General features: G+C 38.3%; 7 protein-coding genes, 1 long non-coding RNA gene and 1 other non-coding gene across 11 annotated transcripts; 4 read left to right on the top strand and 5 right to left on the bottom strand.

The window, feature by feature from the left end:
- The first annotated feature begins 10,948 nt into the window (after positions 1–10,948).
- On the top strand, positions 10,949–23,128 carry LOC145774283 (uncharacterized). Its single transcript, XM_082585485.1, has 14 exons — positions 10,949–11,293; positions 11,611–11,794; positions 13,034–13,160; positions 14,012–14,197; positions 14,486–14,670; positions 14,912–15,139; positions 16,494–16,594; positions 17,152–17,371; positions 17,791–17,940; positions 18,458–19,003; positions 19,668–19,842; positions 20,472–20,682; positions 21,864–21,990; positions 22,628–23,128. The coding sequence occupies exons 1-14, from the start codon at positions 11,274–11,276 to the stop codon at positions 22,790–22,792; spliced, it is 2,625 nt and encodes an 874-aa protein (XP_082441611.1). The 5' UTR covers positions 10,949–11,273; the 3' UTR covers positions 22,793–23,128.
- Positions 22,997–31,894, bottom strand: LOC145774284 (ubiquitin-conjugating enzyme E2 Z-like). Its single transcript, XM_082585486.1, has 7 exons — positions 31,442–31,894; positions 30,771–30,886; positions 28,633–28,777; positions 28,117–28,228; positions 27,444–27,559; positions 24,792–24,882; positions 22,997–24,438 (listed from the first exon to the last, which is right to left on the bottom strand). The coding sequence occupies exons 1-7, from the start codon at positions 31,831–31,833 to the stop codon at positions 24,280–24,282; spliced, it is 1,131 nt and encodes a 376-aa protein (XP_082441612.1). The 5' UTR covers positions 31,834–31,894; the 3' UTR covers positions 22,997–24,279.
- A 10,683-nt stretch (positions 31,895–42,577) lies between these two features.
- On the top strand, positions 42,578–48,010 carry LOC145774504 (leucine-rich repeat-containing protein 72-like). 2 transcript variants are annotated; one of them, XR_014290020.1, is made up of 7 exons: positions 42,578–42,701; positions 43,329–43,528; positions 44,153–44,313; positions 45,287–45,376; positions 46,349–46,524; positions 46,707–46,865; positions 47,437–47,576. XR_014290020.1 is itself a non-coding variant. In XM_082585761.1 (6 exons), the coding sequence occupies exons 1-6, from the start codon at positions 42,687–42,689 to the stop codon at positions 47,572–47,574; spliced, it is 780 nt and encodes a 259-aa protein (XP_082441887.1). In that variant the 5' UTR covers positions 42,578–42,686; the 3' UTR covers positions 47,575–48,010. The 2 variants fall into 2 exon arrangements, 1 of the variants encoding a protein (XP_082441887.1); XM_082585761.1 differs by lacking the exon at positions 46,707–46,865 and having other exon boundaries at positions 47,437–48,010.
- A 981-nt stretch (positions 48,011–48,991) lies between these two features.
- Positions 48,992–54,941, bottom strand: LOC145774515 (uncharacterized). The gene is made up of 2 exons (XM_082585770.1): positions 54,803–54,941; positions 48,992–52,814 (listed from the first exon to the last, which is right to left on the bottom strand). The coding sequence occupies exons 1-2, from the start codon at positions 54,939–54,941 to the stop codon at positions 50,059–50,061; spliced, it is 2,895 nt and encodes a 964-aa protein (XP_082441896.1). The 3' UTR covers positions 48,992–50,058.
- Positions 54,942–59,028: 4,087 nt separating this feature from the next.
- Positions 59,029–76,017, top strand: LOC145774692 (uncharacterized). The gene is made up of 3 exons (XR_014290040.1): positions 59,029–59,169; positions 60,090–60,315; positions 74,960–76,017. It is a non-coding gene; the product is annotated as an uncharacterized LOC145774692 (long non-coding RNA).
- On the bottom strand, positions 65,941–66,047 carry LOC145774915 (U6 spliceosomal RNA). The gene has a single exon (XR_014290088.1). It is a non-coding gene; the product is annotated as a U6 spliceosomal RNA (small nuclear RNA).
- An 11,752-nt stretch (positions 76,018–87,769) lies between the features above and the next one.
- Positions 87,770–107,989, bottom strand: LOC145774392 (uncharacterized). 2 transcript variants are annotated; one of them, XM_082585633.1, is made up of 26 exons: positions 107,890–107,989; positions 106,750–107,660; positions 105,914–106,044; positions 103,937–104,027; positions 103,223–103,273; positions 102,850–102,922; positions 102,308–102,422; positions 101,927–102,081; positions 101,112–101,226; positions 100,832–100,926; positions 100,366–100,465; positions 100,077–100,179; positions 99,057–99,209; positions 98,809–98,971; positions 97,490–97,637; positions 96,913–97,069; positions 96,468–96,560; positions 95,634–95,735; positions 95,058–95,252; positions 94,549–94,680; positions 93,768–93,912; positions 92,967–93,074; positions 91,205–91,403; positions 90,872–90,940; positions 90,544–90,654; positions 87,770–90,125 (listed from the first exon to the last, which is right to left on the bottom strand). In XM_082585633.1, exons 2-26 carry the CDS (start codon positions 107,643–107,645, stop codon positions 89,794–89,796), a joined length of 4,032 nt encoding a protein of 1,343 aa, XP_082441759.1. In that variant the 5' UTR covers positions 107,646–107,660; positions 107,890–107,989; the 3' UTR covers positions 87,770–89,793. The 2 variants fall into 2 exon arrangements, with proteins under 2 accessions (XP_082441759.1, XP_082441760.1); XM_082585634.1 differs by having other exon boundaries at positions 100,077–100,176.
- Positions 107,990–114,957: 6,968 nt separating this feature from the next.
- LOC145774580 (DNA replication complex GINS protein PSF2-like) lies at positions 114,958–116,874 on the top strand. Its single transcript, XM_082585848.1, has one exon. It carries the CDS (start codon positions 114,958–114,960, stop codon positions 115,510–115,512), a length of 555 nt encoding a protein of 184 aa, XP_082441974.1. The 3' UTR covers positions 115,513–116,874.
- Positions 116,875–120,452: 3,578 nt separating this feature from the next.
- Positions 120,453–125,328, bottom strand: LOC145774151 (ubiquitin-conjugating enzyme E2 A). Its single transcript, XM_082585317.1, has 4 exons — positions 125,190–125,328; positions 122,483–122,679; positions 121,643–121,731; positions 120,453–121,191 (listed from the first exon to the last, which is right to left on the bottom strand). Exons 1-4 carry the CDS (start codon positions 125,231–125,233, stop codon positions 121,051–121,053), a joined length of 471 nt encoding a protein of 156 aa, XP_082441443.1. The 5' UTR covers positions 125,234–125,328; the 3' UTR covers positions 120,453–121,050.
- Positions 125,329–129,581: the final 4,253 nt, after the last annotated feature.

The raw sequence follows: 129,581 nt of genomic DNA, 5'->3' as shown, positions 1-129,581 counted from the left end.
AGACACATCCAGAAGCCTTGTAAAACCACAGTTTTTTAGTGTTGCGTAGGCACTCTCACCACTTGACAACATACCTACCACTAATGAAATTCTTGTTTTAACAAGGTTGTTTTACAATGCATCATGCAGTGAAAAGTGTCAAGTCATATATATAAAAATAGGAAGTGGCTATTTTTCTACACTTAATGCCATGGTTACAATCAGGTGTTGCCAGAGTTAGGATTAAAGTTAGGAAGGGTTAGAGTTAGGAATAAGATTAGGGTTTTGATTTTTGCCCAGGACTAAAAAAAACTTCCAAAATACAAGTTTTTGTTTTCAACAGCTTTAAACTTTTCTCAAATTAGGGCACAGAATTCCTTATCTAGCAACACTATTGAGGCTATTATTACACTATATAGTGTAAATATTGCCACAGTCATAAAAATGGATGCAACCTAGTTCGTACCATGAACAGTTCGGACCGTCAGTTCGTACCTTGAAAAGATCAAAAGAAAAAATTAAAAAAAGCCGAAGTCGTTGATCGCAGTTTCCGCAATCATTTTAAAATTTTCTCCCTGAAAAGATCGAGAGAAAAAATAGTTCAAAGCCGAAGTCCGCTGATCGTAGTTTTTCCGCAGTTTCCGCTAACCCTAACCATAGAGTAATCTATGCTCTAACCCTAACTGATCGCAGTTTCCACAAAAATTTTTCTGCAGTTTCCGTTAACCCTTACCCTAATTCTAACCATAGAGTAATCTATGCTCTAACCCTCGCTGATCACAGTTCCGCAAATATTTTTCCGCAGTTTCCGCACACATTTTTCCGCAGTTTCCGCCAACCTTTACCCTAACCACCATAGAGTAATCTATGCTCTAACTAGGGAAGCTCTAACCCTCGCTGATCGCAGTTTCCGCAAACATTTTTCCGCTAACCGCAGTTTCCACTTACCCTAACTCTACCCATAGAGTAATCTATGCTCTAACCCTCGCTGATCGCAGTTTCCGCAAACATTTTTCCGTAGTTTTCGCTAACCCTAACCCTCGAGTTTGTTTCAAATTGTTTGGGGAAACTCCGATCAGCGACTTTGGCTTTGTGCTATTAAACTGCGATTAGCGATTTCGGCTTTTTTTAATTTTTTCTCTCGATCTTTTCAGGGTACAAACTGACTGTACGAATGGTTCAAGGTACGAACTAGGTTGCACCCCATAAAAATACCGTAGCCAATTAAATAGCTTTTAATGTCAATAGAATGCACAACATCTGTGGTTTAGCCTGTAATCAAAGGTAAAAATCACAAGCCCAAGGGTAAAAATATATTGAATACACTGGTTATAGCATACCTAGTTTCACAATTCATGCAATTTATTGCAAGCCATAGTAAACACAGAAACCACTGTCAATGTAAACACAGAGACACATGATGAAAAATATGGCCTTGAACAATGAACATATAGGTAGGCCTAATCGAAAACTGTATATATATATATATTGGCAATCAGGTAATTTGTCTCAGTTTGTACAATATTACTTTTTACTGCATGTCTGGAAGAGGGGTTCGCAAACACTTGCTAGTCAACCCTAAAAAATAGTTCTCAATGTTTATCATCCAGACATTTTGAGAGCAGATAATTTTATAGAAATACTTGGTAATTAGATATCAATTTTTACTAGTTGCAGTAGCAACTTTCTTGCACAAAAATGTAGCCTATAAAACTTGAGTTAAAGGGCAACACTACTTTTTAATCGTAACCTACTATGAAATCTTTTAGAAGCGACTCAAGATATTATTCATGAAAAGTAACAAACGGCAGATGAAAGTAATACAACCCACACAGTTGAAATTATCTTACGCAGAATCGAAACATATAATACAACAGTAAAAAATAAAAACAAATCAACTTGAGCAAAAAGGATAGAGCAACAGTACTTGCACTGATAATGATAACAGTTTAATTTTCGAAGCGTTTGCTTTCATATGAGTACGATTTCTTCTTTTTTGGCTCTATCCTTTTTGCTCAAGTTGACTAAATGTTTCGACTATTATACTCCAAAACAACAAATTAGTGAATAAAATTTCTTTTTCAATGAACAAACAAAATCCCATGTGAATCATACAGCTGAAGCTATGTACGGTAATGCAGCACTGAAGCATAAAATATTAAAAAATAACATTGCAGCATTGAATTTTTTTGCTTAGTGGGATTTTTGAAAAGTTTTTTGCTTGACTAAGCGTTCATATTAAAAAATAACATTGCAGCATTGAATTTTTTTGCTTAGTGGGATTTTTGGAAAGTTTTTTGCTTGACTAAGCGTTCAATATTAGGTCGAACAGACGATGTAGGAACTCTCAACTGCATACTAAAAATTTCTTCTGTCAGCCTCAATCTGTAACAACTTTTTGTAACATGCATTTTAATTATTGGTGTAAATTATTGCGCGTCCCGATGTATGAGGGTACGACATCGGGGGTACGACATCGGCAGGGGACAACATCGTCGCCACCCCAAGTAGGCTACCGTATGTGAAGGCAGTGGCTATTTGACCGGCGCCGGTCTTTGAATCTGAAACACTATTTGACCGTCATTACGTCACTATACAGTCACTTTTTTTCTTTTTCTCTTTCAAAGCAAAAGACGAGTAGCGCGTATATAAGTTCTAAATCCGACCATTTTAATTCAACGTGTTACGTGGCGCGTGCGATACGTCGCCGGCTCCTAGTCTAGAGGGACTGAGTTCGATACTACGCCGAAAAGTATTAATTTTTTTTTTTAAATAAATTTTGACCCGAAGTGCATTTTTGTAGTCAATTTTTAATTTGAGTTTTCTACAACCCAATTTTTTATGTCTTTTCAAATGTGAGTAATGAAGTTAGAGTTTTTTAATTTGCTGGAATTTGAGAATTTCTCTGGGTAATTTTCCGTTTGTGGCCGTGCTAACTATAGCCTACTACATAATTTTTCATTCAGGCACGTTTCAAACGTTTTAAACAAAAATGCACTTCGGGTCAAAGTTTAGTTAAAAAAAAAATAAATAAAAACAAGGGACGCTTCCGGGTAGTAACGAACTCATTCCCTCTAGAATAGGAGCCGGCGACGTATCGCACGCGCCACGTAACGAGTTGAAGAACGTGGTCGGATTTAGAACTTATATACGCGTTTCTCGTTCTTTGATTTGAAAGAGAAAAAGAAAAAAAGTGACTGTATAGTGACGTAATGACGGTCAAATAGTGTTTCAGATTCAAAGACCGGCGCCGGTCAAATAGCCACTGCCGTATGTGAAACTACCAGGAATAACCTATCAAGACTTTGTCAGACGATAATCAAACTATAGCCTAGCCTAGTAAACAATTTCACAGACGCAATAACGCATACTTATGTCTATGATCAGTTTAAAATATTTTTTGATCCAGAGCGGTGGGTCTCGTGACCAAATATTTGCGAATCCCTAAACTAGGCCTACAAAAAAAGAAACATTTATTTTTTTTAGAAAAGTACAGGCCACATCTTTTGTTGTTATACAGTTTACTACTTTCTTAACCTGGTATGTCATGCGGCATTTAATTTTGTATTGTTTTCTTCATGTTTTGAACGTTGAACCAAAACAATCATTCTACGTATTTTTATTTCTACCTGACAACTCTAGACCTCATTGTGCAACAAATGCAAAACTGAAAATCTGAATTGAATGCCCAAAAAAAGTAAACAACATCACAAATGGAGTTGCCACAAATATTTTTCTCAATTTCTGCAACGTGGATAGATGAGCAAGCATTCACTTCAAAACAAGGGTACCATTTCGGAAAGGAGCGTTGACAATTGACATAGCATATGCTATCAAGTATAATACAAAAATATGAAAGTATATGTTTCATCGTAGTGATTGTGGCTCGGCTGCGTAGCCGAGTGGTAAGAGCGACTGCACGACGTTCGAAAGATCGTGGGTTCGACACCGCTCGAGAGCACGCAGCTGTGTCTCGGCAAAGACAATGGCAATCCAAAATAAGGGGAGCAGCTGACTCGAAGACCATATGTTATTTTGCTGCTTTCTGTTATCAGTTTTATAGCATCTGTGATCGCAGTGTACTGTATGTCATCGAAATGGAAGCAAATAAAAGCATGATTATTATTATTATTAGTGAATCATTTTCGTACTCAAATTTGTATAATTATGGTTGATTGGTTGTGGGAATCTTTATCCTCGAAGATTGCAAGTAGAAGGTTGCTTATGGTAGCTCGAAGCTGTAGGTATGCGTTTGACTCTCTTCAGAAACTACTGCCCAAACAGTTTTGAGAAGTCATTGCTCTGAACTTAAAGTGCCCCTGACAGGTTGGATCCAAGTATAGTAACTTTTTAAAGCATTTCCTTGCGCAGAATCATACTTAGCAAACTTTTTAACCTTAACTTCGTAGCTCGACTGGTTAGGGCGTAATTTACATCAAACGACGGCTCCGCAGCGCCACCACAGGCGAAACTCCATATTTCACTGCTCTGGGACGACTTTGGTGGTATTACGTCATTGTAAGTCGGCGTTCTTAGCGACGGATGAAACATACGTTTCCTAGATGTGATTGCTGGATCACAGTTTAGTCGGAGTTGGTACAAGCGGTGGCTTTTTTCAAAGATCTGTTGTTTTTTACAGTTTAATAAAACTGTACTGGATACGTTCCTACAAAACCTAAAATATACTTGAAGTGAAAAATGAAGAAATTGTACGAATCATCATTCATATTTAATTCATCATCACTATTCATAATAAATAAAAGTTCTCTCTCTCTCTCTCATAATGTGCCCTCAGTACGTACATAGCAGAGTCTATACATGTAAAAGCCTAGTTTACCTGTACAAGGGTACGTTTTTGTAAACGTTGTTGTTTAGAAGTGCTGAAATCATCATCAGAAACTGGTTGCATCTTTGCTGTTATAGATGGTAGCCTATGGCAAATTCCTTCAAAATGTAAAGTTTGCTCAAGCCCATTTTTACTTGAGTGGTATTAACAAAATCATCTTCAGTGAAGTGAAGAGAACATATATGACTAGTTTTGTATGGCCCATCCTACTTTCGAACACTTGAAGAAAACTTCTACCATTTTCTTCTCAGCACCTTGTTTTGTGGGAAAGCGTAAAAAGAAACCACACGGTCTTTGTCACTGACACTGTCACATATTTATTTATTATTTATTTGCGTCAGACAAAGCTGTCTACATCGAAAACAAAACAACGAAATACTGTAATACACAAATTGAAAATGCACAAAGATCACAGAGAGCCACCTTGGATGCCGTCGGTTTAAAAGCTCACTAAATAGGCTATCTACTGTCACAAATTTACATATAATGAGCGTTGGAAGAATTGAAAGCATTCAGAACGATAAAAATAATCAGATGACATCATGTCTGATATAAAGCGATTTGAGGAGTGTATGCAATCGGTTAATAAACGAAAACATGTTTTTTCCTCAATAAAGCATCAAACGTAGTTACATTATTCATTACTTGATATTCACGGGCACTGACCTAACGAGGCAAATTGTGCAATATTCTGAAAGAGTCATTGTAAGCAACACGTAATCGTTTTATACTAGAAGATCTAAACTTGTTCCACAACTGGGATAAGTAAAACGACATACAATAAGAACGAAATAAACTGTTTTTTACAGCGGGTGAGCATTTAGAAAAATTGAGAGAGAGCGTACTTGCCTTGAAATATAATTTTCATCTGAGAACTATCAATAAATACACCTAGATATTTTACAGAGTCTGTGAACACAATTTCAGATTTACCTAGATGTAGCAGAGGAGCACGTAAAAGATAAAAGTTTTTTGGGGAGAATAACATACCAAATGACTTTTTAGAATTGAAAGTAATTTCATGTTCAACAGCATACTTGTGGCAAACATCTAACAAATTTTGTAAGCCACACAAACTAGGCGAGATGCAGCAAATGTCATCAGGAAACATAATATGATTTAGACAAGAGTTGCCAACATAGCAACCAACTTTTGTTTTATTGAGATAAGAAAGCTGATCAATATATATATACGGCAAAAAGATAGGGGCTTAACACTCCACCTTGTCAGACTCCGCTGGACACAGTAAATGATTGGCACAGGTGACCTTCCCACCTCACTTGCATGGTTTTTTTACTATAAAGGCACAAAGGTCACCAGTATTCCAATAAGCGAACAAAATAGATAGGCAGTAGGCACGTTACAGCGTTTTAAACAATAAATGATGATTGACTTTGTCGAAGGCTTTTGAAGCATCCAAAAAGACAGAATATACAGGAGTGTCATGACTGATATAAGAGGACACTGGTTGTTTTATTAAAAAACACTCATTTCAGTACTATGACCAGACTTAAACCCAAATTGATTGTCACTGGTATTCCAGAAAGGCAATAGATGATTCACATAAAACGTTCAAACAGTTTTGAGATTACTGTGGCTAGAGCAATAAGTCTATAGTTACCTGAATCTTGAATGTCGCCATTCAAATTCTTTACAATCGGGACTAAGACAGTGTTCAAGCAAGAATTTGGTACAGTGCCATGACTAAGACACATATATATATTAAAAAGTACACTAATATAAAAACAAATAATCAGCATAAACAATATGTTCAGCTGAAATTTTGTCAGCACCAGCAGCGCGATTTATGGCAGTTTGACAAGCAAGGAACCAATTGTGTCCATGTTGCAACAAAAGTTGTAATATTTATCCCTAGAAGAAATACATGAGTTAACAAATTCTTTTTCAGTGTTGGTTTTGCTAGAATTTAATAGCAAGGAGCTGTAATGATGTTTTCACATCTCAGCAATTGCTTCAGGACCTTGTGCTCCACCAACATTTACAGGAAGAGAACTCTTTTTGCAAGTATACTTTTTTACTTTCTGCCAAAATGACGTATGTGAGCTGTCCAAGTTGAGTGCTGAGGCAAGCACATTTGCTCTATGTTGTTCAGAGGCATGATTACAACGGCGAAAGGCCTTTTTAAACTCCTTTCGTTTGCTCTGCATCAACTCATATAGTTAACCATTTCACTGTTTCCCATTTTTCACCTACATGATGTAACTTTCTCTGGCAGTAGCATGAGCTTTAATTCTACATTTTATATTCACTACAACAGTATTTTGTACGTTGTTTGATGTAGCCTGCTTGATGTTGTGTTAGTCTGATATTTTGTGTGATGACTGTTAAAAATTTAAATTCTATGGACTTTGAGTTTGATTGCAAAAAATAAATAAATAAATATTTGTTGTTTTTTTTTTTCAGTGGAATGCTGAACGTTGGTTAGAATTGAAAAACGTGCTTCAACAGCAAGAGTTCAAGTCTTTACATTGGCTTTCCTTTCTAAAAAAAATTTATAAATCTTTTGTTTTCAGGCGTTATGTAGGGTATTTCCCAAAGAAATAATATCATTGCAACTGTTTTCAATCAATCAATCACTGGTTTATTTTTTTCTCAAATTATCTCGACAAATACATTGGTACAATACATAGAAGTGCAATAGAAGTGAGAGAGGAAGGAAGCGAAAGACCTTATGAGGTCACCAAGTCAGCTTCCACCCCGGCGGCAGTACCGTATTTTACAAAAAAATACTACCAATGAAAATTATACTGAAAACACTTAAAGAAAATAATGAAACGTTGAATAAGGTTACAATCGCAATGTGGGGGTTAGTAAATGCAAGACAAAACATGAGAAGATTGTATATGAACATAACATAAAAAAACAAAAACAGAGAAATCAAACAAAACACAAATTAGATCCCAAAAAGAGGGTTAATGCAACTTGCAAGTTCGGAGAAGAAAACAGATCCACTTCGTACAATTTGGATTCGTCGTATATATTTTTTTAATATACAATTACTAAGCATCAGCTCTGCACCAGCTTGCTAAACGTGCTTTTTTCTCTAACACTTTATATTGCCTACGCAGGGCTGCGATTTTTTCTTTCTTGTCGAACGACCAAAAATTCTACGCTTGTTTGTCGAATAGTAATATGACGTCACAAGAGTCAGATTATAAGCGTTTGGCCGCGAGTTACCGCACAAGTTGTGGTATCAGAGTCACTTACTGTTTTTAATCGCACGCTGGTTGAGTGATTCCATCTACGACGGCAAAAAACATTGCAGTCGCCAAATCAACACACCTTAGATTGCTGCGACAATTGCCGTATGCTTTAATGTTTAATCAAACGAAATTTTATGCGCTTCTTCATTGCGTGTCACACGGCGGTAGCCCAGAGCATCACGCAAGTTATTTTATGCGCCGACAATGCTCTTGTGAACTGTAAAAAGTTTGCCACCTTACGAATACTGGCTTAATTGTTACGCAAATGTTATTCTTTCATCGAATGCTTATTGTTTACCGATGTCGTTGCAAATATAAATTATGGTGAAAGAAGATACAGTTAAAAAGTGGAATTTACCTGCTATTAGTGTGGTATTTTGCAAAATTTGTAAAGAATTTTATGACGGAAACAAATCGGAATTAGAAAAGCTACGGGGTCAAGTTAAAAAAGTAATACGAAATTAGATAAACGGTTCTTCGGCAGAAAAGAAAAATAATGATTCTGATCAAATGGCATTGCGCGTTCATGAACGGGCAGTTTTGCGTCTTCAAGTATTTCAGTGATGACGCGACAACCTCATCCTCCCATACAGCGTCTTATGATTCCGATTCTGACAGCTAGTTCTTTATCAAACAGACTCGTGTTTGCTCGCGGTATCTCAATTGTGCCGAAATTATGTTAGTGTAAACGTAAATCGAGGCAATCATCTCGCAGTGAGATATTAATTTGTTACCGGTACCTGGTTGAACAATTAACGTTATTTTATGATAATTCAAAGTCGCTAGATGTTAAATTAATGTAAAACAAACTTAAATTTCTTCTTGGGCATTGTTACGCAGGCAGCAAAATTCGTTATTTTTGCATTGACTTCACGTCTGTAGACGTTGAATCAATGCAAAAATGATAATTTTTGCTATTTGGGTACGCAATGTAACCCGCCAGGAAAATTAAAGAGATTTGTGCTGACTCGAACGTTGAATCAACCCAAAATTAACTTACTTTTCCTCCTGAGTTATTTAACGTAAAAGCGTGCGTATCGCTACTTTTGGTACATCACTACAAATCAAACAGTGCGGTCATGACTCGTGATAGACTACTCTAGTATATTTTTCGCTTCTCGTTTTTTCGATTCAACGTCTGCAGACGTTGAATCAATGTAAAAATGATGATTTTTGCTATTTGGGTACGCAATGTAACCCGCCAGAAAAATTAAAGAGATTTGTGCTGACTCGAACGTTGAATCAACCCAAAATTAACTTACTTTTCCTCCTGAGTTATTTAACGTAAAAGCGTGCGTATCGCTACTTTTGGTACATCACTACAAATCAAACAGTGCGGTCATGACTCGTGATAGACTACTCTAGTATATTTTTCGCTTCTCGTTTTTTCGATTCAACATCTGCAGACGTTGAATCAATGTAAAAACGACGGGTTTTGCCAGCTGGGTTGTGTGCTTTTGTGAATGCAAAATCGCCCATTACGTAATCACAGAAAACCTTTTAGTGGATGGAAGTCAAGTTGCAACCGTGTTTATCTGTCTACTATTCCTTATTCACATTGCAAAACATTTCTGCAAGCTTGGAACAACAAGTGCATAAGTCAGACATAAATACAAACTTGCAAACACGTTGACAATTAAAGTAGCCTACTTCGGTTATTTTATCTATAAAAGAAACCCGCTGTGTCGAATAGCACAAAACGTGTGTGGCGAAATGTTTGATGCCAGGCGTTGGAACTTCGATCAAAGCATTCTCTCGCAGTGTTCAAAATGGCGGCGCTGACGCCTTGGGAGTTTCTCGTGTGAAGCGTCACATTTAGACCTTGCTTTGAAGTACCTGGCGCAAGAAAGTTTACGTAAGTCAGCACTCTTATGATTGCATCACATGATGCCCCCTCCCCCCCCCCGATTGTTCCTCGACCTGACGACGTTTAGTCCCCTCTCAGTTTTTTTTACCTTTTTATTTTCCTTTTTTTTTTTTGTAAGGCACGGCGTTTGTCGAATAGTGATGGCGCGTGTCGAGTGACCTCGTCACCGAAAAAGGCAAAAATCGCAGCCCTGTGCCTACGTATCTCATTGTTTTTGTTTTCAAAGTGTCCAGTTTTTGAGATTTTTTTCACATATACCGTATCCTTCACTTTCGAGATTTTTCAAGGTGTCAATGATGGTGCCAAGCCCTTGCATATAGTAACTGTTGGTTTGACTGCAAATGGCACAAAAAAATTGTTGATTGTTTTTCAAAATGCTACAAAGCGACCACATAAATGGGAAGAACTTCTCATGGGCTATGCACTTATGGTTAGCGCGTCACTTCTGGAACGAAGAAGCTTCAAGATCAAGCGGCGCTGGTTCGACTCTCAGGGTGTGCGCTTAAGCAACGCACGTTAAGGACTGCTCTCTATTCAGCGGCATCTAATGGATGGAATAGTTTCCCGGCAACAAGACTTCAACAATCGGAAACTTCACTCTGTCAATCTCGGTGACCGGGCCTGTGTCAGTGATTCAAAGCCTCTACAAGTATGCGAAACTGCCAGGATTAAGCTCTGCAAGAAGCTTTCCCAGTCCGAGGATAAAGATTCAATCAATCAATCATATGCTGCATGCCTCTGATTTTGACAAATGAAGATCTAAACAAATCATCTCTAACTATTGGTTTGACTGCAAATGGCACAAGAATTTTGTTGTTTTTAATGCAATCTTAGCAACTACGATAGGTACTGAACAAATCGATAGCCTGGATCTTTTTAGGTGCTTTCATGTTTGATAGGCCTACATCATATTCGTAAATTAAGCAGAGTCACTCATTTGACAGTAAAGTAGGCTATACGTACTATTAAATTTTTTTAGGCTATTCCATTTACCTTCATATATATATTTGTATGTTCCACATTACAGAAAATGTCTGCTACATTTAAAAAAACTACCAATGGTGTGAAGTTAGGACGAAGAAGATTTTATGAATTTCCTGTCCATGAAAATGTTGAAAGCAATCATTCCAAAGAAAGTGATGTGGTGAACTGTGAATTGGTTAAGTTTATATCTAAAGATATTATTGGAAAGGATGCTGTTTTTAATGGGCCCTATGGTGAAAGAAAAATTATTTATTGCGATCACATTGCTTCAAGTCGTGCATTGAACTCAATTGAATCATATGTCAAGAAACAGATTTTACCCACCTATGGAAACACTCATACCACAACTACTGTCACATCACTTCAATCATCTATGTTTCAACAAGAGGCACGGTTTGTATCATTCTACCTAAGCTAATTTGCATAAAATAAGTACTACTGTAGTCATGGCAGCAGCTGACTTTGGTGATCTTTCGCTGCCATCCTTGTTGTACAAATTATGCACCATGTATGTTTGTTGTGTTAGTACATTTTTTTTTCTGTTTTGACAACAAAAGCAAATAAAGTGAACTGAACTTATGAGTTACGGTAACATAACTTCTAACAGGCATAGTGTTCACATTTATATATTTTATGAGCATACCAATATATAGAAAAGATTACTAAACCTTGTTAGATATAAAAAATGCATATTTATTGTTGTGTTGCAGAACAATTATTCGGAATGCTGTGCGAGCTAATGAACACGATGCCGTAATATTTACTGGCTCTGGAGTTACCTCAGCTGTTCACAAACTTGTTAATGCTTTAAAATTTGAGAAGGCACCTGTTGTGTTTGTTGGGCCCTTTGAGCATCATTCTAATATTTTGCCTTGGAGGGAGTGTGCTGCTCATGTAAGCCATCACTCCACTTTTTTACATTATTTTTAAGCAAAACTTCATGCTTTAATGACTGCATTGGTAGGTTTGGCGAGGTTTTCAAAATTTTGATTTTTTTTGCGTTTTGTGTTATTCTTTAAATTTTTATGTTAAAATAAACTTTTTAGATGTTGTACAGTATATCTGCAAGGTCAATGAATATACTGTATTGGCATGAACGCAATTTAACCAGTTGCAACTGATCAGTCATGTATGAGAATTGAGAATGTCCCTTGATCATTGGTTGGTTTTGGTTTAGTTGGTTTTGAATCTTTATGCTCGGACTGACGAAGCCTTGACAGGTTATTCCTGGTAGTTTCGCGTACTTGTAGAAGCTTTTGACGCTGGGCCGGTTGCCAAAATTGACAAAGTGAAGTTTTTGATTAGGAATTACTCCATCCATTAGGTGCCGCTGAATGGATAGCAGTCCTTAGAATGTATTGCTCAAGCGCACACTTCGAGAGTCGAACCACCACCACTTGCTCTTAAAGCTTCTTTGTTCACAAATCACAAATCCACACACTAACCAGCTGAGCTATCGGGAGGATGTTCATTGTTTTATACATATCAGTTGATAATCAAATATAGTTATTACTTTCTAAAACCTCTAGGCCTACAGCCTGTTTTACCCTAAAAAGGGAGATCATCCAAAGGTCCTGAAAAATATGTAAAAACAGTATATATATAATTCGGTAATACCTGAAAAAAATTAATCATAACCTTAATTTAATTAGCAAAAAAACCCTCAAAATTACAAGGGACTACCTCTATCGGATGCCACAAATGCCTCATCTTAGAACTCTAAATGGAAACCAACCAGATTTAATAACAACATTTGTGATGTCAAAGAGAATCAATATGCGATAACTGTAGTAACCTGTAGAAATCAATTACAAATTTATGTTATTTTGAAGTATTTGTGTTTAAATTTGTTGCGATGACAACATTTTCCCACTATTTCAGAACGCTTGTTCAGAAGGTGGCGAACTTCTGATGATCCCCCTTTTAGGATGAAACAGGCTGTAGAGGTTTTAGAAAGTAATTTCCTTTGCTTGGCTTTTCTGCTATGCATTGAGTACTTTTTGTAGTATATATTAATAGTATTTATTGTTTATCGGTTGATAATTGTATGTATTGAAGGTTTGCTATCAGTTGGAATAGCATGAATGGAGTTTCTGCTAAATTAAGTGGCATAGGCTAATGCATATCTTTTAGATAATCCCAATCAGTGAAGCGAAAGATGGCAAGTTGAATATCACTCACCTGGAAATTGCATTGAGGGAATGGCGTTCAACTGGGTTAGAAATGATAGGCTGTTTTTCTGCAGCATCAAACATAACAGGTAGGGGCTTTGGTGTTGTGAATGTTGCATTTTGTGTCGTCATCTGACAATATGAGTCGAATCTTACGATGTAATATTTTTAAAAAGTAAAACCATCTTTTTTTAGAGACAAATTTAAAAAATTTTAAATACTAAAATTTTTGTTAATTTTTGATTTATTCGAAAGGGGTACACACGACATCCTATCATGGCTGACCTGTCGCAAGGACATCTCACCACTAGACGTCTTGATGCAAATTCCCTACTAATCCCATTAACCTTTCCTTATCACAGCATGCCTGTAGCTTACTTGACTTGCTTATGTCCAAGGTTTGAGTCAAACAAGTCACGGGCAATCGGGCATGCTATGATAAGAAGGCATTAATCGGGTAAATAAGGAACTCGCGTTAAGTCGTTTAGTAGTGAAATCTTTTTGCGACAGGTCGGCCACGACAGGATGTTCTGTGCCATTCGAAAGCAATTTGCATTTCTGAAAGCAACAAAACATTTATATATAAATTAACCTGATTCAAATGACCAACTCTTAAATTTTGTGTCACCATTTGCGCCACAAAACTAAATTAAAGCTAATCTAAGTTAGAAGAGACTAGTCATGACCTGGTAGTTTTTCTGTGTTTTCTTTTTCATAATTTTTTATTGTGATTATGATTAGAAACCAGTGTTGCTTGAAAAGTGTAAAAAATGAATCCAAATTGCATAAAAAAATGTAAAAAACGAAAAACTACAAAACATTTTCTAACATCTCAAGTTATTTCTTTGTATATATAGTGCGCACAAGATGAGATGCACTTGTTGTTGGCACAGTATGCTATGGCTATGCTGTTAGCTATTAAACATTTTTTTGGTCACAGGTGTAATTTCCGACACAGTTGTAGTATCATCGCTACTCCACAAGTATGGAGCGGTGGCTTTCTGGGATTATGCAACTGGGGGACCTTATCTGGACATCGACATGCACCCTCCCTCTAATAACAATGCTTCAAAGGATGCCGTATTTTTGTCAATGCATAAGTTTGTTGGAGGTGTAGACGCACCAGGTGAATAGCCATCTATCAATTTGGTTTAAAATTTTGTCTCATGCTTGACACTCAGCAATAGAGTAGATTTAGGATATAGTTGGCTGTGCCTTTATACGACTGCGCTGACACCTGCTTTTTGAAAGCACTGACAGCATGCAAATCTGCGGTGGATGCAGTGCTATATAAAACACATTTGATATATTGTTGAGTTTCACAGGCGGCTGCTTGCATTATTGCGGTAACTTTTCAGTAGGATTGTATTTCATAGTTGGTGTATTTCAAACATAACTTGAATTTATTTTCCAGGTGTTTTAGTAGCGAGCCGGTCTTTGTTTCGGAACACAGTGCCATCTGGCGGCGGAGGTGGTTCCGTATTTTTTGTCACCCGGGGTAGTCATCGCTACTTACAGGATGAGGAGAGCCGTGAAGAAGGAGGCACTCCTCGTGTGGTGGGGATAGTTAGAGCAGCCTTGGCTGTAGAACTGAAACAAGTAAGTACAAACCCCCTTTTCACATGTGCCCGTATGAATTTATTGGATAAAGTTTTTGGTATTTGTGTTTAATCGTCTACAAAACTAAACGAAATTTACATTTGCTTGAAAAATCCTTTTCTGTCTGTTCGTTTTTACTTTTCGTTTTAAACCGGTTCTATTGATTGTAGCTTGGAAAATGCAAACTGTGCATTGAACTCAATGAGTATCCAAAACTGAGTATTTGCTAACCAGTTAGTAGTCTGTTGGTACAGATACCATCATGAGGATGGAGGAGGCGTTTTATAAACATGCGATGGAGAGATGGCGTGGCATCTCAAACATTCATTTGCTGGGTCAGAGCCAAGATCAAACTCCAGGAGAAGATCGTTTGGCTGTGTTCTCATTTATGATATTTCATCCAGAAACAAAGCTCTACCTTCATCATAACTATGTGTCCGCTCTTCTGAATGATGTCTTTGGAATACAGGTGAGATTGTGTCAGTAATTTTGTTGTTGTAGCAGTCTTCTTCTTCTTCTTTTATTGTCGCACTTGATTCCAAGCATTGACTGCCTCGTGTATGAAAAGTTTCCAGGATTCTCTGTTGTTTGCTTTGTGTATTAGGTGTATGTTGGTGTTAGTTTTGTCGGTTTGTTGGTTTAAGTATGTTAATCTTTGTCTGCCTTGGGCACGCTTCCCTTCAATTTTGCCTGTGAGAGAGAGATGTTCTAACTTTCCTTTTCGCAGCACGTGTCCTAAAAATTGAAGTTGTTTTTCTTTGATATTTTTTAGAAGATTGTTTGTTTGTTTGACTTGATTTAAAACAGTTTGGTTGCTTTTTCTGTCAGTCCAGGAAATCCTCTGCATTTTTCGGAATGCCCACATTTCAAACCCATTTATTCTTTTATTAATTGATTTGGTAATTGTCCAGGTTTCTGAATTATATTTAAAAATTGGATAAATGTAACACTTCAATACTCTGAATCTGGTTGCGAAAGATATGTTCTTGTTGCATAATATTGTTTTCATTTGCTGGAAAGAGGCTTTTGCTTGAGCAATACGTATATTGAACTCTTTATCATCTTTGGCGTCCCAGTTTATTGTTGCTCCAAGATATCGAAAGCTTTTTACTTGTTTTATAGTTGTTCCGTTCATTTTAATTTGACAAATTGGAATTTCATTTTCTTTTTTCTTTGTGATTACCATCGTTTCCGTTTTCTTTTCATTCATTTCCATTCCAAATTCTTTACTTCTTTAATTTACTTTGTTCAACAAATTTTGTAGTTTTGCTTCCGAATCAGCCACCAAAACAGTGTCATCAGCATACCTCAGGTTATTAAAGTTACTTCCCCCAACATTTACGCCAGCTTCATCATCAAGACATCGGAGGATGATCTCACTGTATAATGAAAAAAGGCATGGAGAGAGCACGCATCCCTGTCTAACTCCTCTCTTGATGGATATCCAATCGCTGATGTTGTGATTTATCTTTATTGCTGCAATTTGATCAAAGTAAAGGTTTTGAATAATACGTAGATCCTTGTCATCAATTCCAATGTTGTAGCAGTAACTTTACTAAAACTGTTCTGCAGATAGCAAATGTAAAGGTGACATTCATCAACAGCACGGGATTCATCAGTTCAGCAAATAAACCGGCTAAGCAATCTTTCGATTTTTTTCTTTGTGTACAAACAGTCTTCCGCTGATTACCGCCTCACAGGATTTCTAAGATAGATTAGAATGATCAAACTAGGAACAAATGGCGGTAAACAAAACCGAAATATCGGTTACCACGATGTCAATACCAAAATAAATTGTATTATTGATGGATTTCTGTCCCCAGGCCAGGGGAGGATGCGCCTGTGCAGGGCCTTACGCTCAAGATTTGCTTGGAATTGATGAGCAAACTGCTTTGAAATTTGAAGAAGCTTTACTTGAAGACAGGCAAGTTATTACATGGATCGGGGATTTTCTTAATTTAAAGTAGTTTTGAGTGTGATTGATATGTATTTAACTAGCGATAACTTTTTACTTTCCTGAAATAGCGTAACCTACCTCATGGAGTGTATAAAAAATATGGGTCTGCTACTATTCGGTGAGTTCCTAACCACTAAACCCTAACCCTAAAACGGCAATGATAATTAGGCTACGGTACCCGATAATATAAAAAAAAATCACCGAATAGGGATCGGACTCACCGAATCAGACTCACCGAATCGGACTCACCGAATCGGACTTACCGAAACGGGCCATTCCGAAAAAATATAGATAGCTCGATCAATCACAAATCTTCCATTTTGAAAGTATTTCCACTAGGTTGCGCCAGCAATCTGTTAAAGCCACCAGTTAATAGTGCAAACTCAAATGATATTTCATCATCACTAGTTTTTGTCAATTACTCATAATACTCAACTACAAACACCGTCCGTCTTTACACTGGTAACCTACGTTATTTGCACAAACTCGTCCGCAAAGGGTGCTTACATTGTATTCCTCCGCAGACGTCTAGACCGCATGCACCTGCGTCGAAAAGCCGAGCACTCATCTCACGAGGTTCTTCGGCCTGGATTTGTCCGATTGAATATTCCTTACTTTGCGAGCTTGGCAGAGGCTGCTTTCATCACTGACGCTGTTGCCATGGTAGCGGAGATGGGGTGGATGTGCATGCCTCAGTACATGTTCAACCCTGAGACCGGGGAATGGCGCCACACTAAACACAAGGTATGCCCATTAGGATAAATACAGTATTCAAGCAATATTGTATTTTGATGCCTAGTCTGCTCTACGACTTTATGACGTGATCCGAATGACGTCACCGCGGCCGAGTGGCGTGATGATTGGTCATCTGAATGACGTGCGTCACTGTTTGATGGCCTGTATCAAGAGGCCCGAAGTTGAATTGGTTCAATCATGGCCTGTTAAGGTACAGAGATGTTAAATGAGCGCCTTTTAGTTCTCGTCGGATTTTTACTAACACGCTCTTTCACTTTTGAAGCTGCTCTGTGCGATGAAGTGAAAGTTGTTACTAAATCTGAATGTTGTTAAACAGTTGCTGTGTCATAACGTAGCTGGCGTAGTGTCTTGTGCCTTGGTGTGATGTACATAATCTTGGGAAGTTTGACATGTTCAAACCTATGTAGATATTCTCTGATCGTCGGTGGCTGGGCCAGGTGCGGTTCGGAAGCGGTGGCCTTGAAGTTATTCAAGAGGTGAAGCATGATGGTACTGCCCCGACATCATACAAAGATATACTGAGGAGTGCGGAAGATATATTTCAGTCCAGTTTTAAGGTGAGTTCGTGCATTAAATCCACTTACTGCGGTTGTGACCACACCACAAAGACAACTGTTAGCATTATATTTGACGACTAAATGGATCTAGAAAGGAGCGTTCTTCCTGTCATTCAACACATTACTGAGTACGGTACTCAATAGAACAGCGAGCATTCGCTAACCATCATGATGTAGCTTTCATGCCAGCTGTTAAGACCATCCAGTATCTAATCAACATCGGCGACACACATGTCTATTGTCTATCGCTCTCAATGCCTGCTACAATCGGGTAACGAGAACATGACAATGAACGATACATCTGTTGCATGCCTGAACGTTGAGAGCGTCTGATCGACTGCCAGAGGGTTTCGGTTCGATACTCACCCAAAGAGCGCGATGCTGTCTTGACAAAAAACACAATATACGCTTTCATAACGTAACCGCAACGTCGTTTACCTAACTCCCATTTGAATAATGACATCTTTATTCTAATATAATATTTGATGATGTAGTTATCACAACATCTCATCTGCAGGGTCCTGAGCCTCCTCTTTCTGACCACCGCCTGATGTTTAGTGATGATGTGCAGGATCTGAGGTGGTTCCTCCTCCCATCTGAAGCTCAAAGTTGTCTGCTAGGAAAAACTGTACCGGTGTCTCTTCACAAATGCGCGATTTCTGTGCGGAAAGTTATCGATGAACTCTCCGTGGAGGACATAAAGAATCAAACGCGAGTGCCAGATGACGTGCTCGAAGTGATTGATGATCCTGCTTCCCAAGTGAATCAAAAACCTAACATAACTGCCGAGGATGGAGACACAAAGGACAAAGAAAAACCGCCTGGGCCCAGCTTATCGATAAGTGACGTCACAATATGTGCTGCGTCATCGAGGGACTGTTCGAACGGGACTTGTTGCTTTACAAGATCACGCAGCACAAAGATGACGAATGGTGGTTCATCTGATGGTATCAGGTTTGTGTCTCCTCCAAAGCGTCTCTTCAAGCTGACAGCGGAGGCTATAGAGGAGTACAATATGATTGAAAACAACGACAAAGTGCTGGTGTGCCTCTCTGGAGGAAAGGTGATGTTAAAGATCTAAACACATTTGCATAAGTTTTAAATCATCTATCAAAGTTAATATCCAAAATGTTAAAAGTGAACGAAAACTGTAGGTGTCAATACGGAACGTATAGAAAGTTACGATGTACTTCTGCTTACACAAAAGCATGAAACGTGTATTGTAATTTCTTCAACTCTACGAGTCTACATACTTCTAGAATTTTGTTCAACAAATCTCCATGTTTCAGGCTTGGTCTTAATAGTTCTTTACAAAGATAACGGCGAATTGGTGTTCGCCTAAACTTTTAAGTTTTAACAACATGAATCTTGTCTAATACTAATCATATCATTTCTTGCATTCTTTTTGAATGAGCATTGAGTAGCATAGAATATTGATGAACATTTAAGAGGGGCATCGTATGAGATAAATAGAGCACTTTGAACGGACGAATAAAGAATGTGTTGTAAGAAAAAAAGTGGTGATTAAAAATGAAACAAGTCGAAATTAAACTGTTGGTGATGGGAATAGACACGTCTACAGACGTTGAATCATTGTAAAAAACCATTGATTTCTGTCTGGGTAGGTTTCACTGCAGAATAACTGGACAAGGTGATGATTTGAGATGATGTCCAATCCAGTCCCTTACAGTCAAAATGGATCATGATGGTTATTTTTTTCACTTCAGGACTCCCTCTCCCTACTTCATGTGCTTCATCAATACCAGTTTTATTCTAAGAAGAAAGGAATTGATTTTCAACTCGGTGCTGTCACTGTTGACCCCATGACCTCTTCATATGACCCTTCTCCTCTGATTCCCTACTTAAGTTCTTTGGACGTACCATACTTTTACGAAGAACAAGGTAAAGTGATTGTTCGATCATGTATGTGCGAGACAGTCTTTTTTCTAATGTATAAACTGCACACGATATCTCGTGTAATTGGCCAGTAAAAAGGTAAACATGAGGTTCGTCTCGTTTTTCAAAGCCCTCGGCACTAGCGAGAGTAGGAAGGGAAGGTTCTTCCTCTCGACCCCTTTCCAGCAACTATGCCCACCCAATTTATGACATCTTGGGTTGTGAGGGGTGATTTTCAACAACCAGGGACTACGGGGAGTCGAACCAGGATCGCATGGTTGGAAAGCAAGCGTTTTATCCGCTGCGTCATCCCATCGCCAGTACAGATCTAAATTTCGCTAAAGCGCACCATGACGTGACTAAAGTGGTTAGGTTATTCATGGTTTTTTGTTTCATTTTCAGTCCCCAACATTGCATTTTATTGGTTTTGGTAAAATTGATTTATTCTCTATCGGTTCCGAAGCTTTTTCAACTCGTGCAAGCTCGGTGACAGTTTTAATGTTAATGTGACGTGTCCGTTGCCTGCCCGCCCTAGTCCTGAATATCAAACCTGACCTAATGGAAAGCTGTGCATTTGTGCAAGCATTTTATGATTCATGTCTTGTTTCCATGACAACTACGTTGCGTGTGTTTAGATATTCTAGAACAAGCTTTGGATACGTCAGCGACTTCAATCTGTGCTTTCTGCTCGCGCATGAAGCGCGGCAGGATCTACGCATGCGCACGAAGAGAGGGGTGGAACGTGCTTGCTTTCGGGCAACACTTAGACGACCTCGCCGAGAGCTTCCTCATGTCCGCATTCCATAACGGCCTACTACGGACCATGAAGGCGAACTACGTGGTCAAGTGAGTCACTAGTTGCTGCGGTCTGGGAAAAAGGCAATGAGAGGGTCTACAGGGGTACTGTTCAATGTTCATGGCTTTGTTCAATTTAGCACTGTTCAATGTTCATGGGTTCGGGGTAGAAGTACGTGGTAGTTTGTGCACCCAGGGATGCAAAAACATAATTTTTGTCGCTACTAACTTCCTCTCAATTTAATAAGCGAAATATGCAAGTTCTATAGCCTATACTGCAAAAGTGGCACAAATTCCCATACTGACAGGGAGACAACGAAACGACGATACGGTCTACTAGCCAGTTGCCACCCTACAGAAATTATAATTTTGTCACTGCAGACACACAAAAAATGTACGGTAACAAAAGAATCCAATGATCCCGCGCTTTAAAATACGCACCAAAAGGAAAACAAATGTTTATTTTAGATGAAGGTTACATAAAATTACAAGAAATAAGCAAAGATTATATTCCCAACATACAATTTACGATTATCCATAGCTTTGTAAAATTAGGGCTTTCACCTCTTTTTTAAAACAATGGAATAAATTTTTCAAGCTGCTTGCAACCTCTGACCAGATGATTGGTCCCAGTACCTGCATGGACTTTTTTCCTGATTCTGTGTTTGATCTATGATTTATGAAATACTGTAGTTACAGCTGGTATGATATCTTGTGCTATGCTGATGAATAGAAGAAGCATTTGTAAATAAAACACAATGTGTGGAGGAATGCTGATTCGTATAAACTTTGTACATGTGTGTTTTTTATTTCAATGTTGATGTTCTTTAGTTTCAAGATGTTCCTTTTGAAAAATAAATCGTTAGTGTGAGCACTGAGCATGATATGATTTTTAGTCATTATTCTGATAATTTTTTTGCAATTTTATCAAAGGATGCACGACTCTATCACAGGCCTTTCCCCAACTTGATATACAACACTGTAAGTGAATAAATCAAAGCATGATAAAACAACTTGCAGAGTGTCTGTGTCCACATAATTTCTGGGTTTTAGTAGCGCCCATGAACCTTTTCCGCATATTTTCTCTATATGATATTTCCAAGTTAGTTTGTTATCAATGAAAACGCCAAGATATTTATTAGCTAGAATGGCTTGACTGAGTTTCCTTCAGCTCTATTGATGATGTCATAATCTTAGTCCACAAATATGTGACGATTATCTTTCATGTTTAGAGAGGGCGACCTGCGCGTGATTCGTCCATTCATTTACGTGCGTGAGACCGACACGAGACAATTCGCCGAATCTTCAAAACTTCCTGTGATACCCGAGAACTGCCCCGCCTGCTTTGAGGCACCGAAGGTAACTGGAATGGTTATATGATGTCGCATGCTGTAGTTCATTCAACAGAGACAAACGTAGAATCAGCGTGAAGACTTTCACTTTCCAAACAGTCTTCAAATCAAACATTCGTTACTTGCTGAGATCTGTTCATAATAATTCACCGATGTTTGTGTTTTTATGCTGCGTTGTACCCACCGTAGATATATGTTGCTTTCAGCTCTGACATCGAACATAATATGGTGTAGTATTTTTCACCATTAAACCTTGTTAACGTTAGTTCGAACCGTATGTTGGCCTCACACCTGTCCTAATGCTTATTCGAAAGTACATCTCTTCACTGCACCGAGTTTTCGTCAACCCAACAATATTGTCCTCTGTCATGCATTTCACAACCAAAAAACTTCAGGAAAGTTACCATCTCGCATCATTGTTGACGTGTTGTTTCGCTACGATATGTTCAATGAATGTAGTAGTAGTCCAGTTTTAATCCGGTGATGTCCCCGTTACCGAGAGTGGCCGGATTCACCTCAAAGTGCCGCAATCGCCTTCACACCCTGCCTCCACATCGATCTGTCTAACACGTCCTACATTTAAAGTATTGATTCATGATGCTTCTATTTTTTTACAAACAAATTGTAACTTTGATTTACCACAGGAGCGCCATCGAATGAAACAGTTGCTGGCTTCACAAGAGATTCTCCATCCCCGATTATTTTACTCCCTGAAAGAAGCAATGGCACCGCTACTGGCTAAAAATCGCACCGGTTTAGAATCGAAGTCAAAATGTTTGGATAATCTTGAAGACGATGACGAATCGTAGCTCAGTGGCACCGAATGAAATCAAGTGCGCTAAACATGTCTACAGCTCCGTGGTGTTGACGGGCGGCAAGAGCAAACGACTATAGATCGCGCCTCGATCTGCCTCAAACAGCTTATAATGCGAGATAATATTGCGGTTGTTTACGTATTGGTATTGCACTGTCGTTGGTGGTCGCTAATGCTTTACATTTCACGACATGGAGAAATACATTAACGATAAATCCGAGTTGACAAAGCAATTGAAGGACAATGGGTCAGTGAGACTTTGTAGCATTAACTGATACACCATGATTGATGACTAGTCCGGTGTCCAAATCTCCTGTCCCGGCCGAGCTTATGCGGAATTATTGTCACAAATGAACTTGTGTTCAACGATCCAAACTCACAACAGCAGGGTTTGGTGACGCCTTTGTGGAAATTTGTGCGTTCGGCAAAATACTTTTGTAGTTTGCCGTTTGCTTTTCAGTTCGCTTTGGAAGGTGACATTTAATAACAAAAAAATAAACAAAGCATGTTATAACATGATTTCACAGAACAACAAAATCTAAACAATACTGGAGAGGTGACCAATTGCACACAGCGGGCTTCAACGTTCACTACAATATCAGTGCACACTGCCACTGGTATAGCAAAAATCAGGTACCGTGTCGAAGGTGCAGTATTTCTGAGACTTGGCTGTGTGGAGTCAATGCTTAAAAGACAAAAAGCTACAATAAAAATGACAACCTGTATCGAGAAAATATTGCAATTAAAAAGATTTTACTGCACAGTAAAAAATAAAGGGTCGCAGAAGCGCATTTCCTGTGAGGCGACAACCCCTGACAGCAAATTAACCGTTTTATTTACATTATTTCAATGACTGGAGACGTAAAAAAACGATTGATTTGCTGTGTGGAATACTTCGCTCATACTTCAGTACGAGTGTAAGATAAAAAAAACATTTCCTCGTTTGATTATTTTTGGTCACAGGTTTACCACAAATAACAAAAGCATGGTAGTTAAAAAATCTTCCATCCAAACGTGAGATTAAAACATTCAACCAACATTTCAATCACAGGAAAGTTTAAAATTTGGAACATTGTTCGTTGCAGGCCTATTCGTTCGGTGAACGGATATTAAGGAAAGAAGAATGTGTTTTCGAAGTACGTATAATCTTCTACAGTAACTTTTACACTGATAAGAACAGAAACAATAAGAATGTTTTGAAATAAGAACAAACTACAAAATCACACTCAGATGTGGTTGCATCACATGGCCGCGTTTCGTGTCTTTCTTCGCTCAGACATATGACGTCTCCACAGCATGAGGGTCTGACATGGGCGTCAGATTACATTTGAACAGACCATGACGAAAATGCAAACAGATTAAAACTTTCTTTTTTCATTGCAAATTTGAATAATGTTGGTTTGGTCTGAACAATTGAAGACAATCAATCATTTCCACGTCAACGTTGGTGATTGTTACGTAATAATAGTTTTGTTTGTCGCATCAACTCGTTGAAGGTTGTGGAGTCTCGACTTCTTTTGAACAGCAGGGCTCCTCTGAAGAATCCCCCTTTTCGTTTTTATTAAATTTTTCGTGTAATGCATTAAGACGCCGAAGGAGGTCGCCATACTGGAAGTTACCACGCCGGTCACTGAATGGGTCCTGCAACAAAGACAGATGTGGTGGGTTTGGTAAAAATTAATGGTCGAGGCAGTGGCACCTGCAGACAATTTCTAGCCATGGTATAACCTAACTTTTTTCACCACCATTTATAAAACATCTTTTGAGATTGATGAGGTATGTTTTGCAGGAGCAATTTTTGTTGTAAAAATGAAATAATGTTCTAGAATTTAAAGCAATTTTTTTAATTTATGAGATCACAGAGAAATAGATCATAAATTCAGGAAACACCAAATGCTACCTCAAATAAATAATTTCAATATTTTAAAAATGCCTGTCAGGTACAACCCTCGGTGGGCCAACAGATCGAGGGCACATTTTACAACATTGCTCACCCTCATTATTTGCCCATCGTTCTGTTTCTTCTTCTGGCAGACTTCAACAAAATGCTCATAACTTCCAGCAAACGATGATTTGGCAAAAACCCTGAACAGTAATTAATAGGTGGTTACAGTGGCGGATTTAGGGCAAAATTTTAGGGGGCGCTAAAGAAGTATGGAATAACCTCGCCGCAAATGGCTTGGGAAATTTTTTGCGTTTTTATCAATAAAATTGCCTATCTAAGTCAGGTAGGCTACCAGTCATTCCTACATCACAAATCAACACCACAAGTGACAATCAGTTGTAAAGTTGAGGCAATGCCGTACTGCCGCTCGTGGCAATTAAAAGCAATAACGAACGTGACATGATAATTTAGGTATTTTCCACTAAAACTTTAGGTTATACAACAGTGATTGCTCCAAGTGAATGAAAAGGGGTAACTACCAAAATCCATTTCAATAAATCACCAACCCAGAGTGCCTGAAGCTCACTGGTGCATAGCCCAAAAAAATGCATTATAAACAACATTCAAACGGTGAGGCCTAGGTGTACTTAGTGAGTGGTACTCAGTTAAGATATTGCGAATAAAAAAAATTATTCAAATATGAATAAAGCGCTTGCAGCAATAAGAGTCTACTATTTCTATTTTTTTAGAGTAAGCGAAATCGGGCCTATGCCCTATCAGCAAAACAAAATATTGTGAACTGACAATGATGCAATTGAGCAAAACAACAATACCATTAAACTACTCCTGCTGACAATCTTGCAAAAACGTCTCAATACGAAATTGTAATTTGTAACAACGTATAAAAATGACATTAGATTTCCTCAAACAAGTAATTCGATCACAAACATGTTTTGAACAAAATACGTAATAAATTTAGCAGAGACGTATTCAAGACCAGATCCAGCTTTACTGTCCAAAAGGTTGATGTATGGCATTCCATCCTATCTCTCTTCCTAAACTGCCACAAAATCTGGATTGCTACCATGCATTAGGCCTATATTATTTGAACTGGGGTTAAAAAAAGTTACTTTATTAGTTATTAGTATTTTATATGATCTTCATTGTCTCTTGTACCGTTATCAGCGGTTAGTAGGCTACTTGCCGAGACTAAACATCACGTATTGTTTTACGTTAGCAAAATGGAAATTTAGAAGTTAAAGTATAGCATAAAAAGGAAATTTGCATGCAGACATAAAAAAAATAAATTGGAATTTTAGGGTGCGCTCCGGCGCCATAGGTAAATCCGCCCCTGGGTGGTTAAAAATTACACGAAGAAATGCCACCGCTCGCAGTAGGCTATATCATCGGAATGCAGAACTCGATTCATAGCCAACGGGAGAGGAATTCCTCTTCAGTCTTCAGGGAGGAGTTCAGGGGAGAAATTGTTTGCTTTGTAACAAAGCAATTCGTTATAGGCCTATCGAGTAAACGCTTTCACCATTCACCCAAGTTGTGAACTTTAATATATTGACACAACAAACAATTCTAATCAGTTTGCATCATACTCTGTAAAAACGTACTCAGATGTCTCTATAAGCCTTTTCCATACCATTCAGGTTTCGTGACATACTTATTCTTCTACAGCATGACATTGTACAACACAACACCATTACAAAAACCGTTACGATTGCATCAGACAATTATCCTGTTTTTGATGAAACTGCAATCGCGTTTGACCTTTCTCGCGTGCACGAGTACTTCGTTTGTATCTACCAATTCTAATCACTTCTGTGTGTCGCGCGCCAAGTGCGGTCGTTTAACCGTAAGTTTATGGTTTACATTTTTTCTTGAATTGCTGTGTTGTGGAAGGCTTTCCACAAATAATATCCTAATATCCTTGCTATAGTGCTAGAAACGATAATTGTCCTGATGAACACCCAAACTTTTCAGTATCCTTGCTACCTTTGGAATGATGCTTGTGAGAAAGAGTTGCCAGCATTGTTCCATTTCAGCGGATATTAACGCGTATAGGCCTACTTGAAATAAGGATTTTTCTGCATAAATTTGGGTTTCTTGGTGGTGCAGACTTTGGCTTATGTTTATGAATATGTTTCGATCAATACAAATTTTGTTGATCTCGCCAAGGCTAAAGTGATCTTAAATTTTTCCATAGGCAAACGTAGAGGGCGATTAGGATGAAAGCTCCACCTTTAATACACGACCTGATTCATCCTAAAACATCCTTTCCTAGCTTCAGCCATTCTGCCTATTAGGCAATAGGGGGAGAAGAATACAACATTAAATTATGTCAGAGATATATAATCAAAAAAGGTTGGGAACCACTGCTTGTCCTCAAAGAATCGGTATCTTGACAAAACGAATGCGTTGTAATGAATACATTCTCACACTTTCTATGAACATCTCTACAAGTCGACTTAATTGGTGAGAGCGCGGCGCTTGGAAGGGATGTCGGTTCGACACCTAATCAGAGCATGAGGGTGTGTCTTTGGCAAGACACTTAGTGACACGTTTGAAGGAAGATTTGGCTTCTTTGCCCGTTCACTTAATCAAACCTTTAAGGCTCGGACAAAAACACAACCATGCAAATACGTCCAAAACTGGCAGACTGAGCACACTAACTTTGTTCTGCAATGGAATAAGTTTTCTCTGTTCTACAACAAATATTTGAAACTTCAACAAAAGTAACTTCAACACTCACTTTAGATATTCTGGGCACTTTCCACGTTTATCCTCAAGGACTCCACAAACTGCCACCCGTATTGTCTCGTGTTCAATGCATGTGTTGTATCGTAAGCTTTCAACGCTGCCTTTGCTCTGTGTACAACCAATCTATTTAATCATACAGATCACTATTTCGTGATGCGCTATGTTGCTATTTTTGTAGCCAACATAACGTCATGGGAAGATATAATGTTGCTTCGGGAAGAATGCAAAGTAAAAGTCAGATCACTTGACACGCAACTGATCGCTTCAATTTGTTGTTTACTTGATTGGAGAATACAAGAGGAAAGTAACACCGAGTAGCGTCACACATTAGATATCAATACAAGTTGTAAATATTTTTTGTTACCTACAAGAGGAAATTTTTTTTATAAACAATACAATGTGGTATTTAAAGACCCAGTATAAAAAAACAGCTACAAGAACAAAAAAAAAAGTTCGGTGGCTTAATAGTTAAGAGTGGTCGCCTTAGATTCGGTGGATGTGAGTTCGATACCCTGCCTGCTTGGTACTCAGCAAAGGAATTGATTCAGAGCAACAATGCGCCTCCACACGATTGCTTTGTATAGGACTGACTGCAATGCATATCTGTGATGTACACAATGCTATAGAAAAGCTTATAATTACAAATAGCTGATGCTAATCCTCACCCGCTCATAGCCAGGTTCGTTCTGGTATGGGTGTTCATTCATGAGCGACTGGATGGACAGCAGAACAGTGGAAAGGGTTTGAACGGCGCTCCATGATGGTCCAGGCCAAGTGCTGCGTGTAAGACAACTGTGAGACTTTGTGGTAAACAACTAGCACCACAATACTGGGTCTGCTACTATACGGTGAGTCCGATTCGGTGAGAGCCTTTTTCGGAGAGTTCCCTATTTGGTGATTTTTTGAAATTGTTTTTGAAAATTATCGGGTACCGTAGCCTAATTATCATCGCCGCTTTTACATCGTTTTAACGTCGCTAAACGTTGAAATAAGACCCTAACCCCTAACTACACCACAAATAACTAGCACCACAATACTGAGGTTATATAAAACGATTGGAAACAATAATAAAAAACGACTAAAAAAATTATTTTTAACATCCATAATGATGCCCATTTAACGGTTGAATCAGTCGTTGCAACCACAATATCGATGAAATACTATTTAAATTTGAGACTCACCCAAGAATGCTGAGACAAACTTTTCCATCCTTGTATAGATTAGGATTGAATCTAACCTTGCCTTCATCTGTAGTGAGGAACCGCACACGGGGTGGGTGGATCGGGTACTGCGGTGGAAACCGGATTGCAAACAAGAAAAAACCATCTGAAGTAGTAAGGAAACAACAATTAATTATACACATGAACAGTTATAAAGAAAACAAACGTTATAAACATGAACAAAAATGTGACAACTAAACACAGTATGATAATTATTGAAACAAATTTACAAAAGTGTTAACTTTTGTTTAGATAATTTAGTATATATATATATTTTAAATTCTGTAAAAGTAGCAGTGCAGTAGGTACATCTTTACAATAAACATACCGTACCCAATTACTCATGCAAACTGGAAATATGTGCAATAACTTTGGACATAGTGGTGGTAAAAGTGATTTGAAAAGCTATATATATCTTTAATTCTGAACACAAAAATGCATAATTGCTATATAATTAACTTGAAAGATATGTCAAACTGTTGCAGATAAATAGCAAAATCTGGCAGTAGCGATCCCAATGGGCACTTGACTACATAAATCTTTTAGCAAATCAAATTTTTGAATTTGGAAAAAAAAAGTGTTTGCTGCCATTTGCATTAATTTTATTGTTGAGAATAACTTTGAAAAGAATAATTTTCAAGAAATCAGACAACAGATAGACCTAACAAATTAACAACTCAGGAAAACCCTTGGAAAACAAACCAAAACAAGGAAAGCCAAAAATGAGATAGAGAAACAAGATCGACAAAGAATGTGAGCAACCAAACGCTATAAAAAACATAAGATCGATTGGATTGCTCTGCAGTCGGCTACCACTCTCAGGCTGGGAATCATGATGCACCAGTAGCAGTAGTCATCTCAGTGCACATACTCCTGTACCACCTACATTTGGGTAAAAACAGTGTACCACTGTCTACAGCAGTGGTTCCCAACCGGGGTGCCGCGGGTACCAATTGCAATGCTCAAGGGTGCCGCAAGATATTGAGATATTGCAATACTGCGACCCATTCTTTATTTTAACTTTAACGTTAAGTGCAGAATTTATTTTTTTTCAACCGAGTTTCAGTGCGTAGGCTATTAAGTTTCGCGTCTCGCAGTTATTCCGACTCCTTTCTGGAGAGTCACTAAGTGGGGAAGTCGCTGGCGCGGTATGCCTTTGTTTTCTCGCCCAGAAAAAAAACAGCGTGAAAGAGATTTTGACTAGTTGCTGTTCTTTCCATAAAAACGTTTGAAACGCATCATTATTGCCAGGTTTCATGATTTTATTTTGCGTTTCACGGCACACAATTGGGTCTCCAAATTAGTGTATTTAGTAGATATCTTTGATCATTTAAATAACGTGAATGGAAAAAATGAAACTCTCTTAACTTCAGCCGATAAAATAAAAGCACTGAGAGAAAAACTGCAAATGTGGTCCTCAAAAGTGGAGAACGGAATCTTTGACAGGCTTTCACATTTCTCTGAAATGAAGAACAAAGAAGTTGTCTCATTAATAACTCAGCGCCTAAAATCATTGGAAGAAAAAATTGAGAAATACTTTCCCAGCTTGTTCACGGAAAATTACGCATGGGTAAGAAATCCATTTTTACTGGACTTCGATATTGTTTTGAATCTTAAAGAAGGAGAGGAATAAATTGACATTCGTAAAGATGGAAATTTTAAGCTTATGCACAAGCCGATGCCTCTTGACGAGTTCCGGATAAAAGTTAAAAATGAATATCCTTGCGTTTGAAAGAAAGCTATTGTGCTTTTGCTGCAGGTTTCCATGTCATACCGACTGCTTAAAGTCGAAGAAGAAATGCGGGTGGCTTTATCGAATATGCCCCCAGATATTAAGGGACTTTGTGCAAGAAGTCAAGCCCAAATTTCACACTGACTTCTGAATAAATACATTTATTTACACGCGCTATACTGTACAACTCATTCTATGTTATTTCATACAGTTATTTTTAATACAGAAACCTCATAAAATTGATCCAGTTTTGCCAGGGTGCCGCAAATTATTTGTCTCTGTGATAGGGTGCCGCAAGGTCAAAAAGGTTGGGAACCACTGGTCTACAGTTACATGTACTATAAAATATACACAAAACACCACCTACCTTCATAAGGAGTATCCGCTGGGCCAATGATCAAAGCTTGCAAGAGAGTCAGGTCATCTTCGTCTGGAAAAATAAATATTCCATCTGGAGGGTCTTTGTACATTTCCATAATATCTCTGCAAACCAAATGAAACCAATCAATCAAATATGGGACAAAAAACAATCTTAATTTGTTCAAGTACAATAAGCCAGAAAATGCTTAAAAGCTAAACTATTATGGAGGAGCAAATTAAATGGCCCATTTGCTAATAGAAAAACACCAATTGAACTGCAAACAAGGTAACAAATATAATAATATACTGGTACACAGTTACAATGAGGTAGGCAAGATAGGAGCGAGGGAAGAGGACGAGAAGGATAAAATAAGTGGAGAGAAGGGATAAAAATAATCGCTGCATAAAAAATATGAGCTATGCCCACTAGTGAAGACCAAAGTGAAATGGGATGATGATAATGACAGTTACACAACGGAATGGCCCGTTTCGGTGAGTCCGATTCGGTGAGTCCGATCCCTTAACGGGGGATTTTTCATTTTTTTTAAAAATTATCGGGTACCGTAGCCTAATTATCATTGCCGTTTTAGGGTTTAAATTAAAGGTTAGGAACTCACCGAATCGAACTCACAGAATCGGACTCACCGAATAATAGCAGACCCGTTACACAAAGCTTACTTTTTGATTCGCTTTGTAGAAAATGTACTCAACACTTCACTTTTCCAATCAGCTGAGTTTAATGGATCCCAATGGGTTACCAATGTAGGTGTGAGCTTTACAGGAGATATTTTCATACCCCATCCAAACTTTTTACTTTTAACAGAGGCTTGCATAGCTAATTTAGTATTCCCACCAGAGGGAGATAAAACCAGGCCTGCTCCTTTCTTTAAATCAATGGAAGGTAGCGGTTTCAAATGTGATGATTGTGTAGATTTTGTTATTGTTGCCTTCTTTTTCAAAGGGACTCCTGGCATTTCCTCCTTGTTAGAATTATTTGGTTTATTACTGTCACCACTGGAGGAAGATAAAAATCCTTGACTACTCGTCCCTTGGTTGTCTTTTGAAGCCATTCTTTTTTACAATAAATAACAAAATTGCAACTTAAGATAAAGTTATAATCTAGATTACCGGTACTAGCTGAACAATAATTTCTTATAAAATATCAAGACATCTTTAAAATAAATTTAAAAAAATATATGGAATATTGCGTTATTGCTGTAAGGAATTACTTTCCTGTCACTGAGCTGTCAAACAAACTATATATCTCAGTTATTTTTGTTTTGGGTGAATAACACAACCAATCAAAAAAAACTGTGATTTCACTATATATATATATAAATAAGCTTTCAACCTAGTGCGCCTGTTTTGAGACTTTGACTAGATTGTCAAGCAAACTACATCAGGAACCTCCACTAATCAGAGTTCGACCTTAACTTTTTTTCGCACTGGCCAACCGGACCAGTGGCTCACCGTTTACTGGGCCGCACGAGATCGCACTGGTCCATCCCGTTTACTGATAAAAACAAGATTGTCGTAGGAAGCACGAGGCCAACCCAGGGAAAACCACCTTAAAACGACAATAATGAATGGTGGCAATAACATAGAAATATACAATGGCAATAACAGCAACAACAGTTTATCTAGGCAAGACATTCAATCTACGTTGTCTTCAATCTACTTGGGGCTCTTCTTCAAGTTCTGAATCCGATGATGGATTGATGGGTCATAATCGAAATTTGATGACAGGACGATCACGGGGTCATAATCGCAATCCGATGTGTGTTTGTCTGGCCTTGTAAACACATAGCCAGTGTCGGCCTTCTTGACCTCACAGATGAATCGTTTGCCATGGCAGGTTTGGGGTCGAAATCTTTTATTTCTACTGACTGTAGCTGGATGGTCAGAAGATCTTACTGAAGTCAGTAAGGAGCCTTGACCTCAGCTTCGTTTTTCTTACGATTTAACACTGTGATGTTGCGATTGCTTTTTTCTTACGATTTAACACGCACGGATTACGTGTTTTGTTGTTTGAAGAGAAACGCAACGAGAATCACTCACTCTAAACGATCAAATCTCATAATACAATATTTTCGCACTGGACAGTCGGACCAGTGCGAAACGATTCGTACTGGTCCGCGAGGAACTCGCACTCGACATTGGCCAAAGGACCAATGCTAAGATCGAACCCTGCTAATGCATGTGATGTGACAGTTTACTATGGTTTCAGGCAAGCACAGTAGCACACACGCAGTGAAGTGCCATAGAGATAAAAAGAGCCGTAGACGTAGCCACTTCCTATTATTGTTGTTAATTACAAAAGTGTAAATGTTAACCTATTTCGACAGCAACTGCATCATCCGCCCCGATAGCTCAATTGGTTAGCGCGTCACTTCTGGAACGAAGAAGCTTCAAGATCAATAGCGGCGCTGGTTCGACTCCCGGGGTGTGCGCTTGAGCAACGCATGTTAAGGACTGCTCTTCATTCAGCGGCATCTAATGGATGGAATAATTCCCCGGCAACAAGACTTCAACAATCGGAAACTTCACTCTGTCAATCTCGGTGACCGGCCTGCGTCAGTGATTCAAAGCTTCTACAAGTGTGCGAAACTGCCAGGATTAAGCTCTACAAGAAGCTTTCCCAGTCCGAGGATAAAGATTCAATCAATCATGTAGACCAGAAAAATTTTATCTTTTCTTGCAGCTTCATTACATTTTAGATCTTGAATGGCCTTCTCAATTTTAGACAACAATTATTTTTATTTTGTTTCCTTTTTTGTTGTTGTTTTTCTTTGTGTTTCTTTTTTTTGTACTATTAATCCAATTATATAGTAAAACATCCCATGTGGGGGCACCTTGACTTACGGTAGATAACCGCATGGTTTTTTCGGTGCCTCCAGCCCTCCATGGTGTAGTTTCCAAATAAAGGAAAGCTATTTGTTATATATCCTGATGTGTACATTGAAAATGAATGTGGATTGTGGAGCTATGCCGAAATAAACTTGATTGATTGATTCTCATTTTTGGTAATTTTAGGCGGGTGCAACAAAATTTGTACCATGAACAATTCGTACCGTCAGTTCGTACCTTGAAAAGATTAAGAGAAAATATTAATAAAAGCTGTAGTCGCTGATCGCAGTTTCCGCAAACATTTTAAAAGGGTTTTCTTTAGGGTATCGGTATCCGCAAGCAAACAAACTTAAAAGATCGAGAGAAAAAAATAGAACTTTGCTGATCGCACTTTCCGTTTTCCGGAGTTTCCGCAAACATTTTAAAATTTCCGGTTATGATCCTAAGAGCTTGCCGAAGTCGCTGATTGCAGTTTCCGCAAACATTTTAAAAGGGTTAGGGTTGATCGGAGCTTCCGCAAACATTTTAAAAGAGTTAGGGTTTAGGGTGTTTCTACAAACAAACTGAAAAGATCGAGAGAAAAAAATAGAACAAAGCCTAAGTCGCTGATGGCAGTTTCCGTTTTTTCCGTAGTTTCCGCAAACATTTTAAAATTTCAGGTAATGATCCTAAGAGTTTGCTGAAATCGCTGATCGCAGTTTCGGCAAACATTTTAAAAGGGTTAGGGTTGATCGGAGTTTTCGCAAACATTTTAAAAGGGTTAGGGTTGATCAAAGTTTCCGCAAACATTTTAAACTTTCTATAAATCAATCAATCAAGTTTATTTCGGCATAGAATTGATCCTAAGAGTTTTTGTTTCTTTGCGGAAAATTTTAAAATGTTTGCAGAAACTGCGATCAGCGACTTCGGCTTTTTTAATTTATTGTCTCAATCTTTTCAAGGTACAAACTGACGGTACGAATTGGGTTGCATTCATTTCAGGCATACACCAGGCCTCGAAACAACTTTTTTTTTCCGGCGGCCAAAAGTGTCCGACTGAAGCAAGCTGTTCGGCGGCCAATCACGAGCACATAGCGGCCATCGGAACTTCGACACGCATCAACATACAGTCTTCGAAATTAGCACATTTTTTCTTCGGCAGAAGCGAAAAATATACTACAATCTCAGTCTATCACGACCGCACTGTTTGATTTGTTGTGATGTATAAATGCCAAAAGTAATGATAAAGCAAGCTACAAGATACGCACGTCACACACTGTTACAGTAATTCACGTCAAATAACTAACGGGGGAAAGTAAGCTAATTTTGGGTTGATTCAACGTTCGAGTCAGCACAAATCGATTTAATTTTTCCGGCGGGTTATATTGCGTAACAACAATGCCCAATAAGAAAGTTACTTTTGTTTTACATTAATTCGACATCTAGCAACGTTGAATTATCATAGAATAACGTCAATTGCTCAACCAGGTAACAGTTACAAATTAATAGCTCCCTGCGAGAAGATTGCCTCGATTTACGTATACACTAACATAATTTCATCACAACTGCGAGCAACACAAAGTCTGTTTGATAAAGAACTAGCTGTCAGAATCGGAATCATCAGATGCTGTATCGGAGCACGAGGTTGTCGCGTCATCACTGGAATCAGACACATCAAGAGGCTCATCGCTTGACTGTAAATCTACTCCGTCTTTGCCGTTCCCAATGAAGCGTCCACGTTTTGCGGCTTTCATACCAATCCACACGCCTCTTTCTTTTTCATAGAGATCCATCAGGGTGTTGACTAAGGAACAAATCTATGGCTGTGCCATAACGACTGGGAGGAATGTCTAACCCTAACCTTACAAGCGCTCGTGTGGCCTCGGCATTTTTATTGCCAATGGTAATGCGCCATTTGCCGACTCTAATTTCAAAGACTGAATATACCGCATCAATAAAGTGTATTGTGATGTCACTTGCATCCTGCTTATGTCAGACATCAGCTGCTTGGTCAATCAATAATGTTAACAATTCAAGCATAGACAGGGCGTATTGTGATTTATCGGGTGCTTTGACTGCTTTCTAATCCTTTGTGATTATAAGTGGCAAAGTACTTTATTCACAAGGCCGCTTGTGTAAAATTTTCTCGGAACTTCATGGCGGACAAATGCGGCCGACGGAAGGGCGAGACCCGGCGGACAAAATGTCGGTTTTTGTAGGTTAATCGCGGCCATGGCCGCCTTCAGTTTCGAGGCCTGATACACCCTTTGTCAGCATAACTCTTTCACAAACATTTTCTTCCTACTCCCTTTTTATCAAATGACAAAACACCAATCAATCAATCATTTTATTTTTCGTCATTAACGCGTCCGGGACGAAAAAAATACTAACTACAAAAATCAATATAAACCTACCAGCACATTAACGAATGGGAAAAGGTGGCAAAACCTTGAAAGGTTTAAAACGTGCCTGAATGAAAAATTATGTAGTAGGCTATATATCAGCAGTTAGCACGGCCACAAAACCCAAAAAACAGATAGCAAAAAATAAAACAAAAACAGAGAGAAGCACACATGTAGTAATGAATGACCGCCTAATGAAAAGTGTGGATTGAATTTGCCAGTTCCAATATTGATGTGGATGATCAGTCATAATAATAATAATACGATGGAGAAAGAAAACCGGACATACGTAAAAGAAACCCATTCTCAGGCAAAAGCCCGTTTCAATGTGGCCCAGGAGAGCAGGTGTTGAGCTCTTTTTACGGTTAGACTGCACATCACACAGTTCTTTACCCATGATGCAGCAATATAATTGCTTATCTCTGTGGAGGAAGTTGGAGGCTACAGCATTAGACTTCTTGACCCTTGGTCTTTGAGGAACTGGAAAATAAAAACAATCGTGACTCAGAGTTGCCAGAAATAATAATATTTCAATGGTCTGCCAACAAAATAATGTACAAAAATCTACACATTTCAGAAAAATATCTCAGATAATCTTAAGTTTCGTAAGCGTTCCACTTGTTTGGAAAACAGTTTTGGTATGTTTTTGTTTGAAACAATCTAAGTTTGGTGGATGTGCAAATTTAAAATAGTGATTTCTAAACACCATTTTATCAATGCATATTTCAAACCTTTTGGTAATTTTCTTTTTGTGGGTGTCAAATTCAAGTGTTTACTTTGTTATGCTCTACGTGTTCATAATGTTCACAATCAAGCGGCGCTGGTTGGACTCTCTCGGTGTGCGCTTGAGCAACGCTGCCGAGAAATTATTCCATACATGAGGTGCTGCTGAATGGAGAGCCTTTGTAGGGTAGAATGGAGAGCCTTCTTCAGAATGCCCACAACATTTCAACGATCGGAAATTTCACTCTGTCAATCTCGGTAACCGGCCCTGCGTCAAAAGCCTTTGCAAATGAGAGAGAGAGAAACCATTTATTTCGTCTGTTGCGAGATTAGTACAGTACAATTATACACAATACGAATAAAAACGCACCATAGCAATCTAGATGCCACAACAGACAGGAAGCAGCGAAAGACTATATCAGTCATCGAGTCAGCTGCTTCCATGTTTTTGCGACAAATATCAAGCATCGGTAAACTATGTTGAAACAAGATAGGCTGATGTTCAATAAAAATGAAAAAAAGTCAAGTGCTGCTCTTCAAGTCAAGTGAAATCCTGTGGTTTTATCAAACATAAACTTTATTTCGGTTGTTAAAAAATATTTGAGAACAAAGAAAACTTTTGAAATCAATACACTCTTGTAGCAAGGGTATATGCAAATAGGCAAAACTATGAGGAATAACTTATCAAGGTTTTGTCAGTCCGAGGATAAATATTCAAAACCAATGTTTACACCAGTAATGAAAAATAAAATTAAACTTCTTGTTTCCTTACAAAAATTTAATTTTCTAATGATTTTCCTCTGGGTGTCGATCTAGGACTGCCATAGAAACAACAAAAGACGCTCACTGAAACATTTATTTGTATATTTTGTTAAAATTAATATTTTTTCATTTGGAAATTTCCTTTGACAACATAAAAGATACTTTTAAAGTCATGTAATTTTCATCTTGTGTGGTTAGAGTGTTGCTCTGTACAGGTGACTGATATTTTTATGGTTTTTTTTTTTGTGTTGTTAGTGGTCTCCACATTGCTTCAACAATTGACACTCTAGGTCAGGGTGGTCCAAGACTGCGAACATGAAGGGCCACATTAGGGTCTGAGAAAAACTTCACGGGCCGCATCGTGAGAAATGCTAACGCGTAGCTGAAAGTAGAAACGTTGTTAAATAAAAACTTACGGTAACTAGGCTGCAATTTTGCACTTCTTTTCTATAAATTTCGATCTGTTTTAGCTACATTCCTTCTGTTCGCAGGCTATGAACATTAACAAATCGTGTCGCTGACAAAATACAGTTGCAATAAAAGGACTGAGTTTGCTGTTCTGATCGACCTAATGTTTTGCTGCACACCTAACTCACTTTTCAATCTCTGCTTGCGACTCAAAAAGTGATTTTCAGCTAGTAAAAAAGATACGATACATAACACGTCAACAAATTAGCAAACCAAAACAATTTATTATTTTTTGCTTTTGCATATAGTGTCGATTTCTGGTTTAAATTCAGTGGTCGACAGACGTAAGCAGACATTCAGGGTTTCATCAGTCATTCTGTTCCCTGTGTCGCTTTTTAATCGCTTCATAACGGAGACAGTGCATTCATAATGGAGAAAGTGCTAGCAACAAAAGCGAAGTATCAACCCACATTTGTCGTCACAAACCGACATTGTTCTCTCATAGTTACCTATTGACCCGATTATGCGTGACTTATTTAGGGTTGTGGCGAATGTAATGTATGTATAAAACGTAGGCGTATTTTTAAACCTTGGATTTAGCACTGATAATTCCGGCATGCACAAAGTGTTCGCGGGCCGCACAAAAGCTTCACGTGGGCCGCGTGCCAGAGTTTGGACCACCTTGCTCTAGATGTTTTAGGATTGAGGAGACTAGGCTACTGATTCTTTTCATCTACTTCAGTGCTTTTCAATCTTTAACACAAAAGTACGGTACCGGTACGCACTTTTTTATTTTGCAAAATTTTCATCCGCACAAAACAAAAATAGTTAGTTTGCACTTTGCAGCTGTTTGTTTTCCCTGTAGGCTATGTGGAATAACAATTTAAGAGTGCTAAGGTGCATTCGATAAAATCATGCAACTAAGCTTATTTTTAAGTGGAAAGCCTAATGGTAAGTTGTATGGTAATGGATTGATCTGATTTCAACTATGATTTAGGGCAAAGTGGGGCGTGTTGTCACAATTTTTGCAAATCAGCATATATTTCGTTCTGTACCAATGGTATCGAGATGCTAGATAGTGCAATTGAAAGAGGTATCATTCGACTTCTTTTTGCTACAACTAAAGTTTTTCTGGATTATTTCGTCTTTACATAAATGCATGTTTAATGCAAGTGAATGGGCTGTGACAACACGCCCCACCCCGGGGCGTGTTGTCACAGAGCATGGGGCGTGTTGTCACAAAATTTCTGCACATGCTTTATGACTAAAATATGACAGAAACCAACAAAAAATGGTTTTAATACAGGCTGAACGAATAAAAAAATATGCAAAATGCAAAAAAATTTAATTTCAACATATTGGTAAAAATTTTATGCCCATTGTCAAAAACAATAGAAATGTCATCTTGAGAATTATGTGTCACTATCGAATATATGTGTGTATCATTATCTAATATTAATTTTTATTACCTAAAAAAGCGTTGTATTTTAACAAATACGCATATTACCTCGTTGTGTAAGCATAAATTGTTTGTTATGTTTCTTAATATTAAAAATGCACACCACGGGGCGTGTAGTCACAGCTGTGACAACACGCCCCATGGTATGAAATCACGTGGTTTCAACAACCATGTGTACATCTCTACTTGCATGTCTTATCTGTTTGGTATGATGAAAAGAACAGGCTTAAAGCTAACGAATGGTACCTTTCCTGATCAGTTATGATCATACCTTAGTTTGCCAGACCATTTTTTAGTTTAGTTATAAAACCTGATTTTGCCCAAAATTCAATGGCACTCCTCATAATTTCTGCTGTGGTGACAAATTTATTAACCTTCACTGCTTGTACGAAAGAGAACTGAAAACTATGCGTTCCATTGAAAACTCGTGGTTATACGCTTGGGTTATCACATGGAAATCGTGCTGTGACAACACGCCCCACTTTGCCCTACTTCACTCGCTAATGCTTTCAGTAAGTAGGCCTTATAGGCTTACACTTTAAGAAATGTAAAAGAAATTCTATTTTGTCTAACAACAGCAACCAGCACAATGGGCTATTGGTTTGAGTGTGCCGCGCCTCTGAAATGGCATGGAGCATGCAACACAGAGGCAAGTGCCTCTGTATTGGTCAATGTGGGTTTGATTCTATCTCTGGTTATAAAAAAGATCTTTTAAAACAGCCAGTGAACACTCTGCTCTCATTGCCGAGAGGTAAGCCTGTTATCCTACTGTGTGCAAATTGTCTTCGATTTTTTAAACTAACAGCAGTTGATTGCAATTGAAGAGCTCTCAAACTTGGAGCGTGAGAAAGAGTCCAAATTACTCAGCAAACATTCATGAAAATTATTATGATGTATAAACATTAGGAGAATTGGCATTTTTTATTCAAACATTCAAGTATGTTAATTTCATACCACTTACCAATTTCTAGTGCACTAAATTCCTATTGAGCCAAGTAGCTAGTGGAATTTTGCATGACAACTTTTTAAGTGCTTATTAAATTATTAGGTCTTTTGAAAATCTATCAAGAGCACTGACCTTAAATTTAGTGTGTTTTTCACCGTTAAACCATTTACCGTGTAAACAGCCAAATACTCTTTTCTAGTGTTAACTTAAATAAGTAGCACACTTCTAAATTGTGAAATCGCAACCAAAAAGCAAAACAAGCCCAGAAGCCCACAACTACTGAATTTTTCTCCCAGTTTTGAACCAAACCTAGCCCAATTTCGCTGAAAAACCATCGGCAACCTGCTTAAGCATCATTACAAAGAATTATTAAAGTAAAAACTGAATTGGCATGAAGAAATCAGACATATGGCTATTGTTTGCAATATGGTTTATTTGAATTATTGCACAAAACATAAAGTAAAAATCGTAGACGATTTTCATCTTCCTCATCCGCACCACGTTTGTCATCTGCCTTACTATATTTTTCATCCGCACAAGTGTGCACCATCCCATGTGTTGTCAAGAACTGATCTAATTCATTTACTTATTTGAATATCAAGTTTTGTGGCTGTGCCTAATTATATTCATCTTCATATACCTTAGACAGGCCTTAGCATTAGATCTGTGTATGCACGTTTTGCCACCTGTACGTTTTCTTGGTTTTGTTGCTGTTCGGTAATTAATTTCCACATTATTATTTTTTCATCATTCTAACAAAGAACATCAATGGTACGGTATATTTTCAACTACAGAAAGTCTTCAACTGATTCCACCATCTTAAATAGGCTTCCAGTTTGTTTGTTGAAATTGTATTATTTACCTTGTGCAGTTGTGCACTTACTGTAATACTTTTATATCTTTTTTATCATCCATTCACATAGGTTTTTCTGAAACAATGCGCTATTTTTTAATTTGATATTTAGAATGATTTTTGCCATAAGATCTAGGTATTCATATAGAGAAAAGTTGCATATGATAAACTCTCAGGGTGTGCAATTGTGCATTTGAGCAGCGGATTTCAGGACTGCTCTCCGCGCATCGGCACCTAGTGGATAGAATAATGTCCCGGCAACAACACTTCAATCATCAGAAAACTTCACTCTGTCAATCTCGGTAACTGCTTTGCGTCAAAGGCCTCTACAATTATGCGAAACTAACCTATCAAGGCTTTGTTAGTCTGAGGATAAACATTCAACACCAAATGAAGAATCATTTCAAGCTATGTATAAGTTTATAATTATGCATTCTTATAATCTGTTATAGTATCATTCTGTTTTATTTATTTTAAGGTGTTGTACATGTAGATCATAAATATTAATTCTGTATCATACTGTAGAATTCACTTTTTTCTTACTCTCTAGGAAATTTATATCTTTTATGTATACCGTATACATTTAACTTTCCTTATTACGATTTTGGCTATGACATTCGTTCACCTCTGTAGGCATTGTTTTATCACTCAAACAATTTTGTTTGTTCATACTGTATATGGTACTGGCAGTTGTAGGCCTAGGCTATATTAGACTTAAAACTTCTTTTTACTCTTCCATAACATTCCCCATGTGATTTTTATTTTCTAACAATCTGTTTTAGTTTAAAGCTTTGTTACATGACAAATATTCCCAGGGTTAAGGTTTTAGTTTTACTCTCTACCATGGCGATCTATACTACTGGCCTTCCCAACGTGGCAATGGCCAAATAATTTGGGGGCCTATACGAAAATTCAATTTACCAACTGAGATAAGTGTTACAACATTAGCAATTTTCATTGGTCAAGTAATATTTTTTAGCCTAAAAATTGTAAATACAGTGCCAAAACGTAATTAAGATGTAATATTATTAAATATGTGGCAAGAAAGCAGGACAATAGCTACATGTTAAGAATACCATGAGAATCAAGATATCAACAGAATCAAGGTACACGAAATCAAGAGTGACCCAACTTTCAAAACACTCAGTATGTAAAGAAATTCGTTTTCTAATGCAGAAGTATTTGTTTGTTAGTAATAATTCATGCAAAGACGCTTTTTTTACACCTAATACCTGTTAGTTGCCAAAACTTAATAGGCCCCCACATTATTTGGCTGTTGCCACGTTGGGAAGGCCAGTAGTATAGATCGCCATGCTCTCTACCCAATTTCCCAAATCACACTTTTTTGTCTTCAACGACTTTAGTTTTCTTGAATTAGGTCAGAATTCCTTTGCCATGTCCTATGTATGAGTATTAATTTTTCACAATCACTTACAGGTTTACAATAACCTAGGCTATAAGTATCATATTATTATAACATAGGATAAATTCAAGACATTTTTTCAATCCAACTCCTATGCAAGTTCCTACAGCTACCATTGTTTATGGCGTTTAATCAAGTAAGTATAACTTTTACTGTCACATGTGGAATTGTTTTGTTTTTTTAAATCTGTTTGTTTGATTGTGAGATTCTTTATCCTTGAACTAAGAAAAAATTTGACGAATCTGGGCACTTTTGCATAATTGTGAAGCCTTTGAATCACTGATGAAGGACCTGTCACAAAGATCGACAGACCGAAGTTTCCAGTGCTTTTTTCTCAAGCACACACCTCGAGAGTTCAACCATTAATGGTTCGAAATCGAAAGGGCACCGGTTAGACACCGCTAAAAAGCATGCAGCTGTGTCTGCGGCAAGACAATTATAGGCATGCCTGAAAGTGGACAGGAAGATTGGCTTCCTTGGAGTCCTTGCCTTCCCGAGTTCCCGTCCACTTAATCTAAATCTTCAACCACCGGGTGTAAGCCTGGATACGACAAACAAACAAACTTTAATGTCATTATCGATTACTATTTTTGTGTGAATACAGTTACAGTATACTGAAGTGTGTAAAAATAATACAATATATTACATGAATATATATCTTATCGTGTAAGTTGATCACATCAACATGCATTTTCGTTCATAGTATAAAAGTTGAAATCAAGATTTCTATTCCAAAAAGTTTAATTTTTAACAAAACTTTCAGGTTGTTGGTGAGGTGACAAGGAGGTTAAACATAAAGCAGAATGGGGAAGTTATTGAGCTTTACTTGGGAAATCAAAAACTTGAATCCGTTGATACATTGGAAAAATACAAATTGTTGCAACGTATTTGGTTGAATGGCAACAAACTGAGAAACTTATTTTGCCCAATCACTGAACAGTCATTTTTAAAAAATAACTTTAGGTATGATGTGTCATCATTGTTCATTGTAAGTTATTGCATGTTGTTGGTTCCTTGACCCAGTGGCAAGGTATTCATGCAGAAGCTGACTTGGCCTGTATATATAGTTTTCTTATGGCTGCTTCCAGCAGCTGTTGTATCTCTATGTTGTTGTTATAATGCATGCAAAACAAGCTCATTGTTATTATTATTGCTTACACTGAAAGAGTAGAATTGCTTTTCTTTATTATAGGTAAAACAGTTTTTTGATAATTTGGTGTAATAGCTTCAGTTTAAAAGGTTTTCTGTTTTCTCATGATATTCCTTTATTATTTTCCTAATTTTGAAAAGTGTTTTTATTTGTCTAGCTTAAGCATGGCTCCTAGGCTGAAGATATATTTTATTGCAAAATTAATTGTGAATTGATGAGATGGGATTGTTTTATGGAATTCAGAAGCAAAGTAGTGAATGAAGACTACTTCCTTATGTCATGTTTAGCAAAAAATATTTAGCAATGACAAGGCTTTTTTATTAGCCTCACTCATTTATTATTTCCTCACACGTTGCAAGGTACAAACACCTTACAGTACAATAAATTGATTTTGTTTTATTGGTTTTATTAATTCTGTTTATATATTTTTTTCACAGAATAACAGAGCTGTATTTGCAAAACAATGATCTTTGTGATATCACTGGAGCGATATCACATCTGAGAAATTTACAAATTCTGATGCTACAAAAAAATCAACTTGCCAGCTTGGCTGATATACTGCAGGAGACGAATCGCTTCCAAGCTCTTCGAGTGCTTAGTACGACTCAGCATATTGTGTAGGCTTAGGCTAGCGGTGCTCAACCAATGTTAAATTGATCCTCTGTGGAAAATCTCATTGATTGATTGAATCTTTATCCTCGGACTGGGAAAGTTTCTTACAGAGCTTAATCCTGGCAGTTTCGCATACTTGTAGAGGCTTTGAATCACTGTTGCAGGCCCGGTCACCGAGATTGACAGAGTGAAGTTTCCGATTGTTGAAGTCTTGTGGCCGGGCAACTATTCCATCCATTAGATGCCGCTGAATGGAGAGCAGTCGTTAACGTGCGTTACTCAAGCGCACACCCCGGGAGTCGAACCAGCGCCGCTTGATCTTGAAGCTTCTTCGTTCCAGAAGTGACGCGCTAACCAATTGAGCTATCGGGGCAGCTATTTTCCAAGAGAGTAATTTTTAAAGAAGAAAAGACTTGATAAGTAACCCCAAATATAATCTAATGAAACCTTATGAGGATAACTGTATCTTTATACAGTCTCCAGGGATCAATGGGAGTAAGAAGATTGAGAACCTATGAATTTAACCTTAAGCATTTGCATGGTAGGCTACTTAAATCAAATTGTAAACTTGTATTTTAATTGAATTGAAGTTCCTGTGCTTTAACTCAGCAAGTACGTTTCAGCTACTGTCCAAGTCAGCAAATGAGATTTTCAGCTAGCATCGGACTTGCTTGGTCATCGCTTGCTAAACTGAATTTGCTGACGTGTGATATGCATGCAAGTTTTGGCTTGCTCAGTGTCATTATAGACCAACTTTAGCCACTTGCTGAAATGTTGCTAACTCAATTGTCATTTTCTCTCTTGCCATTTGTTCAGTCTGACTTATTGATATCTTCGTTCCGAAGTACTGCCATATATAACTGCTGACTTGTAAGAGACTTTTTAAGATCTATACCTGAACAAATACCGTACTACATACAATTTACAACAACTCAATAACATTATGAAGTTTCTTACAGATTTATTTGACAACCCACTAGCGCAAGAACATGGATATAGACATCTCGTCATCCATACACTTCCTTCTGTTAAACTATTAGATAGACAAGGTTCGTAGCTGACATTGCATCTCTCATAGATTTGTTGCTTTTTTGACGCTTTTACGTGTGACCAAGATGTCACAATTTTATGGAAACATACTATGCTACCTGTGGACCACTACGTAGTTATTGTTTATTGTGCAATTTCTCAATCTAATATAAACTCATTGGTCTCAACAGTGAAAGGTTTCTGGTTTCTTTTGTTTTAACGTTTTCGTCAGTTGTGAGTCAGTTGTCACTTCAGTGAGCACCTTGTGTTTTCGTCAGTCAGTTGTCACTTCAGTGAGCACCTTGACTTTAGATAACCGCATTGCTTTTCGGTGACTACGATGGAGCTTCCACATGAATAAAAATAGGCCTGCAATGCTATATCTTCTTCTTTTCTACGTTGCAACGAATGTGGGGCGATAGCCAGGGCTGTTGAGAGGATAACTTCAAGTGAAGAGGTCCGGTACCAATAAAATCCTCGGGCCCCAAACCAAGACGCTTTTAAGAAACACGCACTATACCCAAAGAATACAAAGTGGTTTCATCAAGCCATGGGCCCCTAAAGTAATCCTGGCCCCGGCTGTAAACGTAGGCTACCCTAGCCGTACTGTAGCCGTCCGTAGCCGAGTGGTGAGAACGTCTGTACGGCGTTCGAAAGGACGTGGGTTCGACACCGCTCCAGAGCACGCGGCTGTGTCTCGGCAAAGACACTTAATGGCAAGCCAAAATAAGAAAACCAGTTGACTCCAAGACTATATGTCAGTGTCACTTCGCTGCTTCCTGTCGTCTGTTCTATCTCATTTGTGATCGCAGTGTACTGTATGTTATCGCAATGGGCGCAAATTAAAACACGATTATTATTATTACCCCTGGATCCCCTGTCAACGCTACTAGTAGGTAGGCTACTGGCTATAGTCTGTAACTTTACTGCATGATTGATAAGTTTCTCGCTCGCTGATAACTTGAGATTTTGAAATGTTTCTTTTCAAACAGATGTCACAGAGCCAGAGAGAAAAAAAGCGAGGGAGATCCACGAGCCGAATCGGTGGGCGATCCAGGCCGCAATTGCATTCGACCGAAGAGCAGCTATAAATCCAGCCCTTCTTCACACATACTGTAAGCCTCCGAAGAAATATCACCCACCCTTGAAAATGCCTAGAGTCGCACATGTAAGACATGAGATGGTTTTGCATTTTATTTTTCAAAGCAATCTATCAGTGAGGCTGTTTTTGAAGCGAGATTTCGTGTCAATGCAAACCTTCCGTCTCAATTGTTTTGCGAAGTCACTTTTCAACAAAAAGTTTCATTTTATTTTGAAACTTTTTGCTAAATTACTTTGTTTCAAATGAAGGTTTTGCCAGCAGCCTCGAGCCAAACAAAAGAGCCGCATTAAAGAACGACTCACTGACTTCAACACCATTCGTCATAGCACATGACTAAGGAACTGTGCTCCGAAAGCTAGTGCAATTCGCTACTATCACAGCAAACTAGCAGCATCAGGCTAAAACAGGTCGTCGAAATCTACATTGTGAAGGAAGTTTTTTAGCTAAATTTTTTTTTTCAATTCGACGCACCTTTTTCATGGTAGGCTAATTTTTTTTTCGCCAACAAAAATCATTTAAGCATCCATAAATACTTGGGTGGTTGCCCATACCTTTTATCAAACATATGGTGGAAGTTTCAGATGTAGCCTAATAGGCTTATAATGTGCAATGTACATAAACAAGACTGCAAAATGGAAGGATTCTGATGCTTCTGGAGACAGTCCCTAAAAATCGTGGAGTCTGGCGCTTTGGTCTGTCTCTGCAGCCTTGTAGGCTATAAAGCAGCGTTTAGACTACATGCGTTTTTCTTGCGTGACGTGCTGGTTTGAATTGTTAGGTTTGGAGACCATACCTTAGGCTATTAGCCTAAATTTATCGATACATAGGCTATCTTAAATAAAATCTTTGCATGCACGTATTGAACCATTACGGTTTTGCCACCTTTTCCTTTTGTGGGCTTTGTTGCTGTATTTTATTTCCACAATGTCGTTTCTTCGTAAAGAAAATTCAATTAAATAACTAAAATTTTTGCTTCAGGAAATACCAAAAGAGAAAGTCAGTCGCTCTGTCATGCAATACACAATATTTGACTGGTCAAGAGTGCCAACTAGTCAACAAAGAAGGCTGGGACAACCTGTTCTTCCCTTGCAAAATCTCACTGTGAAATTGAAATAATTGTGTAGTTTCTTATACCTTCTCATTTTGATGCGTCGAATATGCTTCCACATAGGCTATTTTCAAAAAAACATCTTTCGACCAACTCTTTCCAACTTTGGTCAAATGTGTGCCTTATTTATCAGTCACTGAAAACTCCACGGGTCTTAGCGCTCAAGCTCCGCGGAAGTTAAAACTGGCTGAATAAGAGCAATGTTTTTGCTGCACAAAGCAACTGTGGCATTATTGCTTGGAGTAGCTGAGTTTGGCCTTCATTTAAAGGTTTATGTCTACAAGTTTATGATTAACGTTTTTAACTGCTGTGATAACTTTATCCGCATTGTGCCAACATTGTTGAAACTATTGAGATTTTACATTTGATGACTGAGATTTTTATTCTGCCAACGTTTGTGCATTGTTGCTTTGAAAGCCAATACAAAAAGTAAGCGTGCCAGCATGACATTTTGTGGATTTCAAGATAATTCAACTTTCTACGAACTAGAAGGGAAAACTTACACGGTCAAGTTGGTATGACCGGGGTAGCCTATGCGTCCATGGCAGTAGCGTTGACAGGGGAACCCAGGAGATACTCTTGGACCCGGGGTGATTGTAAGGGGGGGGGGCTTAGGAACCTCAACAAACCATCGCATATTCGTTGAAAATAATGTGTTTTTCTTCAAAGTGTCTTAATTTGGGTAGTCGGACCACTCGACATGCGATAACTCAGGAAGTAGCCTACATTTCAACTACTGTCTAAGTTAGCAAATGAGATTTTCACTTAGCATCGGATTTGCTTGGTCATCGCTTGTTAAACTGAATTTGCTGACGTGTGACACGCCAAGTTTCGGCTTTAGTCAGTTTCATCATTTTCCAACTTTTAGCCACTTGCTGAAATGTTGTCACTGGCTCAACTGTCATGTGCTTAGTCCATAACTGCTGACTTGCAGGAGACTCCTTGATTTAGGGTTTGAGGATCTCATTGGCACCGGGCCTAAATTATGATCTCAACAGCTGTTGAATGATTCATAACCTCAACAAGCATTCAAAACAGCAAAGTTTAAACTATAGAAAAGGTTGTCTTAGTTCAGTAATTACTGGATGATTCACCAGGCTTTCGCGTGGCGGTGTTGTTTAAAATTGTGTTAACTTGGCCAATAGAGGGGCGCAACAACAAACGCAAGTCGGTATCACACAAACGGTAACAAGAATCCAGTTCACTGCTTTGCAACGAAAAATATCAGAAATGTCAATAAAGCAATTTGTAGATGATTTGTAACAACTATTCATTGGCTGCCTTGTCGAGTTTTGTTTGCAACGTGGCTCCTAGGTTCGAGGAACAGAAGCGCTGGTGCTTCCGATGAGCATAGGCTACTAAAGAATATAGCCTAAACATATCTACCATTCAGGTTTACTATTAATAAATCCTTTGAAATCATGTTGAAGAAGTTTTATTTTAAACTTACGATCGAGACCTTAAAAATATTTTTGTTACAAAAATAGACACCATAAAAGCGAAGGCACATAAATATACACAGCAGTGTTCCCAATATTTTTTAGATCATGGCACTTTTGCAACGCGATTGGTAAGCTATGCGCCACTCATACGTACATTTACAACAAACTTCAGAAGCTGAAACTACGATGTGTAGATTGAGAAACATCATAAACACGCAACAGGCCAGATATGCATGGAGTTCTCCAACCAATGCCGTGAACAATGCGATTTCTCATAAAGGAAACACTTTTGTGACCAGAAGCACAGTGCCCCAGAAATATGAGGCCCATGTCATACAATGACCTTCCACATAATCTTCCTATCTACAGTTAGACGTGGTAGTGCTCAATAACAAAGCAACTTTTAACTAATCTTAATTTATGACTAATCTTAATCGTGAAGTAGGGTCTTAAAACTAACCTAGCATCATATAAAAATGTCGCATTAGAATACATCGCAGCCTACAAGCTTGCAGCATCACTGTGCCCACCAACGACGTGCCATATGGTGCCACAACAGATTGAGTGCCACTGTTAAACGTTAAAAACAAACAAATTAAAAAAATAAATTAATTCTTGATGGCATAATTTTGTAGAAATGCATGTAAAGTTTAAAAAAAAGACATAAAAAGATCTAATCTGTATTGACATAAAAGCAAAGGAAGGCACATGATAAAACATTGAAAATGTCTGTAGAAATATGCAACCATAAATAGCAATGTGCTTACAAAGGCAGCAGGCTGTATTCAAGAAAAGATATGTTGGCTTTTCTAAGGTTTGCAAGCTTAGGAAAGTGCCAGTCTCAACGCAATTATTCCAAGTGTAGTAAACCGTTCACATCAATGACTTAGCAATAATGATGATGAACCAATCATAGGTTAAAACAGTGCACAAATAAATTACTTTCACAAGCAACAGTGGCGTCGACAGCTATGCTTTCCCTAACATTCTTTTAACAATTCTGAATAGTGCCGAAAACCGTTTTCCGACACTGAAGGTAAAGCTTGGCTATCATTTTTCGACCACAACATTTTTGTTTACTTTCATTAACGCAGAAAGCTTAAGTCTTTTGCAGCCATACAAGTGTAATGATTTCAGTTTGACTGCAACATTAAGCAAATTCATCAAACATGATTGAGTGATGTTGTTGCAAAAACTCAGTTTCAAAACCTCTATCGTCTCATGGTTGCATTCTATAAGCATGTCAACGCTGACATGAGTTGCTCCCGTGCTGCTCAAATCTAAATATTCTATAGATTGTGCGTTTGATATAAAATTCGTAATGCCCTGGTCGGATACTAGAGAGCATCCACTGATATCCAAGTGGTTTAATGAATTAAGATAAGTCGATATCTCAGCAAGGCCAACATCTGAAATAGATACACAATTTGAAATAACTAAAGTTCGAAGACGTTTGCATTTGGTCGCTATACAGTGGAGGCTGTTGTTAGTAACTGATTTGATGCCTCGCAAATCAAGATGACTCAGCATTGGCAGATGGTCACTCAGCAATTTGATTCCATCAGTAGTCACCTTGTTACATAAGCCAATGTTTAGCATCTGTAGCGAAGATGTCCTCTTTATTAATGACACCAACGCATCGTTGGAGACAGCAAAGCATCCAGCCATCTCAAGAAACTTCAATGACTTCGAAAGTTTGTCATTTAAAACCTGGAAAGCCTCGTCGGTCACCGCAGGGTTGCCTGTAATGTTTAGACTTTCTAATGCTGGAAGAGCCAGACAAATTGCCATTATGCCATTGTCAGTAGTTTTACTCCAAGGAATGCTGACATGTGTTAACTTTCTGCAGTGACATGAGGCATGCAACAAAACGGAATCACCTGACAGTGAACCACCAGAGCAGTTGCCTACATGCAAATGAGTGAGATCAAATTTTGAGTTTTTGAAAAAATTTCTTAAACCGATCTCAGTAACACCTTTACCACAACAATTGGTGAGCGAAATTGATTGTGAACATTTTCTTCCAATCGACATCAACCATTGATTAGTTAAGGTCATGCCACTGACTGCCACTCGCTTCCAGAGCTGGGAATCACCAGAAATTTGGTTAAACCTCTTGCAGACCTTTGCCACATTTAAAACATCTTTTAAAGGCAGGAAAGTAAATATGTGGATGAGGATCTCATCAGGAAGTTGCAGCCATACTTTCTGCAAAGGTTGCAGCATGGCATGGGCAAACAAATTGACAACATGTCGGCTATTGCTTTTCACTTTATGAATTTTGCTATTTGGATTTTCTTTTAGAGTGGCACTACTTCCATTTGCGGTTGGAAGTTTACTAGGTGACAAATTAACAGAAGACCAAGTACTGAGCTGCCCTTTTCCATATGAAGCCCATGCAATGCTCGATTTTTCCCAAACTCTTTTTGGGCTTGTATTAGATCTCAGTATGGCTTGCAGCTTTCCAGCACTAGCAGGCCTCTTTGACTTTTCTGGTGACTTCTTTGACAAAATTGGAACGTCTCCAGAAGTTTCTTTTAAGCCGGATATCGGTACTTCATGGAAATCTTCCATAAATGTGTTGTTTGTCACAGGCAGCACTCTCTTATGTCCAGCACTGGCTGGTCGTTGTCTGGGCTTGACAGGAAGCATAGATCCGTGTATTCTAGTTTTGGCACCACGTTTGACAATAGGTTGATGTGCTTCTGTATCACTTTTATCACTCAACGGTAATCGAGGAATATTCAGTTCATAGCATTCTTTTGATAGTTGACATAAGTCTGAAGCGTCATCTATGTCTTGATTCAAAGAAAGAGTTTCTTCTGTTTCTTGTGCATTTAACAGGATAGAATCATTTACCTTCTTATTGGTTGTGTCCTCGACATTTTCATGATCAAGTTTGTTTTCTTCATGATCTGTGGATTCTAGCAACATATCTGAAGAGGAGGGGCTTCCCAAGAGCATGCTGAGCAGAGGAGACCTGCTAGTTTGTGGGACACCGTGAGTAATTGTTGGCTGATTAACTTGTAAAGTGACAGGCAACGAATTTGAAAACTCCTCTGTGGTTTTATTAAACAATTTCATCGAATTAGTAGTGGACCAAGCATTCTCAAAACGTTTTGGTTTCTTTTCTGATGCATCAACAGTCAGGCTTAAGTCTTGTGTTGGAGGTTTTCTTTGAAAACCATCATTGTTGCTTTGTGATGTGTCAAATGCATCAAGAGTTTGTATTCTTTTGCACCTCTCATTTGGAGGAGCGAAATCTTGTTTCTGGCATTCTTTCTCAAACACTGGAGTGAAAACATTCAGCTGTTCAATAGATTTGCCTGGTCTGTGTGTCACTAGCTCATTAGCAGCATCAGCAGGGTTTAAATTACTGTCTCTACATTCGTTTTGGAAAACGAACGAAACAGGAAAATCTTTTGATTTTGTGTTTGACTGATCTTGAGGCAATAATGAAATCTTTGTATCATGTGTGTTGTGATCTTCAAAAAATGCAGTGTGTTTTCTATCAATTCCGTCCCCTGTCATCAGTGCAGTGTCTACATTTTGTAACAATTCATCTGATGAACTGACAATTTTGTATGACCTGGATGTAGACAAAACATTTGCTGGATTGGTCTTGTTTAAAAGTTTTTCTGTTCGATTCAAATAATCAGTGACAAAGTTAAAGTGATCAGAACTCTGTAAGAATTCCATAGCTCCCCAGTTATCATGAGTTGAATCAGCCATGATTTCACCAAGTTTCTCTGCACCTTGAGTACATTCTCGAGATGGCTTGACAAGTTTTTTGTTTCTAACTGTTTCTGAAAATAACACACAAAAAATAATATAAAAATACATTCATATGATCATACGCGCCGACTTCCGGGGGGGCCGGTGCCCCCCGTAAACTTATGGCTGAGGGGCAACAAAAATGGTTATTAAAAATGGTGTTTCAAAGATAAAACACTTCGCGAAAGAGATTTAGATTATTTAAACGGACTTAAAGAATGCCGAAGGCGAAAAATAGCCTACGTTGCTCTTCCCCGCAAAACAGCAGCTGATCGCATGAGTTTCTCATATGGTATTGAAGTTTCAAAGTAGACGATTACGCTGCTGGAATAGTCACGTAACTATTCACAGCAATATTAAGTAAACCAGCTAAATTAGACGCGCTAATCTCAACGAGGTCTTCCCGCTGTGAGATCAATTATGATTCAACAGAACACATTGTTTTGTTCGCACTTTGCAATGTGTGAGAATTAAATCGAAAACTGATAAAAGAAAGGGTGTTTAATGGTCTTGGTCGCAGATATTGTCTGCATTAACGACGTCTCTTACCGCTATTATCACCTAGCTAACCTGACATCATTGTTTTATGCGGCCGCTAAGGTTTGACATCGACTTCAACAATCATGGAATGTTACGTAAGAAGAACAATTATATCCTACACGCAAAAATAAAAAAATCGATCTCTTAAAACAGCTCTTTCCGCTGTTTTGTCTCGTGAGCTTTGCATATTGCATATATAAAGTTTAGAATTGACAAGAAATCATTAAATTTGAAAATTAAGTTCAAATCACTGCAAATAAACGTATTCAAAACTTTTAATTCGGCCGACACCATTTCAAACTCTGTAACCTACGTCAGCAATGATTTTGCAGCAGTAAAATGCGTTCGTTTTGAAAACTGCGGAGCTGGAGACAACAGCTTGTCCCGTGTATGAGTTGAACCTATCTTTTTGAGGTAAAAATCACTTGCGAACATCTCGACCTATATTCGAGTATATACGGGATTCGATAAAAGACTATAAAGACTTTCGATAAAAAACAGAAGGGAAAACACTTCATCTTTGTTAGCGCTTTGAAGGTAAGTAATTAGCAAAACGAGGTTAATAAAACTGATAGCGGGTTTCCACTCTGCTTAAAATTATGATTTTTAGCGTTTTATTTCGATAACTTCGCTGTCTTGATCGTTGTTATTCGCTCGCACAAAAAGGAAATGAATCGGCTTGTTTTCCAACTGTTCCAATTATGAGCTAACAATATCAAAATTTTTATGACTGGGCGTACTGCATGCGTAAAACTAATCGTTTCAAGCAGCGGTTCTAATAAATTCGGTTTGCGACCTAGGTGTCAATGTAAACAAGACATTAAGCTTAATCAAATACTATTTTAATTGAGTAAAATAACGTTATGGTTATGACGTCATCACCTTTTTTGCCCCCCAAGGTTTTTTGAAAAGTCGGCGCCTATGCATATGATAATGTTTTTCATTGTTAATATATTCAGGATAAAAAATGCATTCCTGCAGTAAAAAATATGTCAGTATGCCAATGAATGGAAAAGTTGACAATTTTAAAAGGTTTAAAACATGCATGAGCAGTTGTTTGAGCATTAAGATGCATAATATCTGGCTCGCATGACCACAAAATCTAATAGTAAATAGCAAACTAATTGTTGGGTGAATGTCAGTGACATAAAAGATGGTTTGCTTATATGATTATGTACAGTCATCATAGTAGAATAATAAAAAAAAACTTTAGGGAGAAGCCTGCTATAATGTGGCCAAGAAGAAAATGACGGCAAGTTCTTTACATAGTCAGGCTATATATTAAGGCTAAACTCTTAAATATTAGAAATACTAGTACAATAAAATCAAAATGTAATTAATTTTCATGATGCAATCATATCTTTGACATCGACTCTACACTCATTTTTACTCGCATTCACAATTCACGTCAGCACACCATGACAACTAAAACTTAAAGATAATAATTGACAATCTTTAATTGGTAACAACTTCTACTTACCGGCATCATGATTGGTCATGCACACATAATTTTCTTTTGATCTTTCAAGAAGCTGATTTGCCAACTGATTGGCAGAACGGAGCTTCTCAAGCTCACTATCATTGTTACTAGGCAATATGATGGTAGAAAGACTATCCATGGCATTCATAAATAAGACATACCAGGCCTAACATGATATATTTGATATAACCTAAATGATTGTGAAATTATAGAAGTAAGTACCAAGAAAAATAAACAATTTCAGTCTCACAGACTTCATGTTGTTAGATTTTTGGCTACATTAAAAGTTTAAAAATATAAAAGTAGTCTAAAAAACAATTACGCAAAAGTTTTGTCCTGTAACATTATAACTCAATATACAAAATTGTTAATGATAAAGTTTTGATGATTTTATTAAGAAATACTGCAAAACATAAGTATATAAAAGATATAAATGACAACAAATAACTTAAGTCAAAGCATACGGTAGCCTATGTAGTTTTGTGACATAATGGTTAAGTGTTTTGCTTTAAAGTTTATGACAAAAAACACAGTGCATTTAAGTGTTTTTTTAACATATTATGTATTAGTCTTAGAAAAGTGAAGAATATTATACCAAATACTTTTCTTAAGCTATACATTTAAAACATTACATTTAGACAAAATAAAAAATTTTGTTTTGCTGTTAATTCTATGAAAGGTTTGATATGACACTTATTTTTCACAACAAAATATAGTTTTAAACAAAACAAAATTAATTACAAGAAATGTATTTTTGTGCAAAGCACAGGCTTCTAAGCTTCTTTATTTTTCCAGCGGCCAAGCATGGCCTACCAGAGCTTCTTCCCGGTAGCTAAATTCTCGCGCTCGGGGCCAAAATAACAAATTCGTGTTTCTAAAAATTTGTTAATTACAATTAATTACAATGTCTGAGACTGTTTGTTTTTTGACACCATACTGATCGCAAACACTCGCAACGCTGGCCCCTTTTTTAAGCTTTTTGATCAGTTCTAGTTTCTGCATCACCGACAAGTTCACACGTTTACGTTTTTCATTTGGCTTAGACATAATGCACCGTACTAAACACAGGCAGGTTCTAACTGATTCTAAGGTGCACCGAATGAAGGCTCTTGCTAACAGAGTACAGTACAGAGTACGCTGATAGATCACAATACGTATTGTAACGTTGTGAGAGACAGCTTTCTAATCTGGTGAATTCCAAAACAATAAAAACCGTTCTTTTGGTACATTCTTTTACTCATAGATCTGCGCATATTGAGTCCGTTAAATCCGAAGTCCGTTAAATCGAAGTCCGTTAAATCGAGGGTTGACTGTAATATCGTGTTTTTACATTTGCTCAGATAAAAACAATGCAAACAAAACCTTGAAACATATTTGCTGTTATATTTAAGTATACTGCTTCCCAAGTAGCCTAAGTGTAGAGTCTTTGAGTTTTAATTGGTCAACACTCTGCCTTTTTGCAAAGTCTTTATCAGCAATATTTCTATTCAGCGTTAAAGAGATATAGCCTTGTTTGTGAAAAAAATGTGACAAATGCGAGTTAAGAAAAACAAAATTTCACGTACAAACACAAGTGGGAAAAAATGTTGGCTTGTTAAAGCTGGCAACCAAACATGGCCTACCGCAGGACAGTTTCGGAGGCCATTCAACAATTTCTCGGCAGCCATGGCCAGGAGCTTAGAGGCCTGGGAGCAGTCATTACAAGGTTAAGAACCCAACAATAAGATAAACCTGCAAAGTGTAGTGCAGTCTTGTTTAAAAAAGATAGGGTAGGGTTGCCTACAAGGAAGACTGCACTACATTAGGGCCTACCTGAATGAAAACATACGATACCTTAGATTACCACTCAGTAAAAATAAAATCCTTGCATGACTTTTACATCATGTAATGTAAAGATGATCAACATCAAATTCATTAAAAACGTCAAACTAAAAAGAATGGCTTTTTTAACTTGCATTTTTAATAGGTTCTTGAAATTAGGTAGCGCAATGTTTTCAAAGCTGAGTAAGTCACTACGGCGACCAAAGAAGCCTCTTCAATTCAATCAGTAGTTGTAACAACAAAATGACGCCAATTTTACTGTCGTTGTTTTTCATCCACTTTGATGAGGGAATAAATAAGCTTATATTTTTATATAAAGGAAGTAAAATACATTTAAAACAAAAATTTTGATGGGGAAAAAATATTTTAGAACTTGTATTGGTTTCAAAAATCTCTTCTTCCTTTTTTTAGACCTCTGCTATGTTCTATGTCTATGCTAAGTCTATGCTATTTTGCAGTGTTGTACGTTGACGCCGTCAATTTGACAGCGTCAACTTTTTGTTGACGCTGAGGCTAGCGCCGTCAATTTATTTTTTAGTTGACGGAAGTGATAGCGCCGTCAACTATTTTGCCGATTTTAAGCGTCAAGCGCTATGCGTCATTTTTTTTCATGGAAAATCTTGTTACACAATAAGAGTTTCACAATGTATTCTGGCCAACGCGACTCATCCGAATTACCGGCTTTTGCGTTGGTTGGAATGGCTACCTGGAATACACGCGGAAGAAGTTCGCCAAATGGTGATCATCCATGTACTGAGAACGAGGGATCAGAGACAGAAAGCGAAAAATCCATGAATGGTATCGCGGACGTTGAAGATACTTTATTTCAAGAGCTCTATGCCCCTGACAAGAGCGATATTGGTGCAGTGGACCTCGTTAAAAGATTTATACATGCTAAACTATCACAGCACGCTTGGAACAATGATACCTTTCCGAGTAGACTAAACGTTTTCAACTTGTTGTTGAAATACAACACACCAATACCAACCAGCGCTGCTGTGGAACGCATGTTTTCACTTGGAAAGGACAATATGCGTCCCAAACACAGCAGATTATCAGACAAACGTTTTGAAATGCTTGTTTTTCTGCAAGGAAATAACTAATAAGCAGGGCCCGAAAAAGTCAATAAAGTCAAAAATTTTTAAGGACCTCGTTTATCCACAAATCAAAGAATAAAATTGTTTTCAGCACCTAAGGGACTGTTTCTAAGAAGTTTATAGGTCAAAATAAAGTCAAACTTGATAATAAAGTCGAAATTTGACAAATTATGGCTTTTAACAAACTTAATTCTGTGTTTCTAGAGAGTAATTTTTGTCAAAATCCTCGTGGAAGCATTGCAAATCAGGAACTGCGATACAATTAAACCATATTAACTCATAAAAGCAGGAAATATGTCACAATGACCACGGATCAGCAGTAACTTTTATCGCAAATTGTCCATTGTTTACTCATTGTTATGTATTTAAATAATTTTTATAAAACACTCCCTCTTCACAAATATGGTCTTTTCGAAGATCAACAGTTTTGATTTTAGGAATAGCCTACTGACATTCTGTAATACAAAAATGCCTAAGCAAGCTAAATCGTCTTCTGTCTTCAGCAAAAGTTAGATTTGTGGAGATTTTCCTATCGCTAAAAAACACAACAAACTTTTTACAATCCATAAAACACCTTGACTTTTCGACAAAATATTACGTTTGGGTCTGAAATCGACAAAATATTATGTTTTGGTAAGTGGTATGAATTCAAGAAAAAACTGTGCCCTCTATAAATAAGCAATTTCGTTAGGTCAAAATAAAGTCAAAATTTGATAAAAATAAAGTCAAAAATTTGTTTTTTTTGGTCAAAATAAAAATGGCCCTACTAATAAGCTAAGCAGCTAATTACAATACAGTCTCAAAACATAATACCTGCTCTTTATTTATAGCTATTGTTAGCCTAAACTTGGTTGAGATATTTCCGTTTTATCAGACGCTGGCAAAACATAGCGCTAGAAATTAGCGCTGACGCTGACGCCGTCAATTTCTTTAAGAGCTTACGCAGTACTTTACGCCGTCAAGTTTTTAGGCAATTCGCGCTGACGCTGACGCCGTTAATATATTTCAATGACGCGTACAACACTGCTATTTTGTTGGAGTTTACAGAAGAAACAATACCACGCTCTCGCTTTCTTGGAGAATATCTTTCAACGGTTGACAGCATAGGCTAAGATTTGTTCAAAATTAAATGCTCGTGAAACGACGATGTTCAATAATGGCATTGGCATCGAGAAGCAATGACAGGGATCCCTGCAGGAAATCATAGATGATAGGGATCATCCAGCGTAGCCTACTTTTGCATTCAAAATGATTTTTTTAATTCAAAAACTTTTTAGGAGAGGAGAGGACTTGCATATCGCTAATTTTTTTGTAGCCTAACTACCTTGTTGGAAGTAGGCTGTTTTGCAATCAACCCAGCGTCTTTTCTTCAAGACAAACACTGCGTCATTCTTTTTCCTAGTTTTTGTGGAATGTGGAGTCCCGGATGTGGAACAACAAACTAGTACGGTAGGCTTATAAATAAACATACGATCGATTATATTGGCAAGAAAAGAGAAGGCCTTCGCTCAGCAGTAGGCTACCTCAGGCTGAAAATGATGATGATGAAAATCTTTTAGTTTTTAGTTAAACTACATAGTTCTTTGCGTTTTTATGTAGGTTGCCAGTAGTCAAAGATGGAGTCTCAATATGTTTTGAAATCAATCTGATGTTTTTAATCCGAATTCATAACCTATGGTTTGAAAAACATTTTAGGCACCTTTACTAAAAAGTAGAGGCCCGTTCAGCGTGAACCCACTATCTCGAATTCTTTTAAGTAGGCCTACCTTCGAGTCTTCGGTCATGCTCTTCTTGAGTCGACCCAGAAGTACATGGTCGACCCGTACACGATAATGTCATTAAGGATATTCTCGACTCCTGTAGGCTACAGCCTTGCAGCGTTTGTTGCATTACTCGTTGGTAGCCTACATCTCCGGAGCACAACTAACTCCAAACATCAATCTCTTGTATCGATATAATCCTTCATGCGTCACAAATGTAGTAATATTTCTAGAACTAGGTTGTAATTCAATTTGGTGATAAGCCCATTTGACATCTAGTTTAGTGAATACCTTGCTTTGGTTCATGTGGTGTCCGACGTTTTCTTCGTAAACAGTTCTTCGTAAAGCAATTTTTCGTAAGCAATTTTTCGTAAAACAATTCTTCGTAAAGTTAATTCTTTGTAAATAATTCTTCCCAAAGCATTTATTCGTGCATGCAATGGAGATTTGATGTATACGAAGAAATGCTTTACGAAAAATTCTTTTACGGATTTCATTTCACCAACAACTGTTTACGAACAATTGTTTTACGAAGAATTGCTTACGAAGAATTGCTTTACGAAGAACTGTTTACGAAGAATTCGCCTATAACCGGTTCATGTCATGCAGCACTTCTTCAATGGTAGGCATCGGGTGACGTTCTCTTCTGACAGCTTTGTTAGCTTGGCGCATATCGACACACAAACGAATGTCTCCATTTTGCTTGGGCACGATCATTGCAGGTGAAACCCAAGTTGACGGTTCTTCAACTTTTTCGGTGATGTCGAGGTCTTCTAACTCAGTGGTTCTTAACCTATGGGTAATTACCCACATGTGGGTAATTTCAGGATAGCAGGTGGGTAATCAGCTGAACCAGAATATTTAGAATTTTAGGTGTAACAAACAATGTCACAGTTGTAAGTGGTAAAGTTGCTTTATCACTTAAACTTTTTTTTGATGTTTTGAGTCCGTTCAAAACAACCAAACAAGCACAGTGATATTTTATGATTTTTAGAATTGTTTCGTCATAGTGATTTATTTTTCGCATCATTTTTGTTGCCGGTTTTATGTATTTCATTTTTGTGTTCATTTACAGTTGTTTTATGAGCAAACTTGATGGCTGCGTTGCTGTTAGCAGTTGTTTGAAGTAGTTTATACAGTGTAAATAGTGTACATTTAGAGGTAGTGTTGAGACGAGCGAGCTATATTCTTTTGAAGATGAAAGCTTGGGAAAATTCTGGGGAATGATGGGGAAAGCATATCCAAAAGTTGTGCGAAACCGTTGACTATGTTTCCTTCCACTTATCTCTGTGAATCAGCATTTTCAAGTGTTGTTGCTTTGAAGTCAAATTTCGAAACAAGCTGTTAGATCAGAAGTCAGATTTGCTTTGTGCAGTATCCAAAATCAAACCCAATATTGCATCGATTGTACACAAAAAAAGCGCAAATGTCTCACTGAAACTATTGATGCCGTTCTTTACATTAAATGTTGTTTTTGCTGAACAACGCTGTTTTATATTTTTAATATGGTAAAATAGATAAAATTAGATTTTGGGTAATGGGACTTTGATCTGGACAGAAATGGGTAATAAGGGAAAAAAGGTTAAGAACCCCTGTTCTAACTGCTTCAATTTTTCTGTCAACTTGTCACGAAGGTTAAATGGAATTCGTCTTACAGGTTGACACACAGACTTTACATTTTTTTCAACAGGTAGGCTATTGTTAGTTGAAAGTCTTTTTGTCTAGTTGTGTCTAGTCTAGTTGAAAAGTTTTTTCCCACACCATCGAAACATGACTGATATTTATTCAAAAACGAAGGACTTTTAGTTACAGGCAGCATTTAGTTCAGAATCAAATTTAATTATTTGTAATTCTGTGGCTGTTTTCAATCCAAGCAGCGGTTGCCCTTTTCCTTCGATCACTACAAATTCGACATTTTTCAGTGCTTTTTTTGTTGTTTCAACGTTTGCTATGAAAATTTCTGCTATTTTTAAAGGTGCATCACTTCCATAAGCGTAGATTGTTTTGTCAGAAAGATGGCTTTTGCACTTAATGCGCTGTTTTTTCAAATCTTCCCACAGTGCACGATCAATTACATTACATGTAGCTCCCGATATAATCATTGAAATATTGATTCCACCAACATTTATCGAAACTTATCCAGTATTGACACTACATAGATCAGGGGTCACCAAATGGCGGGCCGCATGCGGCCGCGGAAGGTATCAGCGTACAAGTATAACCAAAAATACTTTTCTTGAGGAGTTAAAGAGCACGAAGGCAAAAAATACTTTCCAGGAAGCATATTTTCGCTTTGCATACGATTCCACCGACCGACCAAGCAGATTATAGTTCTAGGTGGGGGTTGCTTAAAGCTATTCCAATGCGATGTCCAGCCACACTGTCCCAGTGGTTGATTAAAACGTCTGTTTTTGAATTTTGAAAATGTCGAGCACAGGGTTGCTTATTTTAAGTTTGCAAATGTCATGTAAACACTAGTGTGTGTTTCACCTAGGGCTACCATGTGTCCTCTTTTAAGAGGATTCGTCCTCTTTTTTCAAGAAAAATGAAAGGACCTCCAAGGACACTAAAAAATGCTCAAATGTCCTCTTTTTTGGCATTTTCAGTTTTTTTGTTTATATTTTCAACAGGATTTTATTCTTATTTTATTTATTTGCATCAGACAATAAGTCCATAGAATTCAATTTTTTTAATAGTCATCACACAAAATATCAGACTAAAACAGCACCATGCAGGCTACATCAAATGGTGGCTATAGGCTGTAATCCTTTTGGTTATATCATATCAAACAGGTTTGGCTGTTTAAAAAATGGCAAGGAAAACGGATAGAGAAGTTACTCCAATTGAAACTTTCAAAGCAGCAGCGTAGAAAGTTAGTGAAGGAGCCTCTGTTTCTGGTGCAGCCAGAAAGTATTCCATTAACAGGATGACCCTTTCGAGACATATTGAGCGGGTCAGAACTGGTAGTGATCCTGAAGTTAAGATGGGATACCGTAGTAACCGTACTCTTCTCATCGAAAGCATTAACTCGAAAGGTGGAATCGGACTTGGCGGCACATATAACTTCTTTATGCGATAGCCTTTATGGTTTGACAAGAGACAAGGCTCGATCTCTTGCATACGAATTTGCTCTTAGAAACAATGTTGACAAGCAAGCTGGATGAAAGATAAAATCAGGGCCTGATTAAGGCTCTCGGGGGCCCGAGGCACAGCTAAGTTTAGGGGCCCCTATTGGCAATCGCTTTCGATGCAGAGCAGGAGTGCTCAACTGTTAGCCTACTGCAAAATCGTTACACAATTTGAAATTGTTACTCAAAAATAACAAGTGTGCACATACTGGCACAACAACTTTCGCTACCTACGCCTACGGTAGAAAGTGCTATAAAGTGGACCGGCTGATAATTTGGACCACTGCTGTTTTTCAATGACTGAAGTAAATAATTTCATGGTTTGTGAACAGCTTGAATTAACCTTTCTTACTGACCTAGTTTTTACTGTTTCAGAATTCAGATTCAAAGGATTGAGCTGGTTCTTTGTTGTTACTAGAGGTTTTGTGTTTTGGGGGTCTGCGATGTTATTTTGCTGGTTCAAACTATTGAGAATTTTTCAAATATTGCTACAGTTACAAAAGATTATACAAAAGTAATCTGCAGGAGAGGCATTACTAATGACTATGTGCCAAAATCTTGAAGAAATGTCCACTGTTTAGTCTAAGTTTATTAATTTTAAATGACACCAAGCAACATAAGATTATGCTAACTGTAATATGGACCACCTAACTGTTTGGTAATATGGTCCAGTGGTCCAGGTTATGGTCAATTGGTAGAAATTTGTTTCTCAGTAATGAAGACAGGCATAGAAATGAAGTTCCATGAGATTTATGCATTTTTTTCAAACTTTTTAGAGTGCATCATAAAATATATTTGTAACTTGCTTTCTTATAATGATAAAAGCTATTACCAGTAATTTGCATAATCACTTTGATATTATAAACAATTTGATTAAATTCTGATGACATGTCTAAGCATGGAAATTGGATTTAAAATGGATTTAAATGCAGTAAATGGATTTAAAAAAGCAGGAATTTACCCCATTAATCCTCTTGTATTTGATGAAAGTGATTTTCACTCAGCTGAAGTTACTGACAAGCCTCATGAAGTAGACACCTCTCCAAACAATGTATCACTGCTGATATAATTGATGATCAAGATATGTCTACTCAAGATGCAATTTCTCGAAACATTTCACCTTTGTCACAAGATGTGGTAAACATTGAGAAAGTGGCAAAAAATTCTATCATGTCAACAGAATTAAATGCTGGAACTTTAGCTGATGCACTGTATGAAGCAATCTCACAAGCACCAGGACCATCGTCATTGAGTGTTAAGAACTTACAACCTTGTTCAGTTAGCATTTCATGCAGGGTATCTGTCGAGGACATGAGCCCACTTCCAAAACAAGTTACGAAGGAAAGAAAACGTAGAAAAACTACAAAGGCTACTGTGCTGACAGGTACGCCACACAAACATAAAATCAAGTTCACAGAAAAAGCTAAACCAGCAAAACAAGTGAGAAAAGGCTTAACCTTTTAAGTTTTCAAAAAAGAGAGGTATTCCAAGCAATGCTGCTTCTGCATGCACTTGTCTTGTGTGTGACGAGTCCACTGATGAGGATTGGATTCAGTGTTGTCAGTGCAAGAAATTGGCCCATGAAATTTGTGCTGATATATCAAATGTTCATTTTTACTATTGTGACAACTGTGCCAACGATCAATGATTTGAAACTTGTTTGAGATGACTATCATGAACGTTTCAGACTATTTTTATTTATTGAGTGTTTGTGTTCTATTTCATGCTTTTGAAGTTTGACTTCCTTGATATATTTACTTTCACATGACAACTGTCCATATTACAGTATGGTGGTCCATATTATGAAACAGGGTGGTCCATTTTAGAAACTGGGTTGATAATATGGACCACTATATAAAAAAAATAATAATGTAGTATTCTTTGTTTGTGTTAAGTTTTTTTGATTGGAATTGTTTTTGCAAACCAACTAGCCTATAACTAATCAAGTAAAGTTAGTTGCACCCCAATGTTGTGGATTTTTATAAAAATATTAAGATTTTTCATTAGGTGGTCCAAATTATAGTACTTTCCCTACTAATGTAAAAAATAATGGGGGCCCCCAAAACCAGGGGGCCTGAGGCCTGTGCCTCGTGTGCCTCATGGTTAATCGGGCCCTGGATAAAATGGGTGGTAAAAAATGGTTACGAAATTTTATGAACAGGCATCATCTGTACTTGCGATGTCCCGAACCTACATCATATGGTCGAGCTACAGCTTTTAATCTAGCAAATGTGAGCAAGTATTTCCACAACCTCAATGAAGTAATGAAAAAATATCAGTTCCACCCAGGCCAGATTTACAACTGTGACGAAACCGAAATATCTACAGTCCAAAGGTCCCAAACAATTGTTATACTACTTAATTACTTTTATATTAAACCTTATTCAAATTGACTTCGGCTACGGATGGTCTTTGATTTCCAAAAATTTGCTGTAAACTTGTTAATGTAGACTTAACATGTTGATCCATACACAGACGTGCATTCTAGCGTATTAAATGCCATTGTTTTGAGGTTATCGTAAGTAATGGCAGTGAATGCGAGCAGAGCTGTGAGTCAGTCAAGAAATTTTTGTAGGCTATTTGAGGAAATCTGATGAATAAATTCACCAAAAATGAAATTTGTGACAAAATCAGAATTGGGCACATCAAAAAACAAGAAATGAAACATTAAAAAATAGGATTTCAACACCAAAAAATTGAAGAAAAGTGAGTTAAATTTTTTTTAATCAGACTGTTAGCAAGTGGCTAACAGTCTGACTGCAATTTTCTGGGTCGAATTCTTTTCGTTTTTCCAATCCTTGTGATGTTGAAACTCATAGTGTCACCTGAGGAAGGGAGCAAATATATTTTAAAATATTATTTTTAACAATTTCATGTAGAACGTTACAAAAATTGGAAAAATTTCGAAAAGTTTTAGAGTGTAAAAAATCAGGGCGGGGAGCTGTAAAATATTCATATGCCAAACCTGACAAATAAGCTAAATTATGTTTGTTTTATTGCGCCTGTTTTTTGTTTTGCTACATAGGCCTACAATTATTCAAAAAAATGTTTAAACGTGATATTCTATTTGCGTTTTACAGTAGTGGCTGGCAAAACTTGTCCTCTTTTTGGGCGATGAAAATATGGTAGGCCTAGTTTCACCGTTATTGTATTTCACGATCAGTGTTCTCTTTATGCAAGTTTTTGTTGGCAAAATAGGTCGGTGTGCCAACTCAATTTATAATAAATTGGCAAAATATTATATATAAATTTAAAGACTTTTTCTGATTGTAGCCTATTATGAAAATATTTAGCTTAGTACTGCAAAATGTTTTTTTTCTTTCTTTTTTTAAAGAAATATGGAACGCTTCATGATTTCGCGTGTCATCCTTGCGCAGGGGCCATGCTAATCTTCTTTGTATCGTTCCAATTTTAGTATATGTACTGCCGAAGCAAGTACTGCAAAATGTTATTAATCAACAAATTCTTGCCACGCTGATAAGCATCGCAAGTGACAGTTGTCTATAACAAAAGAAAGACGGTTTTATAGACTCTCACAAAAAGGATGAAAAACCAACTCATTGCTTTTTTAAAAGGAAGACTGTTCATGATTTACGATAGAATTACGATTTTGGTGATTTCTACAAGCATTTGTTTCATGGTGCCTGGTTTCTTTTTCCCTGTTATTGGAGCCTATTTTTCGCTGATATGTTTGTAGGTCACTATTGTTGCCTGTATTGCAATGTGTCAAACATTTCCTTGTTTACTAAAATTGTTAATTGCAAGATATCTTTTGTGAAGCGAAGTGACAACACCGCTCTTGCTTGGCGATGAATATTCTGATGAAACCGCTCGCCTCGCTGTAAGTGCTCAAAACAAGTGGCCTCGTTTATTATAGGCATTGTTAAAAAGAGTCAAAAGTGTTGTAAAAGGGGCTTGGCCTGGCAGTAGCGTTGTTCGATTAATTTTGTTGCTGCGGTATTCTAACATAAATATGAACAACATGTAACGCTGGATACTGGGTACGAAATGCGTTCTTTTTTAGCATTAGAGTCAACCTACCTAACATTTTATTAGTGCGACCCGCCACAGCTCTCCTTAGTGCCAAAGTGGTCCGCATGCAAAAAAGGTTGGTGACCCCTGACATAGATTAAAGATATAGTCCAACTCACCATCAGCATTTCGTTTCACTTGTCTAATGTTATTTTTCCGGTTTGTCCTGTTGCTTCCATTCGTCGGGTTCTTTTCCACGTGGTTGCAGCTTGCAAAATGACCCATTTTATTGCATTTTCTACATTCTTTTCCTTACGCTGGACAATTCTTGTCGCTGTTTTGTGACCTTCCCTTCCGCATCGGTAACATCAGAATCGAGATTGATAGCTTTTCTTATCTGATTTAAACGTCGAGATTTTGTTGACTTCCTGACCGTATGATTTGGATTGAATTTCTGACACTTCGCATGCCAAGGCCAATTCACTTAACGTTTTTAGATTCAAGCAGTGATGTACGCCCATACAAAAAATATTGACGCCGTCAGCGCAAACGCAAACGTTCGAAAAACCATACGCCGTATGCGTCAACGTAACTTGTAAAAAAAGTTGGCGGCGTCAGCCTCAGCGCATACACTAGCGTAAACTCATTTTGTTTGCTAGGTGCTGAACATTCATACGGTATAAACCACTCGAAACAAACAAGTTTTATTTTGAATTTCCACGAAGAAACACAAGCATCTGAAAGTGTTCATCTGACATTTTGCTGTGTTTTGGTTCCAATATGTCTTTGCCCATTGCAAACATTCTTTCAACTGGAGCGCTGGAAGGTATTGGCGTGTTGTAGCGAAAAAAATACATTAAAAAGTATGCGTTGACGCTATGCGCTTAAAAACCGCGAAAACTTTACGGCGTAGCCTCAAGTGCAAACTATCCAAAAAATGTGGCCGCAAGCGTTAGCGTAAACAAAAAGTCTACGCTGCAAGTCTGCGGCGTAGAATTTGCGGCGTATACGTACATCTCTGGATTCAAGTCACTTCCTTTTTCTAAGAGTCGCCGTCGTAACGCATCCGATCTACATTTTTCCACAACTTGATCACGAATTTGATCATCCATGTCTTCAAAACTGCACGTTTCTGTTTTAATCGAGTTACAACAAGTTGTTCTACACTTTCTTTCTCTTTTTGAAATAGAGATCTAAATATATGGCGTTCATAAGATACATCAATGTTTCACATAAGCACCATATCGGTCAGGTTCTTTTCGTACCCGAGAGGATCTGCGAAGGGCAGGAACCTCAACATCGATCACGGCCGGTTTGTGCGAGTGTTCAACAACCGGATTTTCAGGTGTAGACTTTGGAGATTCAAGTCCGGACTTTGGTGATTCAGGTGCAGGTTGTGAATTTAAATCCAGTAGTTCGGGTGAGGCGGTAACGTTGTTGTCTTCTGCTTGTTTTTCTTTTTGCGGACAAGGAGCAAGGTCTGTAGTCGATACAGTTGATTCTCGGCCATTTGGATATCGAACATGTGCAAAGCTAGGGTTCGCATCGAGCAATTCAACTTCATCTACTAATGGCTCGTCCTTGTTCCTGACAAACCGACGCAGGACAGATCCTGGTTGGAGCAACCAACCAGGTAAACTCTTCCCGAGCATTGAACGTCGTTCAAACCTAAGAAAACGTTCGTGCGGAGTAGCATTTGTGCTGGTGCATAATAATGATCGCGCTGCATGTAAAGCGTCAGGTAGGACTTCTTCCCACCTCTCCTGTGGAAGTTGACGATCATGTAACATTAACTGTACGGTTTGCCAAATAGTTTGATTCGTTCTTTCTACTTGTGAATTGCCAGTGGGATGATATGGTGTGCTCCTACTGGTAGCCACACCTTTACTTGTAAGGTAGGTTTTTACATCATTGGACATAAAGGCCGAACCTCTATCACTATGTACGTATCCAGGAACGCCAAATAGTACAAAAAGTTCTGATAAACACTTTAACACTGTTGATGAGGATTGGTCTTTGCATGCGAAAGCAAATGGATAACGAGAGTACTCGTCAATAACCATTAAAATGTATGGTTTGACACCTTTTACTGGACCCTTGAAATCGATACTTATTCTTTCCCAGGGACTGGTGGCACGTATTAAATGTTGGTTTTTATCCAAGCTGTGATAGCGAGGCTTCACTTCACAACACGAACGACAGCTTTTGCAAACATTTTTCACATCATCTAGAGAAAACGGCAAGTTTTTTGAACGAGTGAATTGCCAAAGACGAGTAACTCCCAGGTGCCCAAGTTGGCGATGAATGTCTTTTAGATTGGGTTGTTGAGAGTAGCTAGCAATCACTTTGGAGCGAGATAGAGTGTCAGGAGCAACGTTATCGACTCCTGGCCGATGCTCTACACTGTAGTCGAAGCAACCCAATTCTGCTCTCCAAAGTTGAATTTCGGCATTTTTGACTTTACCTTTGCTAGTTGGGTCAAGCATAAATGAAAGAGCTCGTTGATCAGTAATTAATTTAAACTTTTTACCATGAAGATAGTGACACCAACGTCTAACTGCTTCGATTATAGCTAAAGCCTCTTTTTCTACAACAGGGTACGCTCTTTCGCATTTTGAAAGTGTTTTTGAGAAAAAGGCTACCGGTCTCCCCCCTTGATTTAAAGTTGCAGCTATTGTATGTTCAGATGCATCACAATCAACCTGAAAGGGCAAGTCGTCACGAATAAACGATAGACAAGTATTCATAAGTCCTTGTCTTAATGATTCAAAAGCTTGTAACGCCAGTTGAGATAAGGGGAAGGTGTTTCCAGTAATTGCGAGGTTTAGTGGACGTACCTTTTGTGAGAATTGAGGTATCCAACGAGCGTAGTAAGCGAACATCCCAACGACTCTTTGAAGTTCAGTTTTACACTTTGGAACGGGTAAATCCAGTAGTGGTTGCAATCTTGTGGGATCGGGTTTGATTACTCCATGAGAAACCCCTGTAGCCAAGTACGTCGATTTCGTATTTGCAAATAAGAGATTTTGAATCGTTAAACGTTAAACCTTCTTCATCAGCAGCTTTCAAGAGAGCTTCGAGCTTATGATCATGATCTTCTTTACTTGTTCCAGCAACTGTGATGTTGTCTAAATATGCATATGTCCCTCGGAGTTTATGCTTGCGGATAATATCGTCTATAATTCTTTGAAATGCTGATACTCCATTTGTAACTCCGAAAGGGAGTCTACGGTATTGAAACAGTCTCCCTGCGGCTTCGAATGCAGTGTATTCTCGATCTTCCATGCACAGGGGAACTTGGTAATAAGCTGACTTTAGATCTAATGTGCTGAATATCTTTCCGTGGGCAATGGCATTCACTTGGTCATCAATTCTTGGTAAAGGAAAGGCGTCAAGAAGTGTAAACTTGTTAATGGTGCGAGAGTAATCTATTACCATCCGCTTTTTATGGCGTCCGTCATCTGCGATTAAAACTTGAGCTCTCCAAGGTGAAGTAGAAGGCTCTATAACCCCATCAGCAAGGAGTTTGTTGATTTCCTGGCGAATAAAATGCTGATCTTCTGGATTAAAACGTTTAGACTTCGTCACGATTGGTCGGACTCCTGGATCCAGATTCTTGAATAGACGAGGTGCTGTGACTTTAGCCGCTGCAACACTACAGTTTGAAGGTGTTATTATGATATCCTCTTTTTTACCATTGAATTCATAAATCACCCGTCGATGCAGCGCCATGAAGTCTTGTCCGAGGATGATGTCTGCACAAAGTTCGCGTCCAACTCCCAGTTGTAAATCATATTCGCGATTAAATAAAGTCATTTTAGCAGCAGTCTTTCCGAGACACTCAAAATTTTGAGTTACGCGAGCTAGTGAAACTGAAGAAGTGGGTCCTGATGGAGGATCCAGCCCAAGCCATTTCGCAACCTTCCAGTCAATGTGGCTATGAGATGCCCCGGAGTCTAGAAGAGCAGTGATGTGTTTTCCGGCTATTTCCACGGAAACTGAAGAAGACGACAAACAGGATGGCACACCGGCTAAAACCGACAATAAATAAGAAGAAACTGTTGAAGCGACAATGCCATCTTCAGAACCAGACGATAAGTGCTGATCTCCCAGTATTGAAGCAGATGTAGATTGTGCTTTGATACGATTGTTTTGTCTTTTTTGTGATTTTAAACAGGCTCTTTCGAAATGACCCTTTTTTCCACATGCTCGGCAAGAAGCGTCCCGAGCAGGACATTCCATCCTTCCGCCCAGGTGCAGTTTTCCGGAGCAAAAGTAGCATTTCCTTAGTGGGATATTGGCATTTCTTGACGATGCAGCGACGGAAGATTGAAGAGTAGTTGAAAGACATCCGGATTGATTGTGCGCTTGTTCGAGTAATTCAGCCTTAGCTATAGCATCCTCAAGGATGAGTGATTTTTCTTCTGGTAGTTTCTGCTTGATAGCTGAAGAAGAGATTCCAGTAATAAATGCATCTCGAGTTAATTCCCTTTTGAAATCTCCTGCGCTGACAGCTCGCCACTGGCAATCTCGGGCAAGTGCCTTGAGTGCTTTTGCGTACGATGTGATAGTTTCATCATGCTTCTGTTCCCTGTTGAGTAAAAGGTGACGGGCAAAAGTTTCGTTTTTCTCGTTTAAGTAGGCTTTATCGAGTACTTCCTTTGCTGCGTCGAAGGTAGAACAGTCCTCAACAAGGTCGTACACTTCAGGTGACAAATAGCAGTGCAGTAATGCTATTTTATCTACTGCTGAGAAATTTTGAGAGCTTTGGTCGCCTTCAGAGGGTTCACGGCTTGGCACAGAACGCTGAACTGCTTCAAGAAAGGCGTTAAACGTTTTCAGCCAATGTCTGTAGTGCTTAGCAGCAAGTGCGTCACTCGGGTCAAGGTCTAGCACTTTCGGTTTCAACAAACCTTCCATCACCAGATAAATAAGTTGATTAAATTGTTACGATATAAACCAAACTAGAAACATAACTTGGCTTTAATCAACTTAAATTCGTGCTAAACAAACAAAACAAATATAAGGTTAACTAAATATATCTACGGTAGACATAGTTCTGCACAATTCTATTCTCCTCGTTCTGCCAGTACAACTGCAAGATAATAATAATAATAATGTTATGGTTTTATTTATTGTCGCTCTACAACAGCTAAGGTCTTTTAGCGACAGGGCTCATTATTAATTTGTATCAGGTTTACGATATTATCACATTATTACCCGACTCATTCTCACTGCGCGATGCAGGATAGAACACAATCGGTACCGTTTTTAAAGTCTTCGGTTTGACCCGACCTGGAATCGATCTCAGATCTACCAGCACCAGAGCCGAAGGCGAAACCACTCGGCCACTGAGCTGGTCACACAACTGCAAGATGAATCAGTGGCAAGGCGAGAGTACAGAACTAGAAAGCGTACAATTACCTAGGGCACACACGATTATGTAAGCGAGTAAACAAGGTGAACTACAGGCAAGCAATCATTACATTTACCAAACAAAGTTCAAAGTAATAATTACTTCTCTGGCTGAATGCTGGAATGGTCACAATTGGACAGACAACGTAGCATCTGATTGGTTCGTGTTCGGATTGGGAATCTGCATGTTAAAGTGCCTACCTTCCAGCACAATGCAGCAGCAGAGCTCGCTTTCTAGAAGCATTCGTGACGTTCTTTCCGTCAGCATACAACTCAAAAGCTCGTTTCCATCTGGTCAATCGTGTGCTTGCTCCAGGACTTTCACAGCCAAAAGGTTGCAAATCAAACGTAGGTATCTCCATTCTTTTCTGAGTAAGGTACCCTGCCCAAATAAGGCCCACCCTTTCATATCTGGAAAACCAAAGCAAGCAAGGAACAGCTGTTGTAAACTAATTGGCTGCGATAATCATGTGAATGAATAGAAAAGTAATTTGGTTTCCTAGAACAAACCACATGCCAGCAGAGTTAGTTGTAAATTTCTGAAAGCTATCTTGCAGGAGTAAAATTTTGTTCAGTTCTTAATCTATCGGCGTGTTTTCGTAAGTGGTGTTTGTTTTCTACCTTTGTTAGAGTTTCAGGATATGCTAAAGGGTCTAAAGTTTCAACATGTATTGACATATTGACCTTTCTTGGATAGTGTATTTAGGTAGTATACGTTGAACTGATTGTGAAAAGTTGCCCTAACAAGGCCCATCAAAATCAGCCATGGGCCTTATTAGGGCAGGTACCCCTTGGCATTCAATTGTGGGCTTGTAAGGGCTGTTAGGAGAAAGACAGTGCAGTTGATACTTCCTTACAGGCAGCTAACAAGCACAACCTCAGATTAAAACACCACCACCATGTGGTTAGGGTACAAAATAACTTACCTGTTTCCAGTTTTGCGAAAATTGGGTTTCGCTTTTATTAACATTTGGAATTTTTCCATTTGGTAACAAGGCTACTGCTGACCATGTCTTTGCTCCAAGTGATGTCACCAACATTGATCATACAGACGGTGACCAATCTCAGCTGCCATCACCGAGTCATGACATGTTTTCACAGTCCCCAACAAATTGTGGGATGTCTCCACAACCGTCAACAAGTCATGAGTTGTCTCCACAAATATCAACAAGTTATGGGAGGTCTCCACAATCGTTAACAAGTCATGAGATGTCTCCATAAATATCAACAAGTTATATGATGTCTCAATAACCGTTAACAAGTCATGAGATGTCTCCACAAATAAAAAGAAGTCATGGGATCTCTCCTCAACTATCAACGAGTCATGGGATTTCAACACAGCCCCCCCCCCCCGTATCAACACCATGTCATAGCATTATGGCTACACCGTCAGCAAATACCAGCAAGAAGCGGGGGCAAAGAAAAAGGAGCATTAATTATCGCGCAACAACTGTATCGAAGTCTCTGTTTGACACGTATGGAAAAGGGAGAGAAAAGGCAAAACGAAAGGGGAAAACAGTAAATATGCAAAGACGTCCAAGTGTATGAAATTGGTGTTGCCCAGTATGTTTAGAAAATACAGTCTCTAACATGAGGCAACGTGAAAGTTGCAAAATATGGTAGGCAGCCATGAAAACTGTGCTGGTTTAACAAAAGATGATGATGAATTTGTATGCCCTGATTGTGATATGTAAACGTTTTATTGTTAAAAAAGAATTTCTTTGAAGAAATTTATTTGAACTTGTGATTGACAAAAACCTTGTTTGCACGAACTTACGATTGATTGGAAAAGAACTTACTTAAACTCACTACGTCAAGTTTAACATTTCTTTTTGTAATAAACTATGGTAACTAAACTCTTTTTGGGATTTTTTACGGTTTTGATGTTGTGTATTGTTTTTTTCCACAATTTATGGTTCAAAAGATTGAGTTTAGAAGGCTGGCCTTATTAAGGCAATGGTGCCCTTTTAAGGCCCACTCAGAAGTAATTAGTAAATCAACTATAATTTTAAAACTGTGGTCAATATGTTATTAAAATTATTCTGAAGAAGTGCTTTAAAGATGCTAAAACCCAATAAAACACACATTGGTACCCGCTTTTTTCATTTCATGATCAATTTGCGACAAAATCAAAAAGGTGGGCCTCAGTGGCGGCTCGTGTGATGGTGCTGTGGCGCTGCAGCACCACCAAATTTTTCCCTTGTTCTTCACGTTATAAGAAATGTAGCAAACGTTGTGATTTTTCATTATTTATATTAATCCGTTTAGATTTGTAGACCTTTCCAACTTTTTGCTACTGTTAACTGGAAACGCTTTCTGAGATAGGGAAAGTACCTCATTGTCACATGACTGCTTTTTGATGACGCTTTGGCTGGCGCAAAGACTAAAACAGCTCCAGGGCCCCGACGTCATCAAAGCAAACAAACCAAATGAAAGTACTAACTATTTAAATTACTATTTAAATATTATTATATATTTATTTATTATTTATTTTACTATTTAAGGGTGTTGATCCTAAAATAACTTGGTCCATCCACAGCTGTGCTCGGCCTTATAGTGGTGGTGGTCGTAACAATTGTGGCCTATGTTTGGCCGAAAAGCTGGCCATTCTGAAGGCTGATAGTGGCCACCTTTTGAACAAGCGTTCGGAACTGGTCGGTAAATGTCGTCATAGAAACAAATTTAAACTCAAGTGCTTCAAAATAAAATAAATTCCTTTTGATTTTCACAGGTTTTTAAAATTTCATTTGATTTTTACAGGCTATAAATCTCATTTAATTTTTACAGGTTTATAAACAGATTTTATTTCATTTGTTCAGGACACTACAGGTTACATCATCACAATTCCTTGGGATTTTTACAGGTTATAATTTTGAAAAAATTGAATTTCATTTCATTTTTACAGGTTGTAAATCTCATTTAATTTTTACAGGTTTAAAAACTATTTTTGTTCATTCTGTTCAGATTACTACAGGATGCGCCGATCATAACAAGCATTTTGCTTCTTTGTGATGTCATAGATGTTGCCATCATGTTGCTTGGTTTCCATTGGGACAAATTGATTGAAACTTTATCGTGGCGGATGGAGGCTGTCCTTAGTAATTCTGGAGTTTTTTTCTGCAGATTGGATTACGGTTATAATATTTAATATCTTTTCAGGAATTCAGGTTTAGAGGTTTTTTTTGCAGATTAAATTACAGTTGTAATATTTAATATCTCCTCAGGAAGTACAGGTTTAGAGATTTTTTTTGGCAGATTAAATTACAGTTGTAATATTTAATATCTTTTCAGAATTATCGATTCTTTACTGTTTACATGTTTTTACAGACCTTCTGATGATCCGTTAGGTGAAACAATTTGTAAAGGCTTCAGATAGTAATAACTACATTTGATTTAATTTGCTCTGCTTTGCCTTTTTGCTTGGCATTGAGCACTTTTTGTAGTATTAATAGTTTTCATTGTTTTTTATATATAGGCTATATATATATATATATATTTTTTTTTTTTGTAACGCTGCCCAGAGACAGAGTCTGAAAATAACCTGATTTGTACCATGCTAAATGCGGATGTTCATTTAAAAATCGAAGGTTTGTGATGTTGCTTGTAATTTGTTGTACAAGGAAGACTGACATGCAGCCTACTCATTAGTAGTGGTAAAGTGTCATCGTCCAGCGATTTTCTCTTGTTTCACCTATGGTTATGTTTGTAGTTTTCTGACCTGAACGTGTATTTTTCTTTTCTTTTTTTCTTATATCACCACATGGATGTGTAATATGTATTGTATATTGTATATATATCTGAAGCAAATAAATAAGCAACGGACAAGTCGGGACCAGCGATATTCATTCGTTATATACGAAATTGACCCTCGGCACACCGCGCAGAGTTGCTACGTCGTATTCATTACGTCTCCAGAGTTAATTACAAGACGTTTTCAAGACATAAAAAACACTGTATTTCACTGTGAAATGAGTGCTGTCACAAGTAGAAGATCTGCAACAATAAATTTCTATTTTTCTTCATATATTCTGCTTTTTCTTTTTTGGCGTTCTGTTTAATATAGTGCTACAATATAGGCAACATACCTCAAGGTTTAATGGAAGAGAAAAGGAAGTTAGCCAGGGAATATGTTGATAAATATCTAAGTCCTTAACTTTTTCTGAGCTGTATGTATGTAATTTTTAATAGCCTAGCAGCGATTTAGCCAATTATAGATATGCAAAGTGCAGAAATTTAATTTTTGCATCTGCTTGATAAAGTTCAAATCGCGAAAGTTTTATCTTAACTTTTCATTACAACTTAGAGCTGAAGATGCGCACAGAATGCACCAAATTAAGTGTCATTTTTCAAAATTTTCTGGGGGGGGGCCCCCCAGACCCCCCGCCGTTTTACTCGCCTTCGGCGATGACGCGGCCGGGCTGTGCCCGTCCGCAGCACCACCACTTTCACAGCTCACCAGCCGCCACTGGTGGGCCTTATTAAGGAAGGGTACCTTAGGCTATTATCCATCCCATCCTCGTCGCCAGAATTGTTGTTTCTGCCTAGCCTGCTTTACACAACTTGATAGTTCAGATTTAACTTACTTGTCATAGCACTTGTATTTGCGTGGCGGAACAAAGATTCCAAACAGCAAGACACAAGTCATTTATATACTAGCACGTTACGGGTTTCCAATACAGATTATGTAAATACACAGACACTACACCAGTGAATTTCGGAGGAGTGCGAAATGGTGCTTGTAGGCCGGCACTGTAGGATGGGCCTTAGTTTTAGTTATATTTGTTCAGAGTGCCATAATTTTTGTCTAAAGCATCGCAATCAATTGCATTCTAATGAAAATACACAGAGCCCAAAATGTGGGCTAAGCTTAGAAACTAAGCTCATGCTCAGCAAATAAACGCTTCGAAAACTATCTTCAGCGTTATAAATGTTATCTTAATTTTTTGATTAAAAACCAGATGTGGCCACCATTTTGTTCCTAAATTGCATTCTATATTTAAACTTTCACAGACAAGTTCGCTTTATGCTTGTTATACGGTATCACTTTTTTTTAATACAAAATCTATCTAAACAAGTACGGTAGGCCTACGGTAACCTAGACCTAATTGCTGCAAACTAAAAATTTATCGTTAATGTTTGTTTGTCGTATCCAGGCTTACACCCAATGGTTGAAGATTTAGATTAAGTGGACGGGAAGCCAATCTTCGTGTCCACCTTCAGGCATGCCTTTAAGTGTCCTGCCACCGACACAGCCGCATGCTCTTGAGCGGTGTCGAACCGGCGCCCTATTCAGTGTTCTTACCACTCGGCTATGCAGCCAACAAGTTAATATAAGCTCAGTATATCATCGTTATAATCGAAAGAAAGAAGAAAGTTATTTCGGTCAAAAAACAAACCACAACGAACAGATCCTTTTCACAAATTGTCATTCCAGTTGGATTTGAAAAATCAGTTTCAAGCCTTGGAAGACCAACCAATCCATTACACAGGAAATACAGTTGAAGATTTAAATAACAGTATCATTATCAATCTTACAAAAACAGCTGAAAAGTATAGAGAAGTAAAGCCTAACAATGGTTCAAAACTGTCAACAGAAACTTTAAACCTTATGAAGAAGCGTAGAGATCTCAAGCAACCAATATCAGCAAAGATCAAAATCGAAGAAGCAGAACTTGACAAACTCATCAGTAAAAAACAAAGAAGAGACATAAGAAAATACAACTCTGATGTTGTTGAAGAAACAATCCGGAAAGGTCGAGGTTTTAAAGCTGCCAAAAGGAAGCTCAGCTTGGAAAAAATTCATATGACTGGAATAAAAGAACAAGATGGCTCTATTACGAAATGCAGAAACCGGATAATAGAAAGAACAAGAGAATTCTATCAAAATCTTTATACTAACAATCAGGGTCAAGGGCCGGTCGACAGCTCCAGTGACAAACCTCAAATTTTAGCAACCACTCCAGAAGTAAATATCTCTGAAATAAAACATGCAATTGGTCAGATGAAACGAAATAAAGCGCCTGGTGAAGATAATATCACGCCTGACCTGATTAAAGATGCAGAAGAAACAATTTCATCACCTCTTGCCCATCTGTTTACGGAATGCATTAAAACAAGACAAACTCCTTCCAACTGGAAGAATGCTATCATCATACTTCTTCATAAGAAGGGAGACCAAAAAGACTTGGGAAACTATCGTCCGATTAGTCTTCTTCCAACAATTTACAAACTTTTTACCCGAGTAATTACCAACAGAATTGCTAAAGATTTGGACTACCACCAACCGAGAGAACAAGCAGGTTTTAGGAAAGGGTTTTCAACCATGGACCACCTGCATACTCTCAACCAATTAATTGAAAAAACAAACGAATATAACATCCCACTCAGCCTTGGACTAATAGAGTATAAAAAAGCGTTTGACTCTGTTGAAACATCAGCTGTCATTTCAGCACTGGAAAAACAGGGAATTGACCAATCATACACTCAACTTCTCAAAAACTTTTACGCGGAAAATACATCTACATATAATTCGGCTGCACAAAGACTCTGAACCATTTCAGATTCAAAAAGGGGTACGTCAAGGTGACACAATATCTCCAAAACTTTTTACAGCAACCTTAGAAGAAATTTTTAAGCAACTCAACTGGGAAGAAAAAGGAATCAAAGTGATGGTCAATACATAAACCATTTACGTTTTGCTGATGACATCATCCTTATATCTGAGCAACCTAAACAACTACAAACAATATTATACTAAGTGAACTCAATACAGAAAGCAAAAAGATTGGCCTTCATATAAACTTTAACAAAACGAAAGTTATGTTTAACAAACTGGCAGACATCGACAGTAATATTCTTTTGGACGGAGCGACTATCGAAAAAGTTGATCACTAGGCCATATATATCTCGGCCAAAAAATTACAACCAACTCCAATAAAGAAGATGAAATCAAAAGAAGAATATCACTTGGATGGCAAGCCTTCGGAAAAGCAAGTTCGATATTTAAGTCAAAACTGCCTCTTTCTCTCAAGAAACAAGTCTACGATCAATGCATCCTTCCAACCGCTACATATGGTGCAGAAACTTGGAAACTTACAAAGAAATTAACACTTAAACTAAGAACTATGCAGAGAGCACATGAACGAATCATGATGGGTTTAACATGGCGAGATAAAAAGACTGCCGAATGGATCAGAAATCAAACGAAATTACGAGATATATTGAGCACAATCAAGAAACTAAAATGGTCCTGGGCAGGTCATATAGCGAGATATCAGGACAATAGATGGACTAAAAAATTAACAACATGGACACCACGAGAAACCAAAAGTAAGATGGAGGGACGACATTGACAAACAATGCAATACAACCAATTGGTACCAACTAGCACATAATCATGTAAATTGGCATGGAAAGGGGAAGGCTTACGCTCTGCAGTGGGCTCTCACGGGCTGAAAATGATGATATCATCGTTAATATAAGCTCAGTATGGTAGGCTAATCTTACACATTATGAGTTAGGCTTGCTTACTGTTTATTGCTTTGGCTTGCTTACTGTTTAGGCTTGGCTTACTGTTTATTATTAGCACCTTGATGTTTTTTTCAATTTGCTTTTATTTCGAAAAAATTTTTGAATACCTGCCCCCTTCAGAAAAATCTGCGTATGCTATGCCACTGTATGAGTTGGTGGTTATTTCTCTGAAGAGATCGAGTAGTAATGTCATTCATTATTTAATCGATCGATCATCTATAGCAGTGATTCCCAACCGCGGCTCTTAGAGCCGCATGCGGCTCCAAGCTAGCCTTCTTGCGGCTCTCATTGACCCCTGAAAATCCCGCAAAAAATATAAAAACTCTATTTGTAATAATTAGGCGATTATTTTTTGACTTGTCAAAATTGTTTACGAAGTCAAAATTGTTAACAAACTGCATTGTCGTGGTGTCGTAGAGGTTGCACTGTCAGTGAACTTTTCATCTTACACCTTGTAGCCTACTTTATACTGTTGTGAATGGCCCTTTGTCTACTTATTGTGAATCATAAACCATTAAGTGAAATAGTGTGATGATGCTCAACACACCTCAAAACGTGTAAAAATTTTGGTAGGTCCTATAAAACAGACTGAGAAAAGCAGTAAGTTATTGCCGCTATAAAACTGTGATAGTATAATTATTATAATCAGCCATTCGCTTAAGTTTTAGCATATTCAGCCAAAAATTATGTCAGAGCAGCCTTCAAAAAAAGCACGTACTCTTCAGCAGGAGAATCGGGTCTTTCAAAGCGCTTATTGGGAAGAAAAGTATTTTCAAATTGAGGTAGACAACAAAGCGCATTGCCTTCTATGTCTTGTGGTGATAAGTAGTGTAAAATCTTTTAACATTGAGAGGCAATACAAAACTCATTCTACAAAATATGATTGACACCAAGGAGAATCAAGGAAAAGAAAGTTGGAATCTCTTAAGTCGGCACGGAATAAGCAAATATGTTCAAGGTTAGTAATAAATCTGAAGGAAAACGCAGCTTGCAGGTGGTGTTACAACACATTTCTCAACGCTATCTGACCATCGAACCAATGGATCATTTGAAGCATACAGGCTACAGCAGACTTACCAGTAACTTGATTGATGAGTTCAACCGCCGCATTAACGGAATGAATTTATTTTTGCCAATGGTGAACATGTTTGCAAATCCTATTGCAGTTAATGTGGCCACTGCTTCTGATAATTTTCAATTGGAGTTGCTAGACATGCAGTCAGATATCGAGCTCAAACAATTATTTCAAAGTGAAGACTTACTTGAATTTTGGAGTCGAGTTCCAGAGGGAAAGTATCCCAACTTGAAAACCAATGCCCAGAAAAACGCCTCTGTATTTGGATCAACTTACGTATGTGAAGCACTTTTCAGCAAAATGATCAGAATCAAAACTAAATATCGCAATCGGTTGACCGATGACCACCTCAAGCAGCTACTGCATCCTCTGCAATTGCGCCTCGCTTTGACAAACTTGGCTCAAACCCAAGTTGGACATTAAATTGATCTGTGTTATTTTTCTTGTTAGTGTTGCTATTCGTTGGTACATGCTTTCATGCTTTAAAATTTCCGTTATAATTACTGGAGTGTTTTCATGCGGCTCCATACGTACTCTGAAGTTTGAAACTCGGCCCCAACACCAAAAAAGGTTGGGAACCACTGATCTATAGCCAATAGGCTACCATTGGAAATTAGGCATACGTTATCTTGGCGAGATAAGCTACATAGCCTAATACTGTAATTCCTTTTCTTTTTTATGAAATCGAGTTACATTTGCGACGTTACCGTTTGAAAGTCGAGTCGCAAAGTCACTCTACAGTAGCCTACATTTCTGTGTAGGCTAGAGTAAAAAATAAGCCTTTCATCAAAATCAAACAGTGAGGTGCAGACAGTTCACTTTGCGCTATCGATTGCTAAAATCTCCCAACTGTAAAAGCCTTTTCAGAAGCTGAATCCAGATAGTTTAGCTTACTCATTAGTTACAAGACCTTGAATTTACCATGGGCTCTATCCAAGGGGGGGTGATCACCCCCCCACTAATTGGAGTGGGGGGGTGATCAATGCAAAATCACCCCCCCACTCATTTGGCTTTGAAAAGGTTTTGTGATATTTTATTGATCAAATTTTGAAAAATATATTTTCGCTGTTAGCACATTTTAAATTTTTTATCAATATGAATATATATTTCTGATATAGTTAGTAACGTTAGTTTTGCGTTATGTTATTGCCTAGTGCATTGCACCGAGTCACGTGCACTTGATTACGTCGTGCCGCCCTGTGGCTGTGAGTAGTTTGTAATCACGGCAGCAGGACTTCTTGGTAGCTACACAATTATTTGTCCTTAGTTCATTTTAGCTCTACTCGTGTTGAGACCTCTATTCAATTCCTTTACGTTTACCTACAAGCGTAACAGTGGTGTCAGAAGTAAAATAGAATCTACGTGGCAGTTTTCTGAAGTGAGAAGATTATAACATTGTCGCAGTGGTTTCTGCACAAATTAGTCATGGAAGAAACAGTCAAAGCAATGCTAGCCACAATGGAGAAACAGCAGGAACAGTTTTTATCAACGTTAAATGACATTAGTCGAATGCAAACCAACGAATCAGCGCCAAAGTTTGAAAGTTTCAACCAGGATAAGGAAAAATGGAAACAGTATATGCAAAGGTTCTTGCATCACATGGACATTTACAATGTTGCAACTGATGACAAGAAAAAGGCATGTTTGTTATCCTGGGTTGGCCCCGAGACGTATAGCTTGATTGAGAATCTTTTTGGTGACAAAAACGTACGTGATAAATCGTTCAAACAAATTTCAGATAAGTTAGCATCGCATTTTAAAGAAACCATCCATGTTCAAGCAGCGCGCCATAGTTTTTACAACTGTAAATTACAAGTGGGTCAGTCTTATAAAGATTGGACAGCAACTTTACGAGGACTTGCTCAAAATTGTGAGTTTATATGCAAAAGTGAGCAGTGCAATCATCTCAGCTATGTCGACGAGCAGATTAGAGATGTTATTGTATTAAACACCCCACACCCTGAAGTCAGGCGTCAATGCTTGACAAATTTAAATTTTTCACTTGATGATGTTCTCAACAAAGCTGAAGTTTATATCAGAACTGTGCAAACCGATAACATCCTAAGAGGGGAAGGGACATCAGATGAAGCAGTTGTCGTTAATAAGATGTCCGCAACCTATATTAAGAGAAAGAAACCTTCAGTTGGTTCCACAAATCAAGGTCGCAAGGCGTGGAAGTCATGCCAGGATTGTTTTTCTAAACATTCTAAGGGTGAATGTCCGTTCAAAAGTTACGTGTGTTACAAGTGCGGAAAAAAAGGGCACATCAAATCTGTGTGCCAGGCAAAGGGGTTACAACGCCAGCAGAAAGACCGAGTAGAAGCTATAGGCCATGTAAGCAGTTGCAACCAAATTCGAAAGACACCTCCATGGAAGGAAAAGCGGAACTCAAAAGCTTACCAACGCATCGGAAAGCAAATTTGGATCCGTGCCGAAGTTAATGGCAAACCGTTCACGTGCCAGTGGGACACTGGCTCAACATGTTCCATGGTGGGATTAGATGGATACCACGACCTAGGTTCTCCCACGTGCTATCCATCAGAAACCTCACTACATGCTTATGGTGGTAGGCCTTTGCATGTTAAAGGTCAATGCTTCGTAAATGTTAAAATAGGTTGTCAACTAAAGTCAAGGATGAAGTTAATCGTATTAAATGAAAACAAAGGCACAAACCTAATGGGTCTAGACTGGAGTGACAGTTTTGGCTTGACCAGTCAGGGTATTTCGGTGTTAGATCAAGTTTCAGACAAGAAAAAACATCTCGTATCTTCACAAGTTCAGCAGACAGAAGAATCCTTACTAAAGCAGAGGGAAAGGCAAGTTTCAGCTTTAACTTGCAAATTTTCCAGAGTTTTTTCGTCTGATCTTGGGAAATGTGTTAAGACAAAAGTTTCTATACACTTAAAACCGGAAGCAAAGCCCGTTTTTTTCCAAACCAAGACCAATTCCATTTTCCAAAAAGCAAGCTATCAAAGAAGAATTGGACAGACTTGTGGAGCGCAACGTTTTGCAGCCAATAAATTATAGCGACTGGGCAGCTCCGATCGTAGCGGTGTCGAAAGCGAATGGAAGTATACGAATTTGCGGTGATTTCAAGGGACTGAACCAGCAAATACAAGTGGATCAACATCCGTTGCCAACGTTGGACACGTTGCTGGAATCGCTGGGAAAAGGTCAGTACTTTTCTAAAATTGACTTGTCGGATGCTTACTTGCAATTAGAGCTTGATGACAAAGCAAAAAAACTTTGTGTCATAAACACACCTTTTGGTCTTTTCCAATACAATCGTATGTGTTTCGGTGTGGCGTCAAGCCCAGCCCAATTTCAACGTTGCATGGATAAAATGATTTCGGGAATCCCTGGTGTAGCAGCATATCTAGATGATATCTTAGTTACGGGACCGACAGAAAAAGATCATTGGAATAACTTAGAGAAGCTTATGGATCGTTTAAGCGAGTATGGGTTTTGTGTTAAAGTACAAAAATGTGAATTTTTCAAGGATTCGGTTGAATATCTTGGTCATGTAATCGACAAAGACGGCAAGCGACCGTCGAGCACATCAGTCGAAGCAATAAAACAATTACCCCAGCCGCAAAACCTTCAAGAACTTCAAGCTTTTTTAGGGAAAATTAACTATTATGGTCGTTTTATAGCAGATCTTCCAGACAAGGCAAAACCTTTAAATTCTTTGTTGAAAAAAGGAGCAGTGTTCAGGTGGACACAACATTGCAAACTCGCTTTTCAACAACTGAAAGAGGACGTGATCAATGCAACCACGCTAAGTCACTACGATGAGAGCAAACCACTCATACTAGCCACCGATGCATCCCAGTACGGAATAGGAGCAGTTTTGATGCAGAAGCACGATGGTGTGGAACGTCCACTCGCCCATGCATCGAAAACTTTGAGTGAAACGCAGAAGAGGTACTCACAAATTGAACGAGAAGCGCTCTCTATCATCTATGGAGTAACGAAGTTTCACCAATACCTGTACGGTAGGAAATTTACTTTAATTACGGATCATAAGCCACTAGTTTCGATTTTCTCACCAAAAAAGAATCTACCAGTCCTAACAGCTCAGCGTCTTCAACGATGGGCTATTACCTTAATGGCATATCAATATGATATTCAGTACAAACCAACTAATCTACATGGTAATGCAGATGGACTGTCTAGATTGCCTATGGGGTTAGACAAAACGTTTGACGAAAACGAGGAGAGAGAGAATGCAGAGGTTTCTCATTCTGTAGAGGAAACCATGGACGGTTTACCTTTAACTTCGAAGGAGCTTAAAACAAAAACGCTTCACGATCCGGTCTTAAAATTAGTTCTGTCGTATATCCAGGACGGTTGGCCTAGAAGATTACCTGACAATGATAAGCTGCGCTGTTATGCTTCGTATAAAGACTCGATGTGGGTAGAAAACGATGTAATACTTTTACAACGTGACGGTTTTCCACGAGCAGTAATTCCGCAATGTTTGCAGGCACAAGTTTTAAAACTCTTGCATGAAGGTCACTGGGGAATCACCCGAACGAAGCAAATGGCACGCAGATACGTATGGTGGCCGGGGTTGAACAAAAGCATCGAAGAGATGGTGAAGTCGTGCGCACCTTGCAGGCTTGTCGCAAAAGCTCCGGACAAAGAGTACCAAGCATGGCCGAAGACTACAAAGCCGTGGCAGCGGATTCATCTCGACTATGCTGGACCTTTCTTAGGAAAGATGTGGCTGATTTGCGTTGATGCACACTCAAAATATCCTTATGTTTCTATGCAGAACATCGGACAGGCAACTTCTAAAGCAACGATCAGCGCACTTCAACAAATCTTTGCGATAGAAGGCTCTCCGGACACGATTGTCTCAGACAACGGAAGCCAGTTTACGTCCGGAGAGTTCAAGACATTTTGCATCAAGTTAGGAATACATCACATCACCTCGCCAGTGTTCCATCCTGCTTCAAATGGAGAAGCGGAACGCTTTGTCCAGACCTTCAAAAGGGCGATGGAAAAGAACTATAAGGGAGAAGTGAGCAAGCAAAATGCGCATCTCTTAGTAGTCACAACGTACAGAAGCACACCACACCCATGCCTCGACTGGAAGACTCCAGCCGAAGTTCTTCATGGGCGCCAGCCGAAAACGCTATTGTCCTTGTTCTCGCCAAAGGAAAAGAGTAATTCAAAACAAGAACCTGCATCTCATAAGCGAAGCTATGAAGAAGGTTCATTAGTTTATGCTCGCAACTATGCATCTGGTTCGAAGTGGCTCCCGGGTACGGTAATTAAAAGACGGGGACGTGTCCTGTACAACGTACGAACGGAACGAGGCGTTTGGAAGAGACACATAAATCAACTTCAGCCCAGGTTTCAAAACGTTCATACTGAAAGTAAAAGTGATTTTTCTGATTCAAGGAAAGTTAAGGTTGCACCAAGTCCAAAGAAAGATTCCGAACCGACCGATACCAATGAACACTCTGGGCATAGTAAAGCTGTCCCACAGAGACGCTATCCAGTTCGAAACAGACGCAAACCTGATTTTTATCAGGCTTAGTCAATACGTTTGTTAGTCGTATGTGCTTCTGACCCTTATTGTAATACGACCATTATTGCAGTGATCTGTCAGAAGCACTATATATATTGTGTATGTTAAGTCGTGAATACTTGGTTAGTATCACCCTCCCTTAGCTGTAATGTTTTATTTCTACTGCTAAGTGTTAATTTATAAGGGAGGAGTGATATAGTTAGTAACGTTAGTTTTGCGTTATGTTATTGCCTAGTGCATTGCACCGAGTCACGTGCACTTGATTACGTCGTGCCGCCCTGTGGCTGTGAGTAGTTTGTAATCACGGCAGCAGGACTTCTTGGTAGCTACACAATTATTTGTCCTTAGTTCATTTTAGCTCTACTCGTGTTGAGACCTCTATTCAATTCCTTTACGTTTACCTACAAGCGTAACAATTTCATTTCAATATAATTTTTTGGTTTGGCAACCCTGAACTACGAGCCAGGCGTTTACACTGTGTTTTAACTTAGTTTGCTTGGTAGCCACTCAAGAAAAAATTCTGCCACTGCAAATGACTAGAATGACACCGCCAACCAATCAGAACATGTTATAAGAGGCTACCGTCCAATTGTGACCTTTCTCGCACTTAGCCAGAGAGTTAATCTTTGTTTTGAACTTTATTTGGTAATTACAGAAGAAAAAAGAGCAATAGCAGTTGTGAGAATCGAACCCACGTCAATGAAATGACTACTTTCTAACTATAACCCCTAAAAAGCCGACCAGCTACCAACTTAGTCGGCAGCAGTGGCCGAGTAGTTAGCGCGTTGGGCTTGCAGTCGAGAGCCTGCATGTTCGACTCCACCCCCCCGCACTTGCTGTTGTTTCTCTGGGGAAGAAACTTCACTATAATTGCCTCTACCCAGTGATCGATTTCGAGTAATGGGTAGTACCAAATTTAAGTCATAAGTAGAGTAGACAACCGGAAACAGACATTGCAGTCGGCTGCAGCGTGGGTCAGGTGTAGGCTACGTCAGAAGGCGTACACCGATGCATATTGCATAGCGCTCAAGTCCGCTTTCCCGCAATGCAGGGTAAAAATATGAAAAACAAATAAACAAACAAACAAACAGCTGATAGAAAATCCAGCACTTGATTTGCTTTGTATCATCTTCTTTTCGCCCTTTTTCACGTCACGGAAAACGTAGTTTATGATTGGTTCGAGTTTTCATTTGCAGTGCCAGAATTATTTCTTGGTAAGTGACTACCAGTTTGCTTACCCAAAAATGCCCTTTCCGGAACATACTTTATGAAACGACTTGAAAACCCTATGCTTCGATCAGAAAGAAGCTGATGCTACAATGGGGGGTCTGGGGGGCGTAGCCCCCCAGAAGTTGAAATGACTATAACGATTTTAGCCCACTGGCCAAAAATCACCCCCCCGAATTCTAAAAGTGGATAGAGCCCCTGGAATTTACTAAAGTCGACTGCATAGGTGAATGGTGGAAACCCTAATACGACCCTCAAAAGAGCGGTAGTTTGACACCACCCAAAAGCATGCGGCTGTGTCTTTCAAAAAACACTTGAAAGTTGAAGATGAACACGAAGATTGACTTCCTCGATTTCTCGTCAACTTATACGGACACGATGTTACCAACAAGGTAGACTACGTCATTCTATTGATGACGTCATACAGACTAAAACGAGCATTACGCAAATTCAAACACAAACAAATAAAGTTGTTACGGGATTTCAAAAACAATGCAGAGATGGTGAGCCAGAAAGTTATAAACTCGTTCTGCGGTTTGAGAGATAACTATTACCTTTTTCTAGCAGGAACAAAAAGAATTGTTTCCTGAATTGACAACGATTTGGCAACAAGTTTCCAACATGCGTCAACATCAACAACGGTAAAGTGGCGTCACAATAAGCAATGGAAAACCTGGTTAGTTGAAGTGCCACGTTTTCAAATACTTTACTGCTTGTATTGTGTGGTTGACTGGTCAAAGCATCTTCCTGTGCGAACGATTCTACCTCAACGGATTGATTGCTTCAACTAGCCCGCAGGCAATATCGTTCAATGCGTAATTTGCTATAGGTTTGCATAGCTACCATATTCTTTCAACAGCACTGAAGATGAAAACAGTTTAGTTTTCGAAACGTTTGCTGAATACGTTTATTCTGGATTTTGGGCTCTTTGTTTTGTTATGAGACTTATCATGTTCTTTTCCAAAACTTTACCTTGAGTGACTTGAGCAGGGCCCTGGACTTGAGTAGCCTATTTCTCAAAAAATTATCTTCATTTGAGAAAGAGCATTTCACGAAAACTGCATTTGGCAAAATCTGTTATTGACATCCAAAAGTTGAATTGGGTTTGACAGCAACAAACAAGTAAACTTGAGTGATTAAAACTTTGAATTTCAAAGCGAGCAATAGATTGAAACTACGCAAGTAATCAAACAAGTTCCAGCCAACAAATCGGCCTTCTTTTACATAGATTCAATGTCTACACAATACACACTCAATACACAAAACACTGCTTTGATGCATTGAGCAGTTGATAAAATCGAGCTTTTTATATATATATATTTTGCTGTTATGTTACGTTGAAATGATATAAAACAGTTACCTTTTGCTACCAGCTTTGAGCCACACTGGTAACTTGGCCAATCGACAGTTGATTAATCAAGAATTATATAAATTATTACATCACAATTATTATAGTCGAGAATAATAAATCTTCTAATGACCACGTGCAAGTTTTCGCCACATATCTAAACAGTAAACAAAGATGTGATGGAAAGTACAGAAAGAGACGGACTTCCGTGGTAAGCTAGCTTTCCAAGTGACTTCTGTCATTAACCTCCTTTTGAGAAGTTTATCAATTTACAAACCTACCCAGACAGCAATCAACCGTTTTCTTCAGACGTCGAATCAATTTAAAAAAATGGCTGACTCGCTGTCTGGGTAGCCACGCAAAAGTTTTGGTGCAAAACGTGGAATCACAATTCATTGAAGCATTTTTTGTCGAACTCAGTTACAAGGCAAAATTTCCTAATAGTATTCAAATAAGAAAACAGCAATAACGATCAAATGCATCAATAGAATATCTTTGGTGGCTGCTGCGATGAAGATTATCCGATGGTTTCCAATGAAAGGTATCTGGAATCGAGTGATTTTGTCGATTCCTTAGTTGCTTTACCCGTAAGGCTCCACTTTCCCTCAATGTGTGGAAGACCATGACTGGAAAGTAAAACTAGTGAGACTTGAAAAAAGTCCTAAATTTGTTTGCAATTATGCAGAATGGCATTGGTTTCTCAATATGCGTCTTAAAAACATGAAACTTAAAGATGGAATCCAAAGCTTTCGAGTTGGGTTCTTCAATTAGAAATAATGTTGAGCTGTCTAGCTTCCCTTAGTGTTGTACATTTTCCGTTCTTCCGCCATTGATAGCAGTGCAAAGCCCATATGGTGGTTGGAGCAAACAACGCACGGGGAGACGCAAGATAGTTTATGATAAAAGCCATGAGACGAAACCGTTCATTTCGCGAGGTGGAGTGAATTCTTCAATAGAAAGAATAAATTTCATTTTCTAAAGTGAGGAATATCGACTCTTTAGACCCATCTGCAATCACATCTGAGCAAGATGGCTAACGGTGATACCATGATCGACTCAATCGGTTCAGGACGCGGGGATTACGAGCCTTTTCCCCCGTTAGAGTGGCCGCTGAAAGCCGGTCTCTGTCGCAAATCGGTGTCTCTCGTCAAAGAGAACGTTCTAGTCACATCCGATTCAACAGAGGACTGCCGACTGGTAACGTTAGATGAACCCTTGTTAACGTTGGGCTTCTTCGAACTGCCGATGTTTTCCGCGCCGGAGGCTCGTCGAGTTTGCGTCGCAAACGCACCAGTTCTTTGAGATTTCTTGCGGTAATCTTCATCTTTTACGCTTGAGAAGGTTAAAGAAGTTCTTCCGTCAGACAGAGCCCTGTCCCCGCCTGGCCTCGGGAAACTAGGAGGATGAAGTTCTGAAAAAAATTACAATCTATTACAAAAAGACTAGTATTTTCTTTACATTTTTTTTTACATTGAAAAGCTCAAATGGCAGTTATTAGCCAGATAAGCCTCCCACGCCCTTTCAATTATATCATCCCCACCAGAGAATTCATTCATATTGTGACGTAATCTTTTCTCTGTCATTCCATACTTGATTGCAATGCAAAAAAGGATTCTTTAAGACGCCCACAAAGGATGAATGCATAGCCGAAAACGTTCGCAGTTCAATTTTTACTTTCCAATCTGCCAAATGTAGTGGAGCTGATTAGTTTCGTGTGTGTGTGATTCAACAAAGTTGCCTCTCAACCAAATTGGTTGACAGAAACTTTGAAGAATTCTTCAATGAAAATAACGAACTGAAAAGTTGATTGATGACGTCAAAGTGGTTACCTGGCGCTTCTGTCTTGGGGGCTTGAGACTTATCCGGCCCCTTCATGCCCGGCCGATGGGGGAAGGAATCTGCTGACACTTTCACTTCGGTTGTTGAAGATTCACCGGTCCCTGTGAGTGAGTAGTTAATGTAGTTTGAAGCGACATTGGCGGTAACCCAGCAACAAAATCTGTCACTTTTACATTGATTTAACGTCTACAGACGTAATGTAAAAATGACGAATTTTTCTGCCTGGAAACCGCCGTTTCCCACATTACAATCACATCCAATATGATGAGAACGATAATATTCTTTACGTGGCTTAAAACGAAATGCCTTCCGACTTACTCGAGTTTGAGGCGTTCACGCCAGTGATAGCAAACATCTTCTGGAGCTGCTCTTTCAATGAGGAGAGTCCTGCAAAACATTGGGACAATGTTGCACAAAGGCCCTCGGAGTAAAAAGAAACCACAACATATATCCGAATGCAATTAGGTTCAATCTACTGATTCGAATTGCCTCCATGAAACAAGGTAGGTCAGGCAGAAAAAATTTGTTCTTTTACGTCCGAGAAACGTCAGCAAACGTTGAATCAATATGAAAAAACGTTTTTTTTTTTAGCTGAAAGTATACTGCAGATCCGACACATTTTCGGTGAACGACATTATGACGTCACACTACCTGATCCCGATGAGCCGCCCCCGGCTTTGTGACGCAGCGCATCGAGGAAGTCCTTGATATTGACGGACGACATAAGCTTGGTGCTCTCCTTGTCTACGGGGACATTGCATGCGGCGGCGAGTTGTGCCAAGTTCATATCCGGGTTCTCTTGGATCAGACGAATCAGCGTCGCCTGCTCGTTACCCTTCGATGCGCTTGACTGAACACAAGAAAACATCACTGAAATTCATGAAACTATTAAAGACTAAAGGTTGGGTTATAGAGTCAAAGGAAAAAATACGATTGATGATGTAAGGGCCTATATGTGTGGTCTCGATATGTATATAGGGGCTACTATATACTAAACGTCATAAAAACAACTTGAAAATTGAAGATGCTAAGAGATGGAGGAGTCGCTGCAGACAACTGGTCGGCCCTGATGTTTCGGAATGAAGACTCGGCTTCTTTAAAGTAAAATGGAGAAGTCATTCCAGTGCGATTCCTGCACTTATGAGCAGTGCTTCCACTTTGGTGGTAATTACCGCAGTTGTGGAATTTTCATCATGCTTGTGGTAAAAATGTGGTAATGAAAAATTTGTGGTAATTTAGTGGTAATATGGAAATTTTATGTGGAAATGCTGCCAAAATGTGGAAATTATAAATTTTGAAAATTTAACATAAAATACTATCAATAAATAAGAGCATTTAAACTGTTGTCTTCCGAAATAGAACAGATATGCAAAAAAAATACTTATAATAGCATGTGACTAGCATGTTCTGCTGTTTTCAGTTTGATTTTGGAATGCGTCCTGACTTTGAACGTAGGGTGACCATGTGGATGTGATCATATTCATAGGCAAGATGTCTCTCAGATTCTAGCTGCGGTGTCAAGTACAATACTTTGCTTACTTGTTTCGGACGTTTTAATAACTGTTAATAACCGGTACTGTTATTAACAGTTATTATTAAAAATTTCTAACCGGTACTGTTAATAAACTGAATAGTTGTTTTAGACCTTATTTTACACTATATAGTGTAAATATAACCAAATAATAGCGTTGCCAGATAAGGAATTCTGTCCTAATTTGAGAAAAGTTTCAAGCTGTTGAAAACAAAAACTTGCATTTTAGAACTTTTTTTTTAGTTCTGGGTAAAGATCAAAACCCTAACCTTATTCGTAAGTCTAACCCTTACCTTAACCCTTCCTAACTTTAATCCTAACTCTGGCAACACCTGATTGTAACCATGGCAACAAGTGGGTAAAATAGCCACTTTGTTAATGTAAAAGTAAGTCGAAATACGGTTAAAATTGGGAAGAAAATCACAGTAAAAAATGTGGTAATCTGAGGACAAATGTGGTAATACAAGTGGTAACCTAGCTTTGTAAAAGTGGAAGCACTGCTTATGAGACCACTGGGTCGAAACGGGGTGATATTGTCTGCAGTTAGAAGTGCAATAAACAAAATGTAAAACTATACATCGGCCTATATCGAATGCTACTTCATTCATCAGCACTCAGCAGTGCTTGATAAAAACTAGTTTGCAATGATCATCATCAGTGGAACTGCAATAGATTGAGTTTCGCTGTTCCGAAACTACTGACTTCAACATCATTCGTCATGGCACATGACTACTTTGACTAGGAAACTGTGTTCCGAAAGCTAGTGCAATTCGCTATTAACACAACGAACTCGCAGCATCAGACTAAAGCAGGTCGTTAATATTACATTGTGAAGTAATCAGTAGTATTGTTTCGACTTGCTGATTAAAATATTTCACAAACCTCTTTCGTTGCGGATGGTTTTGCAGCTCCGTTTGAAGGACTTTTTTTTCTCAAGTCAACATCTGTTGAAGTTGAACTGTTGGAACTCTCTTTTGTTGAGGGTGGGTTCTGTAAAGCGCATTTTAAATAACTGCGGCTTAAAAATTGCACATAAATTTAAGTGCTTTGAAAAACGCCTTCAAAGTTCTAGTTTGAACCTGAAATGACATTTGTTCGTATGCATGGTGTATGCCAAACAAGAAAAAGTCGACTTTCCCAGACAGCAAATCAGTCGTTTATTACATTGATTGCACATTGCGAGTAAAATGTTGCTCATGGTAGCTCGAAGCTGCAGGTATTCGTCTGACTCTCTTCAGGAACTATCGTCATAAGCCTAAAAGTGGTGAAGTATTTATAGTAGAAGAATAATGAAATGTAGTTGGCTAATCAGAATAGTTTAAAATTAACGAAGAAGTTGACATAAACGAATTCTTTTTGTAGGCATAAGATTGGATCGAGAGCTTTTACTAAGATTATTTGCAGTGCTGCGAGGTGGAACGAGGAACGGCCTTTAGCAAGAATTAAAAACAATACTAGTCTAAAGTCCGAAGCACACTTTTCATTATCCAGGTGTCCTATTGTCCTGTTGCAGAGTCACTGGATATCCTTTTGTCTCCCTCTATGATAATAGCTCCTGAAGAGAGTCAGACGAAAACCTGCAGCTTCGAGCCACTATGAGTAACATTCTACTCGCAATTTTCAATATTGTACCACCAATCAACACCAATTTTGTACCACCATTGATAGTACAAAATAACATACGTTGGTGTTCCCTGTTGGCTTGGCAACATTGCTTTTGGCTTCAGTGGTGGGGGGTTTCCCTTCAGCGACCAGCCGAGCGTTTTCGCGGAGTTCCTTCCGTCGTTTCTTGCTCCACATCTCATGGCAATCCTGCCAATGTGGTAAGCTGAAGAGATACAACATACGATCGGGTTTACATCAAGTCGATGGTATAAGTACATAAACCTTCCAGTTTCTTAGGGGTGGCCATTACACCACAGTTGTACAGCTATTTGATGATTCAGAAGTAATTCAAACATTACATACAAAGATAGATTCTTTGCAGCTGCTATTGATGTAAGAAAAATGTGAACACTATAATATAAACGACGACCTTTTAGAGTACATGTTAGTTGTATGAGTACATGCATAAAAGTGAGACAAAGTCCAATTTGAAATTCTTCTGTTGCATATCGTGAATTTCGGGTATTATCGTTTCAGAACAACTTTTATCAACAGCATAGTACAGTAAAATTTACAGCAGTAAAATTTGCTATTGATGTTCCCGAGTTTAGTTTGAAGAATCGTCATGCCAAAGATTCAACAGATAGCAAGAAGTCGTCGTGATAATAAGCGACCACAACAACTGATAAGTGTAACAAACTTGGTCTGCGGTCGCAAACTTTAAAAAATTCAATCTTTCATTTATGGAAACGCCCCAGGGTCGAATGATACAAATAGTTCAGTTGATTAGATCCTTGATCTCGGGGAAAAGTGAAACGTCCTGACATATTGCCAATAGTGCCTGTCTACAATGACTTACTCAGGCATGGACATGGTGCTTGTGTCCACATTCTTCAGCCACGGACAGTTGAGGGCTTCCTCGGCAGAAAATCGCTTGCTGGGGTCCAAGGCCAACATTTGGTCCAGTAGGTCAATGGCGAGGGTGGGAAGGCTGGGGAAAACCGTGAGAATGAGTTATGCTCGTCGTAAGTATCAATGTAATCTTTGATGACGTAGATGCTAGAGCTTGTAAATTACTTAAACATAGAGGTTATGTCGAACAATGAGACCTTTTCGCAGCAGTAAGTTCCGAAACTATTGCTCGAAGAGTCACTTTCAACAAACAAACTGTACACAATTCTGCTCAGCATGCCTAAGGAATAGTGCCCAAGAGTACAATAGTTTTCATCCATACTAGGAAGTGCTTCCAAGATTACGGCGATGTGATATCTGGCCATAACCATCCAATGATGTTCAATGAATTGCTCATAAACACCAAAAGTGTTTACATTGAACATGATTGGATAGAGCAAAAAAGATAAAACTTACTAAGAGAATTCCTCTCGGAGTCGTCGCCTGTATTGCCTCTTCGGCTTCATGGTGTGGAAGTGAGGTAGTTTGATGACATCCGGCCACACTGCGGGACATGGAGAGCCACAAACTCTGCTGATGGACTCCAGCTGGGTCAGCTCCCTGTCTCCTTGGAACAATGGCTTCTTTGTGAACAGCTCAGCAAGGATGCACCTGGAGAAGATGTAGGATCAAAGTGTGGGGGGAGGTTGCATGTCCTGAACAGGAACTGAAACTGAACAGCCATGTGGGGATGACGTCAGCTTGATACCAAGGAAAAATAACGTGTCTTGGCAAGACATTTAATGACACATGGATGACGTTGGACACGACTGACATCATTCTTGAGGTCATGGCTCCATGCACTTTTATGAAGAATGAGAGTTAGATTCAGGCGACTTCCTTGTTGTTACTTCTTGAGGAAGTCTCCTCAATGGCGATAAAATCTTCTTTTAAATGATGTGTTTAAGTTACTGGACAAGATTGAAGTTAATATATTTGGTAGCAATTGATATGAAATACCGAACTGTGACGTCACGACGCCAGGCAACTCACCCGCAGCTCCATATATCAATGGCAGGTGTGTATGTCTCCTCTCCCAGCAGCAGCTCCGGTGGACGATACCACAGAGTGATGACACGGTTGGTGTATGGGCGGCTGAAAGAATCATTAAGATTATAAGGTTCAGAGATGGCAATGGCCGCCCGGTATAACTCCACAATATAAACTAAAACCCATTTATTCACCATACACGTCACGTACATTATACAGTTTTCAAAGTCTATCGCTCCTTTATTTGATGTTGCCATCTTCGCACCCATACAGTCATAATGCATCATATATGATACAAACAGTGTCTGCGCTACGAGAAGTTTGCGCAATACAAAATGTTCTTCATTTATTTTTAGTGCATTCGATTAGTTAGATTTGTGACTGAAAAGGTCAATGGTTTTATATGCGTTGCAGTCATTTCTCATAAAAGGAGATGGCATCGGAGTAATCCTCCTGTTAGCCTACACATCTTAAATAATTAAAATTGTCCAGTTTTCAGCTTGTAAGCCCTCAATTTTTGGATTCCACGCTCAAAAATACATCTAAAAAGTCTTCCTTACATTTCCCAATGAAAATGTTATTAAAGCCATGTAACTCCTGCTCTACTGCATACTACTACTGTACAGGTATCAGCGCACTTAAATACTTAGATAGCCTATATTATGATCCCTGCCTTAACTCTGTTTCCTCAACACTGTGCGTTAAGTAAGAAAGAACTTCAGTGCCACTATGTATAACATCGTTGATTTGACATGGGATCGAACCCATGTCTACTGACTTAGTCTCTCTATCCACCAAGTCATTGAACAGATATGAGAAACGATCAAGACAACTCACGGTTCATCTTGGTTGAAATATCGCGCCAGTCCGAAGTCGGCAAGCTTGATCTCGCCTTTGTTGTTGAGAAGAATGTTTGAACATTTTATATCCCTGGAAATAAAACATAAAGCTGCAATATGACATCACGTGCTGTTACCACCATCAGCGCTGGTTGCGAGAGTGCAGGTGTGACATTATCAAGGGCGCCTGTTCGACACCTATGCAGGGCACGCGAGTGTGTCATTGCCAAGACACTGTCTAATCTAAATCTTCAATTAGCGGTTATACACCTGAATATGACAAATAATAATGATGTCTTATTTTGCGCACATTGCGACAACATACAGTGCACTGCGATGTAGATGTAGCACAACAAACAACAGGAAGCAGAGAAGTGAAATGTAGTCATCGAGCCAGCAACAAACCACGAGTCTCACTACAAACAAGTAATGACATGACAAACCTGTGAAGAAATCCCTTCATATGGCAGTGATTGAGTCCATCCAGAAGTTGCTTTATGAACGACTTAGCATGGCCCTCGTTAAAGTGCACATTGCCAGACTCCAGCAATCCCATCAGGTCGTGGTCCATGTATTCGAACACCAGGTAGAAGGCACAACCTGGAACGATCATGATGTCAACTACAATGCTGGCCGAACCATCAAGAACAAACTGTTCTCAAAGCAAATTCTCAAAGACTGAAGTTCAAAGCTTGGCCAAAGCACGTACAGAAAGTTGTCAATGAAAAAATGCATCCGAAAACGATGTTCGTTTTTTTTTAAGAAGTTTTTCACCAAAGAGTATGTTTTGAGTTTGTGCGATCGTTTTACATAGTACGCTGTTTTTGCATTTTAGTACCACCATCAATCATCCAGCGCGAAAACACGTAAAACACGTTTAGGAAGTGGCTTAGAGACAACCTGAAAGTGCTATTCAAAACTACTACCATCAACCAATATCTAACGTTCGTGGAATAAAAACAGCAAAAATCAGTCTAGCAAATAGAAGACAAAAGAAAGTTTTTACAGTCAGGGACAAACCTTTTTCTTTCCTGAACTCTGTGGCGTCCGACTTGTCAGTGAGCACATCCTTCAAGTGGACCACATTGGGATGTTGAAGCTGGCGGAGGATCTTGATCTCACGCACTGCGGTGATGGGGAATCCTTCCCTCTCATTGTCCAAACGTACCTGACGTCATTTGAAGAGGAAGATGAGTGAAATCAAACAATGCTTCTCATAGTTACATTACATTGTTGGTTGTAATGTATAGTGAGAGCCCTGGTCAATCACTGCGAAGGACGCCGGTTCGACACCTCTCAAGAGCACATGGCTGTATCTTTGGCAAGATACTTAAAGGCGTGCCTGAAGAAGGGGGAGCAAGTCTTTTAGGCGCTGACAGTTAGGCGCTGGTCTAATAGGCGCGCACACTGTGGCGTCTGGATATTTAGGCGCGGAGCACTGTGGCGCCCGGTCATTTAGGTGCTATTCCTAGTAAAGTCTGCAGATTGTATCAGGTTTGTATTCGTAGGCTATACACACGTCTTGAGATTTTTGCAATGATGACCAAGGAAGTATCCCTACGTCCAAGGTTAAAAGGTAGCCTAATTCAAGCAAAAAAATGTAAATGATGGCAGATCCATAGTCTTTGCCTGACCTTTTTTGGCTAATCAAAAAAAAAATTATTTTAGCGGTGCAGTTATCAGATGAGATTCAATATTAATACAAAGATTCAAAGATCAGATGAGATTCAGATTCAATACAACATTTTATGTGAAAACAAGATTCTAAACGAAAACAAGATTCTAATACAACATTTTATGTGAAAATCATTGCCGGTTTCAACAGCTTCACTCACGGAAGCCATGACATATTTTTCTGTTCAATATAACATTTTGTGTGAAAACTGAAAAGCATTGCCGGTTTAAGCAGCTTCACCCATATATTTTTTCTGTTGAACATAACATTTTGTGTGAAAAAGCATTGCTGGTTTAGGCAACTTCACTCACTGAAGCCATGACCAACAACGCACACGCATTAACAAAACAATATATTTTGTGTGAAAAGCATTGCCCTTACGCCCCTACCTGCCAAGCTGATACAATCTGCAGACTTTACTAGGAATAGCACCTAAATGACCGGGCGCCACAGTGCTCCGCGCCTAAATATCCAGACGCCACAGTGTGCGCGCCTATTAGACCAGCGCCTAACTGTCAGCGCCTAAAAGACGTGGACCCGAAGAAGGACCCTTTTTGCCTTCTCGTCCACTTAATCTAAATCTTTAACCACAGGGTCAAAGCTTCGATACAAAAAAACTACAAATACTGGAGAGATATTGTGACCATTGTTGTGTCTGTATCACCTTTTTAAGGGCACAAATTGCTCCGGTTCGCTTCTCCTCCGCCTTGTAGACCTGGCCAAACGTCCCCTCCCCAGTGATGGATATAAAATTGTACTCGTCCACACACATCGAGCCCCAATCGTTCACACGCTGGGTCACCTCTCGTGTGCGGGGGCCACATATTCTGTGACGACATAAGACAATCATAAGACTCAAATGATACTTTTCTTTTAGCAATTGCAATTAGAATAACAATTCTTCACACGAACCTGGGTCGTTTCTTTCTTGGTTGTTCCCTTTCTTCTGCAGTTGGAGGAGATCTCTTAGAGTCCTCATCAGTAGTTGAGGAGATAGGGAGTACAGGAGGAAGAGGAAGATCATGCAAGCGACGCTTTAATTTGTTTGTCGTGTCTTCTATATCCCTGCGAGGATGTGAATTAAGATGAAGACAATGATGTTGACAAATAACAAGAAAATGACGAAGTTCAATTAACAAGCCTCTCTCGGACGCACAAAGGCAAATGAAACAATCTTACAAACCCTTTATGATGAAAACACGATATAACAAAGGGTTAGTTTAGATTATGGTGAAAGCAAGCTTCTAAACTCCCGGCGGCCATTTCCGCTAAGAAGCCGTGAAATTCGTTAAATGGCCTCCGAATCTACCTTGCCGGTATGCCGAGTTTGGTCGCCGGCTTCCGCAAGCCATTATGTCTCCATTCCGTTGGTATTTGAAACTTTTTTTCTTTTCAGTCGCATTCGCAACCGTTTCATAAAAACGGCAAAGCCTTGCAGACGCCGACAAGAAATATTGCTGATAGACGTTTCGCAAAAAGGCGAAGCGTCGACTGATAAAAACTCGAAGGTTAGCTCTAGTCTACACCTACTTGGGAAGCAGAACATTGAAATACAACTGGACATTTGTTTCAGGGCCTTGTTTGCGTAGTTCTTGCCTGAGTGAACGCAAAAACACGATATTAATTAACGGATTTTTTCTTTTGATTGCCGAACGCAAGAATTTGGCCGCCGGGGAAAAGCTCTGGTAGGCTATGCATGGTAGCCAGAAAAATAAAGGAGCTTAGAGGACTGTGAAAGGACTTCCAACTACTTGTTGAGAAACATAAGTAAATGGTAGAGTTTCAATCACATTATCCACACTCTTTCAAGAAACAAAAAATTAGCAAAAGCATTTTTACACGACATAGCACTGATAGCAGATTGGATTGAAATAAACGTGGAAATGCTTTCTAATGAAAAGCAATGACAGGTGAATAAAATGTCAACCCTACTGTATAGGCGATGACTTCGTGCTTCCAGAAACGCTCAACTTTGCGACAACATCAGGGTCAGGTTTGACAACAGAACTTGATTCCATTCTTTCTTCCTTCACTGCTGCAAACAAGTTTGTGGAAATGGATAATACAAACAAACAAGCTCATTGAAACAAATGACAATGCAATTGCAATGTTGTTGGAACATATTTCAAACATCACAAATCAAGTTATGAACTAAATTTCATGAACTAAATTTATTGTTTATATTTCACCTATTGCCTTCTCACCAAACGTGGCAACTCACCATTGGAAGTGCTTGCGCTGGTCGTTCGAGCCGCTTCTTCCCTTTGCTTCTGCGCCAACATCTCATGAATGCGGTAGTCCATGTCTTTCAAACTGGTCGACTAGGCAAGAAAGAAAATATTATAAAACATAATCTCGTACTAAACCAACTCTCTTTAAACCAGCTCGCATCCACTTATGCTGACAGCATAAAGAAGCAACAACTTAAACTATCCTTGATGGTGCCAAGCAAAATAAACATATACGTATTGTCAAAAATTCCACGTCTCACTAAATCACAACATATGCTGATGCTGCACCATCCCACGTCCACCAAAGACACTAGAAGGTTTCTGTATCTTGGATGACGAATACTTATCACACGTAATCGGTTGACTTAACACACGTGACGAACTGACGATCCATGAAACAAAAACATTTTAAATGTCGATATTGGACTTTAGATAATAGTGAGAGAGAATCCTTACCCCTACTACTGGAGGCACAAGAGGTTCATGGTTTGGGAGGGGGGCACAAATGATATCCGTGCTTTCCGATGGGGTCGGGTTCAAAGGGGGCGTTTCTGAAACGGTTGTTGCCTTAATCAAATATGATTTTAAACAATCAAAACATCAGCAAAGTAATGATTTTGTCCTGAATAAGATAGAAATCTTGTTTTGCACGTAAGTACAATCTAGCATATCTTTGTTCAGACAAAATGCAATTGAACTCATCCTACATCAAACCCAGCCAGAAAGATTTGCATACCAACAAGTGATTGAGATGCGGAGCTCACAGTGACGGTGGTTGCTGGGTTCGTTTCCTGCTCCCCAGCTGTAAAAGCGGAAGATGGGAGAGAGTCGTCTTCAACTTCCACTGAATCCTGAAAAGCAATCATGCGTAACACAGAGTTACTCCGCCATGGCGGATAAATATCCTTGTTTTATCAAGACCTGGTAGATAAGATGTGGATTACTGGGCAGGAAAAGTAATAAATCCGTCGTAGTTACCTACAAGCATATCATTAACTGCCGCCCGCATTCACCAGTGAAGAGTTAAAATTTCAAAAAGCACTCTGGGAGGCAAACACAATACACTGACCAGTGTCTGTTGTTCCACGACAATTCAATACTACCTGTGGCACTCGACCCACTGAGCTTCGCCACTCCATTGGTCAACGACGCAAAACAGGCGCTTCTACTCACAAATCCATATTGAACTTGTGACACTTACTTGTTGTGGTCGGCTTACTTCGCAAACTTGTCTACTGTTAATATAACGTATCTCTGGCTAATTAGGCAGAAAACCGAAAAACGAATGAACAACAGACAACCAGGCCCAATCCCTTCATTTCTGATGTCGACACGAGCTTTATCGTCCCTCATGAGCCAGACGTGTGCGCCCCTCAACCGTGTCCTTATGAGTATCGGAAATTTTCGCTCACTCAAAACACCACTGGGGAGTGGGTGCAATGCTACAGCCATCTCTGCAAGAACTATATGAACAAAACCACCCAAACCAGAGCGTGGTCTGGCATGAAGTAACTTCTAGTAATGAAAGATGTTCCATAAATATTCGCCTACCCCTTTCATTGTCTCCTCTGCTTCTTCACTTCCGCTCCTAGCGGATGCTTTGTTGCGTTTCTCTCTCTTTCGGCTCCTCTTCTTCTCTTTCCGACTCTTCCTGGACTTGTGATGATGTTTTCCACGCTGGGAATTATCAGCATTCACTTCTTCGTCTAAAAATGTAAAAACGCAAAAGTGAAACGTGAAAGTCTGATTTCTAAATCTAAAAATTCTTTAACCCAAACGATTTTTTAAGGCCGCCTGTAAAAATGAAACATGGAGTGAATTTTCAGCGATGCTGACCTTTGGGGCGTGAATGGACCAAAATGGTAACAAACATCTATTTCGGAAACGAGGGAACAAAGTCTGAGTATTTGCAATGAAACTGTAAGAAATTACCTAAAGCAGATCCAGCCTTCTCCGCAGCCAGTTCTTTGCGGCGCTCGCTCAGCTGTGCTGCCAGGTCTTTCACCGTTATCTTTGGAGATGCCACTTTGCTCTTTCGAGATTTTTTCTGACAATTGAAAGAAAACCAATAGTGTATAATAACAATCTGTATAGTGGAAATAGGTTCCTTCTGACCCAGTTCAGAGTGCTTATAGGTTTGTTTCGAGAGTTCTGCGGCCATGTTGATCCCACAGATGCATATCCAAAATAACTCCAAAGCTCCATTTTAATTGAAAAACTTACAGAACTCCAGAAAGCCTGACTGGACCAAAACATCTGCGTATCTTGGATGATGAAATCAAAGACTGGCTGGCTGAGTGGCTGCTCTCCTAAGAGCATTTCACTAAAGGGAATATCACTAACCATAAGTGGTAAAATGATAGGCCATCTACCACAAAGGCTTACATAAAAAAGCATCATTGGCCTGTGAGGAAATAAGTTCTTAGCCATTTACAATAGGCAAGTTTTGTCAACATGCTTTCACTGCGTATTACCTTGGAAGATTTTTTGTGCCGCCGAGAATCAGTATCTTCATCACTAATGTTGGTTGCACTCCGGCTAGCTGATCTGATTGCAATCAAATATAATGTTGAAACTACATCATAGCTATTCAAACTAGCAATACAAAAATTAGCAGGGATGCAAGTGCAACTTCCCACAATTGTGATATTCATGTGAGAAACTTTAGGTCAGGATAGCGCTGCAAGTTTCATGATAGTTACTTTAAAGAAGATACGTTCGTTTACTTAACAATACATATATTTGTGACAATTATGCACTTTTATTTCAGATTGACCAAATGTTCCAAAATCATTTGCAAGTTTCTTAACTGTTTGAAAACACTCAAATAACTTGATCCAAAAATACCTTGAAGCTTTTCGCGACTTTTTCTTCCCATGTCTTCGTTTTGAAGAACTTCTGCAAAATCACATTATAAAGGATAAGAAATTTGAAACAAATCATTCAGTTAACAAATAAAGTTTTGCTTCAAGAAGAATCATGGACCACAGCACATGTGATAACTAAGATTTCGATTTTTGGGATGTTATCATCTACAAAAACATCACAAGTGACCAGGTTTTTTTTTAAGGTTTGGTTTGGGTGACCGCTAAGTAGTTTTAAAAGACCGCAAGTGTTTCATTGAAATACCAAAAAATAGCCATATTTGCTTAAACGAATTATTTATTAGGCTACTGCAGTTGCAAGTCCAAATTTTGGGAAACCGCTGGAGAAATTTGGGGGACCGTTTCGGTCCCCCAAAACACCTTAAAAAAAACACTGCAAGTGACTACTTTTTTTCATGAAACAAAACCAGCATTTTCAGCCTGTGGGCTTTGCAATGCTAACGAAAACCGAGACAAAACACTGATGTTAGAATCTGTGATCCTTATGGAAATTGCTTTTGGTTTGCTCTGTTGTTGTTTATCTAAGTTTAAAACATTTCATTTGTGTCCAAGTTTGTCAATTCAAACATACAAAACACTCTAAAAAATAACGAATTGTTTACCACAAGGCTAACCTAACCTTTCACCTCTAATGCTTACCATCAAATCACAAATTTCAAAAAGTAAGATTCGATACCTTTTCTTGTGTTTTTTGTGCTTGTGTCTACTTCTGCTTCTTGAACGAGAAGAACTACTGTCTTCCTGTGATACGTCAATGCCGCTAAGATCTAAACAAGTCAATATATGAAGAGCTTGTTTCCAAAACCGCTTACATCCACTTTCGGTGATTTCGAGAAAACCACGAAAAACGTTTATGACAGTTTCGCTTGGTAAATGTAATGCGCTTTTGATTTCTAACGATGTCTAACTACCTACTGAATTAAGTCATGACGTTTGTCCAGATCTAAGGAATATTAGAAGGCTTAGAATCGCCTTTTTATAAAATTAGAAATGTGGATATAAGCGGTTTTGGAAATAAACTGGAGAATAAAAATTGCCAGAATGACAGAAACCAAATTTGGAAACCATTTTTCCAAGCTGACCACCACTAATTCATCACCACAATCCAAATCCACTTTAAACAAAGCAAAAAACACAGTTATAAAGCTCAAGTAGGCTACTAAGCACCGTTGGTAGCTGCAACAATAGGCTGCAAGCCTATAACAGTGCTTATTAGTGTTGCCAGATAGTAGATGCTTCAAACTATCAAACACATTTCAAATTTTGCCAAACTGACCAGAGACTGACTGTCAACTCACCAAAAATGTTTGCCAAAATTCTAGCAACTCAAAATTTTACTGCCAAACAACGTAAAATTCTGCCAAATCTCGAATTTGGTAGTGAAATTTGCCAACTGGTAACACTGCTGCTTATCACGAAACGATGACGAAAACGCTTTAACAATCAGCGATATGTCACGTGATACAATGGCTTAATATGATTGGTTAATTGTGGATACAAGTGGTTTTGGAAACAAAGTGTGATGGTGCGTAAGCGGTTTTGGAAGAAAACGCAATTTTTAGTGTCGAATTTGAAGCAGAAAGAGAAGGTTTTGGAAAAAAAGGAATTGATAGTAGGTACCTATGGTAATACTCTACCTAATGACACTCTAAACTCAATTTTGGTAAAAGTGGCGCCTAAGCGGTTTTGGAAACAAGCTCTTCATATCACAAAGGTAAACCTATTATAATTATGAAGTGAGACCACCAACTATGCATTTAATAGTTCAAATTCTTACAATTTTCCGATGCTGTAGGACGCAGGTGAACCTGCCACTAAGTGTTAACTTAAAAGGAAGCTTGAAACCATCCAACACTTAGCGGTAGCTATAGTCATTAAAGTTTATTAGTAAGATAGACTTTGAAACATGCAACAAATTACAACTGCTTTTCTCCTTGCTTGTCAAGATTATTTTTTATATCAATAAAAAGTACCAAAAAATCAGGATATTCACCTGACTGAAAATGGATTAAAGATATTTAAGCACTTAAGAAAACAAATATGCAGCAGAAATAAAAACAAAAAAAAGATGTACAAACTAACCTTGAGACTGATTTGTTCTTTTCACTGGTTACTATATGTACAATTGTATATACATACATACCAGACAATTGTGTAATGATGGCATAATGTATACTTTGTGATAGCAAATTTGAGATACAGTACTGGACAACCTATTATGGATTTTTTTTGGACCATTTTACAGCAAATCTCAATTTTTTTGTTTTTCCGATAACTGAGAACTCGGAAATAATTGTAATGGTGGCTTAAAGCAAAGAAGCTGCCATTCTACACAATCGGTATTCAACAGCGCCACATTATGATGTCATAATGGATGTCACAACGGCTCAACTGCTGGCATTGTAGTAGAGACTTGCAATATTATGACATCACAATTTGGCATTATTACGTGATATTGAATACCAATGTTGAAGAATTGCAGCTTCTTTGCTTTGAGCCACCATTACATTTATTGTAATTCTCTCAGTTATCAAAAAAAAATCTGAAATTTGCTATGAAATTGTCCAAAAAAATCCATAATAAATTGTCCAGTATGTACTGTACATTGTGAAATCTAGGAGGCAATAAATGGCATATGATATGTTCTTCTTACCTGACGGAGAGGAATGCATAGACGAGTGACTTAAATCATTCGGAGGATATTGGTGTTGGCAAATAGGAGGCAAATTACTCATGGATGGTTGAGGTGGTCTGACGTCAATACCATGGTCACGAAAGTGTAGTCTAAAACATACACAGCACAAGACTAACAAAAGCTTGGCAAACTTAATCTTGCTTGTGCTATAACTTAAAATATATATATATATACAGTTAGGAAACAGAATAGAAGAATTCTATTTGATAAGGACCTTCTGATGATCCTCCTTTAGGGTGAAACAGGCTGTCAAGGGTTTAGAGACTAATAACTATATTTGATTTATATAATGTTGTTATATAACCTATTTATATTGTTTGATATGTGTCTGTTAACTAATAACTAGGCTATTTCTTTCAGAGAAAAATTGCAGCAGTTGTACATAAAGTGCTTGATGCAGCAAGCAGAGCATAAGCCTTTGCAGAATAAAGTAACAAGAAAAGTTTTGCTCTACCAGTCTACCATACTTTAAGGTTTCATGTTGGCTTCAATCTTTAGCCACGCCAATTTATTTTGTTTTAACAGCACCACATATAAAGAAACAACCAAGCTTAGTAGAGTAAATAAAAAGTAAAACAATGCATTGCAAGTTATAGCTATTGGATAGATTATGGCCATGGCTTGAAATTTGTTTAGAACTGTGTTTCTGTTGATTTTGGTCATATATTACGGATACTGTAACGGTAGATAAGCAATTGCCTATGATCATGCTCTCCAACACTTCTTAATATTACTTTCATTGATCACACAAAAGTGCTCTAAATCAACATTTCATACATTAAGCTACATCTCACCCTTGATTTTTTCCAAAAGGTGGAGTGAAAGATCGGCGTCCGCGATTAAAAAACGGTGGGCTAGGTGGTGGAGGTGAATGTCTTCTGTGTGGAAGACCACCATCACGTTCTATAAAACGTTGATCAAGAAACATTTCTCTTCTGTGTGGTGGTGAGTGAAGACCATGATAAGTAGGAGAATGCTTTGGAGGCGTAATTGATCTCCTAATGATAGGAACAGAAGGCCTAGGAGGGCCATGAGGATATCTAGATGGTGGATGATGTGGTGGAGGATAACGATGAGGAGGTGATCTCATCCGACTATACCTAGGTGATTCCCAACCCTCCGGCCTAATGGGATGCGGTGGAGGGTAAGAAATGTGCTTACGATAACCTTCTGGGCTACGTGGGGGAAAACCTCTAAAATTATACGGGTCTGGAGGTAAACGTCTATCCATGCTATCTTCAGAGCTATTGATGCTGCTGTCGGATGAGCTTTCAGACTGTGATTGCTTTCTTTTTCGCTTCTTAGAGTTGTTTCTTTTCTGAAGATGTTCTCCTTTTTCTTTTTGGTATTTTTTATGTAGATTCTTACCTTTTTTAGATGGAGATGGATAATTTTGTGTGGATAATTCTTTTCTGTTGTTGCGTTTTTTAATGACAGATTTTCTTGATGAGTGATGATCAAATGAAGGAGATTCACTTTGATGTTCGGTTTTTTTAGCTGATTTTATGACAACTTTTTTTTTTGACTCTTTGCTTGTCTTTTTTGATTTTAATATTTCACTCTCTGAAGAACTAAAAGTGTCGTACTCAACTAAAGGCTTCTGCAGACTTTTTTGCAAGCTTTCACAAGACTTTGTTGGTTGTTTCAACTTTGAGTTTCGAGGTGTTTCAGAATGCCTACTTTTAGGCATCGTTTTTCTTCATATCTAATCATAAAACATCTTTAAATTTTCAATTATTAACATTTATACTGTATATATATATATTTATCTTAAATAAGCAACACAAAACAATCACTAGGCTAACAATTTAATGCACAATAATATAAAATCTATCAAATAACATAAAAAAATTCAGCTCATATTTATCATATTATAAAACTTCCATGATAAAAACCTTACGCATTGTGAACGGGAGGCTAAGCATTGATCGTACCTAATAAGACTCTTACAGGAAAATGCAATGAGCAAAACTCATCTCCTCCTATACCGTACCGTAATAGATCCTATCTTTCATTGTTTCTTACAAAAGTTACTTTGTAAAAAATAATTAATGGTTTTTGATGTTGCCAGATGTTTTCCAAAATTCGAATCAATTAATTTAATAGTAATCCAGTGTTACTTGGTTTTCTCAAAACCCTTGTATCAAAAGTACTTTCGTTTAATATTAGTTCAACATCCAAAAATGGTATAGCTTCCCTAAGTTTTTCCACTGTAGACTTTATGTTTTTATGTTGAGAATTTAGCACATTTAGAAAAGTTGAGCATGAATCTTCATCATTAAAAGTAGCAAAAATATCATTTACATAGCCTATTTAAGATAAAGTTTTAATGGAAATCTTCAGACTCTTCAATAAGTTTTGTTTTAATATATGTCAGAAAAAAATTAGAAATTGTAGGTCCGAATAGAGACCCCATTGCTACACCATTGACTTGTTTGTATGAATTATTTTAATGCAAAAACATGCCTTGTGTGACTAACGTGAAGAGCTTAATGGAAATTTCTTTTTTGATGGGAAGATGATAAGGTTGGGAGTCCGAAAAAATTCAAGTAGCGATGATATTTATGGTTTCAGTCAACGGTACATTTGTAAACAATGAAGACACATCAAAACTCACCATCGTTTTGACTGCCGAGACAAATACCAGTAGGCCTACATGAATGAAATCGCCAAAATTAAATCTATGTTATGTTGAAGCGATCCATTATTTCATCATATAAATTCCCTTTCTTTAACTAAAATGAACCATTTCAAACCATGCGTAACTTCCTAAAGAATTGTAATTTTCCATTTAATCTGCTCCCGAAGTCAATAAGAAAAAGGGAACTGATGATCATAAAATGACTTGTTCGCATTTGGCGAGAGCTCAGAGACCAGTTCAGCTCTCAGAAAAACATTAAATTTATTGTTTAATTAAAATGTAATAACTCGTGATAATGTTTCACTATCCTGTAATTTCATTATTCTGTACTGTTTAAATTCAAATTGTGTTATAGACCTACAACATTATACGAACACCTTCTGATAACTTAAAATTATAATTCGAATAACAATTGTGTGGAAATTAGATAATGGAGTCAGATATATAAATTAGACAAATGAGTGTAAATATCCTTGAGACAAACAGAGTTTCATTAGACAGCCAGTTACCTAATAAATTAACATTTTAAACCATCGCTTAACATTCTCACGCGTAAAACAAGTATAGCTACAATGTGCTATAACTAACTAATAGAATATTCCAGATAATTTTTGATAAGGTTTTACAACTCTTCAATTCAAAATGGTTACTCACATAGGCTACCGCCGACACTTGGAGTCACTGCGCAAAAAACTATCTACACGCGTTGCACTTTTGAGGCGATTGGCGGGTTTCGGCTGGGGAGCTGGTGGGCAATAAAACTCTTCGTACAGCTACCTTAGCCCTATTGTTCATTTCACCGCTAAGTAGGCTACTGCGCACCTGTCTGATGCCGTAGTTCTCACATTCACAACATTGTTACCGCCATCAACGACGCACTGCGTACTGTGACTAGGCTATATGCCTGCGTCCCACTCCGATGGACTACCTACAGTAGCCTACCAATCTTAGCAGGCATCCAACTCGCTGAGCTATACGCCACAAAGGAACCACGATTTCTCTCGCTCGCTTCGCGCTCTGGACCCCGACCATCCCCTCCATGCAGCATTCAAGCGACCACCACCTATAAACAGACTTGGACAACTACATAATTCTAGTTGTCTAATTCGATAAATTGGAGCGAAATGTCAGTAATTCTAATTCTAATCTAATTCGGTAAAAACTTGTTCGCTCTAATTGTAGCCTACTTCTTATCCAATCTCCAGGTTTACTAAAAATTTTAGCTTGCCCAACAGTATTTTTGGGCAAATGGAAGGATACTGCGCTCTTATCAACGTTATAGGGTACAAAGAAAATGCAATAAACGATCAAGATCAGAGTGTCATTCCATCCATTGAGCAGCAAAGTCATGAAAAATTCGATTAACTCATCAATTCACTGACGTTACAATGTATATTATGACGTAATGATTTTGGCACTGTGATGGTGGAATGACACTTTGGTCCCGCGTTACCACAATCACATTGGCGTTTTATCCAACTAAAAGAAGATATGTGACAACTGCGTCCAACTAATTCTAATCTATAATTTAAATTCTACTCTAATTTGTGAAAACTTGCATAGCTCTAATTCTAATCCTAGTTTAATTTGTAAATCTTAAATTAGGCTACTCTAATTATAATTCTAATCTAATTTCGAAAGACTACACAAATTCTAGTTGTCCAAGTTTGCCTATTACGCAGCGGCTGAAATCAAGACGCCCCTTTGTGTCTGCAGAAGAACTTGGTTTAAGTGCGGAGTGCTACCTTTTTGTAGACCTGATTGATTGATTGAATCTTTATCCTCGGACTGGGAAAGCTTCTTGCAGGAGGCATCCGCCCCCCCTGCCCCCCGCTTCCGGCGCCCCTGGCTACACTGGCGGCGGAGACAGTTACAATAATAATAATAAGTCCACTCCAACACTATATAACAAAAGAAATAAATCAAAATTTAATAAAAATACTAGTAGGCTACATTTTGCCCAAATCTTCATGAAATGGTCTTAACCTACTGTTTTTTAATGAAAATGACGTTTCTTAATTTTTTCAAAAGGTTGAAAAAAATAGGGTGTCATTGATTTTTCAAATTTCAGAGAGGGCCACGGTGTAAAAAAGGTTGGGAACCTCTCCTCTGCTCTACATATACCTCTGATGCATCACATAACTTGACAGAACAAGGACAATAACCACTCAAACATATTCCACCTCGCTGTGCTTCCTGCACAACAGGTGTTAAAGTTGCACGAAAACAAGATCACAGATTTTTCCATGGCTGTGCAGTTGGAGTCGTGAAATCGGATCTTGGGGTGTCCGGAGACGGCCAGTTATAAATCGAGAAGTCGGAGTCGTAGCCTATATTGTTTTACCGACTCCACAGCCTTGGATTCTTCTTGTATTGTAGTTGTCACTTGTCAGTTCCCTTCCAACACCAAACGGAACGTATTTTAATCCTCAGGAAAATAATGCAGTAAAATTTTTAGCTTAAATTTAGTTACATATTGCAGATGGAAGAAGTTATTGAGATGGAATAGGAGAAAATCTCAAGATGAAAAATGGAATAGGCTTAACGTCTTCCATAACATGCCCTGTTTATAGCGTCTTCAGATCAGAAAAGAAGTCACGTAGCCTATAGCTGCAGCAAAAATGTCCAAACATGGAAATTGAAGTGGAGTTCAACAAATAGTCAAGACAACTTGCCCATTAAAAAGTGAAACATTAGATGCTATAGGCCTACAGTAATTAAATAAACCCTTTTTCACGTGGGTACAACGCGCGCAGACGTTATATACTGGGCGTGATCAGCAGGGCCGTTGAGATGATAATTTGGGCCGGTAGTGAGATCCTCAAACACCAAGACACTTCTGAGACAATCGCACTATAGGCCTATCCAAAACCTTATAGCCTAAAGGATACGGGCATGCAGTGCTTGATCGCCTTCTCATATTGCGTTATATACGTACTACTAGTGTTATGTCCTTTTCGCGTTTGCATCTGCCGCATTGCAATCTGTTTATCGAGATTATAAAACCTGCTAGAAAAGCAGCCCTTCCCCATAGATTCCCCCCAGGCCAATTGGTCTTTATCACCTTCTTCTAATGCGCTTCGTTGATACTTGATAGCTTCAACTATTTGGATGCCCCCTACAACCTTTGAAAGTTTGTTTTAATTTATTAGCTTGATACATATATACAGTTTGTGTTTCATTATTCATACTAAGTGGTCTATCAAGTTAAATTAAGACAATATACCATCAGAGCTATATTTAGCACCATATATTATGGTGTATGGCCTTGCTGGTTAACAGGACAAGCCGCACTAACAGTTTGGCATTTTTTTTGGCATTTTTTTTGAAACCCTGAAAAATTTGGCATTTTTTGGCGGTTTTTACGAAACATTTGGCAGGCAAAGCTATTTTGAATCTGGCAACCCTGCTTGAACCTTCAATCCAGCGCTTCCACTTTTGTGGTAATTTCGTAATTACCACATAACCACAATTGTGGAATTTTCATTATGCTTGTGGTAAAAATGTGGTAATATGGAAATTTTGTGTGGAAATGTTGCCAAAATGTGGAAATTATAAATTTTGAAAATTTGACATAAAATACTATCAATAAATAAGAGCATTTAAACTGTTGTCCTCCAAAATCGAACAGATATGCAAAAAACTACTTATAACAGCATGTGACAAGCATGTTCCTCTGTTTTCGGTTTGATTTTGGAATGTGTCCTGACTTTTGACTTTGAAGGTTGGGTGACCATGTGATCATATTCATAGTCAAGACGTCTTTCAGATTCTAGCTGCGGTGTCAAGTACGGTACAGTACTTTGCAGTGGTGTAGCCAGGGGGGGTGTTTGGGGGTTACAACCCCCCTTTGGCACGCGTGTGACGTCACGATATTGAGAATGATGCTTTCAGTCTCTAAAACAAAGTTTGCCTAATTTTAAACGAAACTGCATTAAAAGAGCGAGTTTTGCGAATACTAAACATTCAAACATCTCAGCCAGGAATTAGCAACAAGAAAACATAGAGACTTAGCTTTATTACCGAAAAATTCCCAAGAAAACATTATCTTATTCTTTTGCTATGCCACCAGACAGCACCATTTTACAGGAATATTTATACCCACATTTTTGTTGAAAATGCTCTCAGAATGCACCAAATTTAAAGTAATTTTTCAAAACTTTCTGGGGAGGCCCCCCAGACCCTCCGCGCTGGGTGGGTATCGCCTTTGGCGAAGAGGCCGGCGGGCGAAGCCCGGCGGCCGTCAAAACCCCCCCTTTCGAAATTCCTGGCTAAGCTACTGGTACTTTGCTTTCTTTTTTCGGACGTTCTATGAATAAACTGAGTAGTTGTTTTAGGCCTTATTTTACACTATATAGTGTAAAATGTAAATATAACCAAATAATAGCGTTGCCGGATAAGGAATTCTGTCGTAATTTGAGAAAAGTTTAAAGCTGTTGAAAACAAAAACTTATTTTTAGATCTGGGTAAAGATCAAAACCCTAACCTTATTCCTAAGTCTTACCTTAACCCTTACTAACTTTAATCCTAACTCTGACAACACCTGATAGTAACTATGGCAACAAGTGGGTAAAAATAGCCACTGTGTTAATGTAAAAGTAAATCGAAATACGGTTAAGATCGGGTGAAAAATCACAGTAAAAAATGTGGTAATCTGAGGACAAATGTGGTAATACAAGTGGTAATCATGCTTTGTAAAAGTGGAAGCACTGCTTCAATCATTCAGTTGGGAGTTGGGACGGTTGAGTTGAATTGAATCCTCTACTGAGTGCTGAGTTTTACTCAGTGTAACACTGCATTACATAACGTAGTTCTAGTTGTCGAGCAAAAACAGGAAGCGTACCGTTTTGTTTATTGCAATGCAATGAATCGTATTGCAAGTTTGCAGAAATTATGATGCAAGTATCCACTTCAACAGTTCAGTTGGTACTTGGTTAAGTGTGTACCGGTAACTTTGTACATGAAGAAACTGCAAGAACAAGTAGTGTTGGTGCCTTGGAGCCGTAGTCTCTAAAGATATGCGCTTGAGCAATGCATTTTAAAGATAGCTTTTTAATAGGTAATTAGTGCATAGAATAATTCACAGATCACTACACTTTAACAAACAGAAATTTCATTCTTGTCAATTCCCATGACCCAAGTCTGCATCAGCGGTTTTAAACTGCTACAAGTATGCAACTCTGCCAAAATTCAGCTTGGTCTAGACCTGGTCTTGCCTGCAAAAATATCATGTCCAAATCTGATGTAAAAACCTCAGTTTGTAAGTTCAAACTCTTGTTCTATAACTCTAAAACTATAACAAACTCTATAATAGGTTTGTGCTGAATCAGGATTGCAATTTTGTTTACACTGCCATTTCATTGTTGCTGTGGAAAACAAGTTCTAGATGAAAGTTTATTCTTATGCTCCAGTATTTTCATAAAAATGACACATTTTTTCCATTTCAAATTAGAAAGTATGACTGAAGCAAATGTAGACCCTCTTTATATAGGTATACAAAAATGTAACAGAGCTACGGTACTGAAGGTGAAGCCACTAATTTGACAAAAATGTAGCACCTCTATCACTACCAAATAAGTAGCATGTTACTGTTCACTTAGCTGCAAACAAGTCAGAATCTCTCACACGCCGAAGAGAAATATTGCTAGAAAACGTTTCACAAAATGGATAATGGTGATCTATAAAAACTTGAAGACTAGCTCTACAGTGCAACTGCAAGTATTTTTCATGGCCTTGTTTGTACCTCAATGTATGCAAAAACACAACATTAAGCAACATCTAATTCTTATTGCTCTGTTTGGTGCAAAAATAACAAATTCTGTTCTGTTAGCTGCAGGAAATCGCTTTTTTGCTGTTTACTGGATTTTTTATATTGGCTGTCAGTGCTCAAGAAGCTTTGGTAGGCCATGCTTGGTTGCCAGAAAAGTAAAGGAGTTAGAGGCCTGTGTATGTTGTCCTACAGGGTGCAAAGTAAAACATAATTATGGTATTTCACTTGATTAGAATCGTTTACGCATATTGGTGATAAATCAAAACTTCAAAGTGGTTATTATTTTTGCTCATTTTTCATTACTAAAAACACTTGATAATAGCTAAAACCTTTGCAAGGAGGAGCAATGGAGCATACACAGAAATATTGGCATGTTACAGTAGGACTAAAGGCAAAATAATTTTTCCAGCTCGATCAGACTAATTTGATTCGGTTCGACCAAGCGGGGCTACTGTATCTTGGTGCTGCTTTATTCTTTACAATCATATCTTTCTAGAGCTTACTTTTTGACATTTGCAATATGCTAGTTAAGAATTTTGAACTTAAACTGTGATCTAAAGTTTGAAAACGTACCAAAGTAACTGGATTGACATGGAGCATGCAGATGTTGAGTTCATATCTGAAAAAGAGACTGTGAAAATCACACCAAATTTTGCACTTGATAAAATATATTTGATTTCTGGAGATGTAGGGCCATTTAACCCTGGCTTGCCTATTGAGGTTCCATTGTGGATGGCGATTAGCCTGAAACAACGTCAAAAATGTCGAATCCATCCTCCACATTGGATGGAAATGGAAAAATTGGAAGACATAAAAGATGAAGAAGTTAACAATGAAATTTTTACTGCCTTGCCAAGTCCACATTTTCGTGAAATTACCCAGCTTTTACTAGTGAATGCTATTGATAATATTCCAAATGCAGATGAAATACGCACACTTGTCAAAGACATATGGGACATCAGAGCAGCTAAATTAAGAAGTAGCATTGACAAATTTATTAAGCTTCAAGCTGGGCATGCAAGGCTTGACAATTTAACGCAATTGGAAATAAACACTGTAAGACCCTTTCTCACAGCATCATTGGATCATATTCATAAATTGCGGACTACTCAAGTTAGTGTGGAAAGAAATGTTTCTACTCAGTAATGTTAAAATTGTGTTTATTGGCATTATAATGTTTGATTTATTTTTTGTTTAAAAAAAATAGCGTTTTGTCTGAGGTTGTTTAAGGTAGGACACCTATGCTTTTTTTGAAAAATAAAAATTTGGCCATAGCAATTTCAAGAGTTTAATTTGTCAAGGGCAAGCTGCCAGTGGTTTAAAGACAAAATTTAAATTTCATTTAAAGACTTTCTATTGAACATTTTTTGATTTCCTACACCAGAACTTTAGTTCTAACCTTGTTTTTCATTGTACATATAAAAGTTTGAATGAAATTGAAGGTTAATTGAAGATACTGAGGAGTAGATGGAGTAGTTAGAATTTATTTTTTGACAAATGTTATGAGCAATTTTATGAAGTTTAATGGTTCTACTATCAATAGAAAAAAAAAGAAAATGCATAGGTGTCCTACCTTAAACATCATATGATGCCATTTTCTCGTTTTTCCTTACCCTTTCCATATGGTATTGTCATGTTGTTGCCAGCCTATGTGTTGTTTGCTATACCTGAGGGGAACAAGACATCCTGTCAAGGCCGACTTGTCGCTAGGCAACTGACCACGGCCGACCTGTCGCAAGGACATCTCACCACTCGACGATTTGACGCGAATTTCTTACTAATCCGATTAACACTTTCTTATCATAGCTTACTCTTGGCTTGTTTGACTCGAACCTTGGACATCTGTTGATCTATTTTAGAAAACAGATACAGAATAATATTTAAACTTCTAATTCTAATACCAGTTGATTGCTAACTTGTTTTTAAGGCATAGGCAATAGGCATGCTATAAGGAAGCGTTAATCGGATTAGTAGGGAATTCGCCTCTAGTGAGAGTGAGATATCCTTGCGACAGGTCGGCCATGATCAATTGCCTAGCGACAGATCGGCCTTTGCAGGATGTCATGTCTCCTTATCTGAGAACTTTCTAGCAATGGTTCTATGGTATTAGAATTCAAATTTTGATTATTAGACGACATATTATATAGTAGAACAGTTTGCCTAGTGTCAAACAAAGTTATTCGAAAAAGTACCGCACTAGACGAATTGGAAATGGTACAGACAGGCAGATTGTGCCCTAACTGTTGTCTTCGTTCCTTTTACAGCGAAGTCATCTTTGTAGAAACTGGTATATATTCTTGCAGCTACTTGTCGTTAGGATTATTAGCCTTCAAATATAGAGATCAGGCCTCGAAATTCACGGACGGCGGACATGTCATAGCATGTGATGTTCGCGGGAAGTGCCTTCTAGATCGGTTATATTTGTCCGCCGAGAAATAACACAGGACCTAGCGATACAAATCGTCATTGCATAGCACGAACAATTGTTGCGAAAATATAACTTGATACAGCTTCGGTAGAGAGTTTGTCTTGTTTAACCATAGGCATACGAAGCCGAGCAACGTTATCAAGTTTAACATAATTATTAAAGATTAATATATATTTACAAAAAACACAAAACTACGCAACAATTAAATATCGAACCTTTTCGACATCACACGATGTCCTCTTCAGGAATAGCATATAGGCTATACAATTTTTACTACATCTAAATAAAATACAATGATTATAACTATAAACAGGAAAAAACAAAAACTGCACAGTACTTCTGACTACCGGTAGCTCAAACTTAACGATATAGGCTTTGCGAGAATCAAAGGTAACTGCATCAAAAGGTGTTGAACATATCACATGATGTGGACGTGGTAGAAAGGCAAGGTGCGAAAAAACTAATTCAAAAATACAGAGAGCAAGAAAGATGAGCCGCAAGCATACAATTGTCTGTTCAAAGGTGGATTGTTACGTTTTATGTACAAGGCTTCCAAGATTTTAGTTTGATACTCAGACCTGCCTCTGGACATGATCTCAAATTGTTTTATAGAAACGTTGTTTTTGCATACTGTACACGAGAAAATGTGATCTTTAATGGCACTTTTCTGTATGGAATTCAAATTCAACGCATCATGTGATCTGTTCAACACCTTTTGATGCAGTTACCTTTGATTCTCGCAGAGCCTATTTCGTTGAGTTTGAGCTAGTCAGAAGTACTGTGCAGTTTTCGTTTTTTCCTGTTTATAGTTATAACAACCATTGTATTATTCAGATGTAGTAAAAATTGTATATATGTTATTCCTGAAGAGGACATCGTGTGATGTCAACAGAGGTGGGCAGTAGCGCGCTACTTTTGTAGCGGCGCTATTTTTTTCCAAAAGTAGTGGTAGCGGGAGAGGCGCTACTTTTTTTCAGTCGCACTCCCGCTACCCGCTACTTTTTAACTTAAATTGAAAAAAATGCTTGTTTTTTTTTGCAATACTGGCGTGGTCAAGCAGCTATATAATCGGCTTGGTTGCAAAGTTTCGGTCTTTTCTAGCTGACGTCATCTTCTTCGGCGAATATCTCCGTGTGATGAAGCCTATCTGCCAGGCTTTAGACATTCTCCAGGGCGGGTCCAAGGCATATTACGGAGTCTTGCTTCCAACCATCACAATTTGCGGGAAGAAGTTGACCGAGATCAGTGATCTTGTGACCTGTGAGGAGTTGAAAGTGAAAGTCCTTGAAGGGGTGAAGAAACGATTCAACAAGTGCTTCAACAACATGAAATGCGTTATGACATCATGTCTTCATCCCTCCTTCAAGACGTCGTGGCTACAATTTCTGCACTACGTTTCCACGGGTGATGCTGATTGCTGGCGCACTACGAGAAAAAGTCAAGACAGATATAATTCGACTGTTGCGGGAGACATCAAGCCAGGTTGATACCGAGAAGAGTGACACCAACACCAGTCATGACTCCGATGAGGATGTATTTTTTGGAGTGTTTGCGCCATCCCGTGAAACGTCGGTGCAGAAGGAAGCAGCAATTGTGGATGTGGACGCCTTTTTTTCGGACAAGAGCAAGTCCTTGAGCTTTTCGAATACCGAGTTAAAACATCTGTTCATTAAATACAACACCCCCATTCCTTCCAGTGCTGCGGTGGAGAGTCTTTTCTCTGATGGAAAAGATGTGCTTAAGCGAAAGCGGGCAGGACTTAGTGACTCTCATTTTGAAATGCTCGTGTTTTTGAAAGATGCGTAACAATAAATTTCCCTTAGAATGTGTTTTCTATAACGACGTTAAAATGACAGCGTAAACGAATGATAACATTCGTTTTCAAGGTCATTTTTGCGTCGCTAGGGACTTGAGTGTTTCCTAGTGTCATTTTAGACAAAAGTAGAGGTAGCGCACGCTACTTTGGCCCGAGTAGCGCGCTACTTTTGTAAATTGGTAGCGGTAGCGCGCGCTACTTTGGCCCGAGTAGCGCGCTACTTTTGTAAATTGGTAGTGGTAGCGCGCGCTACTTTGGCCCGAGTAGCGGGTGCCCACCTCTGGATGTCGAAAAGGTTCGATATTTAATTGTTGCGTAGTTTTGTGTTTTTTGTAAATATAATAATCTTTAATATGTTAAACTTGATAACGTTGCTCGGCTTCGTATGCCTATGGTTCAAGAATATAACTTCCCGCGCATATAGAAAACGTATCCCTTAGCTTCCATTCAAGCAGGAAAACTTTCGATTTTTACGTTGCTTCAACGACTAATGACATTGAATCAGCGTAACAAAGGTGAATTCTTCGCTTAGAATCGATGGGAGTACAGGTGCTTCTACACTAATCACGCGCAACTTAGTTCAAGTCTTACGTCACAACGTCTGGCTTTGATTTCCGAGTAATATCAGTAAGGCAAAATTGGTTACAAAATTTGTTGAGTTTTGGCATACAGTAAGAAAGAAAAGGCCCAGGAAAAATTCACTTTCGCTCACACGACACGCAAAAATAAACCTAAAGAAAAACGCCTATTGAAACTTTGCACAGCAGAAAATACTAGCGTTAGTGTAGAAGATTTCCGACTCGTGCCCAGAGCATTGTGACGCAAGAAGCCACACGACCTTGTTCGGTGGAAGTTAATCAGTTGTGCGGTGTATTTAAGCAGCTGCATGGCGCTTTGACTCTTCAAGGGCACCTTTCAGAGTGAACAGCCTTTATTTCGAGGCCTGAGAGATTATTTTCGCTCAAGTTTCTTTAACACAGAGTAGTTTTAGAACAATGTTGTCGTTTGTTAATAGTTTCTTTAAAGCAGTTTCATAATTTGTTTTAAGCAAAGAGCGCAAGCCGACATTGGTCTTCTGTTTTACAACACAGCGCTGCAACTTCCGCTAATAAAACGCAACTTACTGGATACCAGACCGGAAGTTTCTGCGCAGTGGGCTATATAGAATCTCTGAACAACTACATGAAAAACTCAGATAGCATAATAAATGTCATGTGACGTTGTTTCATTGCTTTTTTACACCCCCTCTCACCAGGACGTCATCTGATCAGGGCTGTGGAGTCAGAGGGATTTTAACTTGACCGCAGTCGGCCAGTTATCAACCGAGGAGTTAAATTGTTCGCCGGATTCCACAACTTTGCATCTGATGCTGTATTAGAACAGCCCATAATGCAAAGTTTTTACACTCTCCCTTTTTGTAATCCACATAGCGTCTTCCACCCTCTGATTTCTTTGTCAACTATTGTACACTCGGTGCGGTGGCTCAGCGGATAAGACGCTCGCTTTTCAATTATGCCATCCTGGTTCGACTCCCGGCTTAAGCTGATTGTTGAAAAATACTACTCACCTCTACCCCGGATGAACTAAAGGCTGCCGAGAAAATGGAACCTATCTTCAATGGAATGAGAGCCTATCTTCTCATCCCCCATGCTTGGATCAAATATGTGACTCACCTTTTACTGTACACTCAGACCTCAGTTCTCTACACTGTACGGAAGTCAAACTGCTCAATCACTGCCAATATCAGATCTCCATGCCATTCAAACGTTAGCGAGCGTAGGTTTTTCTGTGCATTACATGCAATTCATAAATTGCATGTCAAACAACGCGACACACTTTCAATCGTTTTCAAGGATTTATTACGACTTCGGGCTCGAGTATCAACAACAAATGAGCCACATCCATCTTTACAATTTTTTAACAAACGTGTCTGTTAAATAAACATCGAACAAATTCAATTACCTAAGGTACACGTTTCGAATCTTTGTAAACAATAAAAAGATGGTTAAAGTATGTGTCTAAGATCTGTACAGGAGATTTTGCAGTGAAAGGAAGCATACAATCAAAATGCAGGCAACTTCTGAAGCGATTTCTTGGAAACCAAAACAATATCTTTAGACAATAAAAAGTTACAGACAGCAAATCAAGTTACAACTACCTAAACTTGTGCAAGTCATAAAACGGAAGGATTCAGGATTTCAGGTTAACAGTACAGCCGCCTATTACAGTGAAACATTGGTTTCTTAGACCTTAATAAAATGTTTTATAGCATTCTGATTATCATCCATCAGTTGGCTGGTTTTGCAGAAAATGAAACAAGTAAAAATATGAACACAATTCGCGGAGTGTCACCAAAAACAATCAGTCCAAACAGAAATCCAAAAAGATATTATATGCACATTGAAAAACAAAAAACACAACACGAAAGAAACTTTTGTTACTAGGTTTTTGAATATGCATTTTTCCAACTATCTTCAACAATTTTCGAAACCTTTCGTTCATACTCGCGGCGATTCTCTGTGTACAAAAGGGCGGCTTGGTTGTTGGCGGGACTGTTTGGGTTTGGTTCATCAAGTAAAGACTGCAAACAAAAATATCTTCATACTTTTGCAGTATATCTACGGTAGATTTGTATATTTATTCAGTAGCAGAGTTGGCTCAGGCAAGTTTAGTGAATAATTGTACAGTTAATCATGACTATTCAGTATTCACTTTTCAGTGTTGCCACACAAAGACAATTTACAGAGGTTGTGCATTTCAGATTTTTTCAGTCGTCAAAGGGTAGCTATTTCGTAATGCTTTAAAAGGTAATCATATAAAAGGTAAGCATATGGCACCACTTTTTTCACTTCCCACGCATAAACCATAACGTTTTTCGCCAATCCCTATGACGCAATATGGCTGTTCCACCTCCCCTTCGAGAAGTGTCAAATGATATCTTTAAACACGACATAAAAACATTTTAAAAGCACAACATACAGTACATGACCCTGAAAAGTAGACGTTATAGAGATGTTCTGCATAATACAAACCTGTATGGAGGTCAGAATTGATGCAACATCATATGTCGGACTCCATCTATTTTGCAGGATATCCAGGCAAATCCCACCATCGGCATAGACTGAACATTGAACAAGTAACAATAAAATTATGTGCTGAATACTGAAAAGTTTGGGTGTACATCAGAACAATTATAGTTTCTAGCACTAGTGGCCAATTTTTAAAAATATTGTGTGTTTTATTTTTTCTCGCCTTCAATCGCACTGCAGTAAATAACCTTGTAAAATTTTATTTTGTATGTTATTCGTTCTGAGGATGCTCAATGTCATGGTGCGCGAAACGTCAGTGAACCAATAAACCATCCTGTTTGTTGTTGCTTTGACTTTCAATTTCAGCAGATGAACATTGCAACTAGTGGTAGAAACGAAAATTATGTGCATTGGCATTCCACTGTGGTTACAATGAAGCAACATGTGTAAGCTGTGTCGGTCTGTTGAACCTTATTTACTGCAAGGAAAAATATGATACTGGTGCCCAAAGAATTACAGTATGTTACTTGGCTATCATTCACCATTAGACTGACAACAAAGATGTAATCAAACATCTAAGCTGTGAATTACAGAAATCTTGAAATCAACAGATGATGTTAATTAACAAGAATATTTAATAATGTTTTGTGTTACCCAAGCTTTCTTACCCTTTAAAAAGAAAACGCGGGCATCAGAAAATAAAAGATTGGTGTCATGTGATCAAATGATGAAAACATATTTAAGAGATATGATTTAACAAATTCAGTAGCATCAGGAGTAAATGAATACATAATTACGTAATGACAAATAACGCCACCCATAAACATTAAACAAGTTACTAACCATTAGGATGAAACATTGTTGATACAAATTTAACAGATGGTGGCTTATTAGGATACTCTTCTGTGAACTCTATTTTCAATTTAAAAGTTCCATCTTCAAATGGGGTATTTTCAGGTCCAAATATCAGAGCATTCCAAACCATTATATTATGTTCTGAAGGGGCTCCACTTACTCCTGTGGGAGGATCATCTTGAATTCTGTGAACAAGAATCAAATTTTGTTGATCAAATGACCATCTATTCTTTGTTGCATTCATAGTGACTGTGTTACACAATACCAGAGATGTACGTATACGCCGCAAATTCTACGCCGTAGACTTTTTGTTTACGCTGACGCTTGCGGCCACATTTTTTTGGAGAGTGTGCGCTTGAGGCTACGCCGTAAAGTTTTCTCGTCTTTTTAGCGCATAGCATCAATGCATACTTTTTAATGTGTTTTTTTTCCGCTACAACACGCCAATACCTTCCAGCGCTGCAGTTGAAAGAATGTTTTTAATGGGCAAAGACATATTGGAACCAAAACACAGCAAAATGAACACTTTCAGATGCTTGTGTTTCTTCGTGGAAATTCAAAATAAAACTTGTTTGTTTCAAGTGGTTTATACCGTGTGAATGTTCAGCACCTAGCAAACAAAATGAGTTTACGCTAGTGTAGGCTATGCGCTGACGCCGCCAACTTTTTTTACAAGTTATGTTTACGCATACAGCGTATGATTTTTCGAACGTTTGCGGTTACGCTGACGGCGTCAATATTTTTTGTATGCGCGTACATCACTGCACAATACACATATTAGTAGATTCAAATTATTTTTATTTGTTTTAGTGTACAACTGATTCACCCTGATGTTTTGGTATGAAGACCAGGCTTCTTTGATGATGGTTTAGTGCTACAGCACATACATTATTATATTTAAGTTACACACTACACTGCTGGTACTATGATGACAGCAAAAGACAAGTCAGCTGCCACCCTCATACAAATCAGAAAAAAAAACTACAAAAAGAGGAGGCAATAACAAAGAGTGAACCAAGTTAGAAACAATAACAGGCAGCGAGATGGCGGTAAACAAGAGGAGTAGGCCTAATTGTTGTACTGTTTGAAAAGATTTGTTTTGAAAGAACACTAAAGGTTGGCAGAGAAAATAATATATATACGGTATACAGTATTATACAAGCTCCAATAAAAGTATTTTGCATAGTTTGAATTCAAGCAAGTGATGTTGTGAAGGCTCTACCCCAGTTAAGAATAGAATAATGTCACACTGTTTTGTATGAAATAACGCAAAGTATATTATTTGCAGAGTTCTGCATGTTTTTTTTAATTTTGTCAAAAGATCTGATACTGAAGTTACTGCTATCCATTCTTAGCTAGAATAATGAGAACTATGAGTAATTTCTACATGGGCTATCATAGATCTTTGTAATAAAACTTAGCAGGTTTTTTCATGAGAAAGTTTTTTTCAACTTTCTATCTTGGTCTTACTTTTTATTTAACTGTTGCATAAACACACCTGTCATTTTATACAAGCATAGAAGTTGGATTGCTTAGGTGACCTGTGCATTTAGGATATGAAAATAACTGCTCTGTACATAGGGAGCCATAAGTAAAAAGGATGAAATTTGTCCAAACTTATACATTGGTGGTAATGTTGTTGAAAGTGTAAGTAATTTCTGCTATGTTGGCAGTGTCATAACTGACACTTATGATGATAGCACGGAAATTAGAAGGCGAATTGCTATGGAAAAAACAGCTGTGACATCACTTACAATGGTGTGGAAACAGAGGTCAATTGGTAAAAACACAAAATTAAGATTGCTGCAAACTCTTGTTTTCCCAATTGCCACATATGGATGTGAAATTTGGACATGCAAAAAACGTGACATTAAAAAGTTTTTAAACGTGGTGTCACAGAAGACTATTACGCAATGCGCAATACGCATCAGCTGGATGGAAAGAAAAACAAATGAATTTGTTTCCCAACAAATAAACTATAAATGGAGTCTGATTAATAACATTAACCTCAGAAAATTGAGATATTTCGAACACATAGCAAGAAGCAACTCGTTGGAAAATTCAATGTTGACTGGGATGGTGCAAGGCAAAAGGACGACAAAAAATGAAATATTTTGACAATATCAAGCAAATTACAGGAATAAAAAGCATGCCGGAAACACTAATAAAAACAAAAGACAGAACAAAATGGAGGCAGTTCATAAGGAAGATCACAGCTGATCAAACATGATTAATCTGTTGAAGAAGAAGAACATAGGGAGCAGCTAATTTGAAGACTATGTGTGCCTTTGCTGCTTGCAGCTGTTGTGTTTACTGTATGTACTGTATTTTGTCGTAATTGGCATAACATAAAACATGATCATTAACTGACATCCGTCATGCACTCTATTGTGGTTGGCACTGGTGTTAAACATATCTTGAACCAGCTGCACAAAGCCTAATAATTTTAAATTTCAGAAACTTCCAAAAAACATTTCCTTTTGTGTGAAGAGCCAAGCGTACTTTCTAGCCATTTACAAATTTAACTTCCAAAGATGCTATCTGGGCCAAAGCCACTCTTGGTCTGACATCACTGTTGGTACAACTTAAACTTTCACTTGGGAAGTTCATCATCAATTTTATGCATGTTATAAAAGCTTAAATCTTCAGTACGGTAGCTTAGATTTACATTAATCAAAACAACAAAAACACTCACTTTTTAAAGTCTCTCATAAGTCTCCTCCTAGCTGGCGTTGACATATTGTAAAGTTAATTTTGTAAATTTAACAAAACCTAGTTTCCAGTACTCAAAAAAATTATATACTGTGTTATCCTAGTTAAATACAATCTGGAATTACAAATAATTGGGTTTAAAAATTGAATGAGGCTGTTCACCAGGCACTTAGTTAAATAACATGATGCGTTCTTCTGGTGCAATCTAAGCTGAACTTTTTCCTATGTTTTGTTAATCAGACACAACTGACTTCTTCAGGTACCGGTAGTGACTAAATGACCTAGCGCCCTGAAGAAGTTAGTCGTGTCTGATTGACAAAATGTGGGAAAAAGCAGGTTATCACCTTATACATCTAGTGATAGTTCAGCTTACTTTGCAACAGAAGAACGCATATTATATCATGTTATTCAATTTAGGTTTAATGGTAGGTACAAAATGAATAAAATACTATAGTGAGAAGATATACTAGGATCTGGGTTTTTTTTTTCGCTGAGACTTTTCGGTCATTCGTCCGAACTGACTTGAAAAAATTCGGTCATTTTTTATTTATTTTGGTCATTTTTTCTGATGAAAATATTTCCTTTGAAGTAGCTGATACAAACGAAAATTTGTACTTCCTGACTGGCTACAACATTAAGTTTCGCTGTGAAACGTTGTCGTGTTTTATCTGAGAAAAGTTAGAACAGACAAACGTTACTTCTAGTCTTCGAAATTAGTATATTTTTACTTTTGCAAAAACATTGGAGAGGCCAAACGGCAAAAGTTGAAATTGCCTCGGCAATTGCATGTGAACGTTTATTATGAAAAAGTTGTACCAAAACATGTAAAGCGAGAAGCGAAAAATATACTAGAGTAGTCTATCATGACCTCACTGTTTGATTTGTTGTGATGTAATAATACCAAAACTAGCGATAAAGCGAGCAACGCGATACGCCTGCTGTTACAGTAATTCACGTTATATAACTCACAGGGGAAAGTAAGTTAATTTTGGGTTGATTCAATGTTCAAGGCAACACAAATCGATTTAATTTTCCCGGCGGGTTATATTGCGTAACAATAGTACCCAATAAGAAATTTACATTTGTTTTACATTAATTCGACATCTAGTGACGTTAAATTATCATAAAATAACGTTAATTGCTCAACCAGGTACCGGTAACAAATTAATAGCTCCCCGCAAAAAGATTGCCTCGATTTACGTTTACACTAACATAATTTCGGCACAATCGGGATACTGCAAGCAACACAAAGTCGCGATAAGAAGTAGATGCTTAGACTAATTTGACGTCTACTATCATTGAATCAATGCAAATAGGGTGATATTTTTATAAAAGATTCAATTCTCCTAGCTGGGCACGTGTCTAAGCACCGGCGAAGTAGGAAGTAACCCAAATAAAACATCCAGCAATAGTAAAAGTCTGGTGTAGTCCAAGAAAATTTTTTTTTTGTAGTCTTTTGGTCCTTACAAGCGCTCCTGTGGCCTCAGCATTTTTATTGCCAACGCTAATGCGTCATTCACGCATCTGCGTCGGCAATCACCTCGGCAAGTGCCGATTGCCCACGCTAATTTCGAAGACTGACTTTTCTGCATTTGCGTTATCACATATAATAAGACATTGGATCAACGTTTAAACACTAAGTCTACGTCTTGTATTTGATTGACAAAAAATCGTACAGTGGCGCAAGAAGCTTCTTTGCAATCACTGAAATCGATTTGAGCGCGTACAATTTTTTCTGACATTTTGACCGAATTGACTATATTTTTTTCGGACATTTTGCTAAAAAATCGGTCAATGACCGATAAAGGACCGAAAAAAAACCCAGACTAGGATATACCTAATTACCTTAATATGCCTATTTATTTATTGATATTATGAAGCAACTAAGCTTGTTTCTAAGTCCTATCTGGTTGAACCATAATTTACATTGTACAACCTTCTATTTCTTTGCCCCGATAGCTCAATTGGTTAGCGCGTCACTTCTGGAATGAAGAAACTTCAAGATGAATAGCGGCACTGGTTCGACTCTCGGGGTGTGCGCATAAGCAACGAACGTTAAGGACTGCTCTCCATTCAGCGGCATCTAATAGATGGAATAATTCCCCGGCAACAAAACTTCAACAATCGGAAACTTCACTCTGTCAATCTCAGTGACCGAGCCTGCGTCAGTGATTCAAAGCCTCTACAAGTATGCGAATCTGCCAGTTTAAGCTTTGCAAGAAGCTTTCCCAGTCCGAGGATAAAGATTCAATCAATCAATCTTGTTTGAAGAAGTATGGTACCGTACCGGCGTACCGTAGCCTAAAACTTGTTTTACAGTAATGGCCAAGTAATCATCAAAAACCTCTAAATACTGGTGTACAAAGGTTCAATTAGTAAAATGCCTTGAACAATATGAACAACAGCATTAACAAACAAACCCATTAAAAAATTTCTAATTACACAGTTATTCAAAAAAATGAGAAATTACGTTCAAAGTAAATATAAAATTTAAATGCACTTTGGACCTGCAAATTTCTCCCTATTTAGAGAGATATAAAACTGATTGCATTTTCATTGATTTAAATAAGCCCTCATAGACTGATCACAAGACATCTTACGTGGGTAGGGACTTTTCGTTGTCACACAGCAAGCTGAAATTTAGAAGCAAGGTGCAAGCGTCACTCTAACAATAAATGAATACCAACAAGTTCTTTGATGTCATTGGTCACGTGACGGGAGCATAAATCTTTTGTGACGAGGTTCGCATGTATGACGCAGTCAGTGAATCATTTTGATGACCTATGTTAATCACACCTTGAAAATCCTTCTCAATCACATAGTGGCATTTCTCAGTCGAATGAAGGTTATATCAAAAGCTTTGGTCACTAACGTAGCCTCTTTATATTTAATATGTTATTTTAATGTACTCCAAAATGGATTGATTGAATCTTTGTCTTCGGACTGAAGAACACTTCTTTGAGAATCCTTGCGGTTTCGCTGACTAACACAGAGGCTTTGAGCCACAGATCCAGGCCCGGTTACGGAGTTTGACACAGAGAAGTTTCCGTTGTTGAGGTGTTGTCTGTGAATTATTCCATCTACCATTTGAATTACCATTTCAACTTAATAACAATTTGCACTCAATATCAACCAGAAGCAACAATCACTTTTTCCTCCCCTACTTCTCCAAAAAACTGACTCAACAATCCATTCAGTTTAGTGGAGTTAAAGTGTGGAACAATCTCCCGAAAACCATCACCGAAACTGAAACCTTTTCAATATTTTGCAGTAACCTGAAAAAGCACTTGCGTTCTGAAAATCAACCTATGCTGTAACTCTTTAATTCTGACTGTGTTACTGATTGTTGCACCAAATCCTGGTATAGCATGCCTTGCCAAATGCCACTTTTGTAAATTTATCCTACAATATTACTATATTTACTACAAGCTTGCATCTAACTGTAACTACCCCCTAATTATTATAAGCTATTATGTTCGTTCAGAGAATGGATTGACTTTTTGTAAGATTATTGTTTAGGTTGGTTGGAAAAGATACTTGAAACAACTCAGACACTACTACATCCTTCATCGGCACTACCAAAGAGTCTCCACCTCTCATTAGCGATACCAAAAACAATCCATCCCTCACTGATGCTATAAAAGATGATTCAACTCTTATTGGCAATACCAAAAACACGCTGCTTTATATACCATCATGCTTCTTATGCTTTTACATGTGCAAGAAATTAATTTAAAAAACAAAGCTTTTTTAACTATTTTATCTTGATAATGAGCTGCCATATTGTGCATTTGTTCTGCAATCTATAGGCTACTTAATATCGTTGCTGCGAACACTTTATTTCTGTATAAAATCTGTAAATAATCCATGTTTTGATAGTCCATTACCTAATTACAATATGTGTGTGTTAGTTTGTTTTTGTGATGTTGTTAGGTTCAGTCGTGTTCTCATTGCTTTAAGAATTGGCGCTTCAATTGTTTCAGCAACGAGGAGGCGACTGATTCTTAACTAATTCATCTAGGCTACTTGTTTTCAGGGCCGGATTTAGCTGATGGGGGGCCCGGGGCACTTTAAGATTGGGGGGCCCCCGTGCAAAAAAATTTTTCAAGCCTTCGGCGCGAAGAACTATCTCTACGTCTACAGTAGTATCAGTCCAGTATTGCACAGCATTTTGCAGAAACTTTAAAGGTCAAAAGGAAAAAAGTAACACAAAATCACATTTTTTTCCACATAGGGGGGCCCTTCAAAAGTCGGGGGGCCCGGGGCAACTGCCCCCTCTGCCCCCCCCTAAATCCGGGCCTGCTTGTTTTACAGTATCAGGTTTGGTGGCCGTGCTTAACTATACTTATCGATGCAAATACCGCAATATTAGATC

Source organism: Aplidium turbinatum, chromosome 7, assembly GCF_918807975.1.
Source record: "Aplidium turbinatum chromosome 7, kaAplTurb1.1, whole genome shotgun sequence".
Taxonomy (NCBI): domain Eukaryota; kingdom Metazoa; phylum Chordata; class Ascidiacea; order Aplousobranchia; family Polyclinidae; genus Aplidium; species Aplidium turbinatum.
Note: the sequence above shows the minus strand (reverse complement) of the source record. Positions and strands in the feature narration are given on the sequence as shown.

Coding starts and splice junctions, on each gene's coding strand:
- LOC145774283 (XM_082585485.1), top strand. CDS start 11,274: ATGTTTCAACAAGAGGCACG. Junction 20,683..21,863: donor AAGGCGAACTACGTGGTCAA/GTGAGTCACTAG, acceptor TTTCATGTTTAG/AGAGGGCGACCTGCGCGTGA. Junction 21,991..22,627: donor CCTGCTTTGAGGCACCGAAG/GTAACTGGAATG, acceptor GATTTACCACAG/GAGCGCCATCGAATGAAACA.
- LOC145774284 (XM_082585486.1), bottom strand. CDS start 31,833: ATGGCTTCAAAAGACAACCAAGGGACGAGTAGTCAAGGATTTTTATCT. Junction 30,887..31,441: donor TCTACAAAGCGAATCAAAAA/GTAAGCTTTGTG, acceptor TTTGGTTTGCAG/AGATATTATGGAAATGTACA. Junction 28,778..30,770: donor AGCGGATACTCCTTATGAAG/GTAGGTGGTGTT, acceptor TTACTACTTCAG/ATGGTTTTTTCTTGTTTGCA.
- LOC145774504 (XM_082585761.1), top strand. Junction 44,314..45,286: donor CCAAGCTCTTCGAGTGCTTA/GTACGACTCAGC, acceptor AGTTTCTTACAG/ATTTATTTGACAACCCACTA. Junction 46,525..47,436: donor AAATGCCTAGAGTCGCACAT/GTAAGACATGAG, acceptor TTTTTGCTTCAG/GAAATACCAAAAGAGAAAGT.
- LOC145774515 (XM_082585770.1), bottom strand. CDS start 54,941: ATGGATAGTCTTTCTACCATCATATTGCCTAGTAACAATGATAGTGAG. Junction 52,815..54,802: donor CATGACCAATCATGATGCCG/GTAAGTAGAAGT, acceptor TGTTATTTTCAG/AAACAGTTAGAAACAAAAAA.
- LOC145774392 (XM_082585633.1), bottom strand. CDS start 107,645: ATGCCTAAAAGTAGGCATTCTGAAACACCTCGAAACTCAAAGTTGAAA. Junction 103,274..103,936: donor CACAAAAAACACAAGAAAAG/GTATCGAATCTT, acceptor GTGATTTTGCAG/AAGTTCTTCAAAACGAAGAC. Junction 93,913..94,548: donor AGCACCATGTCCATGCCTGA/GTAAGTCATTGT, acceptor GTATCTCTTCAG/CTTACCACATTGGCAGGATT.
- LOC145774580 (XM_082585848.1), top strand. CDS start 114,958: ATGGAGCATGCAGATGTTGAGTTCATATCTGAAAAAGAGACTGTGAAA.
- LOC145774151 (XM_082585317.1), bottom strand. CDS start 125,233: ATGTCAACGCCAGCTAGGAGGAGACTTATGAGAGACTTTAAAAA. Junction 121,732..122,482: donor AACAATGTTTCATCCTAATG/GTTAGTAACTTG, acceptor TTCAATGTTCAG/TCTATGCCGATGGTGGGATT. Junction 121,192..121,642: donor CAATTCTGACCTCCATACAG/GTTTGTATTATG, acceptor TTTTGTTTGCAG/TCTTTACTTGATGAACCAAA.